This window comes from Mus caroli, unplaced genomic scaffold (assembly GCF_978045245.1).
Source record: "Mus caroli unplaced genomic scaffold, Mus_caroli_1 scaffold_9, whole genome shotgun sequence".
NCBI classification, from domain to species: Eukaryota; Metazoa; Chordata; class Mammalia; order Rodentia; family Muridae; genus Mus; species Mus caroli.
In genome coordinates this window covers 19,386,542-19,530,720 of record NW_028227264.1, presented here as the reverse complement: position 1 = coordinate 19,530,720, position 144,179 = coordinate 19,386,542, and the positions used below count along the sequence as shown (strand labels likewise).

At 42.3% G+C, this 144,179-nt stretch overlaps 2 protein-coding genes and 3 pseudogenes across 2 annotated transcripts; 1 reads left to right on the top strand and 4 right to left on the bottom strand.

Annotated features, from left to right (window-relative positions):
* Window positions 1–17,607: 17,607 nt before the first annotated feature.
* LOC110288985 (histocompatibility antigen 60b-like) lies at window positions 17,608–50,670 on the bottom strand. Its single transcript, XM_085843319.1, has 8 exons — window positions 50,580–50,670; window positions 43,277–43,462; window positions 42,750–43,013; window positions 41,941–42,126; window positions 40,445–40,541; window positions 34,721–34,922; window positions 18,154–18,312; window positions 17,608–17,715 (listed from the first exon to the last, which is right to left on the bottom strand). The coding sequence occupies exons 1-8, from the start codon at window positions 50,668–50,670 to the stop codon at window positions 17,608–17,610; spliced, it is 1,293 nt and encodes a 430-aa protein (XP_085699445.1).
* A 3,240-nt stretch (window positions 50,671–53,910) lies between these two features.
* Window positions 53,911–55,084, bottom strand: LOC110288987 (ribonucleoside-diphosphate reductase subunit M2 pseudogene; annotated as a pseudogene).
* A 19,483-nt stretch (window positions 55,085–74,567) lies between these two features.
* LOC110288986 (histocompatibility antigen 60b-like) lies at window positions 74,568–105,114 on the bottom strand. The gene is made up of 7 exons (XM_085842680.1): window positions 105,033–105,114; window positions 83,771–83,896; window positions 79,905–80,020; window positions 77,418–77,603; window positions 76,891–77,154; window positions 76,135–76,329; window positions 74,568–74,708 (listed from the first exon to the last, which is right to left on the bottom strand). The coding sequence occupies exons 2-7, from the start codon at window positions 83,836–83,838 to the stop codon at window positions 74,674–74,676; spliced, it is 864 nt and encodes a 287-aa protein (XP_085698806.1). The 5' UTR covers window positions 83,839–83,896; window positions 105,033–105,114; the 3' UTR covers window positions 74,568–74,673.
* On the top strand, window positions 104,699–105,681 carry LOC147002577 (uncharacterized; annotated as a pseudogene).
* A 17,449-nt stretch (window positions 105,682–123,130) lies between these two features.
* LOC147002576 (bystin pseudogene) lies at window positions 123,131–143,966 on the bottom strand (annotated as a pseudogene).
* Window positions 143,967–144,179: the final 213 nt, after the last annotated feature.

Sequence of the window (144,179 nt, the reverse complement as noted above, 5' to 3'; positions counted from 1 at the left end):
TTAGAGGCCATATTGATAAAGATAACAAAGCAAAGGTTCAAGCCAATATTTTTGCACTGGTTCCCAGGTCAAATAGTTTCCCCAGGGGACAATAGGGCACCACTAAACAGGGACCTATAGTTCTTGTAATTCACCTGGCTACTTTTTAAAAAAAAAATTCAAAATAAACATATATTGAGAATCTTGTGATAACTGTATTACACCATTTTCAGCATCCTTCCGGTCCCGCCAACTCCTCCTACTTTCTCAGCCCATTCCCTCACATATTCAGGACCCCATTTAATCGTTATTGTTTATATAAAATACTTACAAATACACACACAACAAACACACACACAGAGAGAGACACACACACAACAAACACACTGTGCCTTCTGGGTTCATTGAGTGGTGCTGATATGTACGTGGGCTTCCTGCTGACCTCTTGTGATTGGATGACACTATAGAGAGCTTGTCATTGGAGATGCTCATTCTCCCTCCAGCAGCAGGCACTGGCTGGGACAAGTAGTGACAGGGCCTTGTACACTGTCCCCCATGCACAGTGGCATGGCAACTGGTTATATCATTATGCAGGTCTTTCCTAGGCAGCCATATTGTACACATTTCATGGGTATGGCACCCTGTCGTGGCTAGAAGACACTGTGGCATTAGGCATCCTGGTCCTCTGCATCTGGAGAATCTTCCACCACTTCTCTACAGATATCCCCGAGGCTTGGGTGTTGGGCTACTTTGTAGATCTATCAGCTGATGTCTGGCACACAAGGTCACCTACTGTCTGCCTTTCCACTGCACTTAACCTTTCTCTTCTTCCTTTTTTCTATATTTTGTCATTTTGATTTTTGTTCTTTGGATCTGGTGTCTCCCTATGTAGCTCTGGCTGTCCAGGAACTTACTATGTAAATCTGGCTGGCCTTGAATTTTCAGTGATCCTCTTGTCTCTTCTCCTCAACTGCTGGGATTAAAGGCATGGGATACCATGCCTACCCAGGAAGCTACATTTGCCCGTGGACACATGGGTATGTGTTTGAATTATAGTTAGAATCTGTATTGTTGTGGCAACATGAGAGTTTCAGGTTCTCCTCCAGGGTCTATGACCTCTGCAGTAAACCTGCCCCCTTGATGAGAGAGACCTTGGGTAGAAGTGAGTTCTTGCTTTAACCAGAGTGCATTCTGGGAAGAGGAGGGAGGACACCCCAAGGAAGCATCCTCAGTACTTCCAAGGGAAGCTGCTTGGTGGGAAAGACCCTGACTCACTCCAGCAAAGGGAAAACTAGGAGAGGAAAACCAGGGAAGCCACAGGCTTTTCCCCAAACCTCTACAAACCCTAAACACCTCAGACACCCAGGGTTGCTTGTGCTCAGTTCTGAGGAAGTGCTTCTGCAGTGGGTGGGACCTTCACAAGACCATGACTCACACTCTCTGAGCCTCCACTTTGTAACTCAGACAGAAGTTCTCAACACTGCTGCTACACCATGCTTGCCTGCCTCCTACAACACTCCCTACTGTGATGGTCATGACCCAATCCTCTAACACTCCACATAAGTCCACAAGTAAATGATACATTTTATAAGTTGCTTTGGTCATGGTATTTCATCACAACAATAGAACAGTAACTAATATAGAAGATGATATCCCACATTGCTATTTGGCCTCCCAACATGCACAGGCATATTTACACATATGTAAAAACTGTGCATAAAAACATACACCAGAGAGAGAGAGAGAGAGGGAAAGAGGGAGAGAGAGAGAGAGAGAAAGAGAGAGAGAGAGAGAGAGAGAGAGAGGAAGGAGAAGGAGAAGTATTCATGGTCAATTAATATTTAAACGGGGTTCATCACCCTTTTTATAAGAAGAACACAAAATACAACAACCTTGACTTCCCATCTCACTATAGTCAGAATGCCTATCACCAAATAACAAAGAAAGAAGGCCTGTAGTGCTGACTCCATGATTAAGGGCACTGGCTGTTCTTCCAGAACACTGAGGGTGGATATCTAACAACAACATGGCAGCTTGTCACCACCTATAACTCCAGTCTGAAGGGATCAGATGTCCTCTTCTGAGAGCATTTCATGCATGAGGGACAGTGTACACACAGTCAAAGTGCTCATGCAATGAAATAAAAACAAAGAAGACAGTAAAGAAAACAATCACCCCACACAAATGAATATTAGCAAGGATGTGTTGCTAGGGGTAATATACAGTGATGGTAGGAGAGTCACTGGGGCAGCCATGATGGAAACCAATGTGGAGGCTTCCAAAAAATGGCAAATAGTTTCTATATGATCCAGGTGTACCCTCACTGTAGGGCATATATCCAAAGAGCTCTACTTTCTACTCCAGAGATATATGTGCATACTCACGTTTAAGTGAGCTCTTTTCGTAACAGGATGTAAGGAACTGATTTTCAAAAGATGAAAATGTGATGTATACACAGTGGAATCTTATTCACCCACAAGAAGAGAGAAAATTTGGATGGAAATAGAACAGGCCAATATTATGTCAAATCAGATAACCCAAGTTCAGATAAATAATGCAAATTTTCTACATTTCTGGATCGCAGCTTTCATGGTTAAATAGAGTTATTTAGTGGGGTGAAAGTGTGGGGAGAACCCAGAAACATACCAAAAAGCCCACGAGGTGGGAGAGAGGAAATAAGGAAGAGATGGAGGAGGATAAAATAGTGTGCCATGTATGGCTCCCTGGAACCTGGTCAGAGGATGGACACACTGTGATAGGAAGAAATTGACAATGTCTCAGCTGGTAGGAGTAGGGAAGCTGGAACAACATTATGAACTAACCAGTACCCCGGAGCTCTTGTCTCTAGCTGCATATGTGTCAAAAGATGGCCTAGTTGGCCATCACTGGAAAGAGAGGCCCATTGGACTTGCAAACTTTATATGCCCCAGTACAGGAGAACGCCAGGGCCAAAAAGTGGGAGTGGGAGGGTAGGGGAGTGGGGGGGAGGGTATGGGGGACTTTTGGGATATCATTGGAAATGTAAATGAGGAAAATACCTAATTAAAAAAAAAAGGAAGAAAAAAAAAAGGAGTAGGGAAGCAAAAGTTACAATGGAGAGCATGTTCCAGAATGGCTGCCCTGTCAATGACATGCAGAGAAATGTCCAGTCCACTCTGCTTTGGGGAATCCTGAGGGGACTCTTGTAAACCAAGCATGACCATGAGCCATGGAGAAGTGCAGCAGTGTTGTCAGGTCAGCAATGAGGAGAGCTGAGGCAAGGGAAGGGTAGGAGGAAACTGTATTCGTAACTGGCACCCAAGTAAGATGGGACAGAAAAATCTCATGAAAATACAGCCAGGTCAGGTGCTCAGGTGGAGGGCCCATTGGTCTATATGATTAGTAAGGTGAATGCAGCCTGGGATGGAAACCCCAGAGGGGTCTCAAGACTACTAAAACACAGAGACTGCAGAGGCAGATGGTCAGTTAGCAAAGATGTGGGTGGGCATTCATCATTAAAGACAAACACAGGACCAGCAGGATTTAAGCTTCCATACCGTGAAGTCATGGGATTCCTGGGCTAAGCACTAAAACAATTGGAAAACTGCATTTCTTGGCAGATAGATCCACAAGAAGAGACCCTTCAACACTACAGTGATTCTTTTCCATGTCACTTCATCATTGGCCTGTCACTCAAGCTATGTCCCCAAGGTGCTACTGTAAATGGCTATGATGTGAATGTTGAAGGGTTTGCAGACAGTCTCAGTTACACCTGCTATCTCTGTGCTCGTAGTTTGAAGGTAGCCAGAGATAATACATCCACAAAGAGCATGAGGGATCTGCCTCTAGGACTCTACATCCTAGGAAAATCTTTTATCCCTGTGTATTGTTCACCACAGTTCCTATGTGAGAATCACCTTACTTGAGCAGATGCTAGGCCTGAGCTACCTGCAGCAGAGAAAATATATTCCATCTCAAAGTGGCTGCTGGCATGGTACTGGGCCCTAGGAGAGATAGGCCTCAGGTTCTATCAGAACACTCAAGGCAACATCATGAGGAAAGCTCTTTTCCTGATGGTTATTAGTTGGACAGGTCAGAGTCAGGCAAGATATCCAAAAGTGACACATTGCTGCAAGGCAATTACACGTCACTTGTGTGTTCAGAGCTCCTTGGCAGGGATACAAAAGGCCTGTCACATCACTTGTGTGTTCTGAGCTCCTTGGCAGGGATACACAAGGCCTGTCACATCACTTGTGTGTTCCGAGCTCCTTGGCAGGGATACACAAGGCCTGTCCCAGAAGTCTCTTTTCCCCAGATGATATGTGGTGTGTCTCTCACTTCATAGGACTGCAGAGAACAATGGACCACAAACACCAGGACATCTTCCAATCATCTCTAGCTGACCCAGAAGCCACTGGCATCACAGGACCCATTCCTGACTGTTTAACCCACAGCTTTGGCATCACTTGGAGAAAGTGCCCAGGGAATGCCCATCAACCCCGCTGTTGGGATACAGGATGCTCTCTAATCTAGGGCAGAAGTCTACTACAGAAGCCAAGCCTGCTCTCTTGTCTCTCAAGACTCTTCAGCTGCTTTCACACTGAAAGTGGGATAGAATGTTTGATGCAGAGCCAAAGAGGGAATGGATTGCCAAGTTGGAAATATTAATATGTGCCCTTTGAAGGACTACTATGTAATGCTTGCTTAAATGAACACCATTATCTGCAACTGTGTCATCTGGAGACAGACAAGGTGGACCCAGAGGGCCGGCGCAGAAGTTGAGCTATGCCCCAACTGGCAACACTGGCAGCATCCCATGTGCTTGAAGTTTTGCTGTGTGTAAGTATGACTAAAGTAAAATGACCTGGGCCTCCTCCTAGAAGTTCTGGCCTAGCACTGGTTACAGTAAAATTGGGCTGATACACATTTCATTTTTATTGTACCCTAATCATGTCCCTCCTGCCTGCAGGAAGCCCACAGGGGAATAACAAAAACCTGGCCTTTCCTCTAGCTCTTGTTTCATTGTCCTGATGTAATTTTTTTCACAAAAAAAAAACCTTTCAGCTATTCAGAAATAGTCTGAGGAAAGGGGGTGTAGTGAGGTAGAGAGCAAACTGCAGCTCTGGACTGCAAAGTTAGCAAGAAGGAGCCACTGGCAGGGGTGGGGGTATGGTGAGGTGGGGCAGAGGAGATTCAGTGGGTGGCAGGTGAGAAGGGTCCAGGATCATCAGCTCAGCTAAGAGGCCACTCACTCCATGATTCCCTGGCACTTCCTCAAGCCCTGTTGTTTAATTTCCCAAATCTCATGGCTGTCGTTGAGCCCAGTGTGAGCAGGGCTAGGGTGCAATTATGAACTTGGTAACTGGCCAGCACCATGGGTTTCTTCCTAAATCCAGCCACAGATGTGAATGACATTGTCAATGGATGGGAACTTCCTGCTGAAGAGGTTCATGAAAGTTTCAGCATCAGGCTGTGACTCCACACACTTCCTATTTCCTCTGTCAGGCTCCATGTTCTTCTTCTATTACAGGTTTTGTGGTTACATCAGCTTAAGGAGAGAATCAGGAAGGCTGAGGTCCAGTCTCAGGAGAAGGCCATGGCACCTGGGTAGAAGCTGAGCAGCTGACTCTCTGGCTCTGGGTTCTGAGAACTCCCACTCATTGGTGTCTCTCACTCCCATGTATTGGCTGCACTCTCAGAGACCCTCAGCAGCTGAAGCAAGGCAGAAAATCAAGGAATAAAATCAGTCATTCAGGCCTTGTGTAGCAGCCACTTCTCTAGAGTCAGAGAGGAAGCATCAGTGACTAATCAGTGGGGTTTCTCAATATCCTCCCAGGCCCTGTAGTAAGTCATCAACCTTGGCTGACCTCACCTCCCAGTTCACTGGTGTTGCCCCTCTACTTCCTGTCCTCTACCTCTTAAGTCTGCTGTCTGGAGCCCCCACCCGGGTCCTTGCTTTCTTTTTAGCCCTAGTTCAGGGCCCTCTCCCAGTCTCCATTCATCCCTCAACCTCTCACTTCATCCCTCCTGCTTCCCTTTTTTTCCCCACCAAATCCCTGACACCCAGTGACTTGCTCTCCCCCAACACATCTTTCCCCATCCTCAGTACCAACTCTCCTCCTCCCTCTCCTCTCCAGTTCCCTTCTGAACTCCTGGCCGCACTCCTCCATGCACACACTCCTCTCACATTCTCCTTCCTCTTCCCCTTATATCCCTTTCCCACATTGCCTATACCTGCTCCAGTCTCCTATCACCCAACTGCCTTGTCCCTCTGTAACATGTCTGGCAGAAATGCAAATATCCACACTACTAATCCCAGCACTTAAAAGACAGAGGAAGGAGGATCTCTATGCATTTAAGTATAGCTTGGTCTAAGAGTGGGATTTCAGTTCAGCCTGGGCTACACATTGAGACTCTGTCATAAAACACCAAAACCTCAAGCAAAACGATAAATAAATAAATAAATAAATAAATAAACAAATAAAAATAGAAATGTAGATATTCTAAACAGATACTCATTTCTCCCAATCTATGGAGACAGTGGTCCCCAAAGAGATGGGAATTCCTCTAGATTTCCCAGCTAGGAGAAGGAAAGGCTCCAGCCAGAGGAGTAAGTTGTCTTCTGGTAAAAGAACTCACATAGTTCTAGGGTATGTCAGGTCACTTTACAGACTTAGACTGAAGGCTGTCTAGGATGGGTCAAAATTGGGCAGGGTCAGAGCTTGACTAAGCCACGTAGATGTCCAAATCCATGGCTTTCTATTTGAACCTTGATCTTACTGTAGAACTCCAAGATGAACTTGGGGTTCATTGGTTCTCATCCCTCTTCCCATTGTGTAAATGCCTCCCGGTTCATTCACATGCCTCCATATAAGGGGTTGATGTATTCAGAGTATGAGAAGGAAACTGTCCTCACAGAACACACCATTCCTTGGTTTTGGATCTCTTAGTGCTACAACTGGATAATGGCCTTGTTTTCATTTCAATATCACATACGGGGTTAAAGAAACTCTCAAGTTTAAGCATTATCTCTATAAAGTCAGATTCCCTCAAATTTCAGGAAAGATAGAAATAGCATTAATTTTTTTATTCATTTTTGGCACTGTTTTTTAATTAGAATACTTTCCCCTTCCCTTTACTCGATCAGAACCTTTCCATGAATATCCCCCTGCCCTCTTTCAAATTGATGGACTTATTCACATCCATTGCCAAAGCTACTTGGGGAGGAGCAGGGATATGTGGCTTATGCATCCCCAATCACAGTGCACCAAAGCAGAAACTCAAGTAGGGCAAGAACATGGAGGCATGAGATTATACAGCAGCCATGGGGGGATGCTACTCTTTCGGCTTACCCACAGCCCAGTATCAATATCATATTGAGAGATTTTCTCATTTGAGGCTCCCTCCTATGAGACTATTTTGGTATTAAGTTGACATGAACCAACACAGAACATCCTGCTTGGGGAAAGTGTTTTCATCCCCATGAGCAATGCTGCCCAGCATCTCTTGTTTTCATTTACTCTGTCTTTGGCCTCTGCTTTCGTCCCCTGAGACACTCCTTAGTCGCTAAGACTCTCACCTTTTTGATTCAAGGTACAATTCTACAAGCTTGCTCCTCCTATTCGCTTGATATAATAAAAGACAACACAGTTATGACAATTTATTAGAGATCTTTTTTTAAATTCTCACAGATTGTATAAACTATTCCTATACTGAGGTGTTTTAGCAAGTCCCTGATTCCAATTCCTTACAAATATGAAAATATTTTTTCCACTTTATTTTGAAGATATGATCTCTCACTGAACTTGGACTTTGGCATTTCAGCTAGACTTGTACTCCAGTGAGTCCCCAAAGTTTACTTGTCTCTGCCCAACAGTGCTACAGTTACATATCACCCTGCTTGGCTTTTCCGTGAGTGCTGGAGAGCTCATGTCAGGTCCTCCAGTTTGGGCAGCAAGTTCTTTCCAAAAGGGGTTTCAGCCCAACCTTCTTTGAGATTTTGACTTGCCTTGCTCTGGTGATCAGTGACATGAAACATTTTTCATACACTTGTTGCCTGCTCATATGTTCTTGTGGGGAAACGCTTGGCCCGTTAATATCTACTGTCCATTTAAATAAACAAGTTTATTTTCTTGCTGTTCAAGTGTCTGGGTGCTGAGTATATTCTAAAAGAGACAAAAGTTGAGGACACAGCACTGAATAGTAATGAGCTATTTCCCAGTCTGTGTCGCTGTGACACAATACCTGATCTTCTGTTCATGGCCCCTTTGCTTCTGTGTTGATTCTCAAAATACTTTGACTGCAACTGAAGAGAGGGCTCAGCCATTAAGAACACCTGTTCTGGCAGAGGGCTCTGGTTTAAGACCTGGTAATTACATGGTGGCTGACAACCATCCACAACAATGTGGTAAACAGACACACATATGATCAAAACACTCATATACATATAATAAGAAAATACACACAAAAATTCAGAAATATTTTTAGTATATGGTGGCTTTAATATTTAAGTGTGAGCTCAAATATTTGCCTCTTTTTCTATGGAGAGTACAATTGAGATTTTAAGAAATATCACATAGATTTTACTTTGATTAGTGTGAATATTGTAATTCTTAAAATCAGTGACCACGGGTGTGTTTCCGATTACTTGTAACCTTTTCAGTTTCTTTCCTCTTTCTGCAGTTCTCCATCTCAGATCTCTACCCCTTGGCTGAGATGTTTGCTGTTGCTGACAGTGAAATGGTTTTCTGAATTTGATATTCACACCATAGTTGTTAGTGTTTGCAAAGGAAACTGAGAGTTTTGAATGTTTGCTTTTTCTCTTCTATATCTTTATACTGAATTTGTTTACTTCTAAGATCATTTGCTGAACTCTTCAAAGTTTTCTAAGTTTACTACCATATCATATGCAAGGAGAGACGCCTTTGACCTTTCGTGTCCAGTCTGGAAGCATTTTAGTTCTTCTTAGTCCTAATTAACTAGGACCTCTAGTGACATACTGAGTACAGAATGGGAGAGTGGACACTTGTCTGTTTTCAGCCTCTCTCTGTTAACTATGCTGTTAGTGCTTTTGTAATGGAATATTTTGGTTTCTTCATCTATTATGACTGAGAGTCTTGCAGGTATAGTAGCATAGGCTGGCATTTGTGTTCTCTTAGGGTCTGCATGGGGGACCCTCTAGAAGTTACCAGAGACCTGGGAGGTGAGAGACCCTCAGGACTCAAAGGGAGGGACATTAGAAGAAATGTCCAATATGGGAAGAGGGAGCCTGTAGAGTCCATCTCCAGTAGAAAGACGGGGCATCAAGTGGAGGGATAGGGTTGCCTTCCCACAGTCAAAAACTCTGACCCAGAATTGTTCCTATCTAAAAGGACTGCAGGGACAAACATGGAGAAGAGACTGAGGGAAAGGAGATCCAATGACTGGCCCAGCTTGGGATCCATCTCAAGGGGAGACACCAAGGCCTAACACTATTACTAATGCTATGGTGTGCTATAGACAGGAGCCTAGTATGGCTGTCCTCCAAGAGATCCAATGAGCAACTGACTGAGGCAGATGCAGATACTTCTACCCAACCAATGGACTAAAGTCAGAGAGTGCTGTGGTAGAACTAGGGAAAGACTGGAAGAAGTTGAGAAGGAGGGCAACTCCATATGTAGACCAGTAGTCTCAAATTACCCAAACCCCCAAGATCTCTCAAACACTAACCATCAACCGGGCAGCATACAGTAGCTGGTACCAGGCCCCAACCCATATACAGAAGAAGACAGCCTGGTCCACTTCAGTGAGATGAAAAGTACATAACCCTTGAGAGACTTGAGGCCCCAGGGAGTGGGGAGGTCTAGTGAAGTGGACTTGAGGGGATGGGGGCATCCTCTTGGGGAAAGGGGAAGGAGGAGTGGGATGAGAAACTGTCATAGGGAAGACCTGGAGGGGGATAATAACTAAACTTTTTAAAAAATATGAAAGATATATATTTTTTAAAACAGCAGCTGGGATCAAGTGTGGACACTTGTGCCTTTAATCCCAGTACTTGGGTGGCAAAGTCAAGAAGACCTTTATGAATTTGCAACCAGCCTGGACTACTTAGAAATTCCAGGCCACCCAGAGCTACAACATGAAAGTCGCTCTCTGCCTCTCTGTTTCTCTCTCTCTGTGAGTATCTCAAAAAATTAGATTGTAGAGATTAAATAACAATTATCTTACTTGATCAAATCACTGCCTATAGTTTTCAATTTTTTTCTTTTAGCATCTTAATTGTGAAAAAAAAAAAGAGGGAGTCGTAACAAAATCCATTTTGAGTCAAGGTTTCAATGTTCTCCAGTGGCTGGATTTTGAAGGACAATTTGAAGCTGATGTGGGTGAGGATTGTAGAGCTAAGACAAAAGTCATGATTTTGGCCCTTGCTACCAGGTCATCTAGGTCCCAGGTAAAATTGGGAATAATGAGACAAGTCAAAAGCACCTATGGTTCTGAGAAATCAACTGTCCTCTTGATTAAAGAGATCTGGAGAGTACAGATGGTGGACATGGTCATCATGCATTCTGTAGCAAGCAGAAAGAATCATAACTAAGGAAATATCTTCAGTACTTACAAGGGAAACTACACAGACAGCATACCCATTTGCATTTGAGCAGAAAGTATTATTGAATAATAAAATTAATGGAGGCAAGAGAGGTGTCATAAGTCCTTCAAAATGAGTGCCAGTGAGCCTCATCTATTCACACCAAAAAGAGGTTAACTTGTGAAACCTATGTGGTCTTAAACACATGACAGATGTGTTTGTCAGGGTGCTCTAGTTTAACAGAACATGTAGAATGAATCTCTACATATAGAAAGATGATTTATTACAATGGCATACACGCTGGGGTTCAGCTAATGCAACAACACCTGCCTATGAATGGAAAGACTAAAATTCAGAAGTACATGACTACCAAAATCTCAGTACACAAGGCTGGATGTCTCAGTGGTCTTCAGTATCAGAATCCTGAAGTGGTAATCTCTAATGGCAGTGAAGGAATGGACTTGCTAGCAAGGCGAGAGCAAGCACAGGAACAGCAAAGTTTACTTCTTCCATGTGCTTATACAGGCTTCTTGAAAAGCAGTAGCATATATTAGAGGTGGATTTTTCTAGATAAGATGATCAGAATTAAAGGTGTGTCTTCCAACATTAAATATCCATATATATATATATCCGTATATAGGTGTATATATAATATATGTGTATATATATGCATGCATATCTGTTGCGGGCTGTCCAGCGGCTCACTAGGAACAGGTACGACTGAGATGGCAGGCTCAAGCTGAAAGATAGGAACTAGACGGATGGAAGGAAGAACGGAGCTAAGTCAAATCAGATTCTGATCAAAGCTCAATTTTAATGTCAGCAAATATGCTTTATAAAAAAGAGGGGAGGCCCATCCCTGGCCATGCAAAGTTCCTTTGAAGTAAATAGGTCAGCCTTCTAGTGGGAACTGGTGAAGAGAGCAGTTCACTGTTAACTCTGGAAAATTCTTGGAAGAGAACTGGTTCAGCCTCAGGCAGGTTGGGCCTCAGGCAGGTAGTGGCACATCAAAGGAGCAGCACAGCAGGTGTCTCTGCTTAAGGGGCAGATGGTCACAACCAGCCTTGCTAGGCTGGAAGGAGGTAACATTTCCCCCCTTTAAATAATATTAAACAAAACTGGAGTTAGGCAAAAAATTTATTTATGCTCTATAATTCTGCCTGAATTCTTAGGGTCCAATGAAGAAGCCTGTCTCACTGGGAATCTCTAACTTTTCTCATGGTAAACCCTTATTTGGATAAGACTGTCCTTTCTGTCCTAGTAACTTCTTTTATGAATTCCTACTGAATTTCACGGTCATACTAGGACGTTGGAACTCTGGTGAAGACTTAACTATATCAGGATTTGATTTTAAAAAGCACTATAATAAGATAACACTAAAGGAGAGCACGTGGATCCTCCTCTGCATTCTTGGATGACAGGCGGGGGACAGGGAGGAGGGGATGATGACCTGCTACTTAGTACAAGGCCAATTAGCTTTTTAGGGTGGGAGGCAGTGAAGGGCTTGCTCTTCTAACTGTACGGTCTCCAACCTTTCTCCCCCCCCCCCCATTAATTAAGTTTAATAAGGCCACGCTTAACTGAGGTGATCAAATGATTTTCTTATCCGTAGATGAGTGGTCTTTAACCATGGCTTGGGGGGATATTGACCCTATTCCTCCCATGGGTGCTGTCACGACCCACACTTGTGGCTCTTGGTATCTTTTGGGGAGGGGAAGCAGAGCCTTAGAAAGATATCTTTGGTTGTAACTGGAACTAGATACAAACCTCCATCCAAACCGGGTGTATCTCACAGGGAACCCAGAAATGGTCAAGCTGGATCTTCCCCTGCAGTAAATTTCTGCACCCAAGCGGTAACCATACTGTATTTGTATGATCACAAATCAGTATGCACAGTTCTGAATACTGTGCAGCTCCTAAAGGAGAATTGTCAACCTCAGATTTAGCAAGGCCTAGACAAGAATTATGTCACTAGTAACACCACAATTTGTGACTCTTAGGCTATATTAGGAGCCGGAGCTCACCCTCCTCATCTCTGTTATTCCCACAGCCTGAGGAACTAAGGGGACCTTGCAATAACAGCAAGGGTGGAAAACCAGAGGCCAGCTAAGGGACTAAGCCCGTCTATCAGAATAAAAACCAATCACTTCTAATATATGGAATTTCTGCCTTTCTAGCCCTCATAGTAAACATAAATCTCAAATCAGACCTAAAGCCATAATACGTGCTGAAATGAAAATAATAGCTGCCTCCTGTATGCTCTAGGGGGCGGGGATGCATGCCCACTGCAGTCCGGCTGAAGGTGTAGATTGACCTGCTTGAAAGACAAAAATCTTAGACAGTGAAGAGTAAAATCACAAAGCTTCTTTTGGGGAAGTTCAGGTACTTTATTCAGTTGCAAATTGTAAAGCTAAGGCTAGTCTCCAGCTTCCTGTGGAGGAGCTGGCTCTGAGAGTAGCAAGAAAACAGCTTTTCTGGGACCCTGAGTTCCCAACTGAATTCTACGCAAAAGAGGAATTTTAGTCCTCAGAGTGATACTTACAGGAAGATTCAGGATCTGTGTTCAGCTGATGAATTAATCTCTCAGGCAGCCACCGCACTCCATCTTCTTCTCATGAAAAAACACAAACCGAGCCCTTTCCCCAGATTAGAACTGGATCTGGACCCTTCTATTCCTTAGTCAGTCCTTCTATTTTACCAATGCATAAGAATTAGAAGTAACTGGATGCCAGTGACAATCCGCTGCAGACTGACCTTTAATATCAGTTTGAAAAAAATTTAGAACAAATACAGTAAAGGCAAGATGTGCCTTTGGTGACCTTGGGGGATATAACTGCCCCTGTTTTGTCTTTAAAAGCCAATTTTTTAATGTGTGATGAGCATGTTCAACTATTCCTTGTCCCAAGGGGTTATAAGGAATTCCAGTTTTAAGTTTGATACCAAATTCTTTACAGAATGAAACAAAATTTTTACTAGAATAGAATGGCCCGTTATCTGTCTTAATGAGTTTAAGCAATCCCATGGCATTAAAGGCTTGTAGGCAATGATCAATTACATTTTTAGAAGCCTCTCCTGTATGCAGAGAAGCAAAAAGAAATCCTGAACAAGTATCAATACAAACATGTCTATATTTTAGTTTTCCAAATTCTGCATAATGGGTTATATCCATTTGCCAACTATGATTAGGCATAAGACCTCTAGGATTGACTCCAAAATGTGGCACTGGAGATAATGTAATACATTCAGGACATTGTTTTACAATCATTCTCTCCTGCTCCTTAGTGATCTTATGTCGGAGCCTTAGGGTATGGCTAGAGAGTGAAACCTTTCGTGATCACGTTTGGCCAAAGCAACAGGATCCAAAATTAAGGCTTCTCCTATTAGTGCTCTGTCAATGCAATCATTGCTTTCAGCTAAAGGTCCAGGAAGACCAGAGTGAGATTGTATGTGGCCAATATAAAACGGATTCTTCCAGGTGAGAATAATGTTTTGCAATTCTGAAAATAAAGATCCTGACTGCGTATTGAAGTTAAACGCACCACAGGTCTCCAATAAGGGTACTGATTGTGCAACATATAAAGTGTCAGTAAAGATATTAAAAGCCTCATGCACAGACTGAAAGACCTTTAGTACTGCTGTTAATTTGGCTAACTGAGCCAAAAGGCCAGGAGTCTCTATGATAACTTGTTGATTATTAATAAGATATCCATCTTGCCCTTTAGAGGAGCCATCAGTAAAAATCAATAGAGAATTATATAAAGGCTGTAAGGAAATCATTTTAGGAAATATCAAATCATGTACATTTAAAATTTTTATCAACCTATCTTGGGGGTAGTGGCTGTCTATAGTTCCGTTAAACCCTATTTGTGCAAGCAACCAATCTATACTATGCTGTTTCAGCCAAGTGTCCTGGCTTACACTGTAAGGCTGAACAATGATATCTGGCTCTTTGCCGAAATAAGTTAATGCCTGCTTTCTTCCAGTGATAATCATCTGAGCCACTGCTTCATGATATGGCAAGATATTACGTTTAGGAGAAATCCTCGAATGTATCCACATTATAGGGAATTTCTGCCATAGCAGTCCCGTAGGCACATGAGTCATATTAAAAATTAACAGATGCAACGGCAAGGAGTAATCTATATAAGTGACAAATTGCTCTTCAATAGCTTTTTCCACTAGCTGTAAGGCCAGCAATCCTTCTGAGGTTAGGGATCTAGGGGAAGTGGGATCAGAACTCCCTTTAAGAATATCAAATAAAGGTTTCAACTCCCCTGTAGTAAGCTTTAAATAGGGGAGAAGCCAATTAATATCACCTAACAATTTTTGAAAATCATTAAAGTCCTTAAGTTATCTCTATGAATAACAATCTTCTGGGGAAAATCAGCTTGATCAGTGAGTCTAAAGCCAAATAATTATAAGGATCCATAGTTTGTATCTTTTCAGAAGCAATTTGCAATCCCTTATCAGCTAAGGCTTTTTGTAAGTCTTTATAACACAAAAGCAAATCCTGGGGGTCCTTTCCCGCCATCAAAACATCATCTGTGAAATGAATAATGTAAATATTTGGCCATTGTTGGCTAACAGGCTGAATGGCGTGTGCCACAAACTTTTGGCATAAGGTAGGACTATTAGCCATCCCCTGCTGGAGAACTGTCCATTGATATCTTTTCATGAGTTCCTTGAAATTTACAGAAGGAACACTAAAAGCAAATCTTTCACAATCCTTTGGATGCCAAGGGATGGTAAAGAAGCAATCTTTCAAATCTATAACAATCTTATAATATCCCTTAGGAATGGCTACTGGGGAGGGAAGCCCCTGTTGTAAAGTTTCCATAAGTACCATGGTTTCATTAACTTTTCTTAAATCTTGTAACAGTCTCCATTTACCCGATTTCTTCTTGATAATGAAAATTGGTGTATTCCAAGGAGAATGAGAATCCACCAAATGTCCAGCTTCTAACTGCTCCTGCACTAGCAAAGAAGCGGCCTCTATTTTTTCTCTAGGTTAAGATCACTGATCCACCCACACCGGAATATCATTAAGCCACTGAATTTTTCGGCGTGGGATGCAGGCAAGATAGTTGCCGCTACTGAAAATACTTTAAACCTCTTGTGTTAGAGTGAGGTTTAGGATTCTCAAAAGTCTTAATTCTCTGTCCCTTCTTATTTAGTCCATGACCAGGCAGGGGTCCCTGCCTGAATGTCTGCTTAGTCACCCTCTCCTTTGAACTGTACATAATAACGCCCATCTGTGACAACAGCTCTCTTCCCCACAGAGTTACGGGCAAATTTGACATAACATACAGCTGAGTTTTTCCTGATTTTCCATCACCATCTCTCCAGGTTAGCAATTTGGAACTACGTTTTGGGTTACTAGCGTACCCAATTCCTTGAAGGTGAGTTAAGGAATCAGTCAAGGGCCAGTTTGAGGGCCAGTCCTGCCCTCTTATAATCGCTACATTGACCCCAGTGTCTATTAATCCTTCAAAGCTTTTTCCATCAAATGTCAATTTAAGGTTAGGTCTCTGATTAGTGATAGATTGCACCCAATTTATGCCAGAGGAGTCAAAGTTATTTTGTCCTCTCTCATTTTTAAAGAATTTATACAGTGACTGGCATAAAGGGATCAAAGTAAGTTGAGCAATTCTCTGATTAGCGGGTATAGTTATAACACCACGAGGGGAATCAGCTATGATTTTAATTTCTCCCTCATAATCATTATTTATAACACCTGGATAAATCTGCAGGCCTTTTACAATAGAACTGCTTTGTCCTAAAAGAAAGCCAAAGGTTTTTACAGGTAGTGGTCCAAAGACTCAGGTAGGCAGAGTTTGACTCCCATTTCTGGGGTTAATACTGCGTGGATGGTGGAAGAGAGGTCCAGTCTTGGATTTCCTGGGTTTGACCTGACAAGCTCAAAACCTGATCTTGTTGGCTGGGCAGCAGATTTATAGCCCCATAAGCTGTTTTCTTCGAGTAAGTCGGGGTCTGGGACTGAACCCTTCCCTCGTTTCCTGACACTGGGCCACTCAAAACGCCTGGTTTAGACTTGCACTCTCTTGCCCAGTGGCGGCCCTTACAGCACCGGGGACAAATTCCTGGGGCACGGCCTGCTTGTCTATCCTGGGCACCTTTGTTCTTAGGACAATTACTTTTAAAATGATCCAAACTTCCACATTTAAAACATGCATTATTCTCTCGTCTCTGCGAGAACATTGCTTGTGTGTGGTTCCCCTACGAAATCGAGCAAGGCAGCCTAATGTCTGCGCAAAGACAGACATATCCCACCAAATCTGTCTGTCCCTTATGAGGTTGAATCGCAGCTCAGCACATTGTGCTAGCATTCTCATAAGCCAATTGCATAACGAAAGGACTCCCCATGTCTGAATTTCCAAGGATTCTACTAGCTGAAACCAAAAGCCTGTCCACAAAGTTTTGATATGGCTCATCAGAACTCTGCTGAATGCTAACTAAACTTCCACCAATATCTTCTTTGACTGGCAACCGTCCCCAGGCATGGCGTGCAGCTGCCGCGATTTGTGTGTACACTGCAACGGGGAAATTAATCTGATTTGTCTGTCCCTCATATGGACCCTCTCCTAAAAGCATGTTGCTATCCCAGACTAATTTACCAGCCTGAGCATTTAAAGCGGCAGTTTTCTTACTGGTGTCTCACCATTCAGAATCCCAAAGCAAAATATCTCCTTCTGAAAGGGTAGCCTTACAAAGAGTCTTCCAATCTAAGGGAGTTAAGTGTGACTCCACGACTGTGTCCAGTAACGCTTGAGTAAATGGGGCTGAAGGGCCATATTGCACAACAGCCGTTTTAAACTCTTTTATCAACTTGAAATCCAAAGTCTGGTAATGTCTGGCCCTAGTATCTTGCTGGTCAACTACCTCGACCACAGGAAAGGCTAGCGTATCAGACCTATTCTGTCCTGTCCCACGAGCCTGACTCACAGCTCTTTCTAGCGGCACCTGGTGAACTACAGAAGAGTTACTCTTCCCCGCTTCTGACATCCTTTTTACCTCCAGAAGCTCATTAGTCAACTTCTGAAGCCTAATTTCAAACTCTAATTTGCTTAGTCACGTGTCCCCATGAGTCGCACCTTCCGAGGTGGGGACCATAGGTGGAGAGGGAGACTCGCAAGGAAACCAATTCTCATCACAATAATGAGCGGCTCCTCTATCTGAGTGATTTTTGTTAGAAATCAGTTCATCATCAGAGTTTTCACATTTATCAATTTTTGTGTTAAGAGGACCCTTTTCTGAGAAAGCCTTTTCCAATAGGCACTCTTCCTGAGATTCTACAAGCTCTGCCTGGGTACAATTTAACCCTGGAGAAGTGGCATCTTTTATAGCATCATTACGAGCACCCAGAGGTGCTATCTCTCCTACCTAAAAAATTTCTTACCAATTGTACTTCAAGCCTTACTGCTCTGGCCTGAAACAGCTCCTGAAAACTACAGACAACTGGCTGATTCCAGTTTCTAGTTCCAATTAATACGCTGGCTGACTAAAGCAGAACCAGCATTGTTTTAGCACTGATTCAAGCTTAGTTCGTATCCTACCGCACCCTCAGCAACACTTTAAAAAATGAAATTTTAAGCTAGCGCTAGCATGTATACCTGTTCGTTGCTCCGGTGCCCTATACGAAGACCATTTGCTTTTCCCGTGGAGCTCCACATGGACAGTGTTCTCTCAGCATCCTTCTGCCATTCTTCAGGTCCCTGTTCTGGCACTAAACTGTTGCGGGCTTGTGGCAGGCTCGAGCTGAAAGACAGGAACTAGACGGACAGAAGAAAGAATGGAGCTAAGTCAAATCAGATTCTGATCAAAGCTCAATTTTAATGTCAGCAAACACGCTTTATGAAGAAGAGGGGAGGCCCGTCCCTGGCCATGCAAAGTTCCTTTGAAGTAGATAGGTCAGCCTTCTAGTGGGAACTCGCGAAGATCTCAGCAGTTCGGTGTTAACTCCGGAAAATTCTTGGAAGAGAACCGGTTCAGCCTCAGGCAGGATGGGCCTCAGGCAGGTAGTGGCACATCAAAGGAGCAGCATAACAGGTGGCTCCATTTAAGCGGTGGTGGATGGTCACAGCCAGCCTTGCTAGGCTGGAAGGAGGTAACACATATCTACATATATATAAGTATATATGTGTGTATGAATTTATATGTGTATGCATATAATATAGAGTACACTATATATATTGGATTTATTAGAAAGACATATAGTACATAGCTTGCTAATCCAATGTTGATGCCTCTGTACTAAAAGTCCAAGAATCCAGAAATTGTTCAGTTTATGAGCCTGGATGTCTCAACTGGTTTATGTGAGAGTTTCAAGGAAGTAGATCCCAGTACCAGTGAAGAAAAGCACATGCTAGCAAGGGTGAAGAGGAGCAGGCAAGTAGAGACCTTCCTTCTTCCATGGTTTATATAGGCTTCCATGTTTTATATAGGTGATAATCACATGGAGACTTTAAACCCTTACAAAGTCAGTTTTTCAAAATGCAAACTCAGTGTCAAAACCCTACAGGCCCTAAAAGCTCTGGAGTGAAGGGCCTTCCACTGGGTCTCAGATAATACAATCAGGGAGTTCCAAACCTTCTCTTAGACACTGGAGTGATTACTACAGCGCTTTTCAGACTTTACACCCACTCTCAACTCTAAGGCATTTTTGGCATCAGGACACAGGCTTTTATTGTACATGATCTGAGTCTCACAGAGGTCATAGAATTAGGCTCCTTCTGGGTACTTCCATATTAGACAATATGCACAACTAAGTGCCTTCACCAAGATCCCACAGCAAGTGCAGTGATGATCATTAATGTTTACACAGACTGGCCTGTGCTTTCCATGTGTACATAGTCTGTGTCATGTAGCTTTTTGAAGGGAAAGTCACCAAAACAATTGGTTTCATATCTCCATGAAATACAAATCATCCATATCAACCCTTGTATCAGATTCTCCATTCCACCCTCTCTAGATGGCTTTCTGTAAGGTCCTCCTACCTCTGCTTTCATATGTGTGTGTGTGTGTGTGTGTGTGTGTGTGTGTGTGTGTGTTTTACAGGCCTGCGGAGAGATCAAGCCAGTTCTCGGAGCTGCTGAGAGTTCAGCAGTGCAGTGGTGAGCTCATGGCTGGAGAACAGCACTTCCCATAGTTCCACCCTGAGTTGCTTTCACATCCTTTCTTCCCATCCCATGCCATGTTTCCTGACTCTTGGATGGAGTGATATACAGGTTTTGTCTGGGAAATGTGTTTACCCAAGTTTTGGACTCATACCCATAAGGCAAACCTTTGGTGGCCTGGCTGGGAAAATCTCTTCTTGCCTTACTCCTTTCCCTCTGCTGCTTGTAGTGGTTGTAGGGGCAGTCCATGGACATGTGACCATTTCTATCTCAGGAGACTTTGCAGGGAGATCCAGTGGTCTCCATGTTGGAGTCTGGAACTGCTCAACTTGGCAGGGGTCAAATTGTATCATGATATAAGCTGAGGACTCTTGTGAGCGCCCGACTCGCCAGCAAAGCAGATGCCACAACAGGATCCTTCTGCACACGTTTATTGGGAGAGCTTGATTGCAGAGGTGAAAAGACCCCAAGCCCAGAACTGGTGCTGCTTATATAGGCCTAGGAGAGGCGTGTCTCACACCCGGATTGGTTATGCTTTCTACCTCATTTGCATGTCTCACATCCGATTGGTTATACTCTCTCAGTACCTCACAAAACCTCATTAACATACCTCATTTGCATGTCTCACATCTCATTGGTTATACTCTCTCAGTACCTCTCAGAACCTCATTATCATGCCCAGGCCAGGCAGTGTCTTGGCAAAAAAGTTTACTGCATATGTACACATTTGTTGTTTACCCAAACTTATGCGTGGTGGCCAGCGGTAGCCAGCGCCACCTTGTAATGGCACATGTGGCTTCCCACAGAGGACTGACTCTCAGACTTCTGTGCAAAACTTAAGCACTTAAGTGGAAGACTCTTCACTTGAGAACTTTTGGGCCTGTAGGGATTTGACACTGATTGATCTTCCTATTTGAAAAACTGACTTTGTAAGGGTTTAAAGTCTCCATAAGACTTATTAAGAATTTTTTAATAGGGTACTCTAATGTTGAAGAGAGAGAGAGACTCATTTCCAGAATCCTGTGCATACTGTTAGGATCTGCTTACCCTCTCTATCACTTCCCTAAATCACAGTTCTTCTTATTCTTCAGCGTGGGAGGGAGAGTGATGAACTGACATTTGGCTCTGGCACTTTGATTTCTGGACAGACGTTCTTATGCAAGGGACTCTGGGTGATCAGAGTTTTGCTCTCTGCATTACAGTATGTCCCCTTTTCATGTGGGTAGGTTATGCTATCATAAAGCACCATGCCACAGAGAAAATTAAGGATGGAACTCTTCTGTCACGTTGACATAAAAATAATGATCACACCTGAACCCTTGTAATCTTGACACACAAACACAACACATTTATTTGTGTATTTTGACACAACACTTTTTAATCAGAATCTTTCTCATTTATCCCAAACATGGCACATTCATATAATATCACAAAACATAAAAGATATAAAAACACTCAATGTCTCTATCAATTCATACACTTTAAAAGTTCAATCTCTATAGAAATCTAGACTTTTTTAAATTAGATATTTTCTTTATTTATATTGCAAATGCTATCCTGAAAGGTCCCTATAGCCTCTCCCCACACTGTTCCCGTACCCACCCACTCCCATTTCTTGGCCTTGGCATTCCCCTGTACTGGGACATATAAAGTTTGCAAGACCAAGGGCCTTTCATCCGAATGATGGCCGACTAGAACATCTTCTGCTACATATGCAGCTAGAGACCTAAGCTCTGAGGGTACTGGTTAGTTCATATTGTTGTTCCACCTATAGGGTTGTAGACCCCTTCAGCTCCTTGGGTACTTTCTCTAGCTCCTCCATTGGGGGCCCTGAATTCCATCCTATAGATGATTGTGAGCATCCACTTCTGTATTTGCCAGACACTGGCATAGCCTCACAAGAGACAGCTATATCAGGGCCCCTTCAGTAAAATCTTGGTGGTATATGCAATATTGTTTGGGTTTGGTGGCTGATTAGGGGGTGGATTCCTGGGTGGGGTAGTCTCTGGATAGTCCATCCTTTTGTCTTAGCTCCAAACTTTCTCTCTATAACTCCTTTCATGGGTATTTTGTTCCCTGTACTAAGGAGGTATGTAGTATCCACACATTGGCCTTCCTTCTTCATGATTTTCTTGTGCTTTGCAAACTGTATCTTGGGTATTCTAAGTTTCTGGGCTAATATCCACTTATCATTGAGTGAATATCTAGTGACTTCTTTTGTGATTGGGATACCTCACTAAGGATGATATCCTCCAGATACATCCATTTGCCCAAGAATGTCATAAATTCATTGTTTTTAATAGCTGAGTAGTACTCCATTGTGTATATGTACCACATTTTCTGTATCCATTCCTCTGTTGAGGGACATCTGGGTTCTTTCAAGCTTCTGGCTATTATAAATAAGGCTACTGTGAACATAGTGGAACATGTGTTCTTCTTACCAGTTGTAACATCTTCTGGATATATGCCCAGGAGAGGTATTTCTGTGTCTTCCGGTAGTACTATGTCCAGTTTTCTGAGGAACTGCCAGAGTGACTTACAGAGTGGTTGTACAATTGTGCAATCCCACCAGCAATGGAGGAGTGTTCCTCTTTCTCCACATCCTCGCCAGCATCTGCTGTCACCTGAATTTTTGATCTTAGCCATTCTGACTGGTGTGAGGTGGAATCTCAGGGTTGTTTTGATTTGCATTTCCCTGCTGGTTAAGGATGTTGAACATTTTTTCAGGGGCTTCTCAGCCATTTGGTATTCCTCAGTTGAGAATTCTTTGTTTAGCTCTGTGCCCCATTTTTTTAATGGTGTTATTTATATTTCTGGAGTCCAGCTTCTTGAGCTCTTTATATATAGTGGATATTAGTCCCCTATCAGATTAAGGATTGGTAAAAATACTTTCCCGCCGGGCATGGTGGCGCACGCCTTTAATCCCAGCACTCGGGAGGCAGAGGCAGGTGGATTTCTGAGTTCGAGGCCAGCCTGGTCTACAGAGTGAGTTCCAGGACAGCCGGGGCTACACAGAGAAACCCTGTCTCAAAAAAAACCAAAAAAAAAAAAATACTTTCCCAATCTGTTGGTGGCCTTTGTGTCTTATTGACAGTGTCTTTAGCCTTACAGAATCTTTGCAATTTTATGAGGTCTCATTTGTCAATTGTTGATCTTACAGAACAAGCCATTGTTGTTCTGTTTAGGAAATTTCCCCCTGTGCCCATATCAGTGAGGCTTTTCCCCATTTTCTCCTCTATTAATTTCAGTGTCTCTCATTTTATGTGGAGGTGTTTGATCCACTTAGACTTAAGCTTTGTACAAGGAGATAAGACTGGATTAATTTGCATTCTTCTACATGATAACCACCAGTTCTGCAAGCATCATTTGTTGAAAATGCTGTCTTTTTTCCACTGGATGGTTTTAGCTCCCTTGTCAAGGGTCAAGTGACCATAGGTGTGTGGGTTCATTTCTGGTTCTTCAATTATATTCCATTGATCTACTTGTCTGTCTCTGTACCAGTACCATGCATTTTTTATCACAATGACTCTGTAGTACAGCTTAAGGTCAGGCATGGTGATTGCACCAGAGATTCTTTTATTGTTGGGAATAGTTTTTGCTATACTTGGTTTTGTATTATTCCAGATGAATTTGCTCATTGCCCTTTCTAACTCAGTGAAGAATTGAGTTGGAATTTTGATGGGGATTGCATTGAATCTGTAGATTGCTTTCAGCTGGATAGCCATTTTTACTATATTAATCCTGCCAATCCATGAGCATGGAAGCTCTTTCCATCTTCTGAGATCTTCTTCAATTTCTTTCCTCATAGAGTTGAAGTTCTTATCATACAGATCTTTCACTTCCTTAGTCAGAGTCACACCAAGGTATTTTATATTATTTGTGACTATTGTGAAGGGTGTTGTTTCCCTAATTTCTCTCTCTGTCCATTTATCTTTTGTGTAGAGAAAGGCCATTGAGTTGTTTGAGTTAATTTTATATCCAGCTACTTCATTGAAGCTGTTTATCAGGTTTAGGAGTTGTCTGATGGAATTTTTGGGGTCACTTATATATATACTATCATGCCATCTGCAAATAGTGATATTTTGACTTCTTCCTTTCCAATTCGTATCCCCTTGATGTCCTTTAGATGTCGAATTGCTCTGGCTAGAACTTCAAGTATTATATTGAATAGGTAGGGAGAATGTAGGCAGCCTTGTCTAGTCCCTGATTTTAGTGGGATTGCTTCCAGTTTCTCTCCATTTAGTTTGATGTTGGCTACTGGTTTGTTGTAGATTGCTTTCATTATGTTTAGGTATGGGCCTTGAATTCAAGATCTTTCCAAGACTTTTATCAAGAAGGGTTGTTGGATTTTGTCAAATGCTATTTCAGCATCTAACGAGATGATCATGTGGTTTTTGTCTTTGAGTTTGTTTATATAGTGGATTACATTGATGGATTTCCTTACATTCAACCCTCCCTCCATCCCTGGGATGAAGCCTACTTGGTCATGATGTATGATCATTTTGATGTGTTCTTAGATGTGGTTTGAGAGGATTTTATTGAGTATTTTTGCATCGATATTCATAAGGGAAATTGTTCTGAAGTTCTCTTTCTTTGTTGGATCTTTGTGTGGTTTAGGTATCAGAGTAATTGTGGCTTCATAGAATGAATTGGGTAGAATACCTTCTGTTTCTATTTTGTGGAATAGTTTGAGAAAAGTTGGAATTAGGTCTTCTTTGAAGGTTTGATAGAACTCTGCACTAAACCTATCTGGTCCTGGGCTTTTTTTGGTTGGGAGATTATTGATGACTGCTTCTATTTCTTTAGGGGAAATGGGACTGTTTAGATCAGTAATCTGATCCCCATTTAATTTTGTTACCTAGTATCTGTCTTGGAAGTTGTCCATTTCATCCAGGTTTTATAGTTTTGTTAAGTATAGTCTTTTGTAGTAGAATCTGATGATGTTTTGGATTTCCTCAGATTCTGTTGTTATGCCTCCTTTTTCCTTTTTTTATTTTGTTAATGAGGATACTGTCCCTATGCCCTCTAGTTAGTCTAGCTAAGGGTTTATCTATCTTGTTGAATTTCTCAAAGAACCAGCTCCTGTTTTGGATGACTCTTTGAATAGTTCTTTTTCATTCCACTTGGTTGATTTCAGCCCTGAGTTTGATTATTTCCTGCCACCTACTCCTCTTGGGTGAATTTGCTTCTTTAGTTCTAGAGCTTCTTGGTGTGCTGTCAGGCTGCTACTGTATGCTCTGTCTAGTTTCTTTTAGGAGGCACTCAGGGCTATGAGATTTCCTCTTAGGACTGCCTTCATTGTGTCCTATAAGTTTGGGTATGTTGTGGCTTCATTTTCATTAAACTCTAAAAAGTCTTTAATTTCTTACTTTATTTCATCCTTGACCAAGAAATCATCGAGTGGAGTGTTGTTCAGTTTCCACGTGAATGTTGGCTTTCTATTATTTATGTTGTTATTTGAAGATCAGCCTTAGTCTGTGGTGATCAGATAGGATGCATGGGATTATTTTTTGTATGTGTTGAGGCCTGTTTTGTGACCAATTATATGATCAATTTTGGAGGAGGTACCATAGAGCTCTGAGAAGAAGGTATACCTTTTGTTTTAGGATAAAATGTTCTATAGATATCTATTAAATCCATTTGTTTCATAACTTCTGTTACTGTCCATGTGTCTCTGTTCCATTACTTTTTTTTCCCAGTAAACCTTCTTCATATCTTAATTTATTTTTTTTTATTTTTAATATTTTTATTACATATTTTCCTCAATTACATTTCCAATGCTATCCCAAAAGTCCCCAATAGCGCCCCCCAATTCCCTACCCACCCATTCCCATTCTTTTGGCCCTGGCATTCCCCTATATTGGGGCATATAAAGTTTGCAAGTCCAATGGGCCTCTCTTTCCATTGATGGCCGACTAGGCCATCTTTCGATACATATGCAGCTAGAGACAAGAGCTCCGGGGTTCTGGTTAGTACATCATGTTGTTCCAACAATAGGGTTGCAGATCCCTTTAGCTCCTTGGGTACTTTCTCTAGCTTCTCCATTGGGAGCCCTGTGATACATCCAATAGCTGACTGTGAACATCCACTCCTGTGTTTGCTAGGCCCCGGCATCATCTCACAAGAGACAGCTATATTTGGGTCCTTTCAGCAAAATCTTGCTAGTGTATGCAATGGTGTCAGCGTTTAGAAGCTGATTATGGGATGGATCCCTGGATACGGCAGTCTCTAAATGGTCCATCCTTTCATCACAGCTACGAACTTTGTCTCTGTAACTCCTTCCCTGGGTGTTTTGTTCCCAATTCTAAGAAGGTGCACAGTGTCCACACTTTGGTCTTCATTCTTCTTGAGTTTCATGCGTTTATCAAATTGTATCTTATATCTTGGGTATCCTAAGTTTTGGGCTAATATCCACTTATCAATGAATACATATTGTGTGAGTTCTTTTGTGATTGTGTTACTTCACTCAAGATGATGCCCTCCAGGTCCATCCATTTGGCTAGGAATTTCATAAATTCATTCTTTTTAATAGCTGAGTAGTACTCCATTGTGTAAATGTACCATAATTTCTGTATCCATTCCTCTGTTGAGGGACATCTGGGTTCTTTCCAGCTTCTGGCTATTATAAATAGGGCTGCTATGAACATAGTGGAGCATGTGTCCTTTTTACCGGTTGGGACATCTTCTGGATATATGCCCAGGAGAGGTATTGCTGGATCCTCCGGTAGTACTATGTCCAATTTTCTGAGGAACCGCCAGACTGATTTCCAGAGTGGTTGTACAAGCTTGCAATCCCACCAACAATGGAGGAGTGTTCCTCTTTCTCCACATCCTCGCCAGCATCTGCTGTCACCTGAATTTTTGATCTTAGCCATTCTGACTGGTGTGAGGTGGAATCTCAGGGTTGTTTTGATTTGCATTTCCCTGATGATTAAGGATGTTGAACATTTTTTCAGGTGTTTCTCTGCCATTCAGTATTCCTCAGGTGAGAATTCTTTGTTCAGTTCTGAGCCCCATTTTTTAATGGGGTTATTTGACTTTCTGGAGTCCACCTTCTTGAGTTCTTTATATATATTGGATATTAGTCCCTTATCTGATTTAGGATAGGTGAAGATCCTTTCCCAATCTGTTGGTGGTTTTTTTGTCTTATTGATGGTGTCTTTAGCCTTGCAGAAGCTTTGTAGTTTCATGAGGTCCCACTTGTCAATTCTCGATCTTACAGCACAAGCCATTACTGTTCTATTCAGGAATTTTTCCCCTGTGCCCATATCTTCAAGGCTTTTCCCCACTTTCTCCTCTATAAGTTTCAGTGTCTCTGGTTTTATGTGAAGTACCTTGATCCACTTAGACTTGACCTTAGTACAAGGAGATAGGAATGGATCGATTCGCATTCTTCTACATGTTAACAACCAGTTGTGCCAGCACCATTTGTTGAAAATGCTGTCTTTCTTCCACTGGATGTTTTTAGCTCCCTTGTCGAAGATCAGGTGACCATAGGTGTGTGGGTTCATTTCTGGGTCTTCAATTCTATTCCATTGGTCTATTTGTCTGTCACTATACCAGTACCATGCAGTTTTTATCACAATTGCTCTGTAGTAGAGCTTTAGGTCCGGCATGGTGATTCCACCAGAGGTTCTTTTATCCTTGAGAAGAGTTTTTGCTATCCTAGGTTTTTTGTTATTCCAGATGAATTTGCAGATTGCACTTTCTAATTCGTTGAAGAATTGATTTGGAATTTTGATGGGGATTGCATTGAATCTGTAGAATGGTTTTGGCAAGATAGCCATTTTTACAATGTTGATCCTGCCAATCCATGAGCATGGGAGATCTTTCCATCTTCTGAGATCCTCTTTAATTTCTTTCTTCAGAGACTTGAAATTTTTATCATACAGCTCTTTCACTTCCTTAGTTAGAGTCACGCCAAGATATTTTATACTATTTGTGACTATTGAGAAGGGTGTTGTTTCCCTAATTTCTTTCTCAGCCTGTTTATTCTTTGTGTAGAGAAAGGCCATTGATTTGTTTGAGTTAATTTTATATCCAGCTACTTCACCGAAGCTGTTTATCAGGCTTAGGAGTTCTCTGGTGGAATTTTTAGGGTCACTTATATATACTATCATATCATCTGCAAAAAGTGATATTTTGACTTCATCTTTTCCAATTTGTATCCCTTTGATTTCCTTTTGTTGTCGAATTGCTCTGGCTAGGACTTCAAGTACAATGTTGAATAGGTATGGAGAAAGTGGACAGCCTTGTCTAGTCCCTGATTTTAGAGGGATTGCTTCAAGCTTCTGACCATTTACTCTGATGTTGGCTACTGGTTTGCTGTAGATTGCTTTTATCATGTTTAGGTATGGGCCTTGAATTCCTGATCTTTCCAAGACTTTTATCATGAATGGGTGTTGGATCTTGTCAAATGCTTTTTCCGCATCTAACGAGATGACCATGTGGTTTTTGTCTTTGAGTTTGTTTATATACTGGATTACGTTGATGGATTTCCGTATATTGAACCATCCCTGCATCCCTGGGATGAAACCTACTTGGTCAGGATGGATGATTGTTTTGATGTGTTCTTGGATTCGGTTAGCAAGAACTTTATTGAGGATTTTTGCATCAATATTCATAAGGGATATTGGTCTGAAGTTTTCTATCTTTGTTGGGTCTTTTTTGTGGTTTAGGTATCAGAGTAATTGTGGCTTCATAGAATGAGTTGGGTAGAGTACCTTCTGTTTCTATTTTGTGGAATAGTTTGTGAAGAACTGGGATTAGATCTTCTTTGAAGGTCTGATAGAACTCTGCACTAAACCCATCTGGTCCTGGGCTTTTTTTAGTTGGGAGACTATTAATGACTGCTTCTATTTCTTTGGGGGATATAGGGCTGTTTAGATCATTAACCTGATCTTGATTCAACTTTGGTACCTGGTATCTGTCTAGGAACTTCTCCATTTCATCCAGGTTCTCCAGTTTTGTTGAGTATAGCCTTTGGTAGAAGGATCTGATGGTGTTTTGGATGTCTTCAGGATCTGTTGTTATGTCTCCTTTTTCATTTCTGATTTTGTTAATTAGGATGCTTTCCCTGTGCCCTCTAGTGAGTCTGGCTAAGGGTTTATCTATCTTGTTGATTTTCTCAAAGAACCAGCTCCTTGACTGGTTGATTCTTTGAATAGTTCTTCTTGTTTCCACTTGGTTGATTTCGCCCCTGAGTTTGATTATTTCCTGCCGTCTACTCCTCTTGGGTGAATTTGCTTCCTTTTGTTCTAGTGCTTTTAGGTATGTTGTCAAGCTGCTAATGTGTGCTCTCTCTAGTTTCCTTTTGGAGGCACTCAGAGCTATGAGTTTTCCTCTTAGAAATGCTTTCATTGCGTCCCATAAGTTTGGGTATGTTGTGGCTTCATTTTCATTGAACTCTAAAAAGTCCTTAATTTCTTTCTTTATTCCTTCCTTGACCAAGGTATCATTGAGAAGAGTGTTGTTCAGTTTCCAAGTGAAGGTTGGCTTTCTATTATTTATTTTGTTATTGAAGATCAGCCTTAGTCCATGGTGATCTGATAGGATGCATGGGACAATTTCAATATTTTTGTATCTGTTGAGGCCTGCTTTGTGACCAATTATGTGGTCAATTTTGGAGAAGGTACCATGAGGTGCTGAGAAGAAGGTATATCCTTTTGTTTTAGGATAGAATGTTCTGTAGATATCTGCCAGATCCATTTGATTCATAATTTCTCTTAGTTTCACTGTGTCCCTGTTTAGTTCCTGTTTCCATGATCTGTCCATTGGTGAAAGTGGTGTGTTGAAGTCTCCCACTATTATTGTATGAGGTGCAATGTGTGCTTTGAGATTTACTAAAGTTTCTTTAATGAATGTGGCTGCCTTTGTATTTGGAGCATAGATATTCAGGATTGATAGTTCCTCTTGGAGGATTTTACCTTTGATGAGTATGAAGTGTCCCTCCCTGTCTTTTTTAATGACTTTGGGTTGGAAGTCAATCTTATCAGATATTAGAATGGCTACTCCAGCTTGTTTCTTCATGCCATTTGCTTGGAAAATTGTTTTCCAGCCTTTCATTCTGAGGTAGTGTCTATCCTTTTCTCTGAGATGAGTTTCCTGTAAGCAGCAAAATGTTGGGTCTTGTTTGTGTAGCCAGTTTGTTAGTCTATGTCTTTTTATCGGGGAGTTGAGTCCATTGATATTAAGAGATATTAAGGAAAAGTAATTGTTGTTTCCTGTTATTTTTGTTGTTAAAGTTGGCATTCTGTTCTTGTGGCTGTCTTCTTTTAGGTTTGTTGAGGGATTACCTTCTTGTTGTTTCTAGGGCGTGGTTCCTGTCCTTGTATTGGTTTTTTTCTGTTATTATCCTTTGAAGGTCTGGATTCGTGGAGAGATAATGTGTGAATTTGGTTTTGTCGTGGAATACTTTGGTTTCTCCATCTATGTTAATTGAGAGTTTGGCTGGGTATAGTAGCCTGGGCTGGAATTTGTGTTCTTTTAGTGTCTGTATAACATCCGTCCAGGATCTTCTGGCTTTCATAGTCTCTGGTGAAAAATCTGGTGTAATTCTGATAGGCTTGCCTTTATATGTTACTTGGCCTTTTTCTCTTACTGCTTTTAGTATTCTATCTTTATTTAGAGCATTTGTTGTTCTGATTATTATGTGTCGGGAGGTATTTCTTTTCTGGTCCAGTCTATTTGGAGTTCTGTAGGCTTCTTGTATGTTCATGGGCATCTCTTTCTTTAGATTTGGGAAGTTTTCTTCTATAATTTTGTTGAAGATGTTTGCTGGTCCTTTGAGTTGAAAACCTTCATTCTCATCCACTCCTATTATCTGTAGGTTTGGTCTTCTCATTGTGTCCTGGATTTCTTGGATGTTTTGAGTTAGGATCTTTTTGCATTTTACATTTTCCTTGATTGTTGTGCCGATGTTCTCTATGAAATCTTCTGCACCTGAGATTCTCTCTTCCATCTCTTGTATTCTGTTGCTGATGCTCGTATCTATGGTTCCAGATTTCTTTCCTAGGGTTTCTATCTCCAGTGTTGCCTCATTTTGGGTTTTCTTTATTGTGTCTACTTCCCTTTTTAGGTCTAGTATGGTTTTGTTCAATTCCATCATCTGTTTGGATGTGTTTTCCTGTTTTTCTGTAAGGACTTCTACCTGTTTGATTATGTTATCCTGTTTTTCTTTAAGGATTTGTAACTCTTTAGCAGTGTTCTCCTGCAATTCTTTAAGGGATTTTTGTGCTTCCTCTTTATTGTCTTCTGCCTGTTTAGCAGTGTTCTCCTGCATTTCTTTAAGTGTGTTATTAAAGTCCTTCTTGAAGTCCTCTATCATCATCAGGAGATATGCTTTTAAATCCGTGTCTAGCTTTTCCGGTGTGTTGGGGTGCCCTGGACTGGGCGAAGTGGGGGTGCTGGGTTCTGATGATGGTGAGTGGTCTTGGTTTCTGTTAGTAAGATTATTACGTTTACCTTTCGCCATCTGGTAATCTCTGGGGTTAGTTGTTATCGTTGTCACTGTTTAAAGATTGGAGCAGAAGCTGTGTTCCACTCACCAGCAGTCCCAAAATCCTGCGGCGGGGGTCGTGGGTAGCTGGCGGGTGTCAGGCAACCCTGCTCTCCCGCTACCCCGGCGCTGATCCGGCCGGATGAGGCCTGTGGCCCTACTCAGGCCGGTTTCTGCTTCCCTAACTAATGCAGTCTCAGGTCCCGCGCAATTGGATTGGAGCAGAAGCTGTGCTCCACTCACCAGAAGTCTTAAGATCCTGTGGCGGGTGTTGTGGGTAGCTGGCGAGTGTCAGCCGACCCTGCGCCCCAGCTGCCCTGGTGCTTTTCTGACCAGAAGAGGGTTGTGTCCCTATGTAGGCCGGATTTCTCTCTCCCCAACCAGAGCAGTCTCAGGTCCCGTGTGATTGGACTGGAGCAGAAGCTGTGTTCCACTCACCAGCAGTCCCAAAATCCTGCGGCGGGGGTCGTGGGTAGCTGGCGGGTGTCAGGCAACCCTGCTCTCCTGCTACCCTGGCGCTGATCCGGCCGGATGAGGCCTGTGGCCCTACTCAGGCCGGTTTCTGCTTCCCTAACTAATGCAGTCTCAGGTCCCGAGCACTTGGATTGGAGCAGAAGCTGTGCTCCACTCACCAGAAGTCTTAAGATCCTGTGGCGGGTGTTGTGGGTAGCTGGCGAGTGTCAGCCGACCCTGCGCCCCAGCTGCCCCGGTGCTTTTCTCCTCTGTTCCATTTCTGTTTCCAGGGTCCGTCCATTGGTGAGAGTGGGGTGTTGAAGTCTCCCACTATTATTGTGTGAGTTTCAATGTGTGCTTTGAGCTGTACTAAAGTTTCCTTAATGAATGTGACTGCCCTTGCATTTGGAGCATAGATATTCAGAACCATGAGTTCATCTTGGTAGATTTTACCTTTGATGGGTATGAAGTGCCCCTTGTCTTTTTTGATAACTTTGAGTTGGAAGTCAATTTTATTTGATATTGGAATGGATACTCCAGTTTGTTTCTTCAGACCATTTGTTTGGAAAATTGTTTTCCAGCCTTTCACTCTGAGGTAGTGTCTGTCCTTTTCCCTGAGGTGGGTTTACTCTAAGCAACAAAATGATGTGTCCTGTTTGTGTAGCCAGTCTATTAGTCTATGACTTTTTATTGGGGAATTGAGTCCATTGAGGTTAAGAGAAATTAAAGAAAAGTAATTGTTGCTTCCTGTTATTTTTGTTGTTAAAGTTGGGATTCTGTTCTTGTGGCTGTCTTCTATTAGGTTTTTTGAAGGTATTACTTTCTTGCTTTTTCTAGGGTGTAGTTTCTGTCCTTGTGTTGGTGTTTTCCCTTTATTATCCTTTGAAGGGCTGGATTCATGGAAAGATATTGTGTGAATTTGGTTTTATCATGGAATACTTTGGTTTCTCCATCTATGGTAATTGAGGGTTTGGCTGGGTATAGTAGCCTGGGCTGGCATTTGTGTTTTCTTAGGGTCTATATAACATCTGTCCAGGATCTTCTGGCTTTCATAGTCTCTGGTGAGAAATCTGGTGTAATTCTGTCTTTATTTATTACATTTGTTGTTCTGATTATTATGTGTCTGGAGGAATTTCTTTTCGTTTCAGTCTATTTGGAGTTCTGTAGGCTTCTTGTATGTTCATGGGCATCTCTTTCTTTAGGTTTGGGAAGATTTCTTCTATAATTTTGTTGAAGATATTTGCTAGCCCTTTAAGTCGGAAATCTTCATTCTCATCTACTCCTATTATCTGTAGGTTTGGTCTTCTCATTGTGCCTGGATTTCCTAGATGTTTTGAGTTAGGATCTTTTTGCATTTTGTATTTTGCATTTTCTTTGATTGTTGTGCCCATGTTCTTTATGGAATCTTCTGCACCTGAGATTCTCTCTTCCATCTCTTGTATTCTGGTGCGGATGCTCACATCCTAGATTTCTTTCCTAGGGTTTCTATCTCCAGCGTTGTCTCACTTTGGGCTTTATTTATTGTTTCTACTTCCGTTTTTAGGTCTTGTATGGTTTTGTTCAATTCCATCACCTGTTTGGTTGTGTTTTCCTGTATTTCTTTAGGGACTTCTACCTCTTTAACAGTGTTCTCCTGTATTTCTTTAAGTGAGTTAATAAAGTCCTTTTTGATGTCCTCCACCAGCATCATGAGATATGATTTTAAATCTGAGTCTTGTTTTTCAGGTGTTTTGGGGTCTCCAGGACTGGCTGAGGTGGGAGCTCTGGGTTCTGATGATGGTGAGTGGTCTTGGTTTCTGTTAGTAAGATTCTTACATTTGGCTTTCGCCATCTGGTAATCTCTGGAGTTAGTTATTATAGTTGTCTCTGGTTGGAGTTTGTTCCTACTGTGATTCTGTTAGCCTCTATCAAGAGACCTGGTAGCCTAGATCTCTCCTGAGTTTCAGTGGTCAGAGTACTTTGTGCAGGCAAGCTCTCCTCTTGCAGGGAAGGTGCACAGATATTTGGCATTCGGACCTGGCTCCTGGATGAAGTTGAAGGCCTGAAACAGGGCCTGTCCCAGAAGCTGTGTTGCTTCTGTCTGTCCCAGAAGCTGTGTGACTTCTGCAGTCCGCACTCACCTGCACAGACTAGTCTCAGACGGATCCGGGACACAAGATGGATCCCTTAGGTGCTCTGGCAGAGCCTTCTCGGGTGGGGTGGACACATCTCCTCTGGTGGGGGAGGTGCCCGGATGTCTGGAGCCCGAAATGGTGTCTATCCCAGAAGCTGTGTAACTTCTGTCTGAAGTTCTTATCATACAGATCTTTCACTTCCTTAGTTAGAGTCACACCAAGGTATTTTATATTATTTGTGACTATTGTGAAGGGTGTTGTTTCCCTAATTTCTTTCTCAGCCCATTTATCCTTTGTGTAGAGAAAAGCATTGGAAGTCTAGACTTTTTAAAAATGAAAATTATCTTTTAAAGATCAAAAGTCTCTAACTGTGGGCATCTTTAATTTCCAAAATTTAGTTCAATATCTTTTTATTTCACCAGGGCACAACTTGAGCACCATTGAAATACAAACAAAGCAAAACCCACTTCCACCTGTACGCATTTCAGTATTTAATGTCTGTGATCCACTCACAATCTTCTACATCAACGCAATGTGCTGGGTCTCCACATATGACCTCACATAGCATATAGCTTGTCTTCTAGGCTCCAGCTGCCTTCCCCACATTGCTGAAGCAGTTCTTGCTGGTTCTCCCATTGTACTGGCATCTTCAAACCACTGTTATCTCTTGCTGAAACCGGGCTGCACTCCCATCTACAGCCTCTCTAGGGCTCTTTCATGGAACCTCAGCTTCCCTTCTTGATTCCTTCAATGTTGGGGAATTGACAGCTCCTGATGCTGCACCCTCACTACTGCCCTCTCCTTTCCTTTCACAGTGCTGAGCTTCAGTTGCTCTTTGTGACCCCTCCGTGCCTCAAACCACACCACTTGGGAGACTATGACACAATACCAGTTTCAGCTGGCACCTAGGCCCTGTTTAGAGCACAGCTTCTGTGTGCTGACTCTCAGGAAACCCTTCATAGAATATTTCCCTCAGTGATCTTGGTCTCTTCTTACTCACCGCTGATGCTTCAGCCCCAGGGACAGCACTCACTGTCCAAGCAAAGCAAAAGTTTGCTCTACTTTTCTGATTCTTCGGCTCCAGGTGGTCAGATACCACAGATTCTTTGCCCAAATGATTTAGTAGAGTTTTTGCTTCCCTCAGAAACTTCACAAGCCAGGCCTCCATCATCTGAGATGTGCTCAGTAGCTTCTCTTCCAAGCTGTTACAGAACAGCAGCTCACTGAGCTCTCAATACTCAGTGACTTTTTTGGCTTAAAGTTTCAAAACTGTTCCCCAATTCTTCCCCACAGTGTGTCATCAGGTCTGTGGCAGCAATGCCCAATAACCCTGTACTAATTTCTGTTCTAGTTGGAGTTACTGCTGCTGTGATGAAACACCATGACCAAAGCACGTTGGGAATGCAAAGGTTTATTTGGCTTAGAATTCTACATTACAGTCTATCACTGAAGGAAGTCAGGACAGGACCTCAAGCAGAAACTGAAACTGAGTCCAGGGTGCAGGAGAAGGGGGAGGGAGAAGGGTGCTGCTTACTCCCTTGCTCCCCTTTGCTAACTCAGTCTGCTTTCTTACAGACCTCAGGACCACCATTCCAGTGGGGGTCTGATCAACAATAGCTGGGCCCTTCCACATCTATTATTAAATAAGTCAGTGCCTTATAGGATTGCCTTCAACTCAATATTATAAAAGCATTTTTTTTAGTAGAAATTCCCTCCATTCTAACAAGTCCAGCTTGTGAGCAATTGACATAAAACTCACCAGCACAGCCTCAGAGCTGACTTGTAGTCCATTTTAGGTTGCAGGTTTCCAGAGTACATGTTTGATGTCAATCTGCCAATCCATAGGCTCAGTTAATCTCTGCAGAGAAGCTAAGTTTCTGTGCCATTGTCCAGGAGGGTCCTTCTCTTAGGATGCCCAGAAAGGAGGCATGGTTCATGAGCACTGGCATCTCAGTGGGTACTTTCAGTCTCAGTGTTACTTCTTGGGTGGGGCCAGCTCTGTCTGTTGACCATAGTGCCTTCTAACTCACCACAGGCTATATTCTCAAAAACAGGCTAGATTTGATGTTCAGACTATCCGACAGAAGACACTTATTTTCTTTGAAACACAGTTTTTCTTTAGTATCCATTCTCAAACTGAGAGCACTGTCTTCATGTTGGCATACCATCTGTACCTGCAATCACACCTCTCTGATCACGATTCAGGAAAGGATTCTCTAATCCTTACGACTAAGCCTTCCTAGCTGTGTGAAAGGATCCTCAGGTGTGAGAGAACTGCCTTGTGTAACACTGCAGATCCTCCCACTAAGGCCTGCTCAAACTCTGGCTTCTTTGCCACCAGCCTCCCTCTGCTTGACACTTCTTTCCATCCTCCCACCCTTGGACCTCCCTTTATACTTTCTCCCTCCCCTCTCAGTCTCAGCCTGCAGGTTACACTCATACACTCCTTCTGCTGCCTAGATGTGGGCTTTCCCTCACCCTTGCTGTGGAACATTGTAGAGGTATTTAGGGAACAATTAGAAGCTGTCCTTCCTCCCTGAAATATCTCCTGCCAATACTAAAAAAGGCTTTCTTCTCTAACCCAAGTCACTCTAAGAGGCTTCACTTCATTCCTTGACTTCACTCTCTCCTTTCCAAGGTTCTACATGAGCTCTATGCTGAGTCTCCCACTTTTCACCTTGTCCCTACTCAGGGTGCACTTTGATGAAAACTAATCATGGTATGTGGTCTTCATGTTTCCTCTTACAGTGCTGAGAGATGCTTCCATGTGTAAAAAGGGAAAACCATTCCTCAAATGGGTAAAAGATACTTTTTTTCTGGAGACAAACTTGAAAGGCTATGGCCAATCTATCAAGACCACAGATTTAGGTGACCCACAATTTTACCTGGCAGCAAGTTTATGAACTTTTAATAGAAAGACACAAGGAAGTCATGAATGAATTATCTTTGAAGTACATAGGTGGTTACATCAGGCTGATGGGTTACAGACAGGCTGGGAAACTCCAACTGTGGGCCTCAAATGTTATCTGATAAAATTCTTAGCTACTGGGTTAGGGAAATCTCGAAGGTCTGTTCATAAAGTCTAAGGATGTATCTAATAGACACAAGAATGTTAGGTCACATAAGAAGGAAGGCAATAAGTGGATGCTAAGCGGGCTAAAGTCAGCCCAAGACAATATATCTTGGGACCTATGGCATTCCAGCTTCTCCCATCTTTGAAGATCTACTTAGTGAGTAACTTTTTAGGTTGAGGACTTTCTGTAAACTCTTGTTCACATATGAAATGTTTTGAGTGTGTGTGTGTGTGTGTGTGTGTGTGTGTGTAAGTATTGGTTTGTGGCCAGGCACAGCTGTACCCTCAGTATTTGATTTGATGTATCTGTTTTCCACCTTCAGATAGATGCTATGTGGGAATGTTTACATAATAATATCCCACCCCCTCACCCCCCAAGCATTTAACTAAAGTTGGCTGATAAGGAAGCAAGAGAATATGCAAGCTTAGTTAAAATTTCCTTTAATTCATGAGATGCAAGCAAATCTAACATTGCACAGTTTAAATTTGTGAAGAAAAAAGGAAATATCAGCATTATATGAGCAATGTCTCCAGGTTATTGAAGCTGGGTATGAAAAGGCACATTAACCAATGACACTGTAATACTTGATAAGGTTGTACATCTAAACCCACTTGTGAAACACAAAACATGGGAAGGTTTGCTGTGTTCAGGTTTTATACCTTCCAGGAAAACAAGAAGCCAAAATTACAACAGGATTTAATCTGAGGTCCTTATGTCAGGTTATGAAGCCCTCTGGAATTTCTTCTCATCCTCAATTACTATTGTCATACCTCTTGCCTGTCCTGAAACTTCCAAAGGATGGTTTCCCCTTTAATCACTGAGGATTACAATTCTTTATTCCTGCTTAAAATATATTCCGTGTTTTATTCTGCGGTGTCTTTAGCTGGTATCACTTAATCTTTCAGTGGGATTTATATCCTTTAGATTAGAAGCCACTGAGATAGAGATAGCATTGTGGCAGGGATATCCATCTCTACCATCGACACCAACACCTATCTGTCAGCACTGAGGACCACTTGACCTCTGAGTGATGTCAGAGGCTGACCCTCAACCTCATGCAACAACCACCCTTCCCCTCTGCAAAATTTAGGTCGATCCCTTCTTAAGTTTTACGGTCTTATGACACTATGAGAACTCAGCAGTCCAGACAGCGCTCTCAATATTCCATTCTCAGCAGTAGAGCCATTCCAAAAGGATGCATCTGCATCATTTTTCCATGACATGATCTGCCCATCTTTCAGGACAGCAATACACACTCAAAGGGTCCCTCCCTTTAAAATAAAATCAAAATATTCTCTTTTATCAACCATAATTACTGCTTGGAGTCTCACTCAGTTCCTTATGATGCCTCACACAATTAGAAGGTGAATCCTTCCCCATCCTGGAACTAAAGGCGAGTAGTTGAATAGGAGTTGTATGAAAACTATTAGCTAAGAAGACGTGAGCTGTTTCCCTCTTACCTATTCAAATACGAACATAAAAATGGCCCAGAAAAGAAGGCCAGGCAATATTGCATAACTAGTATTAAAAACACTCATTCCCTCTCAGGAAGATTGCCTCTGGAGAAGTCACTAAGTGTGTTTGGGTCCACAGTGTCTATCTTTATTGTGTGTGTATATACACAAGTGTGCATGCTCGTTCATATATTCATACGTATGTAGACTACACATTACTTTTGGATGTCTCTCCTCAGGATGCCCTGTACACTGTGTTTTGAGTCAGTCCGTACTGGAAGTCACCAATTCAGCTATGCAGGCTGAGGAGGAAGCCTCAGAGATGCACTTCTCTCCTGCTGTCCCCTGCACTGGGATGACAAGCATGTGCCACCACAGTGTGCATGGGTTCTGAAGAGGACACTCAGGTCCTCATGCTTGTAAGGGACAAGCACTATGTGACTGAGATGTCTCTTTGTCCCTTGCTCCTTACTAAAGTGTATATATAATATTCAGTCGCTGAATGTGACATTTCTATGCCTATGCCACGTCCCCGGTAGTTCCTGGCATGGCAGTGCTGACTAGTCTAGGACTGTCACTGTCACATGTTCATATTTGGGCTCTATGGTTCTGTGTATCCATAGAGGCAGCACCTTGTGAGGATTTAGCATTTCCTTAGTCTGTTATTCCTCTTTCTTATGGACGTTAACATTTCTCTTAGTTTTCTAAGAGTATAAATTCGTACTGTAGTATAGCAATATACTCATCGTATGCACTAATAATCATAGATGTGTGATCTGAGGTTTGCTCACTTCTTTTTCTGCTTTGTTATTTATTTTTGCTAACCCACCGCTCCTGAGAGGATGGATGGAAGGCTCCCCTATTCTTAATGCACCATTCAGCTATCACCCTGAACAGTGTGAGGTTACACTGTGGTGCGAGACAGCCACTGGACGAGTGGAGCAAGCTTAGTCTGTGTTGACCAGGTTCTGGTAGGGATGATGAATTTCTTTCAACGTTTCATTTGTTTAAAAACATTGTGGATTTCTGATTTTTTTCAAGTGGACAGTTAACTCACTAGACGGTTATAATATTGTGAGTGAAATCCTGAGTGAGCTATGCCAGGAAAACAGGTGCTCACATTAAATTGTGTCTTCATTTACCAGCTCCATCCAAATCACTGGCTGTCCTTGCCATATATTCCTAATTACCTTTGAAAACTGGCCAACTCCTTGCCCTTTTACTCCAGTCTTAGAAACTATATAAACTCTCAGATCACACATTGTACACCACACAGTTATCATATGTACTTAGATCATAGAATGACTTTAAAGAGTGAATGAGTTGTCAGTAGAGTTCACAGAGACCAAACTGGAGGCAAAGATAGAGGGATTCTAGTCACACAGACTCAATGCAGGTGGTTAGAGGAGCTGTTAAGGAAGCTAGGGGAAAGTTGCACGGCTGCACTAGTCCTCAGACTGAGTGAACTGCAGAGGTAAGGTGGAGGACACCAGGATCCAGCAGGTGAGATGTACACCCACATCAGCATGGAGCAGCAGAGCAACTGACAGACAGTGATTCAAGCAGTATGGATGGAGCTGAAGCCTTAAGATGGCCAGGAGTTCTCTGCTGCAGGTTCCTTGACACACAAAAGGACAGATGGCAAGTTTGTGGAGGCTATGAGCACTTCAGGGTTAGGTGACCACTTCAGTGGTCCAGGTGAGGGTGAGATAAATCCTCAGAGCTGGTAACTGATATGGTTTGATATATTCATGTGCTCATTGTGTTCAACTTATTTTCATAAGAGTGTAGGTGACACATCTTTACATTGGGGATTAATGTAATTACCAGCCTTTCCATCATGGATGGTCCTGGGCTGGTGTGTGTCTGTGTGGAAAATGAGGTGCCATGTCACCCAACATCTGCATTGCCCTCAGAAGGTAGCCAATGGCTGCTTGTAAAACAGAGTCACCCAGGGCAAGTTCTTGTTTTGTACAATGAGGAGTAATTTAGAGCCATTCCCAGCTTGATCTACACAATGCTAACATGTAAGAGTGAGAAAGAAAAGGAACAGAGCAAGAGAAAGTCCCTAAAGCAACAGTCTAGTGCACTCTGATGCACTGGTGTGTGAGGTTCTAACAGCCCCCACTCTCATGGCTTCATAACAGTCTAATCCGAAGACAACAGCACAGATTTCTGAGAAGTCATCAGAAATACGTTTCCTCTGCTGGAGAAGCCACAGGAATGTGTTGAAGAGTCACCTGATTATAGCTGGTAATGAGGACTGCGGAGGAAGAGGAGCAGCAGGGAGCACCTATGAAAAAAGGGGTGTGGATTACTATGTACTCTTGGGCATCACCTGCAGCACCCCACTCTTCTTTTCTCAGACACTCCCCCTCATCACAGACCATGCAACTCGGCTGCTCAATTCTTTTCTCTTTCATTTTCCCTTCTAGATCTTTCTGCTACTATAAGCTGTGGTATGATAATAGTTCAGGTGTTTTTGAAGTTGTGAGTGTACTGAAACAATGATTGTGAATAAAAATAAAACACAGAAAACTTGAAAAATCAGCAAATATGAAAGTCTAGCAAAATATAGCAGTGTTTCTATCTTTGGTGGCCTTTTTACTTTCCTGTCTTGGTTCCTTGTGGGAAAAGCTTCACTTTATTCCCCAAGATGGTCTTTAGCTTAGAATATACTCCACTTCATGCTTGAATTCTTGTGGCAATCCATCTGTCTCACCTTTTCACAAATGAGAATTGTAGGTCTTATAAGAGTTAGAAATTTTTATGCAGCATGTTACTCAAAAATAATAATATTGATTTAAATATCTGATATGTTGCCTGACATTAGATGTATCAACCTATACTTATAAGGAAAAATTTTAGAACATACTAAAATAGTTAATACATTGTCAATCTTCATCACAAGTCTGTATTTCTACTCTAGACTAACAATGACAGCAGTGGGCTCACGGCTCACTTTACCTGCATAGACACAGGTGACTTCAACTTCAGAGAACAGAGACATTGGAATCATAGTTCCACATGCACTGAATTGTGGCTAAGCAGAGTGATCAAGTTAAATGAATAGATTTTGTTGTTTTCTTTGATCTTTTGACAATATATGACTATGCCACCCAGGCTGACCTTGAACTTGGTGATCCTTCTGCATCAGCCTCCTGAGTGCTGGGATTACAGGACTGTCCCACAATGACAACTCCTTGAATAGTCTGCTCATTCTGATCAGTTTGTCATAAGGGCTGTCCTAAGCCATTAGCTACTAATGTACAGACTTGGCCCTAGGTATAAGAAATTTTGCACTGGATCATGCCATTGGCAAAAAGCAAACAGACTTTCATCACAGCCTAAGGGAAGGTTTGTTGGACCTGAGGAGGGATCACCTCATTTCAGCTTTTCTTGTATCTTATTTGGATCCTTGGTCCTTGGGTTCTCTGTCCTCTCCTGAGAAATTTCCTGTTTCATCCTTCCTCTGACCACAGAGGTGTGTGGACTCTGCATACCTCCTATGCCTGATGACATTCATCTCCAACATTACTGTGGAGTTGAGGCTCAGTACTAAGCAGAGGTATCATTTTAGTGGACAACAGCCACTGTGATGGACAGGCTTTGAGACTTTTGGGACCCATATAATACGTCCTTACCCAACTAGTATGACAAAGAAAAAGATGAGAGCCCAATCTGTCCCTTACCTTTTTTTTTCTTCAGCATACACCAAGCGAATATCATGAATAACATTAATCCTCCTATGCATATAATCACGATCCAGGTGACACACAGACCATGGGTGTCAGAATTATGTTGGGGGTTATTCACTGTAGGATGAATCTGAGTGGCATTTGTACACTGGATGGTATCCGGCACCTTTATTGTTGATTCTTTAAAAAAAAATCAGAATAAAATAAGGATATAGCTAAAACAACATACCTCCATCATCAACTCTTTCTCCCTGTGCATCCCAAGGAACTCATGTGGATAACCTTTTTCCCAGACCCTACAGAGAAAGATGAATAGGATGTGTGTGTAAGACATCCTTACACAGTTTATTTGACTCCCGAAGAAAGCACATGTCTAATGAACTATAACGAACTGTGCCATATTTTACTGTGGTTAGAACTTAATGGAAGCTGGCATTATTGGTGTTGTTCAATTGTGCCAGAGAAAGATAATGAGGTCTTCAGAATTGATCTTGGAGTTGGTGGAAGAGCAGCTATAACTGAGAAGAAAAGGCTGGAAGTTTACAGTGATGCACACAGACTTGGGGCTCATTAGCAGGCCATGTAGAGCCTAGGCCACTGGTTAACAGGGAATGAGAAAGACTGGGTCATCACTGGCTCTGCAGACAGGAAGACCACCAATGAATCACTCACCCAGTCTATCAGATTTCCATTATGCACACATGCTCTCATCCAAATGAGGAAGTCATCAAAATTTTCAAGAGAACTGCCATGTCTTTTCCACCCTGTGGTTGTTCCTTGTGACAATCTACCTAACTACTTACTTGGCATTTCTCTAAAGCGTGGCAACAATTTTTTGAGGCAGCTACTGAAATCTACCATGAGGACATTTCTGATAGCTTTTTCTAGGTTCTTGTTCTTCCACTGCTCCATGGCACTGCTGTTATCAGAATGACTCTCTCTCCAGGTCATATTAAGTGGATAAAAGTAGATGCTATGCTGTTCTTCAGTGTTGATGGCCCAGAATCCATCAATGAATTCTCCTTGATTATACTGAGCTTTTGTGGTGACATTCAAGGCATCTTTACCTACAAATGACACACAACATCATCTTCTAACCTTTATAGAACCATCACTCCCCCAATGGTCCAGGCTTTCTCTGCACACTTAGGATCTGTAATCCTTCCCCTTGGCTTGCCATTGCTTACACAATCCATACCATTTAGTTCTAGGTAGGGAAAAATATTCAGCTCTTTTATGCAAATAATTCAGCAACCCTCTTCCTTCATGTGCTCTGCTCTTCCTCTCTTTCATTTATCATGTCTACCTTTGCCTTCTGTCTCATACTTACCTGATTGCAGGTCCCTCATCACTTCTGAAATCTCTGTCAGGTTTTGGGTCAAATCAGCACACATCTTAGTAGCATTTCCCTCATGTGTTTTATCACCAAAATCATGGAGAGTCTTTCCATTCACTGAGCACTGTCCATGTAGAGTACGATAGTTGAAAGTTAATTCACAACTTAGAGAGTCTGTACCTATGATAGATACATGCAGGTGAGGTCCAAAGTGGGAGCAAGGGTCCAGAGGAGTCATGGGTTTCTAGTACTCAGAATCCATCTGACAGGAAATGGGTCAGGAAGAGAAGCCTCTAATCAAGCGCTCCACCAGTTTCCAGATCCTTAATTCTGTGCCATCTTTAACTGTCTTAGGACTGAGCAGTAGGACTGCTCAGATGCACATATGTCACCAGGGAGATTTATCTTATAAGTACTTTGAGTGACTAATATCAAGTACTGAAGTATAAAATATGCCCAATAGCAACCATGTTCCTGGGGATGAAAACCTAGCTGAACACATAGAAGGTAAGGAGGCATCCTAGAACACATGGTACATTCAACATGGAGCCTGGTGTTCAGGAAAGATCCTGGAGTAAGCCTGCAGCTGGGCATGGAAAGGGAGCTGCCAGCTGTGAGCTCAGCATTCATCCCTGCTCCCACTGTACCCTTCACACAACACTGCTGGGCATCAGATCTCAGCTTCTCCGATGCTAAACCACTCACCTAATCCATTCTCAGGGTGAGAGCTCTACCTGTCCATGACCTGCTTGAAGGCCCATCTTTCTCCCCTTCCTTAGGTTCTTTTACCCAGCACACTTATGGCTCCTGGTTTCCCAGACTTTCACTAATAGCCAAAGAGGACACAGTATCCTAGAGCTCTCCTGTTATGCAGACTGCACAAGGAAACAGGCAAGACCTGATGAGGCATTTGCATATTCTGTGCCCTGTATTTGTATGAGCACTTGTACATAAGGTTAAATACTATTTTATTAAAGGAAATCATTAGACGTATACAATGTAATTGAACTTAAAATGCAAAAGAGAAAGAGATGTTAAAAAAAAAAAAACAACCTTTTTCCTCTCTCCTCTCTCCTTCCCCCAAACTTTAGCTGTGAAGTACAGTGATGCAGGTTTGGAGACCCCTTTCCTGTTCCCTTCAGCCAGCTTCCTCTTCCCTTCCTATCTCTGCCCCTGCCTCCTGTTTTCTCCCTACCTCACCCCTACTCTACTTTGCCTGTCCTAACCCACTAAGGCTTGAGTTTCTCCTTGAGTGGCTGGGATTCCGTCTCACTAAGTAGACCCTTACCAGCAGACTTGGTGGAGGAGACCATAAGTACTCTGAAACCCAAGACTAACTTTGGGGTTGTGAACTAAAGTCACAAATTTTCCACTTAGGTAGATTAGGATAAAATATGCATTCGTGATCTGTAAGAAAACCCACTTAGAAGTTTAATTAAAGGAAACTGCTTTGCTAAATGAGGAACAGTGAGTAATGAAGGTGACTTAAAGAAAGCATTCCTGACTTCAAATATTTGCACTAATAAAAAATGATGATGATGATGACGACGGCAAATGTCTTAGAAGGAAGTATTACACACTGATCTCCATATTTTGGTAAGAAAAACATTTTTACAACATCTTACACAATAATACTGATTAGACAAGGTCTCTACGATGCTTGGGACTGGCCAAGAAGACTCGGCAGGCTTGCCAGTGACTCAGAGCTTATTTATTTTTATTGTATTTGCACAGTATTTGCCAGTGCTTCTATCTGTGTACCATGTGCATGCAGGGCCTGTGGAGGTCTGTAGGGGACAATAAAGTTATGCATAGTTGCCTCTTCCCTGCTAGTACTAAGAATAAAAGCACACAGCACCATGCCCATCACTTTTATAGGAGGCCCAAGGATCAGCTCAGGTTCTCATGGTTGTGAAGCTGACAGTGTAAACTCAGCATTCCCCTCATGCTTTGGGCACAAGACTTTTAGTCATCAGCGAACCACCAGAATTCTCTGGAGCTAATGCCCATGTGTTTTAGGAATCTGGTCAGAGGCTAGTCCATGCTACATGAAATACAGAATCTAGAACCTCTAGAACTCATAGTAAAATGTGTATAAAAAGACTCAGAGAAATCCATGTCAAAAGATATGTAATGAGGGCTGGTGAGATGGCTCAGTGGGTAAGAGCACCCGACTGCTCTTCCAAAGGTCCAGAGTTCAAATCCCAGCAACCACATGGTGGCTAACAACCATCCGTAACGAGATCTGGCGTCCTCTTCTGGAGTGTCTGAAGACAGCTACAGTGTACTTACATATAATAAATAAATAAATCTTTAAAAAAAAAAAAAAAGATGTGTAATGAAATTCGTACTGTGGCTTTGTTGGAGTAATTGTACCCAAATCAGAGGAAGCCGGTCACTGGAGCTACCCTGAAGTTTGAAAAACCAGTTTGCAACCCATAGTCTCTGTCCTCTTGTGGCCCTCAGGTAGGGATGTAGAACTCTCAGCTACCATATCTGACTGTGTGCTCTATGCACCCAACCCTGAGGGGGGAAAAAAAAAAAAAGACCAAACCTCTGAGAAGGTAAGCAAGCCCCAATTAAATGGTCACTGTGTCTTAGTTAGGACATTGACTAACTTAGTTAATTGATAACATAGTTATCGTTTTGCTGCTGTGAACAGACATCATGACCAAGGCAACTCTCATAAAGTACAACATTTAAGTGGGGTTGGTTTACAGGTTCAGACGCTCAGTCCATTATCATCAAGGTGGGAATACGGCAGCATCCAGGCAGGCATGGTGCAGGAGGAGGTGAGAGCTCTATATCTTCATCTAAAGGAAGCCAAGAGCAGACTGTCCCTAAGGCAGCTAGGAGAAAGGTCTCAAAGCCCACCCCCACAGTGATACACTTCCTCCAACCAGGCCATACTTGCTCCAACAAGGCCAAACCTCCTAATAGCCAAGCCACTCCCTAGGCCAAGCATATTCAAACCACTACACTAACCAAGATAAAACTTGGTACCTGGAAGTGGGGTATTGCTGTGACAAGCCTGACCAACCTGCTTATGGGCAGAATGTCAACTTTTGAACTTTGAATTAGCAAAGACGTTAAACATTTTTAGCAAAGCGAAATGGGTCATAGGAGTAAGACCATGGAAGTCAGTGGTGCCTAGAGAAATATAGATTAGCACAGCCTGATATAATTGGTTTCAGAGAAGTGTCCTAGAAAATATCTTTGTGATTTTTTTTTTGGAAGAATGTCTTTGCTTTTGGGCTCCGCCCTCCCCTCCCCCGAAAAGAAAAAAAAAAAACTTTCTAAGGCTAAATTGAAGAGTTTAGGATTAATGGCTTTGACAGAAGATATTTCAAGATATCTTGGTATTGACTGTCATGTGGGTGTTAGTGATCACTCTTATGCAGATCTATAATGAAAAGTAGCAAGCTGAGAAAGGAAAAACACAAAAGGTATAGTTTGAGGAGAAAAGGAGCCCCAGGAATAAAGTCCATTACATATGAAAAAGTCCACTACAGATGAAAGCTGCTGTGTCAACCGTGTAAAACTATACAACAGAGGCCAGAGAGATGGCACAGGGCTTAGGGGCACTTGTTGCTGTTGCAGAAGATCTAGATTTATTCCCAGCAACCACATGGTAGTTCTCAAATGCCTGTAACTCCATTTTAGAGGGGCTCCTATGCACTGTCGTAGTTTCCAGGGGCACCAATCACACACATGGTACACGTGCATAATGAAGTTAAGATATTATGCACATAAAATAAAAATATATCTCAAACAATTTAAAAGTGAACCACCTCAAATACCCAGATTGACTTCCTAAGAGGATCAATCAGGCCCCAATAAGTAGAGACCACGCATCTCCACAGCAAATGCTGTGATTTTTTTTCTGTCTCCCGTCACTATTATCCTGGCACTCAGGAACAACCCCTCGATGCTACTGTGAATGTTTACAGTGGTAGTTTAAAGAAAACTCTCAGAGCTTAAGAATAAGGAAGACCAAACTGTAGTTGCTTCAATCCTACATAGAACAGGGAACAAAACAATCACAGGAGATAGAGGGAGAAAGGGACATGGGAGGAAAAAGGAGGAGGAGAGAAAAAAGGGAGCAAGATCGGTCTTTGGAAGGGACAGGAGAGAAGTCCAAAGGATCATTAAATTGAATAGAAGCATGTAGCAGTGGGTAATGAGGAACTGGTCCTAGACTCCAGGGAAGTGAGAGACTCCCAGGACCCAATGGGGATGACATTAGCAAAAATACCCAACAAAGAGGAGATACAACATGTAGAGACCACCTTCAGTAGATTGAAACTGGACCCTGTTGAGGGATGAAGCCACCCACACATCACAAAATTTTTAACCCAGAAATGTTCCTGTACAATGGAAAGACAGGGACAAAAAATGGAACAGAGACTGAAGGAAAGGCCATCAGAGACTGTCTTACCTAGGGTGCCATCTCATCTGCAAACACCAAACCCCTACACTATTGCTGATGCCAAGAAGTACTTGCTGTCAGGAGCCTGGTATGGCTGTTCCCTGAGAGGTTCTACCAGCACTTGAAAAATACAGACGAAGATACTCACAGCCATCCATCAGACTGAGCCCAGGGACCCAAATGGAAGTTCTAGGGGAAGTACTGAAGGAGATGAAGGGGGTTGCAATCCCATAGGAAGAACAATATCAACTAACTGGACCACCCAGTACTCCCAGGACCTAAACCATCAACCAAAGAGTATACATGGAGGGAACCACGGCTCCAGATACACATGGAGCAGAGAATAGCCTTATATCATCAATGGGAAGGGAGGCCCCTGGTCCTGAGGAGGCTTGATGCCCCAGCACAGGGGGCAGTGAGGCATTCTAAAGCAGTGAGGCAGGAGTGGATGAGTGGGTGGAGGAGAACCCTCATAGAGGCAAAGGGGAGAGAAGAGAGGGAGGGTGGAATGAGGGGTTTGTGGAGGTGTAACCAGGAAGGGGGTATCATTTGAAATGTAAATTAATAAAATAATTCATTAAAAGATAAATAAAAATAAAGGAAACTCTCCTGCATAGGCTCTGGTCTTTGACTACCCAGTTGGTAGCAGCTGTTTAGATAGATTAAGGAGGTGTAATCTTACTTAAGGAAGTGGATCATTGGGAATGTGGCTCTGAAACCCAAAAACCTATGCAATTCCCATTTCTCCATCTCTGCATCTTGCTTGAGGTTTATGATGTGAGCTCTCAGATCGCTGTCCCAGCCATCATGCCTGCCTGCTGCTGTGCTCCCTGCTGTGATGGTGATGAACTCTTGTCCCTTTGAAGCTATCTGCCCACAACATCTTCCTTCTTTATGGTGTTTTATCGTAGCTATAGAAAATAACTAATACAGCAATGATGTCAAAACTGAAGTATTTGTAGGTCACAGAGTCTCAGTTATACCTGTTCTTCTCTATTCTTGTAGGTTGAAGGCATTCTGAGATAATACACCCATGAAGAGCAAGACTGGATCTCCTTCTAGTGTTCTATAGCCTGGAACAATCTATCAGCAAGAGGAGTTAAGCCTAGGAAATGGCCCTGGGCAGTTTGTAATTGGAGCATCACCTTGCTTGGGTAGAAGCCAGCCTGGATCCTAGGGTGGTAATGGGCTCTGGGACAGAGTGGCATTTGGTTTGGGGGCTATTGGAAGTACCATCAGGCCTCAGGAAGGCATCATGAGATGAGCTATTTCCCACTAGGGTATTAGATGGACAGATCACAGTCAGACAAGGTATCCAGAATTGAGACACTGATGCAGAAAAATCAACAGGTCACTCATGTGTTGAGAGCTCCCTAGGATGAAGGGACAAGGACTCTTGACTGACAGAGCATCTGGTGTTCTCCAGATGGTTGTAAATCTTATCTCATCTTATCTCACCTAGAAAAAAAGACTGAGGTCAGTTCTCCACCTCTCCCTTGGCAAGCACTTTAGGCTTTAAGGACAGTCCTCTGTGCTCTATGGTATCCAAAGAATGCATTGGACAGCCATGGGGAGACCAAAAGGCCTTTAAACCCAGGACCTCCTTCTGTTATTTCTAGCTGACCCAGATTCACAGGCAGCATAGAACCCAGTGCTGCCTGGGAAAGACGCAGTTATCAGAATACTCTTGAGGACACTCTGGGGGGATGGGCACCAATACTGGTCCATGGGAAACACCCTAATCTAGGTTTGAGGACAAATCTGCTGCTCAGTCATCAGATTGTTGCCTTCTGCCACTGTCACACCAAGTGCAGAACTGAGTAGCTGATGCAGAACTAGAAATAGAGTGAGGCCCACCAGATTGAATAAAAACTTAGTGTCTGACGTTTACAGAACTAAAGAAGCCACTCCTGCCTAATAAACACCATTATCTGATGCTATCTAGCCAGGAGGTAGATTACATGGGGCCTGGGACCAAGGGCAGAGGTTTCCATAGGTCCCCATCCAGAATCATTGCCAGGGGCCTCCAGAGGACAAGGTGTTTCAGCTCCTAATGAGTGGTCTTTGGGCAGGAGATTGCCATCTGCTAGATGAGGGTCTAAAAGACACTCAGTGGATAAGAAAGTGAGGAAGGCTAGAAAGGCAGGGAAGGGAGCAGAGCAGGCTGGTGGCTGAAGAGTCACACAGACACTGAAGCTGAGCCTGGTGGCACACACCTGTAATCCCAGCATTTGGTAGAACACAAGAGACAAGGGATTGTTTCTGATTCTATAGTGAGAGTGGTAGTGTGAAGCCTTGCCTGAAAACAAAACATTGAAGCGAAAGGAGGAAATGAAAAAAACAGGGGTGTAGGGAGTAAAAGTGAGAAAGTGGGTGGTGTGGCTACCTTGTCCCTCAAAGAACCTGTTGTGACCTGCTAGAAGTACCACAGGATGGTGGGAAAGAAAGTTCAAGGACAAAGAGGTCCCTGCATGGGGCTTAGGAGGAATCCAAGGAGAAGGAAGTCTTCAGAGCATAGCCTGCCTGACATTCTAGCATTGTCCCCAGTATATCCAGCCTGGTGACTGGTTTAATCTCCCCGCAGACACCAGGTGTGGGGGGCATCACCAGATGCTTGATTCTGCCGGCTGTGCAATTCATCCATGTAATTCCTCCCACACCATCCCTGCCATAACTTTTTCATGACTTCCTTCTTCAAACCACTGAAGGCCGGGTGGTGTAGAACTATGGAGAGCCAAGGTGCCAAGTCACTGAAGGAAAGAAAGAGAATTCTAGCAGCTTCCCTGTAGCCCAGGTGTGAGCTTCCTGACTTAAACCAGGTCCATGTTCTGTCACTCAACCCCCTCCCTGTAGACACTGAGTACTCACCATCTGGCAGTGTGGTCCCCAGATAGCTCAGCAGAATGAAAAGGCTCAAATTCAGGCAATGGTTGCTCTTGCTGGTGGCTCCCTTTGCCATGGTCTTCCCTCAGACCCTGCTTGCGTATGGTGTGACTGGAGCTGCAGAGAGAATGGGGGATTCCACAGTACCACCCACACAAACACTCCCAGCAGGCAGAGGACACTGCTCAGAGAATTCTGAAGAAAATCCAGGCTGTGGATTTGGCTGGCTGTGAACTGTATGTATGTTTGCTCCAGCCATGCAGGTTCATAGACCATCTTTTCCTATTGGTCTCAGGGAATCTCTCTAGGGACCTGATGCTCTGCTCATCCCTTCCAGGGACCAAGGCCCATGTCACTCCAGGGTTTCTGGGGGTGGTGACTGTTTTGTAAGGCTCCCACACCCCACCATTCCTTCATCTCACTCACCAGCAGCTGGGCCTTTAGAGTCCCTTGGGAACAGAGTAAAGAAACAGAGAATAAAGTGGGTGCCTTCACCTTGATTTGCTGAGGCCTGCAACCAGAGAGTGAGAGAAATTTATACCAGGCCAGTCCCCATCCGGTGCCAGGCCCCATGCACAGCCTCACTTCTGGGCGGTCCTCACTTAGCATGAGCTCACCAAAGTAGGCGGCCCTGAATATTGTCTGTAGGAGTTTCCTCTAGCTTGAGACATGCCCTGTTTCCCTCAGGCCTTCAGACTCCTCTCCCTCACCTCCTCTTTTCTTCTCCATCTTAGACTCTTTCTTTGCCCCTCCAGGTCCCTTCTTCATCATCCCTTGGCACAGATTCACGGATTCTTTCCTGCCCCACTGCTTGCCACTCTCGCCCTCCCCTCATAGCCACGCTCCCTTCACAGACCCATTCCCTTCTAATCTCTCTCTCGATTGAAGATAATTACTCTCTTGTCAGGAAGGAAAATTGAGGTTTTCCCCTTAGCTCTGTGACACTAGAACCATAGACCTTCTAGAAAGTTCTGCAATCAAAAACTTTTTTGCAATTAAATTGTCTTCTGGGGCCTGAAGAGATACCCAGAGGTTGAGAGAACCTGCAACTCTTTTCAGGTACTCAGATCAGATTCCTAGCGCTCACACAACAGCTCCCACCCTCAGGTTTTCTTCTCTTTTGTTTGGTTTCTCTGTGTAGCCCTGGCTGTTCTGGGACTTGCTCTGTAGACCAGACTGGCCTAGAAATCAGAGATTTACTGCCTGTGCCTCTAGAGTGCTGGGGTTCAAAGTATGTGCCACAATGCCTGGGTAATAAAAACTGTCTGTAACTGTAGCTTCAGGGAATTAGATTCAGGCTTCTGGCTGTCATGGGCACTGCACAAACATGATGTAGTCATACACAGGAAAAACACTCATGTACATCAGTCAAAAATGAACGAACCTTTTTCTTTCTGTTGCAGAACAGGCTTCTGCTGGAGAAACGTACAAATCCTTGACAGAACATGTGTGGATCAGGCTTTTTTAGTGTGCTTTTGGCTGTGAACTGTATGTTTGTTAAGGTGTGTGTGTGTGTGTGTGTGTGTGTGTGTGTGTATGTGAGAGAGAGAGAGAGAGAGAGAGAGGTGAATGTCTGTCTGTCTGTCGGTAGTGGGGTGTTGGATGTGTAAATATATAGGACAGAGATTAACTCTGGGTGAAGATTCACTGGTGCCATCCATCTGTGGGTATTTCCAGGTAAAGAACTTGGGATGCTCAGTGCTTGCCTGTGTGGGATGAGCCACAACTAATGACAGCCTCTGTTGAGTCTGACAGACCCCCTATGTAGTCCCCACACACTGGCTTGGGGACTTCCTGCAGGGAACTCAGAGCAGCTGTCCCTCCTGCATGCTGAGGCTGATCTACCTGACTGAGGTGAGCATGTCTCTCCTATGGAAACACTCTGATGAAGCACAGTTAGTCACCTTCTCTGTCCTTTGAGCTTCTTGCTAGAGTGCTCCCAGCTGTGTTCAAGTAGTTGCTTATGTGCCATTTGGTCTGTGGGTCCAGCTGTTAGCTCACAAACATCCACAGCACGGTGGTGTACAGATCTACATATGAACAAATCACTCGTGAGCATACAGTAAAATACATAAATCTAAAACTTAGAAACTATGTTGGCTCTCTGAAGGCCATCATATTTCAGTATGAACATGTTTTCCCCCTCCCCCATGGAGAATACTAACAATTACATACAGTCAATTGATGACTTTGATTAGTATGACAATCAAACAATTATAACAATATTCCTTGTAATCAGTGAACTCAGTATATGTCTCCTGCAATGTCTTGTCTTTGTTGACAGTTTTGCAAACCCAGATCTTCTACAACTTTGGCTGAGTTTTTTTGTAAGTATTTAATTCTTTTTGATGTTACTGACAGTTAAACAGCTCTCTTAATTTTCTGATCATTGGTTATTAGTGTGTGGAAGTACAACTGATCTTTTTGTTTGCTGATTTTTTTTGTTAATTCAAGAGTTTATTAATTTTAAGTAACAATAATTTAAAAGGTACAATGGCTTTTCATATTACAAAAACATTTATACAATAATCAAGGAAACTGATCAGGGTTATATCAGTTCATGAGGAAGCTAGATCACAGTAGACTACCTCAGGGAACACTTGTTTTTTCTGTTTTGGTTTGTAAGAGAGTCCCACGTGTGTACCCACCACTGGGCTCAAACTCACTTGTGAATTCTGTACAGCCAGGGCTATACAGAGAAGCCCTGTCTCGAGGAAAAAAAAAAGTGAACTCTTATTTAGGCAAATGTCAGAATTCACTGTACCATCATGGCATTTGCAAACTTCAAGATAATACTGAGCAGTATATATTAAAAAAAAAAAGCATAGAGGTAAAACCTCATAAAATGTATAGTTAATCACCTGACAGTACTATGTGTGTGTGTGTGTGTGTGCAAAGTGCCAATTTTATTTACAAACTTGTTCAGTAGACTCTGCATGCCTACAGGAAGCAGTAAGTGAGGCTGACATCTTTAAACAGCCCTAAACAGCACCTGAATGTTTAAACCTGCTTGCTTGATGGTCACTGCTCATAAAACCTGGCCCAGTGCTGTTAGTTCTTTGATGAGGTCAAAGGTGACCACACTACTTGTAAAAGCCAAGGACAGGATCTTCCTAAAGATCCAAGTACCCATTGTTTGAAGTATACTTTCTTCTAGTGACCAGCCTGGCAAACAGGACTGAGATAGCTACACAGCTTTTAAGACACTAGTTTAGCAAATTTAATGACAGTTCATGGTGTAGCCAGTTGGTTGTTTTTGCTGATTTCTTTTAATGTCAAGGGGACAAAAATCAGCGAAGAGCACACGATCAATTACTTAGAAGTCAGCATCCAAGGTAAAAGAATTCTCTGTCGAATTCGACATGACTCCCATCCTCTGATACTCGCCTACTCGCTTCTCAAAGAAGTTTGTCTTTCCTTCTAGTGAGATATTTTCCATGCAGTCAAACGGATTTTCTACTCTGAAAATCTTGTTAAAACCCAGCTCCAGCATAAGCCTGTCGGCCACAAACTCAATATACTGCTTCATCAAAGTGCAATTCATTCCGATGAGCTTCACGGGCAAGGCCTCCGGGAGGAACTCCTGCTCTATCCTAACGTTGGTGATTATCTCTCTGACCCTCTGCTCCGCTGGCTTGTGTACCAGGTGCTTGAACATCAGGCAGGCAAAGTCACAGTGTAAACCCTCGTCTCTACTAATAAGCTCATTGGAAAATGTAAGGCCCGGCATCAGCCCCCCGTTTCTTGAGCCAGAATATCGATGCAAAAGAACCGGAAAAGAAGATTCCTTCTACAGCGGCAAAGGCCACAACGCGTTCTCCATACGTAGCCTCTTTGTCCCCAGTCCAGCGCAAGGCCCAGTCAGCCTTCTTCTTCACACAAGGCATCGTTTCAATGGCATTGAAGAGATATTCTCTTTCCTTGGGATCTTTAATGTAAGTGTCAATAAGGGGACTGTACATTTCAGAGTGTATGTTTTCCATGGCAATTTGGAAGCCATAGAAACAGCGGGCCTCTGTAACTTGAACTTCTTGGCTAAATCGCTCCACCAAGTTCTCATTGACTATGCCATCACTCGCTGCAAAGAAAGCCAGAACATGAGATATAAAATGTCTCTCATCGGGTTTCAGAGCCTCCCAGTGCTGAATATCCTTGGAAAGGTCCACCTCCTCGGCAGTCCAAAAGGAGGCCTCGGCTTTCTTGTACATCTGCCAGATATCATGGTACTCGATGGGAAAGACAGCGAAGCGGCGGGGGTTTTCTCTCAGTAACGGCTCATCCTCAACGCTGGGGTTAGCAGGCAGTTTACTTTCCAGCTCGGCTGAGTCCTGGAAGATTCTCCTCGCAGCCTTGCTGGCCAGGACGCAGGTGCTGCTGAGAGTCGGGTGTGTGTTCTCCTTGTCAGCCAGGGTGAGTCACTTCAGAGGCGACAACTGCAGCTGCTGCTGCTGGTCAGCGATGGTGGCGAGCAGGGTGCGGACGGAGAGCATGGCGAACCAGGGCAGCGGCGGGGACGAGGCGGCGAGGAGCAGACGAAAACAGCTGGAATCCGGTGCACCGATTTTTTTTTTTTATTCTACAACTTTATACTTGATTTATCAGTCCTAATTTCACTTTGTTGGGCTCTTCGGCGTTTTCTAACTTTACTGTCATGTCATATAGAAGGAGGAACTCCTTAACTTCTTCCTTTCCAGTCTGGGAGCATTTCATTTCTTTTTGTTGGGCAATTACTCTAGCAAGGACTCTAGTGCCATATCCAGTTTAAGTTGTGAGCGTGGGCACCTTCCTGGGCTCAGCCTCTCTTAGTTAATTATGCTGTTCACTGTGTTACATTATAAGTCTTGTGAGTATGTGTGTGTGTGGACAGGCTTTCCATACTTAGTATACTGACAGACTTCATTAGAAAGTGTGTAGACTTTTGACCTCCTTTTCTGCATTCCTTGAGGGATCGTGAAACTGCGCCCTTCATTCTCTTCAAGTGGTGCATCACATTTACTGACTTGGGTACCACTGATCCTTCCTTGCTCATGGATGTCTTAATGAGGGCAGGGGGCTCCAAGAATAAAGGATCCAGGGTCTGCACTGAGTTGTTTCTCCTTCTCTGGTTTTCTTTTCTATTGTATCTATGCTTTCTACTTTCGTAGATTCTTCTCTTCTCTTTTCATTTTTATCTTCTCTTTTCGAGAGGCTACTTAGCTGTGGCTATCTTTTTAGAGTGTACATTAACGTGGTTGACTAGAAACCTTACTTATTTGAATGTAATCATTTATTGTTTTACATTTCATTTTAACCATCCTTTCACCTGTATATGGCAGACTCACTTCCAGGGTTGGGTCTTTTGTACCCATTTCTGTTTTTCTTTGATTTTGAACTTCTCTCAACCATGGAGGAGGGAGTGTGAGGCCTCCAGCAGCAATGGCACAGTTGCATATTCAAGTTAACCTTTGCATTATGCATTCTGAAACTTTATGACTTCTACTTACAGGTAGGGTGACACTGGGACTCTTCTGTTTTCGGTAAAGAGTGAACTAGTAGAGCCTGCTCTCTGAGGAAGAGCTCACCATTCTTTGAGGTTCAGGTCACCCGGATCCCTGACATGTGCCCTCACTGGCTTCACGGGTCCAACAAAAGCAGGACTCTGTGGCTGAAGAGACTCTTAATCATTGTCCAAAAGGATGGACGTTTTCTTGTATCTATTCATATGCCTAGCAGAAGTGTAATGCCTCCTGGAATATGTGTTTTCCTGACTGGTCCCAAGTAGTAGACCAGGCTAGCCATAATCTCTTGGAGACAGGCATGTATCTGCCGAAGGGTAGGATAAAGTGTGCTCCACATACAGTAGTATTGATTTTCAGGATTGTCTTCCACTACATTATTTTAAAACCTGTTTCTCTTGTTAGTCCCCATAATAGTAATGGCTCCATATTTGGCAACTGAAGCCCTCCCAAGTCCTTTCCAAGCAAGGCAACTTGTTTACAAAGTAATCACAAGAAGTGACTTTTGGGTTAAGGCTGGAATAGGAGACTGTCCTCCTTATAAACTAGTTTTATGTGCAGCATCCCTAAGTTTGTAGTCATACATTAGCCTCTGCAGTCTAGAGCAAGGGTTCTCAACCTGTAGGTCATGACCTCTTTGAAGTGCTTTGCATATTAGGTATTAAATTCTATCTCCTAACAGTAGAAAATTACAGTTATGAAGTAGCAATGGAATAATTTTATGCTTAAGGGTCACCACAACATGAGGAACAGCATTAAGAAGGCTGAAAAACACTGCCCTAGAGCAGAATGTGCTGTGTAGTGTTGTTCGTAGCCTCAAGAAGCAGGACTTGATTTGGACTCTCAGATTTGAATGTCTGAAGCTCTCAGGTTACTCTGGAAACCACACATGACTTCTGAGTGATATAAGAGATGATTGAAATTGATACTTGATAAACACAGCCCTGCCCTACTTTCTACCCTTTTCTTTGGTTGCAGACAGAAGTGTTAAGCTCTGAAGTGGTTTTTGCTGAGGAACGCCTTTCTCAAGGAAACAGAGGAGACATCTTAAAGCATTACCAAAACTCTTTGCTTCCACTTCGAGCCTTAAAGTAAGATCTCAGTGTGTTACAGACAAGGAAGGGCCTGGAAATCAGCTAGCCTGGCTCTTCTGCAGGGTTGCCTCTGTAGCCTTGCTTTAAGCATCTCTGTGGGACAAAGCCATCATGGAAATGTCATTTGCTGCATTTATCTGCTTACCTTTGACTGCAGCACTCTCTTCAGAGGATGAGGGAGGATCCTCATACTCAGGAAGCGAGTAACTTCCTGGGTCTAAGAAAGGGGAACTTAGAAGTTTCAAATGACCCTCCAACACTATGTAGACTGAGGAGCCTCTGATCAACTCAGCTTCTGAAACAATTCCAAACCTGTCCCTGCGGTTTCGGCTGTGCTGTTTCCGGAGTCAAGTATTGAGGTGGGCTCTGCCGTGACAGGGATGTTGGAAAGTCGCCCCAAATCCTGTGAGTAACCTCTCACCCAACTCCTGTTAGCAACCCTAAAGAAAACTCAGTGGATCCCCAAGTTGGACGTTTGTGCAGTTGGTACTTTCAAAAGTTCTATTTCTGATGTGTTTGTGGTGTGTGTGTGTGTGTGCGTGTGTGTGTGTGTATGCACATGCATGCATATTCCCTGGTCAAAACTCCGAGTCAACTCCATTTTACATAAGACTAAATTGGTTTGTGTGACCACACATCTTAGTTTTTCTCTTATCAGACTGAGTGGAAGAGTATCAGAGTCTTTGTGTGCACAGCTCTTGATTTCCAGTGCGTGGATACTGCCTTTTTCAAAGATGCTCTGTAAATGTAGGGGGAAATGGGCATTAGAAAACCAACCAGGGAACTGGCTAGCAATCTGTCTGCAGAGGAGGTGCCTGCTTTGAAGAATGGCACCGAGAGGCTCAATACTTGAAAACCAAACCATCAGGACATGTTAGAGGATGAGGAAGTGTGTTCTTATTGGAATAGGTGTGGCCTAGTTAAGGAAGTGCATTGCTGAGGGTGGGCTTGGAAATTTCAAGAGCCAAATCAGGTCAGTATCTCTTTCTTTCTGTGCTTGTGGATTCTGATGTAGAGCTCTCAGCTATGTCTCCAGCACCATGTCTGCGGCATGCTTCCATACTCCAGGCTGTATTTAAAATGGATGAAACCTCTTAACTGTATGGTAGGCCCAATTAAATCCTTCCCTTTAGAAGTGTGCCATGGTTATCTAGTGTTTACACAGCAATAGGACACTTCCTAACCTGTTGTTCTTGGGGGATAACTCCCCCTTTTGTGTCTCAGGGTGCTCAGCTGGAACTTTTCCAACCCTGCCCTTTTCTTACACTTAGCTCTGAATCAGGTCTATAGGAATATGGTTTCAGCAGAAAATCTCGATTAAGAAGAGGCCCCGTAGTCTCTAGTGAGAACCATGAATATAATCAACCTGAAGGCAGAGTCCAAGGTTGTCCTGTGCCTGGCTCCCCACCAGCACCTGAGTTTCTTCTCCAGCTTGACCCCTGCAGTACAGATAGCTTGTTTCTAGGTTCTGGTTAGCTCTACTCACTGATGCTGATATTCTAGGTGGTCATCCCAGAGCACCGGTGTCTCCAAAATGCTGGGCTCTTTGCTCCAGCCACATGTTCACTAGTAACCTGTCCAGGGCTCTCTTCATGGACTCCAACACTGCCACACAGTGCCATGCCTCAGCTGCTCTCCATGACCCCTTCACATGTTCAAAACCAGCACCACCAGGCTGGCTCTTACACTGACTAGTTCAGGTACCAACACAAGGACCAACCTGGCCATGTCTAGAACAAAGCTTCTGTGGACTGACTCTCAGAAAACACTTTCCAGATGGTCTCACATCAGCGATGCTGCTCTCTCCTGATGACTGCTAATTTCTCAGCTCCAGCTGAACAGCATCTAGTATCCCAGCAAAGTAAATGTTTCACTAAAGCAGTTCTAGAATCTTGTTAATAACAGCAGACTCTTCAGCCTGAGCTCCCCAGAACCACTTGATTCTTTATTCAGATGGCTTAGTAGCTTCTGCTTCCCTAAACAGTACAAGCCAGACTTCCATTGTCTGCCCTGCTCTCAATATTCCTATCAACTAAGGTCCTGAAGAATGAACCAGTTACCTCTCAACAGTCAATGGCTTTTGTAGCCCAGAGGCCCAAAGTCCTTCTACAAACCTCCCCAAAAGACTTGTCCAGCTCTGCTTCAGCAATACCCCATGCTATCTTGGTACCAATTTGTCTTAGTTAGGGCTAACGTTGCTGTGATGAAACATCATGACTAAAGAGACTTGGGAAGGAAAGGGTTTATTTGGCTTAAACTTTCAAATCACTGTCTGTCTTTGAAAGAACTCAGGACAGGATTCAAAGAGGGCGGGGACCTGGAGGCAGGGGCTGATCCAGAGGCCATGAGTGGGTGCTGCTTTCTCCTCATGGCTTGCTTAGCCTGCTTTCTTATAGAAAAGAGCCACCATAATGAACTCTGCCTGCCCCCCATTGATCACTCATTAATAAACTGTCCTACAGGTTGCCTCCAACCTGATCTTATGGAAGCATTTTAAAACTGAGGTCCCCCATACACACATACAACATTAGCTTATGTCACGTTGACATAAAACTACCAACACAAACCTTATATTTACCAATATATTTAGATATTGCTAAGTTATGGGGAATGTTTGTTAGAACAATCTGTGAGCCCCTCTCACCAAGCCTTCGTGGTCCATTACTAGTAACGATATCTTAACTGGCCATTAAACTTCATTACAGTCATTTTTAAATGTGCTTATTCTGAAATATTCAACTTCATTGTGATGTGTACTGTAGGAATTTCCCTGTGTTTAATAATATTCAGGCTATACTATTCTTTTCAGAAATTTATTAGAAGACTAGAAGAAGGCAATTAGGAACACTTGTTGTTCTTGGAGAAGACCTGGGTTCAGTTTCCTGTACTCCCAACCCTTCCAGGCAATCCATGCTGACTTCTGGTCTCTGCAAACATGAGATACACATGCCATATACACACATAACCAGAATTAAAACACTCATACACATTGAAAGTAAAAAATTAGTCAGTCTTTTAACAATGCATTAGCACAGTGATTATACATCATAGTTGTTTTCACTCTGATGTTTTCATATATGTGAACATGAGATATTTTGATCACATAAGCCCTTCAATCATCTCTCACACCCGCTGCCCACACCCTCTGCCTCTTTCCTCTTCCCAGTGACTCGCCCTCTACTCTCATGGTTGCTTTTAAAATTTCTGTGACCCAATGGCTTCAATTGGGGTTATTTACAGAATCATGGGTGAAGAGTTATTTGAAAAAAAGAAAAGAAAACAAAACAAACCAACCAAACAAAAAATATTGGGCTCCTTACCAGTGACAACTGCAGTGACACAATGTCTCACCATGTTCTGGACCACTAACTAATTAATTAATGCAGATAGATTCTCATGGATTAAAGAGCCCCAAAAGCCCCACTGGATCTGTAAAGAGATGATTGACAGGTCTGCTTTTGTGCAAGGATCATGCAAGATCTCAGGACTGCTGAGAGTTCAACAGAGCACCAGAGAGGTCAAGGTTTCTCCATGCATTTCATATCATCCTGATCTTACATCTTTATTCCCTATTTATCACAGAAGGACTTATAGTCACCTTTACCAAGTGTTGATGTATAAAAGCTATCAAGAAGCAGAATATGGGATTGGTGCAGATTTAAAGCCAGCCTGGGTTACAGAATGTGATCCTCCCACTCAGTAAGTCATAGCAATTGAAAAGAATTTAAAAGGCAGCATGTGTAGCAGTGTGTGTGTGTGTGTGTGTGTGTGTGTGTGTGTGTGTCCTGCTGGATGATGGGAAGGGAAGCTAAGAGCTGAGTCAGCAGGGAAAGCAGGAGAGGTTGTGGATCTGCAGGTTGGGGAGGGTTAGGCACATGTAGAGTAGACTAGGAAGCAAGCCCACTATAACACCCTGCTTTCCTCTAGGTCCTGCATATTCTACAGGAGTGGTTTTTTCCTCTGTGTTTTCTCTCTGTAGCCAGGGAGGGGAAAGGGTAGGGTGCTGGCTGTTGCCCAGAAGCATGCTAGAAACAGACCTGTGGCGTGGGGGAAAGGGCTCTAATTGGGGCCACTATGGCCAAGCAGGAATCAGGCTCTACCTTGCTGGTCCTTCCGTCCAGGCTCCAGAGTCGGATCACCTCTACTCACCATCAGGCATCCACACAAGCAGCGCAGTAAAACAACGGAGTGGAGCAGCAGAGCCTGGGTGCAATGATTGCACTTGGAGCTTCCTGCCTTGGTCATGAATCTCTTCCTCAGCCTGCACTGTTACCTGAGCTGACTTGAGCTGCCAAAGAAAATCAAGGCTCAAATAGCTCTGACTCAAATAGCTCTGACTCAAAGAAAAACTTGCTACTCCTTCAGAGTTTCTGGCTTGTCCCACAACAGACTCCGCCTCCACACTCCCCACTTCGGCCTAGACACTCCTCAATTCTGCCCCAACCAATGTCTCTTGCCTTTCAGTTTGTTTTTTAACTCTAGCCAAGGCCACTGCAGTCCATGTGCAGTCCATGTGTCTCCATTCAGTGAGACCTTTTGTCTTTTCTTCCCACACTGCCAGGGTCAATTCTCTTCACTCACCCTCAGCGCTAAGGCAGCACAAACAAATAAGGAATCCTGAGAGGCAGGGAAGAGTATGCCTGCTCTGCAAGCCCTGTGCTTCACCTACCTGCAGAGCAGAGGAGAGAAGGCAGCATGTGGGGATTCCTCCTACTTTCGTCCTCCACATCCTGTCTTCCAGCTTCAGGAGAAAAGCAGCTTAAAGGCAGTGAAATGATACACCTAGTGTTTGTTGCCTCTGTGTTTCCTGAGAGGTACCCTTGCCTCTCCAGGTGCATGCAACTCTAGAGAAAGTAGAGTTTCGGTTGTTTTTTTGCATATTCCCACACTCCTGAGCGAAAACACCACACACCATGTAAACACAATCATCTCCTGTGTCCTCTGAATTTGCTGCTAGAGTTGTTCTGATTGTTTCTGAGTAATTGCTTGAGTGCCATTCAGTCTTCCAGTCTAACTGTTATTTGTGACTATGATATAGTAGATTTTCCTTCCCCCTTCGGATACAACTTTGTGCTATGTAATATATGTTCAGACGATAAAGTCTTCCAAAGAGGGTTAATTTAAATAGATTATCTGAAAACAGGAAACCGCCTGAGTTTTGTTCTGCTTTCTATTCATAAGACATTAACAAATGTCACAAAACTGTTATTATAAGTTGAACCTTATACAACCTTCACCTAACATAAATCTCATACATATGTTGTCACCAGATGATTTAAATTACATGTTAAATGCAGGTGCCTGCCAAGACCAGACAGTCCTCTGCACTTGGAGTTCCTACCTGTGGAGTTGTGAGCCACCTGTGTGTGCTGGCAACTAATGGAATCCTTGTCCTCTGAGAGAGCAGTCAGTGTCCTTAAATGCTGAGTCACCTCTCCAGCCACTAAGTTGCCAGGTGAAATGAATTCACTAACTAAATTAAGAAATTATTCATCAGGATGGCTATTCTAACGGTGTAGAGAAGAACTAAGTTTATGTCCTAAATCTTTGGAGTTTTCTATTAGAGTGTTTGCAGACTTGTACGTGATTAATTTTGCTGTGTGATTTTTTTTTAATTTCAAGTTTGTTGTTAATTTTGTTTTGTTATCCTTTTGTTAAACTTCAAATTATCACTTTTTCCACACATCTCTCAAATCCAGTACTATATAATATTAATTATATACTTTCCTTACTAATACACACACACACTTGATAATATTTTCCAGCTCCCTTCATAGTTGTATACTCTTAAAATACATTGAAGTGCTCCCTAGAGTATCAGAATGTTAGTGTTTCTTTATATGGAAATAGGGCCCTGGAATTATGATTATGATATATGAAGGTATAATCAAAAACCAGGGTGAGAGACAAATCTGTCACGGCACAAGTCCTTTTAAGAGAGAGAAAAACAGCACACACATATCTTAAAACAAGCAAGACATGAATCTGAGAAAGGTAGCTATAAACTGAGACATGTCAAGGATTATTTGCTACCACTACAGCAGAGGCAGAGGCAAGCAAGTATTTCTCCAATGCCTTATAAGAGCATCTTTCCTCATCTCTGTTGATTAATTTTGATTGGAAGTTTATTTTGTTAGAATGACTTCACCAGCTTGCTTCTTCGACCCATTTGCTGAGGATATCTTTGTCCAACACTTTATTCTGAAGTAAGGTCTAGCTTTAACATTGAGGTATACAGCCGTAGAATATTTTCACATCCATTCTGTTAGCCTGTGTCTTTTTATTGGGGAATTTAGTCCATTGATATTTAGAGATAGTAATGACCAATGATTGCTAATTCCTGCTATTTTGTTGTCAGTGGTGGTAGTGTGTGTATGTGTGTGTGTGTGTGTGTGTGTGTTTCCTATCTGTTGGTTTCCTAGAGTGAGATTATTTATATCCTATATATTCAGGGGTGTACTTAGGGTGTACTCCTGGTCATGGAGGGTTTATTTGTAATATCTTCTGTACCTCTTGTGTCTGGATAAATATTGTTTAAAGTTGACTTAGTCATGGGATAGTTTGTATTCTTCATCTATGGTGACTGAAACTTTTGGTGGGTATAGTATGTGCTTGTATCTATGGCCTCTTAGAGTTTGCATCACTAAAATGACACACCTAGTGTTTGTGGTATCTGAGTCACCCCAGGGTCCTCTCACCACACACTAGCTTGGAAACTACCTACTAGGAAATCAGAAAAAAACAAAACAAAACAAAAAAAAACAAACAAACAAAAAAACAAATGTGACCCCTCACATGTTTAGGTTAAGTTCTGGTGTGTGATTTGATTATTCTCTTTGTTTGTTTTTTTTCCTCCAGTGAAACAACTATTAAACACAGCCATCCATATGTCCTTTGAGTCTCCTGTTAGAGTTCTCATAAGAGTTTTCAGGAAATTGCTGGTGTGCCATTTGGTCTTCAGGTACAGCTGTGACCTGCGACTAGTCTTCCTCTTTTGGATACAGTTTTGTGCTATGCATGTTTACATGGTAAAATCTCCCAGAGTTAATGTAAGTTGATTATATGAAAACAAAAGACTATTTGAGCTTTCTTCTGCTTTCAATTCATGAGACATTTTCAAATGTCACAAATTGGTTACTATAAATTTTATCTTATACAAACTTGACCAAACACAATCTCATACAAACACATAATGTTACCAGCTGATTAACTTGTGTCTTACAGGCAGGTGCCCATCAAGTAGAGAGGGCCCTCTGCAGCCCTCATTACCTGTGGTTGTGAGCCACCTGTGGGTGCTGGGAATTAATTGAATCCCAGTTCTCTGCAAGAGTAGCCAGATTCTTCAGCTACTGCAGGCCAGACACCACAGACTCTTAGCACTAATAGCTTGGTTAGGTCTTTGCTTCCCTCTGAAACCTGACAAGCCTCTATCATCCTCACTGCTCTCAATATTCTTCTCTTCCAAGCTATTACAGAGTAGCTCACTGGGCTTTCAAAACTCAGTGACTTTTCTAGGCCATGTTTTAAGGTTTTTCCCCCGAATACATTGTCCCCTGAATACAAGTCCTTCCCACAACACATGGTGAGGCCTGCGGCAGCGATTCTCTATAATCCTGTATCAATTTCTGCCCTAGTTAAGATTACTGTTGCTATGAAGATACACCATGAGCAAAACCAATTTGTGATGAAAAGCCTTATTTGGCTTAGAGTTGTCCATCTAATTCTGTCACTGAAGTAAGTCAGGACAGGACCCCTAGCAGAAACGTTATCAGAGGCCATGGAGGGGTACCACTTAATGTTTGCATCCTATGGCTTGCTTAGTCTACCTTCTTACTGAATCAAGGACCACCATCCCAAGGGTGGCCCCACCCATAATGGGTAGGACTCTCCCAAATAAATCATTAACTTAGTTAATGCCATGTAGAAATGCCTACAGTCCAGTATCATAGAGGCCCCCTACATTTTGACAATTCCATCACATGTAAAGTTGACATCTAAGTAGCCTGCACACTCTCTGAGCTACTTGCAGTCAGTTTCAGGTTGCAAGTGTCCAGAGTACCTCTTTGGTGTTGATCTGGGAAAACTATCTGTGCAGTTCCTCTGCAGTGAAGCTGAGTTCCAGCTCCATGATTCGGGACTCCTCTTCTCTTAGGATTCCCAGAAAGGAGGCATGGTTTGTGAGTAATGGTGGAGAGACTGGGTCTGACACCCTAATGGGCACTTTCAAGCTCAGTTTTATGTCTCAAGTAGGACTACCTCTGTCTCTTGGCCACAATGCCTTCTAATTCACTCTAGGAGTTTTCTCAAAACCTGGCTAGATCAGATGCTCAGCCTTTCCCAAAGAAAACACATATTTCCTTTGTAACATAATTTTCCTTTAGGACCCATTCTCTTGCTGATGGCATATCAGCTGTATCCTCAGTGACACCTCTCTGATCAAGATTCAGGCAAGGATTCTGTGATCCTAGTAGCTAAGCCTTCATGGCTGTGTGACAGGACCCTCAGGTGTGAGAGACCTGCCCTGTGTACCCCAGCAGATCCTCCCACTGAACCCTGCTCAAACTCTGGCTCCTTTGCCACCAACCTCCCTCTGTTTGACACTTCTTTCCAGATGGCCTCCCACCCTCTGACCTCCCTTTTTGTTCTCCTCCCCCTCTCACCCTCAGCCTGCAGGTCCTCTCAAATGCTCCTTCTGCTGCCTAGGTGTAGGCTCTCCCGTACCCTTGCTGCAGAAAATGGAACTTGGACATTAGGGAAAAATCAGAAGCTGACAGCTGTCCCTCAAAACAACCCCTTATGCTACAGAAGATTTTCCTTTGAGCTAAGTGGTCCCAAGAGACTTTACTTTCAGTCCTCTCAAGGTTCTGCATGAGCTCTGTACCTGACACACCTTTGTGTCCAGCAAGGGTGCACTTTGATGAAAACTAATTGTGCTATATGTTCTTTGGGTTTCCTATTACAGTGCTGAGCTTTGCTTCTGTTGGCCTCTCTGCTGGGACGGGAGGTTGTCCTCAGACTCAGAAGCCCAGGGACCACACAGCTCTGAGAGGAAAAAGTACCCCAATGGGAAGGTATCCTGAGACGGGGGGGGGGGTGTTGTCCAGGAACCACACATCTCTGAGGTGGGACAGTATCCTCATGGAAGGACATCCTGACACATGAGAGCCCCACACAGCTCCCACACGAAGCCTCCTCAGGAGAGCCATTGCAGCTCCCAGGGGAGGGTATTCCCCCACTGAGCTGAGGAGCTCAGTGAAGTGGAAACCTAAGGATTCTTCAGAGTCAGTTGTATTAGATGGTGTTGGTTTTTTTTTTTCTTGGAAGAACAGCAAGTTTGTTTTTAATTTTTTTATTAGATATTTTCTTCATTTACATTTCAAATGCTATCCCAAAAGTCCCTTATACCCTCCCCTCCCCCCCAACCCTGCTCCCCTACCCACTCACTCCCACTCTTGACCCTGGCTTTCCCCTGTACTGGGGCATATAAAGTTTGCTAGATCAAGGGGCCTCACTTTCCAGTGATGGCCGACTAGGCTATCTTCTGCTACATATGCAGCTAGAGACACGAGCTCTGGGGGTACTGGTTAGTTCATATTGTTGTTCCACCTATAGGGTTGCAGACCCCTTCGCCTCTTGGGTACTTTCTCTAGCTCCTACATTTGGAACCCTGTGTTCCATCCTATAGATAACTGTGAGCATCCACTTCTGTATTTGCCAGGCACTGGCAAACCTCACAGGAGACAGCTATATCAGGGTTCTTTCAGCAAAATCTTGCTGGCGTATGCAATAGTATCTGCATTTGGTGGCTGATTATGGGATGGAAGCCTGGGTGGGGCAGTCTCTGAATGGTCCATCCTTTTGTCTTAGCTCCAAACATTGTCTCTGCAACTCTTTTTATAGATATTTTAATCCCTATTCTAGGGAAGAATGAAGTATCCATGAGTTGGTCTTCCTTCTTGGTTTTCTTGTGTTTTGGAAGTTGTATCTTGGGTATTCTAGGTTTCTGGGCTAATATCCACTTATCAGTGAGTGCATATCAAGTGACTTCTTTTGTGATTGGGTTATGTCACTCAGGATGATATCCTTCAGATCCATCCATTTGCCTAAGAATTTCATATATTCATTGTTTTTACTATCTGAGTAGTACTCCATTGTGTAAATGTACCACATTTTCTGTATCCATTCCTCTGTTGAGGAACTTCTGGGTTCTTTCCAGCTTCTGGCTATTATAAATAAGGCTGCTATGAACATAGTGGGGCATGTGTCCTTCTTACCGGTTGGAACTACTTCTGGGTATATGCCCAGGAGAGGTATTGCTGGATCCTCCGGTAGTACTATGTCCAGTTTTCTGAGGAACTGCCAGACTGATTTCCAGAGTGGTTGTACAAGCCATTCTGACTGGAATCAGAGGTGAGGTGGAATCTCAGGGTTGTTTTGATTTGCATTTCCTTGATGATTAAGGTTGAACATGTTTTTCAAGTGCTCAGCCCTTCGGTATTCCTCAGTTGAGAATTCTTTGTTTAGCTCTGCACCCCATTTTTAATGGGGTTATTTGATTTTCTGGAGTTCAGCTTTTTGAGCTCTTTGTATATATTGGATATTAGTCCCCTATCAGATTTAGGATTGGTAAAAATTCAACCATCACCATTTGTTGAAAATGCTGTCTTTTACCACTGGATGGTTTTAGCTCCTTTGTCAAAGACCAAGTGACCATAGATGTGTGGGTTCATTTCTGGGTCTTCAATTCTATTTTATTGATCTACCTGTATTACAGAGCAATAGTGGTATAAACTATACAGTATATACCACTATTGCTCTGTAATATAGCTTTAGGTCAGGAATGGTGATTCTCCCAGATTTTCTTTTATTGTTGAGAATAGTTTACTCTATCTTGGATTTTTTGTTATTCCAAATGAATTTGAGAATTGCTCTTTCTAACTCTACAAAGAATTGAGCTGGAATTTTGATGGGGATTGCATTGAATCTGTAGATTACTTTTGGCAAGATGACCATTTTTACTACATTAATCCTTCCCATCCATGAGCATGGGAGATCTTTCCATCTCCTGAAATCTTCAATTTCTTTCTTCAGAGACTTTAGGTTCTTGTCATACACATTTTTCATTTATTTGGTTAAAGTCACATACATCAAGGTATTTTATATTATTTCTGACTATTGTGAAGGGTGCTATTTCACTAATTTCTTTCTCAGCCCATTTATCCTATGAGTAGAGGAAGGCTACTGATTTGTTTGAGTTAATTTTATATCCAGCCACTTTGCTGAAGTTTGTTTATCAGGTTCATGAATTCTCTGGAAAAGAACATACCTTCTTGGTATTTTGGGGGTCACTTAATTATACTATCTTATCATCTCCAAATGGTGATAATTTGACTTCTTCCTTTCCAATTTGCATCCCCTTGACCACCTTTTGTTATCTAATTGCTCTGTCTAGGACTTCAAGCACTATAGTGAATACTTAAGGAGAAAGAGAACAGCCTCTTCTAGTTCCTGATTTTAGTGGGATTGCTTCAAGTTTCTCTCCATTTAGTTTGATGTTGGCTACTGGTTTGCTGTATATTGCTTTTACTATGTTTAGGAATGGGCCATGAATTCCTGTTCGTTCCAAGACTTTTACCATGAAGGGATGTTGGATTTTGTCAAAAGCTTTCTCATTGTCTAATGAGATGATCATATGGTTATATGCTTTGAGTTTGTTTACATAGTGGATTACGTTGATGGATTTCCCTATATTGAACCATCCCTGAATCCCTGAGGTGAATACTACTTGACTGTATTAAAGACCAGCCTTAATCTGTGGTGATCTGATAGGATGAATGGAATTGTTTAAATCTTCTTGTATCTGTTGAGGCCTGTTTTGTGACCGATTATATGGTCAATTTTGAGGAAGGTACCATGAGTTGCTGTAAAGAAGGTATGTTCTTTTCTTTTAGTATGAATTGTTCTATAAATACCTCTTAAAACCATTTGCTCCATATATTCTGTTGATATTTCTCTGTTTATGAACTTTTTAATTTTTTTATTTTTATTAGATATTTTCTTCATTTACATTTCAAATGCTATCCTGAAAGCCCCCTATACCCTCGCCCCACCCTTCTCCCCAATCCACCCACTCCTGTTTCCTGGCCCTGACATTCCCCTATACTGGGGCATATGATCTTCACAAGACCAAGGGCCTCTCCTCCCATTGATGGTCGATTAGGCCATCCTCTGCTACATATACAACTAGATACATAGTTCTGGGGGGTTCCTGGTTAGTGTTTATGAACATTTTGTAGTGAAGAAACAAAGAAAGTCATGAATCAGTAATCTTTCAAATAAATTTGTAAAGACATCAGGAAGATGCATTCTATCAATTTTGGGGAATCTCAACTCTAGGCCAGATGGTATCTGATAAAATTCTTAGCTTTTGGGTTGGTGAAATTCGAGAGTCTCTTCATGAATTTGAAGGACATATCTAATAGTGACAAAGATATTAGGTCACAAAAGGACATAGGCAATAAATGGCTCCTAAGGGGACCAAAGATGGTCTAAGAAAATGTGTCTGGGGACCTGTGGCCCTCCAGCATCTCACATCATTGAGGACTGCTCAGCCAGTTAGCTTTTGTGGGTGCACGTCTTTCTAGGAACGCCTGTGCCCACATGCAGTGCTTTTCTGTCTTTTTGTGGACTGGTCCAGCTGTTTGCCTGTGTCATTGATTTGATATAACTATTCTCCACCTCAATAGATTCTCTGTGGTATCTTTACATGATAATCCCCCTCAAAGGGTTTAACTTAAGTGGTCGATGAGTACGCAAGAGAATATGCAAGTTTAATCCAAAATTCCTCTAATTAATAAGATACAAGCAAATCTAACATGCAGGACTGTTTGAAATTTATGAAGAAAAAAGGAAATATCAGCATTATACAAGCAATGTCACAAGGTTTTGAACTGAGGTGTGAAAGAACACATTAAACAATGACAATATAACACTTGATCATATTGCCAATCTAAGCCCAATTTGTAAGACAAAACTTGGGGAGGTTTGCTGTGTTCAGGGTTGTATAGCTCTAGGAAAACAAGAATCTTAAATTATAGCAGCAACTTAACAAAAAAAGGAAGCAGTCCCCACCCTCCACCCCCCACCCACAAAAAATAATCCTAATGTCAGCACACATTTCTGATGGATAGAATGTACTTGTTAGGAAGAAAGATTTGTAGGATAAAGTAATTTCACCATAAAGGGATCCTAAAGGACTGTAAAAAGGCAAAAGGTTCTGTAGGTTTGTGACTGTTAATTGAAAACTGTATGCTTTAAGAAATAAAACTTGTTTAATTACATTTATTATCTGTCAAGATTACTGCTTGTAATTTCTTCTGAGTTTTTTAAGCATGTAACTTCATAACAATTGAGTCTTGTCACATTTAAGATTGATTTAGAATCTGGTTTTGTCCATATTTATATCTAATCTTTTGATGTTGTGATACAAAGTGATCTCCTAATTAATGCTTTAGGATTATACAATCCAGTTCGCAAAACATATTTGCAAAACTGCCTCAAAATATTTTTTATAAGTTTCTGCATTTGATTTGGCCACATTCATAGGTGTCTTGGGGTGTGAGTGTGAAAGCTATGGGACAGACTAAAACCACTGTTGATTCTTCAAGACTGGTTTAACTGAATTTCTGAATTTTCTATAACTACAAATAGAGACCTAAAGAAATGAGGATCAAGTACTGGGCTGCAGCCAGGATTTTCACCTTCACCTACAGGTTGAACATGTCTCAGCATGGAGGACAGTGGGATCGCTATGAAAGGTTAGGACAGCTTCAGAAAGGATATGAAGACCCCAGAGTCCCAGCTTTTGTTCATTTCACAGAGAAATACCCTTGTCCAGAATAGGATCAGTGGAGGAAAACTAAAGACAAGGGTTCCCTGAAACACTCCTACACCCCTGAAAGTAACCACTAAGGAGATACAACTGCCTACAAGGAAGCTGGTGCCATCTATATAATCTTAAAGACCCACCCAAAAATATAGGTACAAATAATATAAACTTAAGAACCTACCAGCTGCTACCAGGATTCTCATCAGGCCCAGGTTCAACTGGGAGAAATGAAGGTCCTAACTCCCTCCACATTCCAATTAATCCTCATCTATTTCCCTAAATTATTCCCAATTCTAAGTCTACCACCCCCTTTGATGTCTATACTTGATGATGTACTTGATACTTTGATGACCTTTCCGCCATGTCCAACCCTCCCTAGATGGAAAGACCCTTGTGTGTCAATAATGATTGAAACACATGCTCAATGCTGTCACTGAATACTATGAAAAGTACAGCTCCCATTCTGATCCACATTTGCAGGATATTCTTCAGTTATTAAACCAGGGTGTTGAATTTCTCTTAAATTTCTTCCATAAGAACCAAGGCCATGGGAGATGTCTGAACCAGCTCCTGTCAGGTCTTGCTCATCCCTCCAGCGCAGTAATGATAAGGCCTGTCACTGGGGGATCCGCTGAGGGAAGCGCTCTCTAACCTGTAAAGGTTCAAACAGGTTCCAAGGAGTGTTGGGGAGACATTTACTCCATCTTTCAGTGACAATTCATTATTACTGCTCACAACTTATTTCTGATTTTAAATCTGTGGTGTCTTTGGCTAGACTCTCTTAATATTGCAGTATGATTTATATCCTCTAGAATAGAAGCCACTGAGATGGAGATAGCGTTGTGGCAGGACTATCCAACCCAACCATCTATGCCAACACCTATCTGTCAGCACTGAGGACCACTTGACCTCTGAGTAATGTCAGAGTCTGACCCTCAACCTCACACAACAACCACTCTTCCCTTCTCCAAAATGTAAGTCAATCCCTTCTTAAGGTTTATGCTCTTATGACCCTATGGGTGCTCAGCAACCCCAGACAGGGTTCTCAGTACCCCATTCTCAGCAATAGAGCCATTCCAGAAGGAAGCATCTGCATCCTTTATCCATGACATGATCTGCCCATCTTTCAAGGCAGCAATATAGACATAAAGAATCCCTCCCTCAAAAATAAAATCAAAATGTACTCCTTTAATAACCAGAGTCTAATGCTTAGAGTCTGACTCAGTTCCTCCAGAAACTTCACACAATTAGAAGGCAAATCCCCCCTACCCCTGGAACCAACGCTCAATGGTTAAACAACAGTTGTTTGAAACTTATTGTCTAAGAAGACATGACCTGTTCCCTTCTTATCTATTCAAATATAAACATAAAAATGGCCCAAAAGACAAGGCCAGGTAATATCTCATAATGAGCATTTAAAAAACCCATTTCCTCTCAGGAATATTGCCTCTGGAGAAGTCACTAGCTGTGTTTTGGTTCACAGTGTGTATCTTTTGTGTGTGTGTATACTTATGTGTAGAGCTTCTTGTTCATTTACTCGTGCTATGGAGGCTACCTTTGGATGTCACTCCTCAGGACGCCATGGGCATTGTGTCGAGCTAGTCTGTATTGAAACTCACCAGTTCAACTACTCTGGCTGAGGAGGAAGCCCCAGAGATGCACTTGTCTCTCACTGTCCTCTACACTGGCATGACAAGCATGTGCCACCACAGTGTGCATGGGCTCTTAGGAACTCAGGTCCTCATGCTTCTGATGGGCGAGCACTATGAGTGAGCTGTCTCCTTGTCCCTTATTCCTCACTAAAATGTTTATAACCTTTTTGGCTGCTGAAAGGAACATTTCTATGCCTATGCCAGATCCTATGTAGTTCCTAGCATGGCAGAGGCATCTGGTCTATGACGGTTACTATCATATGTGGTATCTTGGGTATTCTAAGTTTCTGGGCAAATATCCAGAACCCTGCAGTTTTTATCACAATTGCTCTGTAGTACAGCTTTAGGTCAGGCATGGCGATTCCACCAGAGGTTCTTTTATCATTGAGAAGAGTTTACCTTGCTGTGACTGTAACTAAAGAAGTGAAAGATCTGTATAAAAATTTCAAGTCTCTGAAGAAAGAAATCAAATAAGATCTCAGAAGATGTTAAGATCTCCCATGCTCATGGATTGGCAGGATCAATATAGTAAAAATGGCTATCTTGCCAAAAGCAATCTACAGATTCAACGCAATCCCCATCAAAATTCCAACTCAATTTTCCAATGAATTAAAAAGGGCAATTTGCAAATTCATCTGGAATAACAAAAAACCTAGGATAGCAAATTTGTGTATTTTCAATTTCTTTGGCAATGGCATGTTTACTGACTGGAGGGTTATCATATTATGAATGAAATCCCGAGTCAGTGAGCTATGCCAGGAAAATCAGTGCTCAAATATGTGTCTTAATTTACCAGCTCCATCCATTTCCCTGGCTGTAATTGCCACATTGTCCTAATTACCTTTGATAACTAGCCAACCCCTTGCTCTCTTACTTCCATCTTCATTACTATATAAACTCTCAGATCACACATTATACACCACACAGTTATCATGTGTCCACAGATCACAGAATGGCTTTAAGGAGTGAACAAGTTGAAATCAGAGTTCACAGCGACCAGACTGGAGGAAGAGACAGAGGGATTCTGGACACATAGACAGACTCAGTGCAGGTGGTTAGAGGAGCTGGTAAAGAAGCCAGTGGAGAGCTGCAGGGCTGCAGGGTTGCACCAGGCCTCAGGATTGAATGAACTGCAGAGGTGAGGTGCAGGACGCCAGGATCCAGCAGGTGAGATGCAGACCCATATTAACTTGGAGCAGCAGATGAACTGTCAGACAGTGATCCAAGCAGGAGGCATTAGCAGTGTGGATGGAGCTGAAGTCTTAAGATGGCCAGGAGTCCTCTGCCTGCAGGTTCCTTGACACACAAAGAGACAGGGGCAAGTTTGTGGACGCCATTAGCATTGCAGGGTTAGGTGGCCTCTTCAGGGGTCCAGGTGAGGGTGAGATAACTCCTCAGAGCTGGTATCTGATATGGTGTATATACGCATGTGCTCATTGTGTCCAACCTACTTTGATAAGAGTGTAGGTGACATATTTTTACCTTTAGGACTAAGTTAATTACCAGCCTCTGCATCATGGATGGTCCTGGGCTGACATGTGTCTGTGTGGAAAGTGAAGTGTCATGTCACCCTACCTCTACTTGACACTCAGAAGGCAGCCAACTTCTTCTTGTAAAATGGAGTCACACAGGGCAAGCCCCTGTTTTGTACAGTGATGAATAATTTAGAGCGAAGCCTGGCTTGATCTTTATAGCACTACCACCCAAGAATAAGAAGGAAGGAAGGTACAGAGCAAGAGAAAGTGCTCAAAGCAACAGCCTAGTGCACTCTGATGCCCAGGTGAGAGAGGCTCTGTGAGCCATCAGTCTCATGGGCTCCCACCAGTCTGGTCCAAAGGCAACAGCACAAATTTCCCAGATTCCAACAGAAATATGTTTGCTTTCTTTGCTGAAGATGCACAGGCAATGTTCAAGAATCTCCCCAACACAGCTTGTGATGAGAACTGCTGATCAGGTTGTAGAGGAAGAGGAGCAGCAGAGAGCACCTATGACAAGGAGAGTGTGGATTACAGTGTGTTCCTGGGCATCAGCTGCAGCACCCCATTCTATTTCTCAGATGCTCCCCCACATCACAGACTATGGAACTCAGAGACCCAATCCTTTTCTCTTCCATTTTTCTTTCTAGATCTTTTTCCCACTAAAAGCTCAGGTAAAATAAGGCTTCAGATGTCTCTAGAACTGTAAGTCTAATACAACAAAATTGCGAATAAAAAATGAAAAATAAAAAATGAGGAGACATGAAAATATCAGCAAATAGAAAAAGCCAGCAAAATATAACTGTGTTTCTGTCTTTGCTGGCCTTTTAGCTTTCTTTTTTTGTTTTGTTTTCTTTTGTTTTTAGGAGTCAAGTTTTCTTTTTATCCCCCAACCTGGTCCTGAGATTAGAATATATTCTACAACAGGCTTGAATTCTTCTGGCAATCCACCTGCCACAACTTTCTACATACTGGAATTGGTAGGTATGCAGAAATGAACAAGTTGATTTAAAACTTTTATGCAATAATAGTTATTAAAATAATTATATTGACTTAAATATCTGACATGTTGCCTGACATTAGATGTATCAACCTATGCTTATAAGGAAAAATTTAGAACATACTAAAATAGTTAATACATTGGCAATCTTCATCGCAAGTCTGTATTTCTACTCTAGACTAACAATGACAGCAGTGGGCTCACAGCTCACTTTACCTGCATAGACACAGGTGACTTCAACTTCAGAGAACAGAGACATTGGAATCATAGTTCCACATGCACTGAATTCTGGCTAAGCAGAGTGATCAAGTTAAATGAATGGATTTTGTTGTTTTCTTTTATCTGTTGACAATATATGACTCTGCCACCAGGCTGACCTTGAACTTGATGATCCTTCTGCATCAGCCTCCTGAGTGCTGGGATTACAGGACTGTCCCACAATGACAACTCCTTGAATAGTCTGCTCATTCTGATCATTTTGTCATAAGGGCTGTCCTAAGCCATTAGCTACTAATGTACAGACTTGGCCCTAGGTATAAGAAATTTTGCACTGGATCATGCTATCAGCAAAAAGCAGACTTTCATCACAGCCTAGGGAAAGGTTTGTTGGACCTGAGGAGGGATCACCTCATTTCAGTTTTTCTTGTATCTTATTTGGATCCTTGGTCCTTGGGTTCTCTGTCCTCTCCTGAGAACTTTCCTATTTCATTCTTCCTCTGACCACAGGGGTGTGTGGACTCAACTTGCCTCCTTTGCCCAACAATAGTCATCTCCAACATTACTGTGGAGTTGGGGCTCAGTACTAAGAAGACAACAAATTTTGGTGGACAACATCCACTGTGATGGACAGGCTTTGAGATTTTTGGGACCCATATGCTACGTCCTTACCCAATTAATATGACAAAGAAAAAGATGAGAGCCCAGCCTGTCCCTTACCTTTTTTTTTTTTCTTCAGCATATACCAAGCGAACACCATGAGTGCCATGATAGACACTCTTACTATACATATAGTCACGATCCCGGTGACACTCAGAACCTGGGTGTCAGAATTATATTGGGAGTTATTCACTGTAGGATGAATCTGAGTGGCATTTGTACGCTGGATGGTTTCCGGCACCTTTATTGTTGATTCTTTAAAAAAAATCAGAATAAAATATTGATATAGCTAAAAAAAAAACATACCTCCACCATCAACTCTTTCTCTCTGGGATGCCCAGAGAGAAAGCACATGTCTATTGAACTATAACAAACTGTGCCATATTTTACTTTGGTTAGAACTTTATGGAAGTTGGCATTATTGGTATTGTTCAATTGTGCCAGAGAAAGATAATGAGGTCTTCAGAATTGATCTTGGAATTGGTGGAAGGGCAGCTATAACTGAGAAGAAAAGGCTGGAAGTTTACAGTGATGCACACAGACTTGGGGCTCATTAGCAGGCCATGTAGAGCCTAGGCCACTGGTTAACAGGGAATGAGAAAGACTGGGTGATGATAGGGGAAAGAGAAATCTGCGTGGTCATCACTGGCTCCGCAGACAGGAAGACCACCAATGAATCACTCATCCAGTCTATCAGATTTCCATTATGTACACATGCTCACATCCAAATGAGGAAATCATCAGAATTTTCAAGAGCACTGCCATGTCTTTTCCACCCTGTGGTTATTCCTTGTGACAATCTACCTAACTACTTACTTGGCATTTCTCTAAAGTGTGGCGACGATTTGTTGAGGCAGCGACTGAAATATACGATGAGGACATTCCTGATATCTTTTTCTAGGTCCTTGTTCTTCCAATGCTTCATGGCACTGCTGTTATTAGAATGACTCTCTCTCCAGGTCATATTAAGTGGATAAAAGTAGATGCTACGCTGTTCATCAGTGTTGATGGCCCAGAATCCATCAATGAATTCTCCTTGATTATACTGAGCTTTTGTGGTGACATTCAAGGCATCTTTACCTACAAATGACACACAACATCATCTTCTAACCTTTATAGAACCATCACTCCCCCAATGGTCCAGGCTTTCTCTGCACACTTAGGATCTGTAATCCTTCCCCTTGGCTTGCCATTGCTTAAACAATCCATACCATTTAGTTCTAGGTAGGGAAAAATATTCAGCTCTTTTATGCAAATAATTCAGCAGCCCTCTTCCTTCATGTGCTCTGCTCTTCCTCTCTTTCATTTATCATGTCTACCTTTGCCTTCTGTCTCATACTTACCTGATTGCAGGTTCCACATCACTTCTGAAATCTCTGTCAGGCTTTGGGACAAATCAGCACACATCTTAGTAGCATTTCCCTCATGTGTTTTATCACCAAAATCAAGGAGAGTCTTTCCATTCACTGAGCACTGTCCATGTAGAGTACGATAGTTGAAAGTTAATTCACAACTTAGAGAGTCTGTACCTATGATAGAAACATCCAGGTGAGGTCCAAAGTGGGAGCAAGGGTCCAGAGGAGTCATGGGTTTCTAGCACTCAGAATCCCTCTGACAGGAAAAGGGTCAGGAAGAGAAGCCTCTAATCAAGCGCTCCACCAGTTTCCAGATCCTTAATTCTGTGCCATCTTTAACTGTCTTAGGACTGAGCAGTAGGACTGCTCAGATGCACATATATCACCAGGGAGATTTATCTTATAAGTACTTTGAGTGACTAATATCAAGTACTGAAGTATAAAATATGCCCAATAGCAACCATGTTCCTGGGGATGAAAACCTAGCTGAACACATAGAAGGTAAGGAGGCATCCTAGAACACATGGTACATTCAACATGGAGCCTGGTGTTCAGGAAAGATCCTGGAGTAAGACTGCAGCTGGGCATGGAAAGGGAGCTGCCAGCTGTGAGCTCAGCGCTCATCCCTGCTCCCACTGTACCCTTCACACAACACTGTTGGGCATCAGATCTCAGTTTCTCACATGCTAAACCACACACCTAATTCATTCTCAGGGAGAGATCTCTGCCTGTGATCTGCATGATGCCCCTCTGCATGATGTCTCTCTCCCCATCCTGGTTTCCCAGATTTTCACTAACAGCCAAAGAGGACACTTTACCCTAGAGCTCTCCTGTTAAGCAGACTGCATGAGGAAGCAGGCCAGATCTAGTGAACCTGTGCATATGTAATGTCCTGTGTTTATGTGAGCAGTGACATCCAAAATTAAGTAATACTTTATAAAAGGAACATATAACAAGTCTGCAATATGATTACACTAAAAAGGCAAAAGGGGTGCTAAAAAAAATAAAAACTATTTTTTCAAGCCGGGCGTGGTGGCGCACGCCTTTAATCCCAGCACTCGGGAGGCAGAGGCAGGCGGATTTCTGAGTTCGAGGCCAGCCTGGTCTACAGAGTGAGTTCCAGGACAGCCAGGGCTATACAGAGAAACCCTGTCTCGAAAAACCAAAAAAAAAAAACAAAACTATTTTTTCCCTTTCCCTCCTCAAAATTTTGCTTTAGATAAACTGGTGCAGTTTGGGTTACTGCTTTCCTGTCCCCTTCAACCAGCTTCCTCTTCCCTCCCCCTCCCTGCCTGTTCCACCTGTTCTCTCCCTATCTTGTAGTTTCCCCTGCTCTATATTCTCTATCCAAAGGCTTGAAGGTTTCCTGGAGAGGCTGGGATTCCTACTTACTAAGTAGACTCCACCAGGAGATTTGGTGAAGATGAACCTGAGCCCTCTGGAGCCCAAGAATTACCTTTGTGGTTGTGAGCTAAAGGCCACAACCTTGACACTTAGATAGATCAGGATGAAATACACATTTGCTATATGTAAGAAAACTCCACCTAGAAGTTTAATTAAAGGAAGCTGTGTTGCTGAATGAGAAAGAGTGAATAATTTTTTTAAATATAAATATTTAAAGAAAACATGTCTGACTTAAAATTTGGGCCAATAAAAAATAATCATGATGATATCAAATGTCTCAGAAGGAAGTATGGACACATAGACCACCCCCCCCAAGGTTTAGTAAGGGAAACATTGTTACAAAATCTTACAAAAGTGCCACAGAAGTGCCATTTAGACAAGCTCTCTCAGATGCTTGGGACTCATCAAGTAGGCTAGACAGGCTTGCCAGTGACTCAGGCTTCTCCTGCACTGGATTGCCTAGCCGTGACCATGAAAGCACACAGCACCAAGCCCAGCTATTTTATAGGAGGAGGTCCCAGGATCAAATCAGGTTCTCATACTTGTGCAGCAGGTACTTTATAGCCCCAGCTTTCTCATAATGCTTTGGACACAAGGGACTCTCAGTGGCCAGCAAACTGCCAAAATTCTCTTGAGAGGATGCATTGAAGCTGAGCCTGGTGTCTCACACCTGTAATCCCAGCACTTGGTACCAAAGGAGAGAAGGGAGTGGTTCAGATGTTATAGAGCAGCCAGTAGTGTGAAGCCCTGCCTTAAAGAAAAAAAGAACAGACAGAAAGAAGGAAAAGAAAAAAAAAAGTGGGGAAAAATGAGAAGGTGGGTGGTGTGGCTTCCTTGTCCCTGGATCTGCTGGAGGAGGTCCGTGGGATGGTGGAAGGGAAGGTGGGAAAGAAAGTTCAAGGGCAAAAAGGTCCAGAAATGGGGCAGACCTCATGAGGAATCGCCAGGAAGGCAGTCTGCAGAGCATAGCCTGCCTTAGATCCAAACCACTCCCTGACTTAGCCAGGTACTTGTTCAGTGCCCAGCCCCCACCCCCCCACCCCCAACTCCCTGTAGACCCTGGGAACTCACCAGTTGACAGTGTGGCCCCCAGAAAATTCAGCAGGACCAAAAGGCTCCAATTCAAGGAAAGACTGCCCTTTGCCATGATCCTTCTTGAGACCCTGCTGCCTATGGTGTGAATAGAGCTGCAGAGAGAATCAGAATTCCTCAGTACCGCCCTGCAGAGGACCCAGTGCTGAGAACTGCAAAAGTTCCAGGGGACTCTGGTCCTACCTCCTGTGGACCGAGGTCCCTGTCACCCGAGGGCTAGTGGAGTGTGCCACTACAAACTGAATGCTAAGGACCCTTTTTCAGGACTCCCACACCCCGCGGTCCCTTCATCCCTTCAGCTGTGCCCTCAGTGTTCCTTGGGAACAGAATAAAGAAACAGAATAATGTTTAAGCTTTCAGCACATCCGCTGCAAAGTGCTGCCAAAATCAAGAGAAATTAACACCGGTCTAGCTAGTTCCTTACCAGAAAGAAGACAAGCCCAAGTAGCGAGAGCTGAAAGCCACTTCTGAAAGCCCTCTGTTATGTGTGCTGTTCTAGCAGTTTCCTCTGCTTCTCCTCCTCCTCCTCAAGACTCCACCTCCTCAGGCTCTCTCAGGTTTCAGTCTGCTCTTTCTCACTTCCTCTATCTCCTTTCTTCTCTGTACCACACTCATTTGCCATTCCAGGTCTCTACCACATCATCCCTGGTGCAGGCTCCACTTCTTTGTTGCCCTGCTGTTAGCCACTGTCGCCCCTTCCCCCAATGTTGTGATTACACCCTCTCCTCACTGTCTCCCCATTTCCTTCCTTCCACTCTTCCTATTGAAGACAATTACTATCTTGTGGGGAAGGGGGACTATGCTTTTCCCCTTAGCTCTGTGACATTTAGATACAGTGTTTCAGTTTGTAGCCTGTCTGTTCCTGGTTGGAACTAACTCCGTAGACCAGGCTGGCCTCGGAGATGAGCCTGCATATGTCTGTAAAATGCTGGGGTGAAAGCCATGTGCTACCATGCTTGCTGCTCAAAACCTGACTGTGTTTTCATGGAATTAGATGCAGGCTTCTGTCCTTTCTGGGTACTGACTGCACTCACATGCCCCCCCCCCAAACACACACACACATACAGAGAGAGAGAGAGAGAGAGAGAGAGAGAGAGAGAGGGGATATTCATACACATGAGTTAAAAATGAATGAACATTTTTCTGTTTTAGATTCTTCTGCATAAGATTCTGTCCAGATCCTTGATAGAAAATGTGAATCAGGACTGGAGAGATGGCTCAGTGGGTAAGAGCACCCGACTGCTCTTCCAAAGGTCCAGAGTTCAAATCCCAGCAACCACATGGTGGCTCACAACCACCCATAATGAGAGCTGACACCCTCTTCTGGTGCATCTGAAGACAGCTACAGTGTACTTAGATATAATAATAAATAAATCTTTAAAAAAAAAAAAAAGAAAAAAGAAAATGTGTGTGTTTGCAGGGTAATTATATATTCATAAAGGTGTGTGTGTGTGTGTGTGTGTGTATGCAGGTACATTGTATATTTTTGAAGGTACTGGTATGTGTATAGGGGGTTGTCAGGTAAGTGAATACAGGACAGAGATTAGGTTTGGGAGAAGATTTACTGATACCTCCAACTTGTGGGTTATTCCAGGCAAAGAACTCGAGATGCTCAGTGCTTGCCTGTGTGGGATGAGGCACAGCTAATGACAGCCTCTGTTGAGTCTGACAGACCCCCTATGCAATGCAGTCTCCCCACACACAGACATGGGGATTTCCCGCAGGGAATTCAGAACAGTTGTCTCTCCTGGGTCCTGAGGATGATCTACCTGGCAGAGGTGTGCATGTCTCCTCTATGGAAATACTCGGATGAAAGATATTCACTCGATCTGGGGGTGAGCACCATGGAGCGGGTAAATTATGGGACAGGCGGCAGAGGCACACATGTTGCGCCCCCCTTGCTGCCCTTGCCGCCCCTGCTGGGTGTGTGGCTTCGCAGGCGCACATGCGCTTGATTCCAGTGGTGTCCTGGGGGAGAGATGCTGAACAGACCCACCCACACATAGAAATTGGGAAAGTACTTTGGGATGCCCCTCCAGGATCTGGCTAGAGGTGAGAAGCCTATGCCACCATTTGTTGAAAAAATGTGTGGAATTTATTGAAGACACAGGACTATGTGCTGAAGGACTGTACCGTGTTAGTGGAAATAAAACTGATCAAGACAACATTCAAAAGCAGTTTGATCAAGATCATAATATTAATCTAGCATCAATGGAAGTGACAGACAGCAAAGGCTGTAGCTGGAGCTCTCGAAGCTTTCTTTGCTGATGGCCTGAAATTGGACAAAAACAAACCAGACATGCATGTTTCAGGGGTTAGTAGTATAGTTCATGTTTCATACAGATAATCCACATCAAAATGATGAGACATTTTGTCTTTGAACTATATGGTATTCCCTATTCACTTACATTATGAATCTAAAAGCATGGGGTAAGCATGACTGGAGAGGTTTAATCTTTATAAACAACAACAAAAATTAGTTTAAAAATGCAAAGCTGCTGCTGCGTGCAACCTTATTGCAATCAGTATGTCATTCCTGTCACATTATATTGTGAATACAACTTTCCTGTAGAAATTAAATGATTTTAAAACTCATATATGAAATGTTTAATGCTTTCATCCTGCTTTATGGCTGGTCTTGCAATTTGATTGCTAATTTGGGGACCTAATTCCAGCAGTCTGTATAGAAAACTAAAGCCCAGTTAAGTATTTTTTAATTTCCAGTTACTATGCCATGCTTGGGATGTTTGAAAGAAAGAAAAAATACATGTAACATACTTCCCATTTCTGCACCTTCATCTTCTAAGTGAGTTTGTGATGATTTGATGAGGAGAGAGTGAACCTGTTTCTTTTACTCACGTACCAAGGACACACGTATGGTTAAAGTGAGTTGATAATGCAATGTAAAGAATAGATGTCACCAACTCATTTCTTTATGATCTATAATGAAAGATACATTTTGTATACACAGTTAATTTTGTAAACAGATGCATGTTCAAAAGATCTATGATGGTCTTGTAATCTTAATCTAATATATTTTAGATATTTTAATTTTTCCCTCATGAGGAATACATTTAGTATTATGTAGAAAAATGCTTCATGACATTTTCATATAAGGCTATATATAACTTTTCATATATGAACATGAAGTTTGTTGTAGAAAGTTCTTTAAACTGAACATTTAATCTAGGATTTCAATTTAATCTGTTCCTTGAATCTATTTTTATGTGGCCCTTGAGAATATATCTTCATAAAATCCATTGCTAATATGGCAATAAAAGTACTTTGGATGCTGGCAGACTCCTTGGAGTATGTATATATAAAATCAAAAACTTGTATTCATATTCTTTCTGTGATGTGTTCTACAATCCAGAATGGCTTTTGCCCCATTTTTCAAACCAGTTTTCCCCCTTTTGTTGTTGGTACCAGAGTTGCTATAAATAACTGCTGCTTTACAGATTAAATATTTTGTTAGTGAAGATACAATCAGAACACTAAATTATGATAAAACTTTCTGACTGAGTGATAGGTAAATTTAGTTGGGCTATATTCAAAATTATTGCATTATCAAACCCACACCATTTGTTTAACTGGAAAAAATAAAAGTGGTTTGCTTTTTACTGCTGGGCCATAGTTTGTGTAGTAAAGAAATTCTTCGGTCAATGTTGTAACCTTTATATTTCAATTTTAAGGTTTCCTTATTTGTATTATAGTAGATTCATTATTTTGAGAGAGAGAGAGAGAGAGAGAGAGAGAGAGAGAGAGAGAGAGAGAAAGAAAGAAAGAAAGAAAGAAAGAAAGAAAGAAAGAAAGAAAGAAAGAAAGAAAGAAAGAAAGCCACTCACCTTCTCTGTCCTTTGGGCTTCTTGCTAGAGTGCTCCCAGCTGTGTTCAAGTAGTTCCTTATGTGTCATTTGGTCTGTGGGTCCAGCTGTTAGCTCACAAACATCCACAGCACAGTGGTGTACAGATCTACATATGAACAAATCATTCGTGAGCATACAGTAAAATACATAAATCTAAAAATTAAGAAATAGTTTGTCTCTTTGAAGGCTGTTGTATTTCTGTATGAACTTGAGTTTTTCTCCCCTATGGAGATTACTATTAGAATTTAATAGCAACTTCATACAGTCTATTCACCACCTGGTTAGTATGAACATTATAACACTATTCCTTCTAGTCAGTGAACACAGGATGCATGCCATTCAATGTCTTTCCTCTGTCAGCAGTTTTCCAAACCCAGGTTTTCTACTCATTTGCCTAAGTTGGTTTGTAAGTATTTCATTTTTCTTCATGTTACTGACAGGGAAGCAGTCCTCCTAATTGAATTTTCCAATCATACATATTAGTGTGTGTACATAAAACTAATTTTTTTGTTTGCTGGCTTTTTTAAATTCTACAACTTGTACTCAATTTATTACTCCTAATTTCTTTGTGTGTTTGTTTTGTTTTGTTTTTCAAATATGTGGGGAATGAATGCAATCTGTCTTGGGTTATTAGCAAAAGAAACACCGTTGGCCTCCCCACTTAGTGCCTAGACAGCTTTGATACTTTCAATTAACAAATCGTGGCATAGCTTTCTTTCCCTTCTTCCTGCTGTTTTCTTGGAACAAAGACCCAGAACGAGATAAAAATCGGTCATAAGGGTATTTGAAAACGGCCTTTACAAAGGTTGTATTTTATTTTTTATTTTTAACTATGTGTGTCTGTGAGTGAGTATGAGCAGAAGAGAGCAAGTCTGCTCAGAGGCCAGAGGGATCAATTCCTCAGGAGCTGGAGTTACAGGAGCCACCATCCCCCTGGGATGGGCACTGGAATTGAATGAGGATGCTCTGCAAGAACATGGTGTGGTCTAAACTGCCAAGCCATCTCTCCAGCCCCCAAATTACTTAAAAAAAAAAAAGAAAGAAAGAAAAAGATATAGATTATAGGTTTTGAGGAAGTCTGAGCTCTTCCTCCCAGAGATTTTAGGAGAATGACCAGTGCTTGCACAACACTGCACATACTGCTTGGTGCATGCCCGCTGGGAGCTCAGTACCTGCACATGCATACATCAAGCTAAATGCTTATGCTTCTAAAGCTACAGAACTGATTTAGAATTAACCTAAGGGTTTTCTATGCCTTTCCTGCTCCATACTTGAATTCTTTACTCCTACCCTGAGATTGTTCCATCGTCTTTAATAGTTTGGACTGATAATTTCTTTTCTTTCTTTCTTTCTTTTTTTTTTTTTGTTGTTGTTTATTTGTTTGTTTTCAAGACATGGTTTCTCTGTATAGTCCTGGCTGTCCTGGAACTCACTCTGTAATCCAGGCTGGCCTCGAAATCAGAAATCTGCCTGCCTCTGCCTTCCAAGTGCTAGGATTAAAGGCATGCGCCACCACCGCCCGGCTTGGACTGATAATTTCTTAAGGCTATATTTTCCTGAGCTCCTGAGAATGGCTGTCACAGTCAGTAGCAGAGAAGAGCCTATACATATGAGTTGGGATGTTTCATCACATCTTGATGATTTAGCTTGAGTGAAGCATTTATACCTCGGCTCCTTGGTCCCACCCTCTGTATAATTGAGTGTATTCAATGAAGTGGTACCTAAGCTGCTCACGGTTCCAACACACATGCTTTTTTGTTTTAATTAAATATTTTGATGTTCCACTTGCTGTTTTCTATTATTGGTTATTTTACTTATTTACATGTCAAATGTTGTGCCCCTTCATGGTCTTGCCTCCACAACCCTCCCATCCCATTTGCCTCTAAGAGACTGCCCAACCCACCCACCCTTCACTCCTGCCTCACCCTTTTATCATCCCCCTGTGCTGGGGCATCAAGCCTCCACAGGACCAAGGGCTTTGCTTTCCCATTGATGCCAGATAAGCAATCCTCTGCTACATATCTAGGTGGAGCCATGGACCCATTCATGTATTCTCTGTTTGATCATTCAGTTCCTGAGTGCTTTTGGGGCACAGTAGAGGGGGGGCATCCAGTTAGTTGACATTGTTCTTATGGGATTAAAATCCCCTTTTGCTCCTTCATTCCTTACCTTAGGGACCTTGGCCTTAGTCTAATGGTTGGCAGTGACTATCTGTATCTGTACTAGTCAGGTGCTGGCAGAGCCTCTCAGAGCACAGCTATACCAAGCTCCTGTCAGCAAGCACTTCTTGGCATCAGCAGTAGTCTAGGGATTCTGCAGATGGGGTGGATCCCAAGGTGGAGCAGTCTCTGAATGGCCATTTCTTCAGTCTCTGCTCCATTTTTTTGTTCCTACATTTCTTTTAGACAAGACCACTTCTGGGTTTAAAATTTGGAGATGGGTGGGTGTTCCCATCCCTCAACTGGGGGCCGTGTATATCTACTGGAGTTCCCATCCTTCAACTCGGGGCCGTGTATATCTACTGAAGGTGGGCTCTATAGGTCTATGTCTCCTCTCTTGGGTATTTTGGGTAGTGTCACCCTAGTGGGTCCTAGGAACCTCTAGCTTCCCTGGTGACTGGGACTTTCTAGTGGTCCCCTTTCCCCCTCTCCACCCCCTATTGCAACATGTTTGTATTCATTTTCCTGACACTCTGGACTTCTCCCTGTCTCTTCCCATACTTTTTTTTTACTTTCCCCTCCTTTCTCCCTCCCAGGTCCCTCTCTCCTTTTACCTCCCATGATTAATTTGTTGCACCTTATAAGAAGGATTGAAGAATCCACACATTGGACATCCATCTTGCTTAGTGTCATGTGGTCTGTGAGTTGTATCATGGGCATTCTGGACATTTGGGCTAATATCTACTTGTCAGTGAGTACATACCATGTGTGTTATTATTACGTCTGGGTTACCTCACTCAGGATGATATTTTCAAGTTCCATCCATTTGCCTGAGATTTTCATGAAGTCATCATTTTTAATAGCTAAACAGTACTCCATTCGGTAAATGTACCACATTTTCTGTATCTATGAACATAGTGGAGCATGTGTCCTTATTGCATGTTGGAGCATCTTCTGGGTATATGCCAGGAGTAGTATAGCTAGGTCCTCATGTAGTACTATGTCCAATTTACTGAGGAACCACCAGACTGATTTCCAGAGTGGTTGTACCAGCTTGCAGTCCCACCAACAATGGAGGAGTGTTTCTCTTTCTCCACATCCTCACCAGCATCTGCTGTCACCTGAGTTTTTAATCTTAACCATTCTGATTGCTGTGAGGTAGAATCTCAGGGTTGTTTCTAATTGCATTTTCCTGATGACTAAGGATGTTGAACATTTCTTTAGGTGCTTCTCAGCCATTTGGTATTCCTCAGTTGAGAATTCTTTGTTTAATTCTGTACACCATTTTTAATGGGGTTATTTGGTTCTCTGGAGTCTAACTTCTTGAGTTCTTTGTATTTTTTGACTATTCGACCTCTATAAGATGTTGGGTTGGTAAAGATTTTTGCGAACTTGGAGATTGCAATTTTATCCTATTTACAGTTTCCTTTGCCTTACAGAAGCATTTTCATAAGGTCCCATTTGTCAATTGTTGATCTTATAGCCTGAGCCAATGGTGTTCTGCTCAGGAAATTTTCCCCTGTGCTGATGTGTTCAAGGGTCTTTCTTACTTTCTCTTCTATTAGATTCAGGGTATATGGTTTTATGTGGAGGCCCTTGGTCCCCTTGGACTTGAGCTTTGTACGAATAGATAAAAAATTGATGAATTGGCATTTTCCTGCATGTGGACCATCAGTTGAACCAGCATCATTGTTTGAAAACGCTGTTTTTCACAGGATGGTTTTGGCTTTTTTGTCAAAGATCAAGTGAACAAATATGTGTGGGTTCATTTCTGGGTCTTCAATTCTATTCCATTGATCTGCCTGCCTGTCTCTGTACCAATAGAAGGTGGGTTTTATCTCTACTGCTCTGTAGTACAGCTTGAGATCTAGGAATAGTGACTCCTCCAGAAATTCTTTTATTGTTGAGAATGGTTTTGTGTTATTCCAGATGAATTTGAGAACTGCTTTTTCTATCTCTGTAAGAATTAAATTGGAATTTTGATAGAGATTACATTGAATCTGTAGATTGCTTTTGGTAAAATGACCATTTTCACTATGTTAATTCTGCCAATCCATGGACATGGGAATCTTTCCATCTTCTGAGGTTTTCCTTGATTTCTTTCTTTTGAGACTTGAAATTCTTGTCATACACATCTTTCACTTTTCTTGTTCAGAGCCAGACCAAGGTATTTTATATTATTTATGACTATTTTGAAGGGTGTTGTTTCCATAATTTCTTTCTCAGCCCATTTATCCTTTGTGTAGAGGAAGGCTACTGATTTGTTTGAGTTAATTCTATATCCAGTCGCTTTGCTGAAGTTGTTTATCAGCTGTAGAAGTTCTCTGGTAGAATTTTAGGAGTTGCCTATATATACTATCATATCATTTGCCAATGGTGATATTTTGACTTCTTCTTTTCCAATTTGTTTCCCTTTGACCTCCTTTTGTTGTCTAAGTGCTCTGGCTAGACCTCCAGTACTATATTGAGTAAAGAGAAAGAGAATGGGGAGCCTTGTCTTGTCCCTGATTTTAGTGGGATTGCTTCAAGTTTTTCTACATTTAATTTAATATTGGTTACTGGTTTGCTGTATATGGCTCTTATTATGTTTAGGCATGGGCCTTGAATTCCTGATCTTTCCAAGACTTTTAACAAGAAGGGGTGATGCATTTTGTCAAAGGCTTTTTCAGCATCTGATGAGATGATCATGTAGTTTTTTTCTTTAAGTTTGTTTACATAGTGAATTACATTTGTAGATTTCTGTATTTTAGACTATCCCTGCATTCCTGGGATGGGGCCTACATGATCATGATAAAAGATCAATTTGCAAAAATGTTATGGAGTATTTACACATCAAAATTCATATGGGAAATTGGTCTGACGTTCACTTCCTTTGTTGGGCCTTTGTGTTTTAAGTATCAGTGAAACTGTGGCTTCATAAAATGAATTAGGTAGTGTTCCTTTTGTTTCTATTTTGTGGAATAGTTTGAGAAATGTTGGTATTAGGTCTTCTTTGAAGGGCTGATAGAATTATGTACTAAACCCATCTGGCCCTGTGCTTTTTTTGGTTGGGAAAATTTTAAAGAATGCATCTATTTCCTTAGGGGTTATGTGACTGTTTAGATGGTTTATCCAATCTCGATTTAACTTTGGTACCTGATATCTGTCTAGAAGATCATCTATTTGATGTAGATTTTCCTGTTTTGGTGAGTATAAGCTTTTGTACTAGGATCTGATGATTTTTTTTTAATTTCTTCAGTTTCTGTTGTTATATTTCCCTTTTCATTTCTGATTTTGTTTATTTGGATACTGTCTCTGTGCCCTCTACTTAGTTTGGCTAAGGATTTATCTATCTTGTTGATTTTCCTAAAGAGCCAGCTCCTGGCTTTGTTGATTCGTTTCTCTCTTTGCTCTCTTTGTTTCTACTTGGTTGATTTCAGCCCTGAGTTTGATTATTTCCTGCTGTCTACCCCTCTTGGATATATTTGCTTCTTTTTGGTCTAGAGCTTTCAGATGTGCTGTTAAGCTGCTAGTGTAGGATCTCTTCAAATAATTTGTGAAGGCAACAAGAGCTATGGGTTTTCTGTAAGTTTCAGTATGTTATGCCTTAATTTTTATTAAATTTTAAAAAGTCTTTAATTTCTTTAATACAGAAATTAAAAATTCCCTGAACAAGTTGTCATTAGGCAGAGAGTTGTTCAGCTTCCATGAGTATGTGGACTTTCTGTTGTTTTTGTCGCTGTTGAAGACCAGACTTAGTCCATAGTGATTTAATAGAATGTATGGAATTAATTCAATATTCTTCCATCTATTGAGGCCTGTTTTGTGTCCAAGTATGTGGTCAATTTTGGAGAAGGAACATGAGGTGTTGAGGAAAAGATATATTCTTTTCTTTTAGGGTGAAATGTTCTGAAGATATCTGTTAAATCTATTTGATTCATAACTTAGTTTCACTGTGTCTCTGTTTAGTTTCTGTTTCCTTGATCTGTCCATTGATGAGAATGGTGTGTGGAAGTCTCCCACTATTGTGTGAGGTTCATTACTTAAGCTTTGAGCTTAAGTAATGTTTCTTTTACAAATGTGGGTGCTCTTGCAGTTGGGATGTAGATGTTCAGAATTGAGAGTTCATCTTGGTGAATTTTTCCTTTAATGAATATTGTGTCCTTCCCCATCTCTTTGGATAACTTTTGGTTGAAAGTCTATTTTATTGGATATTAGAATGGCTACTCGACCTTGTTTCTTGGGACCATTTGCTTGGAAAATCTTTTCCAGCCTTTTACTCTGAGGTAGTATCTGCCTTCTTCACTGAGGTATGTTTTCTGTATGCAGCTGTTGGGGCTGGCCTGTGGCTCTCATGTCTGCTTTTGAGCCTGGGACGCATCTTGGAACTGAAAGAAAAGAGGGAATCTAGGCGGGTAAAGAGAGAAATGGACAATATTCTGATCAAGACTCAACTTTAATATCAGCAAACACGCTTTATAAAGAAGAGGGGAGGCCCATTCCCAGTCAGGCAAAGTTCCTTTGAAGTTGTCAGATCAGCCTTTTAGTAGGAACCCTGGAAAATCACAGTTCATAGCTAACTCTGGAAAATCTCTGAGAACCAGTTTGGCCTCAGGCAGGTAGCAGGTAGTGGCACATCAAAGGAGAGTTATGGGAAGCAGCACAGCAGGTGGTTCCTCCTAAGTGGCAGATGGTCTGAGCCAGCTGAGCCAGCCTAGCTAGGCTGGAAGGAGGTAACATGCAGCAAAATGCTAGGTCCTGTTTTTGAATACAGTCTGTTAGTCTATGTCTTTTTATTGGGAAATTGAGTCTATTGATATTGAGAGATGTTAAGGACCAATGATTGTTGTTTCCTGATATTTTGTTTTATACGTGGAATTATGTATGTGTGGTTGTCTTCTTTTGGGTTTGTTGTGAGAAGATTAATTTCTTGCTTTTTCTTGGGTGTTGATTCCTTCTTTGTGTTGGAGGGTTTTTTTTTTTTTTTCCTATTACCCTCTAGGGCTAACAATAAAGATATTGTTTAAATTTGGTTTTGTCATAAAATATCTTGGTAATTGAGAGTTTTGTTGGACATAGTAGCCTGAACTGGCATTTGAGTTCTCTTGGGGTCTGTATGACATCTGCCCAAGATCTTTGGCTTTTAGAATCTCTGTTGAGAAGTATGGTATAATTCTGATAAGTCTGCCTTTATATGTTATTTGACCTTTTCCTTTACTGCTTTTAATATTCTTCCCTTGTTCTGTGAATTTTATGTTTTGATTATAATGTGACAGGAGGAATTTCTTTTCTGGTCAAATCTATTTGGCATTCTGTATGTTTCTTGTATGTTTATGGGCATCTCTTTCTTAGGTTAGGGAAGTTTTTTATTGAAGATGTTTACTAGTCCTTTGAACTGGGAATTTTCACTCTCTTTTATACCTATTATTCTTAGATTTGATCTTTTCATTGTGTTCTGAGTATCCTGGTTGTTTCTAGTTAGGAGCTTCTTGCACTTTGTATTTTCTTTGACTGTTGTGTCAATGTCTTCTATGATATCTTTACACCTGAGATTCTCTCTTTTATCTCTTGTATTCTGTTGGTAATTCTTGCATCTGATCTCTTTCCTAGGTTTTCCATGTCCAGGGTTGTCTCCCTTTGTGATTTCTTTATTGTTTCTTTTTCCATTTTTAGATCCTGGATGGTACTATTCAATACTTCACCTGTTTGATTGTGTTTTCCTGTATTCTTAAGGGGTTTTTGTGTTTCCTCTTATAGGCCTCCAGCTGTTTACCTGTGTTCTCCTGTATTTCTTTAAGGGAGCTATTTATGTACTCCTTAAGGTCCTCTATCATCTTCATAAGATGGGATTTTAGGTCAGAATCTTGCTTTTCAGGTGTGTTGGGGTATTCAGGATTTTCTGTGGGTAGAGAATTGAGGTCTGATGTTGCCAAGTGGCATTGGTTTCTCTTGCTTATGTTCTTCACCTTGCCTTTCACGATGTGGCTATCTTTGGTGCTAACTGACCTTGCTGTCTCTGACTGGATCCTGTTCCTGGTGTAAGCCTGGTTATGATGAGGCTTCTTGGGTCAGGCTGTCTCTGGGTATGAGAGGGGGTCTGGAGCACCTGATGTGTGAGCCTGACTGTGGCCGACCTCTTTGGAGTCAACCTGACTCTGAAGTGGGTGGAGTAGGGTGTGCTGGAGCACACTGTCTGATTCCAGGCACATTTATGGACCAGAGGATGATGTGTCTGCAGCAGGTGGGAGGACCTACATCCTCTGTGCCTGGAGTGGGGTGTGGTTAGGCCAAGTACTGGGATGGGGGATAGAGGGGGGTATACACCTGTGAGCCTGGTGGTGTCAGAACTGTGGATCAAGCTGTCGGGGGTGGGGTGGGGGTGGGAGCACATGATCTGCTCCTGGGCACAGTTGTGAACAGGAAGGAAGGTATGTCTCCACCGAGGTCTTAACATCAGTGTAGCTATTCACATAAGTGATCCAGGTTGTAGGCCAAGACTTAATTCATGACATAGATAAATGTTTAAAGAGTATTTTGCCAGGCAGTGGTGGTGCCAGCCTTTACTCCCAGCACTAGGGAAGCAGAGGCAGGTAAATCTCTGCAGTTAAAGCCAACCAGGGCTACAGAGATGAAACAGGTCTAAAAAATAAACAAAAAACAAAATGAAATAAAAAATATATTCTGTGCATGGGTAAAGGGTATGCCAGAGCTTAATTCTCTTTTCAAAGAAGATACCCCAACCTCAGGACTATGTTTACCTGCTCTTAGCCAAAAACAATTAAAAAGAAAGAAAGAAAGAAAGAAAAACAGCCAATTACCTGTGACAGACAGACAGAAGTACATAGAAATTGAAAAGATGAGTTCACCTTTCCCCTGTTGAATCATTAGAAGAAAGCCTATCATCACTCTATGTCATCTAATCTTCCCATTTGAACTTTCAGAACCCATCATATGTTTCTGTGGGTTGTGCTGTCTAGCAATGCTCCCGGGCCTCTGGTTGTAAAGTTCACTTGGTAACAAGGAGGAACATGGGAAGAGACTCCTCCTGAGTCTGCAGACTCAAACCATGAGCTTCAGATACATACTGAGCCTGATTCTGGGCTGTAGTCTCTATGATTCCCTTAACTTTGCCTTTCCACAGGAGTGCTAGGTACTGCAGAAGCTTGACTGTCAGGTTTACAAAGTGCTCTCTGAGTTTCCACCAACGTCTCTGTGGTTGCAGGACTGTCACCCTAAATTAGAAGGGACATGTAATGCCTCCCAGAAAGTATGCACCCCTGGCTGACCCAAGGTTGTAACCTAGAATAGCCTTAAATTCATACAAACAGCCATGACTCTGCCTTTGGATAGGGTTAAGTATGGACCACATTCAGTAGTATTCACTGTGCAGAGTTGTCTTTCATTACAATTTGTTTCTCTTATTAGTCCTTTTTTTGCAAATCCATTTTTTTTTTTTTTTTTTTTTTTTGGTTTTTCGAGACAGGGTTTCTCTGTGTAGCCCTGGCTGTCCTGGAACTCACTTTGTAGACCAGGCTGTCCTCGAACTCAGAAATCCGCCTGCCTCTGCCTCCGGAGTGCTGGGATTAAAGGCGTGCGCCACCACGCCCGGCCCTGCAAATCCATTTTTTATTTGATATTTTCTTTAATTACATTTCAAATGGTCTCCCATTTCCTAGTTTCCTCTCTGAAAACTGTCTATCCACTACCCCCTTCACCTGCTCATCAACTCAACAAATGCCACTTTTTGACCCTGGCATTCCCCTATACAGGGACATAGATCCTTCACAGGACCAAGGGCCTCTCCTCCCGTTGATGACCGACTAGGCCATCCTCTGCTACATATGCAGCTAGAGCCATGAGTCCCACCATATATTTTCTTTGGTTGGTGGTTTAGTCTCAGGGAGCTCTGGAGGTACTGATTACTTTATATTCTTGTTCCTCCTATGGGGCTGCACTTCAGCTCCTTGGGTACTTTCTCTACCTCCTTCACTGGGGACCCTGCACTCTGACCAATGGATGGCTGGGAGCATTCACTTCTGTATTTGTCAGGCACTGGCAGAGCCTCTCAGTAGACAGTTATATCAGGCTCCTGTGAGCAAGCACTTGTTGACATCAAAATAGGGTCTGAGTTTCGTGGTTGTATATGGGGTGAATCCCCTGGTGGGGCAGTCTCTGGAGAGTTATTCCTTCAGTCTCTGCTCCACAGTTTGTCTCTGTAACTCCTTCCATAGGTGTTATGTTCCCCCTTTTAAGAAGGATCAAAGAATCCACACTTTGGTCTTGATTCTTGAGTTTCATGTGTTTTGTGAATTGTATCTTGGGTATTTCAAGCTTCTGGGCTGATATCCACTTATTAGTGATTGCATACCATGTGTGTTCTTTTGTGATTGGGTTACCTCACTCAGGATGATATCCTCCAGATCTATCCATTTGCCTAAGAATTTCATAAATTCATTGTTTTTATTAGCTGAGTAGTACTCCATTGTGTAAATATACCACATTTTCTGTATCCATTCCTCTGTTGAGGGACATCTGGCTTCTTTCCAGCTTTTGGCTATTATAAATAAGGCTGCTATGAACATAGTGGAGCAGCTTATTACATTTTGGGGCATCGTCTGGATATATACCCAGGAGTGGTATTGCTGGATCCTCCGGTAGTACTATATCCAAATTTTGGTGGAACCAAACTGATTTCCAGAGTGATTATAACAGCTTGCAATCCCACCAGCAATTGAGGAGTATTCCTCTTTCTCCACATCCTTGCCAGCATCTGCTGTCTCCTGAGTTTTTGATTTTAGACATTTTGACTGTGTGAGGTGAAATCTCAGGGCTGTTTTGATTTACATTTCCCTAATGACTAAGGATGTTGAACATTTTTTAGGTGCTTCTCAGCCATTTGGTATTCCTCAGTTGATAAGTCTTTGTTTAGCTCTGTGTCCTGTATTTAATAGGGTTATTTGGTTCTCTAGAGTCTAACTTCTTGAGTTATTTGTATACATTGGATATTAGCCGTCTCTCAGATTCAGGATTGGTAAAGACCTTTTCCTTATCTGTTGATTGTGTTTTTGTCTAATTGACAGTGTCCTTTGCTTTACAGAAACTTTGCAATTTTATGAGGTCCCATTTGTCAGTTCTTGATCTTACAGTAGAAGTCATTGGTGTTCTGTTCAGGAATTTTCCCCCTGTGCCCATATGATTGTGGCAATTCCCTACTTTCTCCTCTATAACTTTTGGTGTCTCTGGTTTTATGTGAATGTTCTTGATCCACTTCGACTTAAGCTTTGTGTAGGGAGATAAGAATAGATTGATTCACATTCTTCTACATGCTAACCGCCAGTTGAGCCAGCACCATTTGTTAAAAATGCTGTCTTTCCACTGGATGGGTTTAGATCCTTTGTCAAGTATCAAGGGCTATAGGTGTGTGGGTTCAATTCTGGGTCTTCAATTCTATTCCATAGATCTACCCGTCTGTCACTTTACCAGTACCATGCAGTTTTTATCACAATTGCTATGTAGTAGAGCTTGAGGTCCTGACAGCTTGAGTCCACCACAGGTTCTTTAATAGTATTTGTTATCCTAGGTTTTTTGCTATTCTAGATGAATTTTCAAATTGCCCTTTCTAACTCTATGGAGAATTGAGTTAGAATTTTGAATCTGTAGATTTCTTTCGGCAAGACAGCCATTTTTACTATATTAATCCTGCCAATTAATGAGCATGGGAGATCTTTCTATCTTCTGAGATCTTCGATTTCTTTCTTCAGAAACTTGAAATTTTTATCATACAGATCTTTCACTTGCTTACTTAGAGTGACACCCAGGTATTTTATATTATTTTTTACTATGGTAAAGGGTGTTGTTTCCCCAATTTCTTTCTCAGCCTGTTTATCCTTTGTATAGAGAAAGGCCACTGGTTTGTTTGAGTTAATTTTATATCCAGCCTCTTTGCTGAAGTTGTTTATAGTTGTTAGGAGTTCTCGGGTGGAATTTCTGGGGTCACTTTTGTGTACTATCATATCATCTGCAAATAGTGATATTTTGACTTCTTCCTTTCCAATTTGTTTCTCTTTGATCTCCTTTTGTTGTCTAATTGCTCTGACTAGGACTTCAAGTACTCTAGTGAATAGGTAAGGAGAGAGTGGGCAGCCTTGTCTAGTCCCTGATTTTAGTAGGATTGCTTCAAGTTTCTCTCCATTTAGTTTGATGTTGGCTACTGGTTTGCTGTATATTGCTGTATGTTTATGTATGGGCCTTGAATTCCTGTTCTTTTCAAGACTTTTATCATCAATGGGTGTTGGATTTTGTCAAATGCTTTCTTAGCATCTAATGAGATGATCATGTGGTTTTTGTCTTTGAGTTTGTTTATATAGTGGATTACATTGATGGATTTCTGTATATTGAACCATCCCTGCATCCCTGGGATGAAGCCTAATTGATCATGATGGATGTGCTCAAAGTCCCAGAGCAGAAACTGGGAACAACTTCAATGTCTATCAGAAGGGTGTGGTTAATCAAAATTCACAACCAAAATATGTCTTCGCCGTACCCATATTTATGTTTATGTTTATTATTTATTACCTAAGTATAAATATACCATCCTCTATAATCAATTATGGATTAATTTCAAAGAAACTTCTTGTAATTTTAGCCTAAACTACCTCTACAAAAACTGCCTGAATTCCTCTCATTGGATGGGGCTGAATTTTTCTTCCTAACTTGAAGCACTGTTTCTGGATTTTCATACATGAGGACTGCACAGGAAGTGACTCTCGGGCTTATATTTCAGGATTTTACAGATCTTTTAATGAAGCCCCCGACCACCCAACTAACTTAGTTTTGCCCAGGATTTCTTCACCTCCTTTTGTTCCTCAAACCAGAAGGAATGTCTGGAAGGAGCCTGTACAGTAGCTATTCCCAACCTATGGGTCTCAACCCCTTGGGCATTGAATGACCCATTCACATGAGTCACCTAAAAGCATCATAAAACAGATATTTACATTAAGATTTGTAACAGTAGCAAAATTATAGCTATGAAGTAGCAACGAAAATAATTTCATAGCTGGGGATCACCACACCATTAGGAACTGCGTCAACGGGTCACAGCCTTAGGACAGTTCAGAGCCCGTGGTATAGAGCAAAGACAGCTCTGCTAAATAAGGCAGGGGTTCTGTCTCACACTAACCCTCTCCATGGCTCTACCAGTATCTCTCTCATTCTCTCACTCAAAAGCTGTTAAAACCCCAAATGTTCTAGGAAGCTCATCATCAGAGCCTGAGGCTCACCACCTAAGATGGAGACAAATTGCTCTCTACACTGGTTCCTCCAGCCCTGAACCCCCATCTGCTTAACACTCTCCAATGAGCAAATGCCCAATAGGCAATTAATGAGCTGTGGAATGCCTTCACAGTCAGGTGCCTTCTCTCTGTCATAGAGGCCCTCCCAACACACCCAGTTCTGGAAGGAATAAAAAGATAGCTGGAGGGAGGGGAGGGAGGGAGGGAGGGAGGGAAGACTTTAATTATGCTTATTGAGATGAACAATGGTGAGTTCACTTATCAGAATCATTAAAAATACTTAAAATTGGAGAGTACAAGTGGCTTCTAAATACTGAAAATGAGATGTGTGATTTCTGAAATAGGTAAAACGGTGAGTGAATCACACATGAAGCTTTAAGATATAGACTAAGGGGAGGTATACATGGGTTGGTAACTGGGTAATACCCATAGCACAGCCTGTACTTTGATCAGAGATGAAGAGAGAGAATAGAGGGACAGAAGGATCACAAATTAAGGGACAGTAAGGACAACACTCATAGCTGTATTTGCTTGTCTGAAGCAACCCAGTTTTGACAGCTTGCCACCTTTTTTAAAGTAGGAGTATTTCATAGATTACTGTGATGGTTAATCTCCATTGTCAACTTGATTGGACTAAGAAACACCTAGAATGGTAATGAGGTGCTCCTTTGGGTGTGTTTGTGGTGGAGAAAGTGCTGCCCTAAATGTGAGAGACATCACTCCCAAGGAGTGGGGACCAAGAACCCAATAAAAAGAGAAAATGGAGAAAGCTGATGAGACAGTGTTCCCCTTGGCTTCTGGATTCACCAGGATGTGAGCAGATTCTCACCATCTCATCTAGGAACCTATCTCTAGGCTTCTTCAGTCAATGTTTTATTATAGCAACAAAAGGCAAACTAGGACCCTTAGCCTGTCCTTGGACTCAAAATGCTGAGATCGGAGATATGAGCCACTGTAACTGTCTCTTCTATTTTCTCAATGAACTCAAAAGAAAAGAGCATTGTGGTAATCAAGAGGGAGGCAGGAACTGGAGACTTGGAGAGAGTATTAAAGAATTTTCTAGAAAGCTGGAGAGAGAACCAACTCCCCATAGATAGGAGTACTCCCTTCGGGTTCTGAGCTGCTCTCAAAAGCTACTTTTGTGACAAAGAGTGAGGACCTCATAAGTAAGGTGGCTCCAAAATACAAAACTCAGTTTCAGACTCACACAACTTCAGTGTCAAACAGTAGATAGGGCAGAGGGAGAGCTAAAAGAGGTTAAGAAAGGAGTGGGGCTGTAGCTTGGTGATAGAATTCTGACCCAGCAAGCCTGAGGTCCTAGGTGAGTTCTAACCCTAGTCTGAGAGTGAAGAGATCATCTGTGAGAGCATCAGCTTCCAACACCTGGTCTGGATGATTGATCAAGCAGCAGTGCTGGATTAGCCACAGAGAGTTGTTTCTGACAGTGGTCCCAAAACAACCAGAACCAGGCAAGTGCTTGTGACTAACTGGAAGTTGAACAGAAGTGAAGGTTAACAGAGGGAGAAGAGTCAGACTCGCCTTCAAAAGAGTTATGGAGACAGCAGGTGGAAAAATAAGAACAGGTAGGGAAAGGAGAAGGAAACAGCACTGGGTGAGGGCAGGAGTGATGATTCCATCAGGATAATGGAAAGCCATTCTTATTAATATGTGACTAACAAAGGGGAGTCTTTCTGTGGAACAAAAAGAGTTTGCAGGACAATTCCACTAATGATGGTTGAGTTTTACAAGGTTTCTCCATGTTGGGTGTGGCAAGCCGTTCACAGACCTTTCTTCCTGGATGGCTTCTTTGTTTCTCTTCCTACTTCCCAGATCTCACTTCATCATACTGTATCTGCTAGGCTGGACCTTCTCTGCTGCATCTGAAGATGCTACATCAGAGCTACACACCTTTTAGCTCAACCAAAAACATCTAGAGAGACACAATCGCTAGGCCACATTTTTTTCAGCCAAATTTCAGATAATTAAGTTGGTGAAAACTGTCAGTGTAAACAGAAAATGACATGTATGCATTTTCAGTGTGATTGTCATGTCTTCTAAGGGTATTTTCATAATTATTTTTCAGATAGCTTAGATGTTAATACGGGTAGTGAAAGGATCTTAGAAACATATCTGGAGCACATAATACCAATATGCCAACAATATTATAAGGACATACACAGAAAGGAACGGGGTGATATTGGTGCTCATCAAAAACATTAAAATTAGAAGAGACAATTATACAAGTTGAATATAGTGGTGACACGCTGCATAAAGATAATTACAGATTGTAGAACCATGAAAACAGAACATTCCCAAAGAGAATAATGTCTGGGGTTTTCTTCCTTAAATTCATAAACTACTACCCGTTATGTTTTCCCCTCTTCCTGGCAAATATGAAAACCTTTCCAAGTTAAACTGCTCAAATGCAATGCATTGGATCAAGTGTTACAGTAAAAAGAGAAAAAAAAAAAATCCAAGTAATTTCTACATCGACTGAATGTATTTAGTTAATAGCTTAGGTTTTAAAATTATTTCAAATTCAGAATTTGTCAGTTTAAAAATTTGGTAAAAGAAATGATTCTTCCTAAAATATTTAGTAAACTTTCAATTTTACATTTGAAGGAAGAACTTCAAATACCTTGGAAACGTCCTAAGCAGGAAGAAGAATGCATTGAAACATGCTATATTGTATTATAGTGTTTCTAATAAAAAGTAAGTTCTTCCTGGTAATAATTTAACAAAAATAGATAACCTTCACACATGTATACGAATTGGGTTTAAAAGTAAAGTGATCCATTCCAAAGCTGTTAAACTATAATGCTGTTATCTAAGTAGCAAATAGGTGAATTTTATAGACAGAAATAAATTTATATGGAGCTTCAATTAAAATAATTGTGAAATAAATCAAAAGACCACATTCCCAAGTTTCTGAAAAGATAGTTTACAACTCTGAAACCTGTCATAAACCAGGGTTTGCTTAAAATTACACAGTCTGTTACTTCTATTTTTTTTAAAAATTACTAATTTCTTTAACAAGTTTAAAATTGTACATTAGAACTTCGTACGTTTTAATTTTTATTCAAGGGAAAACAAAAAGTTACACAATTTGACATAAAATTCCTCCCACATGACACATATCCTTTATGTAACACTAAGCTCCCAGTTTAGAGATAAATTCAGGAATTCTAAGAAATTCACAAAGATGATTTGATTTGCAACTGTGGAATATGACAGGCAGTATAAGTATATAAACCCTGGGTCCAGCCATGAGTCTTGAATGCTGTGTTTTCATGTGAAGGACATTCAACAAAGGAGTTGGACTTTGGTTCAGTTTGTAAGCTTTGCACAAATTTTGTTATGATAGCCTACTGCCCACAGAGGCAAGCACTCTACCACTGAGCTAAATCCCCAACCCCTAGTTTATTATGTTAATGCAAGCCATTGTAACTCTTCTTTGGGTCTGAATTTTTAACCAGCTGGTACTTAATGTGAACCATAAACAGGGAAAGTACACAATGGTAAATTAACATAAAACATAAGTTGTAGCAGAAGAAAAAAAAGGACACCAAGAGAGGTAAAATCTGGTACAGTCAGCTTCATTGGTTTGGGGGGTTGTTTTTGACATTGCCCAAGTGATCCTGTAATCTAAACCATGACATTTCTCATCTGCTTAGTAACAGTTGTTTTCTAACGCTATAATTAAAAATACTACACAGATAAACACTTATAAGCTATTTGCCACTTACTATTTTTGAATAAATTATTTACTTAAATGAATGCATGACACCATGTGCTTGCTCCTGCAGCTATTTATTGACTATTATTTTTAGATAAGATAAGCATATTAATTACCAGCAAATAAATTGTTTTAAAAAGCATTGCTAAGTGTGAACAGTCATCAAAAATAAAATTTGCTCAGAAAATGGGTTTATTTTAGAAGATGCGCTCAAACACAAAATGTGTTTTATAAGTTAAGTTTAAAGGCACATCATTACTCCATTCTGTTATTTAAAAAAATTACTACAATGCATCTGTAGTAAAAAAAAAAAAAAAAAAAAGGTTTGCAGTTTTCTAAAGCAACTTTTATTCCTTTAACCTTGCTTCGTATTGCAACAGAATTAATTTTAAAAAGAAAAAAAAAAACTATGGTGAAATTAGTAACATGGTCTAATATAAAAAAATTCTTACAAGCAATATTTCCAATTTAAACAGAATTTTGTTGATTTTTCTACAAAGTACAGAAATTGCCCCTCCTGTACTTTTTTCTCTCTCTTACTTTAAGATGTTTAAAAGTTTTGAGATCTACAGATATAGATTTGGGGAAACATCGAATTATTTTCAAGACAGCTATTTTCTTTTACTCCTTGTAGAAAGTCTTGAAGACCTTTCCTCCCCTTCACCAAAATTCTCATTCTCGCCTAAAGTAGCTGCATCCATTTTTTCTCAGATAAAAGAGACATTCTTACAAAGGTTCAAATCTCAAAGTCCCCAATAAAGCACTTAAATTAAGCACTCTTCCTTATGTGTGCACGTGTCTGTTATTTTGCAGTAATTTTTAATACTGAAATTGAATCTTTTTAGCTCTCCAGAAATACCCTGGTGAGCCCTCTACAGTTTCTAACCACTTAATAATTGTGACCCCTCCAGCCCCTTCAAATAGATCATTAGCCACAAGTGTGCTTGGCCATTCCCAAACCTCTGTCCAAAAGGAAAAGATAGGGCTTTGTGAGGCAGAAAGGAAGTGAGAGAAAACAAAACACATGTAGCTCAAGCTGAAAGTGAGAAGCGCTTGGACAGATTGGTATTTTCTTTTCTGCAGGACATCCTGTCAATCGCCTTCCCCCGCACCCCACTCCTCAATAAGGTCCGGTTTTTGCGTGTAGGAAAATGTTATCTACCACCCCCACGGAACCCGCATAAGTACTGTTGCTTTATTTTGTTTTCATCTGTCCTCATCAGACTGATACCCCCCCGACCCCCCTCACCCTGTCAACACCCCAACTCAGGGGGACCTTAGGTATTGAAACTCTACAGACCCCCGACGCCACATCCCACTGGATCCCTTTCACGCCACGTATTTTCAGTCCTGAGATTCCCCCACTAGAGTGGTTGCAGTGAGAACCGGAAATTTTCATTTAACTGTCCCCAGCCCTCCAGGCCCTCCCGGCCCTCCTGGCCCTCCCGGCCCCCAGTTCTGAGCTGATCGCTAGGGAGCACAGCCAGGGCCCGGCCTTGCTCACTTTGGAAGGCTTTAATTTGCACACTCGCCTCCAGGTGGATCTCCAGCCCGGAGGCTCGCAGTTCCACGCCCCGCAGCACCGAGCTCCCTGGCTGCCCCGTGGGCGGCGCCTTATGCCCTCCTCCGCTGTGCCCATCCCCTGCCCGCTGAGCGCTGCTTGCCCGGGCCGCTGTAGTCAGTTACCTGCTCCACCGGGCGAACAAGTGCGTGGGCAGACAGACACTCCAGCTTCGCAGGAGGCCGGCGCCCCTGCACCGCAGGTAAGGGGCCACGGACTCGCGTGGGTAGGCTGAGGCGCGGGGGTCCTCGGCGAGGATCGGGGTGGGAGAGAGTAACGGGCTGTAGGGGGCTGTGTGGCCCCTTGGAGTCCCCTTGGGTTAACGTTGAGACTGGGTAGGTTATGGGGGCAAGCTGGGGGGAGCTAGAGGTCTTGAGAGGAACCTCCCACAGCGGGTACACCCCAACACCAGGGTCCTATGCCAGCGTGAACAGATTTCGTGCGTAAAATACCCATACGTTCACTTTTCGTTGAGCTTCCCCAAACTGACTCTACTTGGACAGTCATATTTAAAATTGAACGTGCACCGTCTGGGTGGGATTCCGTGCTGGAGAATGTGTTTCCGCGCCCCCACGTTTATTTCCCCTGTGCAAGTTCCCTCTGTAGCCTCCCGAGGGGTGTGGGTATGGGCCCCATCTTCCCAAGGAAGGAGTAAAATGTTCGCCCAGGATTCCTGCTGGCGACCCGTCAGGCTCGTTATGCACGGAGTGTAGTGCACACAGCCCACCAGGGTTGAAGCCCCGCAAGCGTGCACTCTTGCTTCATGCCCCAAGTTTACTTTTCTTATTTAAAGCCTTAAAGTTCAAATGCACACCCTGGGCAGGAGCAGCCCGGGGCTGCCCGGCGCACTCGTACTGTGGACGTGGGCGTTATCTGCGCGGGCGCATCTGCGTTCGCACACGCGAGCGGGTCGCGGTCCCGCGGCCTCCCCTCGCTGAGCTGGTGGCGACCCTTGCGGCAGTTGGCAAGGCTTCGGGAGCAGCTCATGAGTGTGAAGACAGAGAGCTGAGTCAGAAAGCAGAAGGAGGCAGCTGCCGCCTTTGTAGTCGCGGAAGAGTGCGGAAAGGTTGAAGCACTGTGTCAAACTTTTTTGAAATGGGGTCAAGTCACAACCAGCCAGCGTGGGAAAGCAACAACAACAACAACAAAGTGGAGGAGGGGAGGGGGCTAGGCACCGCCGCAGCGGTCCGGGGGGGGGGGTGTGTAGGCCCGCGGGGGTGGGACGGCTGCACCCTCCAGGAGCCTGGGTTGGACATGGGCGCCAAGGCCATTCCTCCCGCTACCTGTGTGGCCCTCGACCCCAGAGCGAGGGCTGGGGGTCCTTTCCGCAGCTTTTTAGGAAAGCTCTCAAAGGAGCCTGGAGTGGCCCTGCCTTGGCCGGGTGGTGCTTTGCTCGCACCCAGTGGGGGTCGCGCCCTGTGTTCTTTAATTCCAGGCAGAAGAGCGAGCGGAGAGGAGGGGTGCGGGGCAGGTAGACGCCTGCGGACCGTTCCGGACACGCGGCTGTGGTGGAACAAGGTCCAGCCCAGACTAAGGCCGCGGTGGGACGGGAAGGCTCACTCGGTCTTCCCTAAACAAAGGAACGGGGAGGGGGCGCCCGACCGCGCGTGGGACCTAGCCTCCAGCCTTTGGAGAACAGAGCAACTGTCTTGGCTACCGACATTCAGCCGCCCAGGATACCGGGCGGGGGTTCGGAAGTCGCGATACAAGGGAGACCTAACCCTTCTCACACCCGGGAGACCTACGTTTACTGCCCCCCACCCCCACCGTCGTAAGGGCGGTTGCTTTTGCACGGGTTGAAAATTTAAGTACCAGTCCTGGTTAGCTAGCAAAGTCCCGAAGTTACTTTTTCAGGACAGGACGAGCGAAAGTGTGATGGACCTGCCTTTCCCATACCCTTAGGATCTTTGTGTGTGTGTGTGTGTGTGTGTGTGTGTGTGTGTGTGTACGCGCACGCGGAGTGCGGCACGACACTTCTCCTCTTCCAGGGCCCCTTGCTCTCCCCTACCAGATGGTCTGTCCTCCCTGAGTTTCCACAAGGGAGGTCCTCCGGGATGCGGAGGCAGAATTTCGTCTCCCGCTAAGCTCGCCCATACCCCAAAGACCATTTGTGAGAGCGAGTCTCATTCAAATGTCTCCCTGTAGAAAAACTGAAAGTAGAAAGGAAGCAATCTCCGAGGAGATGTCTGACCACCCCTACTCACATACTCGCAGCATTGGGTTACAGGGTCCTAGGAGCCCCAACCCCATTCTGCGGCCCCACGTGGGTGAACCCCCGGTGCTTTCAAGCCACTTCCCAAACTTCCCCAGGTCGCACCATACCCCGCACGACCAGGCCCCCGGAGTCAGGGAGGGCAGCTGAGAACAACGATATAGGTATAAATATTGAGCCTTGACATTGACGCGCCCGGCGCCTCCCCTCCCCCGCACTCCGGGCACACTCTGGGCTGCTCCGCACGCCCCCTCTAGTCCCGCCGCGTCCCGCACGGCGCTCATCCCCAAAAGGCCCCACTAACCTCTTCCAGTCGAAGAGGGCACGAGCCCTGCTGGGGAAGAAAAGTAACTCGGTTTTTCTCCGAGAAACATGGTCGGATTAGGCAGCCAGGGCGAGTAGAGGGAGAAGGAGGGGAGCTGGTGGAGCCCAGTGGAAGTCTCCTGGGCAGTCTGATCCCACTTTCTCCTTGTCCTCGGGTCTCCCCGTCCCAGGTGCGGAGATTGTGGACAGACTAAGTAATCGCTGCGGAGGGGAGAAGAGGAGTGATCCGCGCTCTCCCGCGGCGGCGGCGGGGCTGGCCACTGGGCTGGGCGGAGTTTCGCGGCTGCGCGCGGCTAGCGCCCGCGGGCGACAAGTTCCGTCCCTCTAGCCCGGAAGCCGCGAGTCCGACTCCGGGCGTCCCCGAGGCGAGTAAGGCAGCGAGTACCCACCCCGGTTCCACTGTGCGGCGCCGGCAGCCTGCAGCCAGCATGGAGAAGGACAGCCTGAGTGGCGCCGATCAGCAGTATGAGTGAGTGGCGGAGATAGGCGAAGGCCCCTATGGGAAGATGTTCAGGGCTGGCGACCTGAAGAAAGGCGGCCACTTCGTGACTCAGAAGCTCGAGCGAGTGCAGACCAGTGAGGAGGGCATGAGGCTCTCCATCATCCGAGAGGAAAGACCTCTTTTCTAAAAACTAGTTGTAGGAAAGACACCTGGTACATTGGTTGGCTATTCAGACAATTCTGCTGTCAGTGAAGGAATATCAGGATCAACAGAAAACTGATATGTGGTCCTGTTCAGTGCAGGGAGACATAGGTAAGTGTTACCTATGTGGCCCCAGACTGTAAGTTTGTTAAAGTAGCAATAAAAAGGCTTCAAATTCAAGGATGAGCTATGATGCCATGGTGATTGTCTGCCAGAAGATAAGGTTGTAATCCATAAATGTTTTGAGCACATTAAGTTATTATTAGAGTATTTAGTCACAGTTTTAAAGGCAAAGAAAAATAAGATTTGTAGTGTTGCGATTATTTAAGGAAATGTTTCTCGTTTTCTCTTTTTAAAGTTCTCAGCAATGTGTAAGGAATATAAAAGAAGAGAAGTGTGACTTTAAGAACATCATATATTTATATTTTATTGTAAATTGTAAAGCCAGGATTTCAGAGGTCTTGATTCATGAGAGCCCTCATTAATAAATGTAATCTCCCCTCCTCAGCCTGAAACCTGTTCACTCAGGTTTCAGTGTTAGAGAGCATCATGGTGGAGCTTGCCTCTCTATCTTCCTGCCACTCCCACTGCCTGCCTCCTAGCTGTTCCAGAGCCATTGAGTGTTCACCTGCAACCTTACTCCAAGATGATTTGGCCCCTTCCCCTGCTTCATAACTGAGTGTTGGAATTAGTAAAATCGAACTTTGATCAGAATGACTGCCTTGGTTTCATCCTTCGCGCGTTCGCCTAGTCCCCTCTTCTCTTCCAGATTCCAAGATGCCTTTCCAGACTAGAACCCAGACATGTGAGCCGCTGGCCAGACACAACAAATAAACATGTTATTTTGTGGGTGAATAATCTATTGGGGTGCTTGCTTCAGTGAAAATAGGGTCAGGTCAGCATTTAAACTTCAGTGTTTAAGGTGTGCGTGTTCTTTCCTTCTCTGTGTTCTTGAAAGTTGCAGTCCTCAGAGCTGTTGAGCAAACAGACATTTTTACACAGTGACATTCTGCTCTCTCCCTTCCTGTAGTTGCAATTAGTAACGACGAGGTTTTAGCTCTGTGGTTGTATTCCTTTGTGTGTAAGTATATCATCATGGAAGTCATGGAACCTCACTTGGAGTCAAGGAACAGTGAGGTCTGTAAAAAGGGAACATACACATCTGAATAATTCTTGTGGTTTTCTTCTTGTTTAAGACTCAGGCCAACAAGTATCCGTGGAGATATATCCTTGTTTTAAAAAATAATGCTTCTAGTTTATTTCAGACCCATTGTTTAGATCTCTGACAGTCTTGAGCAGTTGTCAGTTGCCTGTATTTATGTCTACCAGGAGTGTGGTTAGGAAGTCTCATTTGCAGTACACCAATCTCCAAAGATTTCCTTTTGAAAACATTTTTTCTCCCTTCCTTAATTTTTACATTCCTGTCTTACTATTGTTCAGTGGATAATTTTGGTGTTTCTGTGTTTTGAGGACAAAAGTCTATCATCATACCAGAATGTTTGTTCTCAATTTACATATCAAATATGCCTTATTTTCTTCTCATTTAGATTTCAGTTAATAACAGTTGCAGTTTTAACATACTTCACTGGAGATCCATTTATTTATAAATAGCCTATTGCACATTTGAACAAATAAACCAATAGGCAGTGTTTTCCTATTGTAAAAGGAGTTTCCTATTGTAATCTGGAGTTCCAGATGCTCGTTAGCTTAATGTGGTTGCTGGGTAATCAAACCTGGGTCCTCTGTAAGAGTAGCCAGTGCTCGGGGTGCTTGACCTAACCTACTATATTTCATTTATTCAGAGACATACTCAACAATCAACAGTAATAAAAACTCAATCATGTTTTTGCAAATATTTTGGGTTAGCATTGATATTGAAAGACTTGAGGGTATTAACTCTATCACAGACATCTATGAACTCTACTGAGACCTGCAGATGCATAACAACATTTTAAGTGTTTCTTGACTACCCTTATTTTTCCTCACTACTGATAATGACTTTGGTGCTATTGTTATGTGCTGTTTGTGCTCTTGTTATTTGTGGACAATCAGACCTTTCCAGTTCCTGGAGATGCCATTCTCACATCTGTTTCTTTGACTTAACTTGGAGTTATCTTCAGAATGTGGGCTTGGGGCCCCTCCCTGCACGCATCCTGCAGTGCTCCCTGTGTTTCAGGGCCAGAGTTTCACAGAGCTTTGTTGGTGCACCCTTTAATAATCCCTCTTCCTGGATACATGCCTGACTTGACAACATTGGACCTCTGGCATGGCAGTCAGAATATATTTATTCTCTTACATTAACTGCTACATAAAACACATGATTAATTATATTAATTATTAAATTAATAATCCTAGTTATGGACTTCCTGAGGCAGAAAGTGTCTTGGTGATCATGTATATCCTGTGTCAAGAAAATGAATCTATAGCAAATCAGTGATGTCATAGGAAAGAGCTGTTAAGGAAAGGCCCTGTGAAAGAGTGTTAAATAAGAATCGAGTTGATATTTTCTCTGCCATAGATGATGATGTCTGAGAAGAATGTAGGGTTTCTAGCACTGAGCAAGTGTTTACTGAGTATCCCTGTTGAAATGAAATCCACACAGCTATCGCATGTTGAAATGTCTCCCAATATTGTTTTCAAAAATGTAGGATGGTCAGGCAGGTGATGGTGAATAACATTTTGAAGGGTCATTGTGACCAGTGGTTTAAGTGTAGCCCTCACAGACAGGAGTGGGAGACTTCGATTCTTTTCCTGACCCCCTCAACTTAACTATGTAATCTTGAGTAAATTAATAATGTTTCTTGGGTGACATTTCTCAACAATAAAAAGGAAGCAATTCCTACACTTTGGACCTTAGTGGGTTGACACGATCAAATGAAACTTTTAAAAGGTCAAACGGTACAAAAATGGGAATTATTAGCAAAACCAACTCTTGCCCTCAAGCAAAAAAAAAAAAAACATAATTTCATGAAGGAAAATGCAGTGTACACAGATGAACTGCTAGTATGTATTTTCATGGCTCGCCCACCCCATGTGACAGCATGAATGGATTCAGTGTTCTGGTAAAATATAATTTTTAATCTGCATTGGAAATTGATGTTGCATTTAGTTGCTGCTGCATCTGGGTGAGCCAGTCTGTTGGTGGAATTTTTTCTCATGTGAGGGTCTATAGACCCTCCTGAGATCTCACAAACAGGACTTTGATTTCCTTTGTGTTCTGTGTTTTAGAAGAACTCGAGAGATCACCTCCACTCTCTGCTTGCTAGCTCGCGTTTAGTTCGTTTTCACACGTATTCATTTCTATTTCCCTCGGTGTATGTGATGGACACCCACACGTGCGCATGGAGGGGATACACGTGGTTCTCTCCTTCTACCACGTGGGTTCCAGGAACTGAACACAGACCATCAGGGCTGGCAGCAGCTACCATCACAGCCCTCCTCTCACCTCTTTCAAATGGTAAAATCCCAGACTAGATTTACTCATTTCCTGTCACACACTAGAGCCTCTCTGCTTGTTTTCTGAGTCTGTGGAATAGCTGCTTCCTGACACTCAGTTGTTTTGCACTGTGCTTAAGTCAGTGGGAGGAGCAAGGCACTCAGGTGCTCTACAGGGGTTTCCAGGGAGCCTTTTCTTCTTTCTCCTTTGCTTTATTGCTAAGTGATCTCACAACATTCCTGGTGGATGGATGTTCCTCATGGTTAGTATCAAACACTTACTTTTCCCAGCATGCTCTTGGTTTTAAAAGGCATGCAACTATTGAACAGGAGTGTCGCCAATTATTTACAACAAAACAAGAAGAACAAAAGTCTATTTCTATTTTTAAATTCATCCTGACCCTATAAAATTGTTTTTGAAAGGTAAAATCAGATTCTTTTCTTGTTGAGCTTTTAAGAACCAAGACATACATAATTGAAAGGTTGGGTGAAGGGTTTCGTAGAGCTAATTGTGAATGGAGAATATGTGACTTATCTGAGCTTTGAAATAACATTTTTTACACACTACTTCACCAAAATTATAACATCCTGCTAGTTGTTCTAAATTATTTTAACTTTGGGAACTTAACTTAATGAACTTCTGGGTTTTTTAACTACTACTGCTGGGATCAGATATATACCAACTGGTTTTGCAGAGGCAGTCTTTTTTTTTCTTTCTTTTTTTTTTTTTTTTTTTTTTAAAGGAGTTTTGCCCTTCTCTCCTCTCTACTCTGACTGCCTTGGACTGATGAAGGTGATCTCATCAAGATCTGTATGCACTTGAATCCATTGGTTCAAATTCCAGGTTTAGAATCCATCAGGGCAGAGTGGCACATACCTATATAATCCTAAGAGAGGTGGATGCAAGAGATTGGAAGTTCAAAGCAAATCTCTGCTACATAGCAAGTTCAAGACCACCTGGGCTGCAGGACACCCTGTGGAAAGAAGGCTGGCTGGCTGGCTGGCTGGTTTCTGTCTTTTGAGATGAATCAAGAGAAGCACATTTATGGAAAACATGGTACCATTTTTTACTTGGGTTGATAAAATAAAGAGCTGAATTCATCATTAGACAAGTGGAGACTGGTCTAGGATGGAACTATGTGTCCGAAAAGACTGTACACACACTGGATGGAGAGGAGATAGAGAACTCTGGTACATGTTAAGTTGAAGAAGAAGGAAAGAATCTGGACTAGCAACTAGATCTCAAGTTTCCAGATGTGGCATGGGATCCTAAAGAAGTAGAAAATTCTGCTGTGATGACGGAGCTCTGCAGTCAGTGCATATTTGAGGAATAAAGTCAAGAGTGTCTTTCCCAGAGTTCTGTGAGAATAGATCACATGGATTGTTTTCCTTGAGGACCTTATTTTAACTGTTGTTAAATGGTTACATTGTTAACATTGCCCACTCTGTTATTGTTTATAAGAATGAATGTGTACTGCAGGCCTAACATTAGCGTAAGATTTCCAAGAGGGCAAGAATCATCCCGTCTGTCACTGCATTAACTCCTATATACAGAACAGCATTCTGCAAGTTTTTTGTTATGTGGTTGTGAAGTTAATGAGTTAGTGGCTAGATAAACTGAAGAAATCTTACCGTTTTAAAATAGGATCATTAATAATAAAATGAAAATTAACACCTAATTTCCATGGACGTTTTCTTTTCCTATCAAGTGCTTTACATTTCTTTAGGACGTGTCAGTCTAATGATTATGATAGTATGCGGTTGAGTCCTTGGCAGTAAATTAATGGTAGGAAGCAGGAGCTGTTTAATAATGTTGTAATGGCTGGCAAGCAGATGAGGCCTTGAGACACTTCCCTTGTGAATTCTGCTACCATAAGTTTGTATCAATAACAGTAGATGATAATGATCTTTACTGTGAGTGATCTTTCCCCCCTCAGATTTGAGTTAGATATTTTGGTGGAAACATGACAGTTTCATATGTCAGGACTAAGAATGTTTATAAAGTGGTTGGTATAGGTTTCCTACGGTTAATGTAACCTCTTAAACCCTTGCATAAATGGCTGTGTCTGTTCTCTCACATTATTGAGGCTCAAGTGCTCAAGTCCTAGGAGTCCTTTTCCTGCTAGGATTACATTCACCTTCTTCTCTGATTTGCTAGTGGGCCGCTCTGTCCGTTGGTTATGATCAGCTGTAGATATATTTTTTAGTAAGGAAGGAAAAACAGCAGAAAAACAAAAACAAAACAAACAAACAAAAACCAAAACCTGCTATCCCCAATCATTTGCAAAGTATGTTTCTCAAGTTCAAATATCAGGGGTTGCAGAGGGAAACCTAACCCTAACCCTAACCCCCTAACCCTAACCCCCTAACCCTAACCCTAACCCTAACCCTAACCCTAAACCCCGACCCAGACCCTAACCCATTAGTTGGTGTACTAGACTGTGGCAGGGGGACTTGCCTTGTCTAACATTCATGTCTTAACATGCAAAACATAAAGTCAGTTGCCTGCATACAAGTCTCTTTCTTCCAAGTAAGATGTCAGTTCCCTGGGAGTCCTTGGGAACTTACACTTTACTCACTCACACCCTACTCCAAATAGACTTCTGATTCCAAGTAGTCTCTGCACTGAATCCCTGCAGGTGTCTCTCTTGTGTTGTGCGGGGTGGGGGTCGGGGGTCCATCCCCAGGGCAGCTTCTAAGAGCAAATGCCATAAAAGTGTATCCATGGGTGGGTGCAGGAAATGCTGCTTGGTGGTCGGTTTGGGTCCAAGCCTATTGCAGATTACTATAAAACAAAGGAAGCAGTTCGATGGGCTTCTTTAGTGATTGGTTTCCGAGGACACAACCAACAAGAATATGTAATCAATTCGGGCAGTAAAAGCAGAAACAAGCTATGAGAAAGTGTCCTTATAATAGTAGTTAACAGCACAAAATGGCAGGCTAGCCAGGTAAGAGGTTACCTAGCCCTTATCTAATCTGAAGTAGGCCTTCACATTCCATCTAGGCCTTAATAGTTTCCTCAGTCCTTAACATTCCATCTAGGCCTTACTCTTTTACCTATACCTTAACAGCCAGCAGCTTTGCCCTCTGAGCCATCGCACAGGCATGCATGAATGCAATGCATGTATAGATGGATGGATATCTTTCTCTGTATTCATTCATTTATGAGAGACAAAGCCTCTCTACATGGTGTAAAAACATACAAGACAGACCAGGCCGGCCTCTAAAGTAAGTTCTGCCTCTGCCTCTCCCCAGTGCTGAGATCAAGACAGGGTTTCTCTGTGTAGCCCTGGCTGTCCTGGAACTTACTCTGTAGACCAGGCTGGCCTGGAACACAGAAATCTGTCTGCCTCTGCCTACAAAGTAGTAGGGTTAAAGGCGTGCCCCACCACTGCCCAGCAGTCTATTACTTTTAAATGCCAGATGAATCCATTCTTTTACATTTTCTGGTTGGTTTGTTAGTTGATTTTATGTTGTTTTTCTGGAAGTGTGGTGGCCTACCACCCACTCAAGACGAGGCATGAGAAATAAATAAGTAAAGATCTCTGAAACACAAATCTGGGGTTGGTACTAGCTGGCCATGAAAACACATACACACATGGAGTATTAAGCAGCTACATCCTCACCTGTTGGGGAGAGGGACATGAAACAGTTTCCACAGCCTTTTTATTGGTGGTGATGGTGGTGATGGTTAGGATTCCTTGTTTATTTCTAAGAATCCCTGGGAAATATGATTTCTTTGATTTGTGTACCCTAGACTAACACACACACACATGCACACAAATATGGAGTGAGTGAGAGAGAAAAAATAAGGAGGAGTGACATGAATTTTAGGAAAAAGAGATATTAATGGATTAATATTACTTCCATTCCTACAGACAGACAGACAGACACACATACACACATACTTTTAAAAAAAAAAGAGAGAAAGAGAGAATTAGTGTAGAGCTGGGGCAGTTGTGGCACACACATTTAACCTCGGGCAGATTTCTGCGTACAAGGTCACCCTGGCTTACAGAGTGTGTTCTCTCTTCTCTTCTCGTCTCTTCTCTTCTCTTCTCTTCTCTTCTCTTCTCTTCTCTTCTCTTCTCTTCTCTTCTCTTCTCTTCTCTTCTTTCTCTTCTCTTCTCTTCTCTTCCTTTCCTTTTCCTTGTCTTTTCTTTTCTTTTCTCTCTCTCTTTCTTTCTATTATTATTTTCTTTTTTTATGAGATAGGGTTTCTCTGTGTAGCCCTGGCTGACTTGGAACTCACTCTGGAACTCCAAGAAACTTTCTATGCAGACTTGGTTTCAGGTATCTGTGGTTCCAGACTAAGCCAGCCTGTTCAGGGACATCACAGATAACTAGAAATACATAGATTTCACCACCTCTTCAGTCTATGTAACCAACCATGTAATATAACAACACTGCACAAAAGCACTTGATAGTAAAATAATTCCTAAGACTAAATTTATAGTTCTACTTTCTGATCATAAGAAAGATACTCAGTGAAAGCTGAAATGCAATCAGTCAAAAACTCTTTAATAAAATCCAAATGGCCTTCCTTATCAAACTTCTACAGACAACAGGACTAAATAGATCATGTTTCTCACTATTCAAAAACAAAAAACAAAAAGCAAAAAAAACAGGATAGGCAGTGTCTTTAATCCCAGTACTTGGGAAGCCGAGACCTGCCTCACTCTACAGAGTCTCAAAAAACAAAACAGACAGACAGACAGACAGACAGACAGACAGACAGAAAGATAGAAGAAAGAAAGAAAGAAAGAAAGAAAGAAAGAAAGAAAGAAAGAAAGAAAGAAAGAAAGAAAGAAAGAAAGAAAGAAAAGGAAAAGCAGAGTCAGGCTTTTACAGGTTTGAGGACAGCCTGGTCTACAAACTGTGTCCAAGACTGAAAGTCTCTGAGAGGAGTGGTCCCTGGGCAGGTCACCTACAGTTCACAAAGGAAAAGGCAGAAGTCAGAAGTGGTGTCAGGAGCTCCATCTGCTGGGGGACTCTGGGCTTGTCAGCTCTGGGTCCCAGCTGCTGGTCCTTGGTCCTCTGACTGCTGCCAGCAATTCCAGAGCTGGGAGATAGGGCAGAGGGGAAGGAGCTGTGGGTTGAAGAGGAGGCTGTTTCGGGCTGCATGCTCACCAGGGGAGCGAAAGCAGCTGGAGGAGGAGCTGGCGTGGCAGGGCGAGCCCTGCCCGCCCTCTCACAGCCAGGCCAGAAAGCTTTGTGGTCCAAGCAGGGTTTTTACTGCTGCCTCTGCTGCCATCTGCTGACCCATCCGCGCGCAGGGGAGCATTGGGGGAAGGGCTCCAAGATGCATGGGTAATCTATGGTTTGATTTATGGCAGTGAATTCTAGCTGAGGTAGGGCTGTTGATCCAGGTGGGACCCAGGTCTGCTCTGAAAAACAGTGGCTTTAACTTCAAAGATAAGAGTCAAACCAAAAGTCCCCTCTAGTGACCATTTTACATTAAAAGTCGGTCACTCGGAGACACAAAAAGGCTGCCAAGGTCCCTTCTTACTTTCTACTGAAAGATTATGGGCCCTTGATCTAACTTCAGTCCAGTGGTCTAAAGTCAAACTTAGTGGGGTTCGTTACAGTCCGTCCAATATCAGGGAAAACACAAAACAGACGCAAAACACACACACACACACACACACACACAGACAAATACCTAAAAACAGACACATAAAACAAACACACACTGACAAATGCCTGTCTTCTTCTTTTTTTTTTAAGGTTTATTTATTTATTATATGTAAGTACACTATAGCTGTCCTCAGATACTCCAGAAGAGGGCATTAGATTTTGTTACAGATGGTTGTGAGCCACCATGTGGTTACTGGGATTTGAACTCGGGACCTTTGGAAGAGCAGTCAGTGCTCTTAACCTCTGAGCCATTTCGCCAGCCCCAATGCCTGTCTTCTTCTAACGGACAAACAAAAACCAACTCAGAAATGGAGAAAAGTCAGGGAAGTGCTTAAGTCTTCCAATCTAGGAAGACTATTAACTCTTTATTTTCAGCCCCAGATGGACTCCTGGAGTCCTTCCCCTCGCTCAGGGCATCCCCCAGAGTGAGGAGCAGCAGCCGGTGACTCCAGCATTTCTGCTGTTCACACTCAGTGCCTCATCCTGAGGTAGAGGTCTCCATTTCTCATGAAATGTAGAAGCTGCAAATTTAAGCACTGAACCTCGCCGGCTCACAGAAATATTTTAGACAAAAAATTTCACCTCCAAGTTGGTCTTCAAAGACATGGGTGGTCACGCCAATCCCAGATGAGCCCCCAAATGAAAGACTCTGAGAGGAGCCCCTTGCTCAGGCCTGGGGACAATAGCGGACACCCAAGAACTCAGGAGAGACCAAGCTTGACGTAAACCACACGAGGCTTTATTTGGGGAAAGCCAGAGCTCTGGGAATGACTCATATCCCACGCAAGGGTAGAGGAATCGACCTCTAGGGGAAAGAGGTCCCAGTTTTTATAGGCCCTCAGAGGGGAAAGGAGAAGGGGGGAGTAGGGGATTTCCAGATCTAAACAATGTCTATTCTCAAAAAATGGGTATGGGAGGGGTACAAGGAAAGAGTCTGATGCAGGTGAAGCAACTCAGGATTGGCCCGGCTGTGGTTGCTGGGGAGATTTTCTGACTCTTTCCCAGCAACCAATATAGCAACCAATATCACAGACACCTGGCAGTGAGGTGCAGCAGTGGGCACACAACTGGGTTCAAGGAACGGTCAGAACATTGTCAGACACACGGGTTCAAGGAGTGGCCAGAGCATTGTGCACCTCTATTTTTCTAAATCAGTGAAGCTAGTTCTGCTAACAGTGAAATCTATTTTGCCAATTTCAGGGCTTCTGTGACCTTTTACATTCTGTCAGGATCTTTCATTCCCCACTTCTTCTAGTTACTAGTTCTAATCTTAGAACTAAACTGCAACCTCTTCTTCAAGGTTCTGCAGAGACTGGTATTGTTGTCTTAGTACTAACAGCTGGATGGCACCAATCTTTTCTCTAATAAAGGTCACCAATTTATCAAGAATTAGTGGGCCACATGTCAGCAGTAAGAGCAAAATTATTAGAGGGCCCATCAGAGTAGAAATGAGGGTGGTCAACCAAGGGGGGATTTATTTTTCAGGAGCTTGCTTTACGTGAGAGGCATAAATCTAAACAGAGATGCCTTTTACTTTGACAGCAGTAGGGGTGGTCAGCATCATGATGTAAGGGCCTTTCTAACAAAGTTTTAGAATCTGAGCTCCGTATCATCGGACAAGAACTGCATCTCTCACCTGGAACTGGTGTGGTACCATGTCGTCTCCTGGTTCGTAGGCCTCTTTGAGGTGCTCTTAGGCGGTGTTGATTATGAATCTGTATATGAACTTATATGAGATTATGCATATTTGATTATGTAAAAGTTTTTCCTTTTGAGAGTGTTATTCTCTTCTCCTGGTTCAATAGAAATTTATTGCTCCAAACTTCCCCTTAGCCTGACAGAGGCATCTGGACAATAGGGGAAAGGCCCTAACCCTAACCCTAACCCACCTGCTGTTTTAGGGTGAGGTGCTAAGTGCCTGAGAGGACTCCTCCTCTCTGGCCTCAAATGAGCACAGAGGGCAGGTCAGCTACAATAGCATAGTAACTTAGACTTAGATAAGTTAATCAGACACAGTAGCATAGTAACTTACAGAAGTAAAGTTTTTATTATTATAAAGCAACCATAAATATGTCCTAAGACAAAGTCTTACCCTCCACGGAACTCTTCCCCCTCTGCTGCCTCAAGAAGAACTGACAAGAAAGAAGAACCTCGCTGGAGCTGGTCCCCTGGCAGGAAGATTGTAATTCTAGGTGCTGACATCTTGTTTTGTGTGGTAGAAAATATTTGATCTCAACCCAGGAATCTACACATCCTCTGACCATTTAGTTCCTGGATAAAGATGCCTACAACCTTTATATTTATGATAACCCTTAGTTAGCACAAGAGTTAGGCAGATAGCTATCCTCTATATAGTATACATATTTCTCAGCCAATAATTCCATTATATAATTTGCCATGGATTTGTCTGGGCTGCTCTTAACTCTAATTAGACCACTACTTTAATTACTTTAATAGTCATTAATACATGACCATTACTTTAAGGTTCTTACTTCATGATGGCTTCTCCTCTATTTACCTTCTGCTATCCACCTCTGTCATGATCTCCTCCCATCCCCAGGCAGGGAACACCAGGAAATGCCTATCTCAACACTGCCAACTTTTTTACTTATAGGCACTTTTATTTACAATTCAGAAATAATTTGCAGGGCGAGGAGGCACACACCTTTAATCCCAGCACTCGGGAGGCAGAGGTAGACTGATTTCTGAGTTCAAGGCCAGCCTGGTCTACAAAGTGAGTTCTAGGACAGCCAGGGCTATACAGAGAAACCCTGTCTCAAAAAAAAAAAAAAAAAAAAAAAACACAAACAAACAAACAAAACCAACAGGAATAACTTTGGGGCAATGTTACATAATGTTACTTGGGTTTACACGAGGGCTCTCTCATCTCTGGGACAACCAGGACTTGGGGGCCTGCATTTAACATTACACTATTGTAATGTTATAAACAAGCAAAAGATTATTGCCCCATTCCCTTAGGTTGGGGTGAATGGCTCTGGATATGTTTAACTTTAAGGGATAGTTTGCAAATGTTGTAGCTTTGGACAGGAAGGAAACTAGAGAGCTTAGACTCAGAGATTTCTACCTTTCCTTTCTCCTTCTCTATCCTTCTTTCTTAAGTAAAGTCAAAGGGATTGGAAGAGAAAAGGAGGAATATAGTAATATCATAGAAATTAGAAAAATAGACAAATAGGAATAGGTTGTCAAATTTACTCTTAAACAAAACATTGTATAGCCATAATCATACATTGATAGAAAGCTTTATAATTGATGTAAAATTAAAGTTATAATTTCTTACATTGGTACAGAATTTGAAAATTCATATAGGATTAAGGTTTTCATTGGTATAAATCTGTATATAGATACAAAATTAGAAATTAATACTGTTACTCTTAGTTCGACATTGTTCCTATGCAACTAATTTAAGAGTACAAGGCTTTGACCCAGTCCTTCTAAGAGCTGTTATTACAACCTGTTTAGGATGACTAGTAACACAAGTTAAGGACCAGATAGCAAAGTCATGGCTATGTTAGATTATGATTCAATTATACTGAGGTATTTTCAAGTTATTCAAATAGAATGGCTAAGAGTGGTTAAGGTTTAACAGTTCAGATATACTTTACATAGATAGGTAGTGTGACATTGAATAGTATTTCATTATTAAGGATCATTTGACCATGAGATACATCTGCTCCTGACAGCTCCCCCTTTATGGTTCAAAGAAGATATTGAGCATCTTTACCTACAGAAGAGGTTGCTTATCATGGCAAGGTAGCCATGGGAAACAAATTGCCTTTATCATCTGCAGACAAAATACTGTCCAAAACAGACAAACAGATGTGAGATAGTCAACTGGTAAACTCTGCCAAGATAAGGTAAGCTAGTCCTGGTTCCTGCTTGATTTCAAGGTCTGACAAATGGTTCTGGGTCAAAAGGCTGAAGACAGATGCTACAACGTTATGAGAAATTAGGGGCTGTCCAGGTAGTTAAATGTCTCTACAAACTGATAAAGTTTTAGAAGCTATGTTTTGTGCTTCTTATATACTCAGGTGGTGTTTAATTCATTTTGGATTTTGTTGGAGACCATACCGTGAGAAAGTAGGCCTTTTGCAGTTTCCCACCCTAATAAGCCAAATGGCCTTGTGTTAAGGAGCAGGTTGCCTCCTCTTCCTTATCTTTTCCTGACTCCCAAGACTTCTACGGACATGAGTTATGTGTTGAGCCCAGCCTGACACCCAAGGTTGTTAAGGAGGATTCTCCATTCCGGAGATAGACTCAGAGTGCCTCCCGCCTGCAGTCTGAATTCAGCCTTCATATCCCCAGATGCCCACTTCTTTGTTCTTAGTTAATTCTCCCTCAACCCCTCCCTATTCCCCTTGCTGTGTGCTTAAATCCAGGCGTTTCAGCCTAATAAACTGAGACCGTGACAGGAATCCTCCTTGGTTTCTGCTTCTCTTTTTCGCTCATTTCTCTTCAGGTTTGTGGTCCCCCTCGCACCCACGAATAACTGGGTCCTGCTGGACGGGACAGGATTTCTAACAGGATTGTCGACTAGTTATAGTCTCATAAAAAATAAATAAACTTAAGTTGTTTTGTATTGAGAGATATGATATAGGCTGAAAGGATGGTTTTCAGATGGGAATGTAAACTAAAATCAAAACATAATTCTGGTATAGAATTGTAAACTATCTAAATTAGGATAGATGGTAGAGTGCTTCATCATGTGTTTGACCGTGTGTGTGTGTGTGTGTGTGTGTGTGTGTGTGTGTGTGTGTGTGTGTGTATTTGACTGGTCAAACAAAGGCATTAGCCAACGATTGGTCAGGGGAAGGAAAAGATAGGAGGAGAGATCTCAGAGGAGGGAGAAAGAGGGGGTGGAAGGAAGATGAAGCAGAATCAAATGGCCCAGAGAAGCCACAAGTAGCAAGGGGTCTCATAGCTGGGGAATAAATTAGTATAGTGATGGATCTGCCCAATCTAGACATATAGCTTATAAGTTTAATAACAGGTTATGTGGTTTTTTTTATACAGGATCATTGGGGTAAGAAATTACCACAGCATCCCAGGGAGAGCCAGCTTGTGTTGGGTGTGGAACAAAGCAACAAGTGGGAGAAAGGAGATTAGTATAGGACAATAGATGGGATCCATGAGATGGGGAACAGGGGAGAATGAGAGGCTGCAGCAGGTGTTCTGTAACAACACTAGATATGAGACTTAGGAATTTGATTTGCAGGAGCTGAAGGTGAAGTGAACATCTGCACTTAGCTTACCTGCTTTTGTGCCTAGGGTATTAGTGTTTTCTTTCTTTTGTTTTTGTTTTTTGTTTCCTGTTGTTCATTTGTTTTTGTTTGTTTGGTTGGTTTTTGAGACAGGTTTTCTCTAGTGTATTAGTGTTTTCAAAAACAAATTGCTTGATTAAAATATCTGGGGTATGAGAAAGGACCACCCATTTTCTTAATTCTTTTGTTTGGAAATCAAGAAATTCAAATAAAACTTCTGAAGGGCCCTGTTACTCTCTCCACACCCCAGCGTTTCTGTGGGTATTCTCGAACTCACTATTGATCAGAATGACCTTCAACTCAGAGATCTGCCTGTTGAAAGATTCTTTGCTAAAGACAAACATGTATTAGTCTGCTTTACATTGTGTAATTGAGCTGCACTTATTGGGATTCCATAGAAAGAAATGCACCAAAAAAACTTCTGATGTTGTGCTTCAGTTTCTTGCTGCTTCCAGACTTGGGCTGAGTGGCAGAGTGATGTCAGCTAAGTCAGACACACATGCTGAGGCAAGACACATGGAGGACATGTGATGTTTGGAGTGCATAAACAGGATTCAATGGACAGTGAAGGGGGTTGAGCTTGGTTTGCTTATAGAGCTAGCTGTGCAGAGCTTCTTGGTCTTGCATCTTCACTGATCTTCACTTCCATGAGAGAAGCACAGTAGAGAATTTCTCCTGGCATACCTCAGGGTCCCTCCTGATGACTCATGCTGAGGCTGACCTCATGCCTGACTCTGCTAGGTAGTGCTACCACTCCTGATTCGTGTTTGCTATCCCGACTCTACCGAACTGGACTGCTGATGTATCTGTGAAGTGTTTGCGAGTGGATGGAGCTGCCTCTGCTGACCTATGAACTGAACTGCTGATTTCCAGACAAGACAGATGGGAGTTGTTCCAAATAACCTTTTCTAAACAGGTCCACTTCCCCCATATCCTTTCTTTCCCATTACCTCTGGTAGGTGATGGGCTAAAAGGAAGGTTAAAACATTTAAGAACCATCATTAAAAATAGGTTTAAAAAAAATTAAAGTTACACTCCTGCTTTTTAGTTCCTGAGAAACATCCCTGGCTGTTCTGGAACTTGGTGTGTAGACCAGGGTGGCTTAAAACGTATGCCTGTCTTTGCCTCCTGCGTGCTGGGATTAAAGGTGTGTGCCAGCACTCCACCCAGTCACCAGCTCTTGAGAAGCTTCACTTCATACATGTCATGGTGCTGGACCTGCTTCTACCATGTGACTCACTAAGAAATAATGCCACTCTTGTCTTCCCACTCAAGGGGTTCTGATCACTACTTCCATTCGAATATCTGTGAACCAAATTATTCTTCTCCCCTAATGTTGTTTTACTGTTTTCTTTTGTCATTTGGACATTAGTGTTGAAATCAGAGACTTTATGACATATCTAAGTAAGTTGCAAAAGTTAAAACATGTACATGAATGAAAATCAATAATTGACATCTCAAAATTATCAGAATATTTTCTAAATTTAGAAAAATACAAGGAACATCTACCACATTAAAGAAACCTAAGAGTTAATTCTGATATCTCTTCAGTTATCTACTCTAATAGGAACTAATACTGAGAGCACCATTAGGAAATCTGTGTACTTACCTGCCAAAGACCAGCTTTGGCATCCATATGGCAGGCAAACTGAGGCAGGCAACCATTGCAGGTCTGTGCTTAGAGCTACTGACAGGCATGGAGCCAGATACTTACAGATGCTGCTGCTGCAGGCAGCCAGAAATTAGCGAACTTACTCCACAGACTTTTTATATGAGGGAACAAAGCTTACATTACTGGGGCTGGAGAGTAGTGGAAAAACTATAAACTCTTTTAACAGGGGGCGCACAGAAAGAGAAGGAAAGAGAGAAAATCTCTCTCTCTCTCTCTCTCTCTCTCTCTCTCTCTCTCTCTCTCTCTCTCTCTCTCACACACACACACACACACACACACATTGAGTGGATGAAGCAAAAGACAGATTCCAGGAACTTTACACCCACAAACATATATGCATTCAGTCCTATAGACAGACATATATACATTCACACATAGATTAGTTAGAGCAAAGCTCAAGCAAACAGGTTTCAAACATTTCACACATACATACATAAATACACACAATAAGTGGATGGAGCAAGCTCCAACACACCCAGACAAGCTTTACACATATACACACATACAAATAGGAGATGGGTGGAATGAACAATGTTTCAGTCCGCATTTACACAAATCTTAAACACACACACACAGTTGCTGGATAAAAGAAACAAGGTTCCAACCCACTACACACACAACCCTTACACATATACACACATGTACATACATAGTGATGGATAGAAGGAACAATACTCCAATCCACCACACACACAAACCTTACACATATACACACACGTGTACATAGTTGATGGATGGAAGGAACAATACTCCAACCCACCACACACAAGTCTTAACAGATACACATAGTTGATGGATGCTCTAACCATCACCCTTTATTCTTTCTTTCATCACTTATATATCCCAGGAAAGTGTTTCAAACAGTATTAAATTACAATGTGTTTATGTTTTAGTTTTAAATGGTTATGAAAATGATGTGTTTTCCAATACCTTATAAGAAACAACATTACAAGTACAGGTAAAGAAACAAAATAAATAAAATTAAAAATAAAATAAACAAAATCTTTAAAAGTAATCTAGTAAGAATCTTAAAGGAATCACAAATCTAAACTTTTATATAAAAACCAGTCATATGTACCTTAATTCCTCAGAATGCATATGGATTAATCAGCAAATTTTTTTTTTTTTGCGATAAATAAATGCCTGTTTTCACCGCACCCCAGCGAGCTTACACAGTATCTGGAGAGAGCAGACCTTATACCAACTGCCAGGTGGATTGTGGGGTTGCTGAACTGAACTGAGGTAACTCCGGTTAGCTTCTTGAAGTGAGCAGGGACCAAAGCCTAAAATGGCAGAGAAAGCCAACCAGATGCAGTCCTCCCTGCCCAGGTTTAGGCCAAGGCAGCCATAGTAACCCTTCAGTGTCTTGACCTAGGTCTTTACACCAGCTGGGGTCTGGGGTGGTCCTGCGCCCCCTGGGCCAACACAGGTGACTGTTCTCATTCCATGGTGCCAACACCATCCTCCACGTCTCTGGGGACTGCACTCTGAAGCTCACGCCTGATTTCAGGGGACAGCTGCGGGTGGGGCTGCAGCCTGAGCAGTTCCAGGAGGGCCTCCTTCTGCTCTGTGGCCAGGTCAGCCTTGTAGCACTGCGCTAGTGTCAGCAGGCACTGGTGCCAGAGGACAGGCAGCTGGCGCTTTTCCCTCCGGAAGGCCAGAAAGTGGAAGACGAGAGCGTCGAGCACGCGGTAGGGCAATGCGTACTTCTTATCCAGCAGCAGGCGCAGGAAGATGCTGTTGGCACCACTGTATTCCATTTCCGCGATCTTCAGCATGGCCGCACTGGAGTGCAGCACGGGGATGGAGCACTTGGTGATGATGCTGCCCACGATGATGGCTTCTTGGAGGGTACAGGTGCCAGACTCACACAGTGGGATCAGGATTCCTTTGAACCAGGCTCCAGGCTTGAACAGGGCCTTCTGGAGCGCCTTGTAGAGGTGAAAGTTGAGTCGTTTGTATTCAGCAATGTCATCTCGCACTCGGGGAAGCAGGACAAGGTTGTAGAAGCGCTGAGCCATGCGCTCCTTCCAAGTTAGAGATAAAAATCTTGGTGGCTTGAAACATGGCGGCTGCAGTCCAGGCCTCAGGCTCAGTGACATAGAGGATCTGCTCCCAGTTGGACAGTGCGGGGATGATCTTAAAAGCCTTGGGCAGTTTCCCACTGTGGTACTTACATAACACCTCCGGGACTTCTCGGTAGAGTTCCAGGACCCCGGGATGCAGCTGAGGCATGGGGAAGCCCGATACCTCTGACATGACTGCCTCCACCTCTGTCTGCTTCTCAGTCAACTTCTCCATGATGATATCAGCCACGGTGCGCCTCACTGGAGGGTTCTTGTTCATGAACATTTCAATGGCACGCCCATCTTCAGGGTCCACCCCAGTCATTTTGGCTGCCTTCTCCAGGGTAGGCCACTCCTCATCCTCCTCATCCGATCCATCCTGTGGCAATCCTGGCCCCAGTCACGTGGCGCGCTCTCGCGGTGGTGCTGACCGATCTCCAGCCCCATGGTCAGTTTCGAGCTCCTCCTGCTGTTGTCGGGCTTGCTGCAAAATCCATCTGCTCGCCACAGGATCTTAAGACTTCTGGTGAGTGGAACACAGCTTCTGCTCCAATCCAATTGCGCGCGGGACCTGAGACTGCATTAGTTAGGGAAGCAGAAACCGGCCTGAGTAGGGCCACAGGCCTCATCCGGCCAGATCAGCACAGGGGTAGCTTGAGCGCAGGGTTGCCTGACACCCGCCAGCTACCCACGACCCCCGCCACAGGATTTTGAGACTGCTGGTGAGTGGAACACAGCTTCTGCTCCAGTCCAATCACGCGAGACCTGAGACTGCTTTGGTTGGGGAGGCAGAAATCCGGCCTACGTAGGGCCACAAGCCTCTTCCGGTCAGAAAAGCACCGGGGTAGCTAGGGCGCAGGATCGGCTGACACTCGCCAGCTACCCACAATACCCGCCAGAGGATCTAAAGACTTCTGGTGAGTGGAACACAGCTTCTGCTCCAATCCAATTGCACGCGGGACCAGAGACTGCATTCGTTAGGGAAGCAGAAAACCGGCCTGAGTAGGACCACAGGCCTCTTCCGGCTGGACCAGCACCGGGGTACCGCCAGCTACCCACGACCCCTGCCGCAGGATTTTGAGACTGCTGGTGAGTGGAACACAGCTTCTGCTCCAATCTTTAAACAGTGACAACGATAACAACTAACCCCAGAGATTACCAGATGGCGAAAGGTAAACGTAATAATCTTACTAACAGAAACCAAGACCACTCACCATCATCAGAACCTAGCACCCCCACTTCGCCCAGTCCAGGGCACCCCAACACACCGGAAAAGCTAGACACGGATCTAAAAGCATATCTCATGATGATGGTACAGGACATCAAGACGGACTTTAATAACTCACTTAAAGAATTACAGGAGAACATGGCTAAAGAGTTACAAGTCCTTAAAGAAAAACAGGATAACACAATCAAACAGGAAGAAGTCCTTAAAGAAAAAAAGGAAAACACATCCAAACAGATGATGGAAATGAACAAAACCATACTAGACCTAAAAAGGGAAGTAGACACAATAAAGAACACCCAAAATGAGGCAACACTGGAGATAGAAACCCTAGGAAAGAAATCTGGAACCATAGATACGAGCATCAGCAACAGAATACAAGAGATGGAAGAGAGAATCTCAGGTGCAGAAGATTCCATAGAGAACATTGGCACAACAATCAAGGAAAATGTAAAATGCAAAAAGATCCTAACTCAAAACATCCAAGAAATACAGGACACAATGAGAAGACCAAACCTACGGATAATAGGAGTGGATGAGAATGAAGATTTTCAACTCAAAGGACCAGCAAACATCTTCAACAAAATTATAGAAGAAAACTTCCCAAATCTAAAGAAAGAGATGCCCATGAACATACAAGAAGCCTACAGAACCCCAAATAGACTGGACCAGAAAAGAAATACCTCCCGACACATAATAATCAGAACAACAAATGCTCTAAATAAAGATAGAATACTAAAAGCAGTAAGAGAAAAAGGCCAAGTAACATATAAAGGCAAGCCTATCAGAATTACACCAGATTTTTCACCAGAGACTATGAAAGCCAGAAGATCCTGGACAGATGTTATACAGACACTAAAAGAACAAAAATTCCAGCCCAGGCTACTATACCCAGCCAAACTCTCAATTAACATAGATGGAGAAACCAAAGTATTCCACGACAAAACCAAATTCACACATTATCTCTCCACGAATCCAGCCTTCAAAGGATAATAACAGAAAAAAACCAATACAAGGACAGGAACCACGCCCTAGAAACAACAAGAAGGTAATCCCTCAACAAACCTAAAAGAAGACAGCCACAAGAACAGAATGCCAACTTTAACAACAAAAATAACAGGAAACAACAATTACTTTTCCTTAATATCTCTTAATATCAATGGACTCAACTCCCCGATAAAAAGACATAGACTAACAAACTGGCTACACAAACAAGACCCAACATTTTGCTGCTTACAGGAAACTCATCTCAGAGAAAAAGATAGACACTACCTCAGAAAGAAAGGCTGGAAAACAATTTTCCAAGCAAATGGTATGAAGAAACAAGCTGGAGTAGCCATTCTAATATCTGATAAGATTGACTTCCAACCCAAAGTCATTAAAAAAGACAGGGAGGGACACTTCATACTCATCAAAGGTAAAATCCTCCAAGAGGAACTATCAATCCTGAATATCTATGCTCCAAATACAAAGGCAGCCACATTCATTAAAGAAACTTTAGTAAATCTCAAAGCACACATTGCACCTCATACAAAAATAGTGGGAGACTTCAACACACCACTTTCACCAATGGACAGATCATGGAAACAGAAACTAAACAGGGACATAGAGAAACTAAGAGAAATTATGAATCAAATGGATCTGGCAGATATCTACAGAACATTCTATCCTAAAACAAAAGGATATACCTTCTTCTCAGCACCTCATGGCACCTTCTCCAAAATTGACCACATAATTGGTCACAAAACAGGCCTCAACAGATACAAAAATATTGAAATTGTCCCATGCATCCTATCAGATCACCATGGACTAAAGCTGATTTTCAATAACAAAATAAATAATAGAAAGCCAACCTTCACGTGGAAACTGAACAACACTCTTCTCAATGATACCTTGGTCAAGGAAGGAATAAAGAAAGAAATTAAGGACTTTTTAGAGTTCAATGAAAATGAAGCCACAACATACCCAAACTTATGGGACGCAATGAAAGCATTTCTAAGAGGAAAACTCATAGCTCTGAGTGCCTCCAAAAGGAAACTAGAGAGAGCACACATTAGCAGCTTGACAACACACCTAAAAGCACTAGAACAAAAGGAAGCAAATTCACCCAAGAGGAGTAGACGGCAGGAAATAATCAAACTCAGGGGTGAAATCAACCAAGTGGAAACAAGAAGAACTATTCAAGGAATCAACCAATCAAGGAGCTGGTTCTTTGAGAAAATCAACAAGATAGATAAACCCTTAGCCAGACTCACTAGAGGGCACAGGGAAAGCATCCTAATTAACAAAATCAGAAATGAAAAAGGAGACATAACAACAGATCCTGAAGACATCCAAAACACCATCAGATCCTTCTACCAAAGGCTATACTCAACAAAACTGGAGAACCTGGATGAAATGGAGAAGTTCCTAGACAGATACCAGGTACCAAAGTTGAATCAAGATCAGGTTAATGATCTAAACAGCCCTATATCCCCCAAAGAAATAGAAGCAGTCATTAATACTCTCCCAACTAAAAAAAGCCGAGGACCAGATGGGTTTAGTGCAGAGTTCTATCAGACCTTCAAAGAAGATCTAATCCCAGTTCTTCACAAACTATTCCACAAAATAGAAACAGAAGGTACTCTACCCAATTCATTCTATGAAGCCACAATTACTCTGATACCTAAACCACAAAAAGACCCAACAAAGATAGAAAACTTCAGACCAATATACCTTATGAATATTGATGCAAAAATCCTCAATAAAGTTCTTGCTAACCGAATCCAAGGACACATCAAAACAATCATCCATCCTGACCAAGTAGGTTTCATCCCAGGGATGCAGGGATGGTTCAATATAAGGAAATCCATCAACGTAATCCAGTATATAAACAAACTCAAAGACAAAAACCACATGGTCATCTCGTTAGATGCGGAAAAAGCATTTGAGAAGATCCAACACCCATTCATGATAAAAGTCTTGGAAAGATCAGGAATTCAAGGCCCATACCTAAACATGATAAAAGCAATCTACAGCAAACCAGTAGCCAACATCAAAGTAAATGGTGAGAAGCTTGAAGCAATCCCTCTAAAATCAGGGACTAGACAAGGCTGTCCACTTTCTCCATACCTATTCAACATTGTACTTGAAGTCCTAGCCAGAGCAATTCGACAACAAAAGGAGATCAAAGGGATACAAATTGGAAAAGATGAAGTCAAAATATCACTTTTTGCAGATGATATGATAGTATATATAAGTGACCCTAAAAATTCCACCAGAGAACTCCTAAGCCTGATAAACAGCTTTGGTGAAGTAGCTGGATATAAAATTAACTCAAACAAATCAATGGCCTTTCTCTACACAAAGAATAAACAGGCTGAGAAAGAAATTAGGGAAACAACACCCTTCTCAATAGTCACAAATAATATAAAATATCTTGGCGTGACTCTAACTAAGGAAGTGAAAGATCTGTATGATAAAAACTTCAAGTCTCTGAAGAAAGAAATTATAGAAGATCTCAGAAGATGGAAAGATCTCCCATGCTCATGGATTGGCAGGATCAACATTGTAAAAATGGCTATCTTGCCAAAAGCAATCTACAGATTCAATGCAATCCCCATCAAAATTCCAAATCAATTCTTCAACGAATTAGAAAGTGCAATCTGCAAATTCATCTGGAATTACAAAAAACCTAGGATAGCAAAAACTCTTCTCAAGGATAAAAGAACCTCTGGTGGAATCACCATGCCGGACCTAAAGCTCTACTACAGAGCAATTGTGATAAAAACTGCATGGTACTGGTATAGTGACAGACAAATAGACCAATGGAATAGAATTGAAGACCCAGAAATGAACCCACACACCTACGGGCACTTGATCTTCGACAAGGGAGCTAAAAACATCCAGTGGAAGAAAGACAGCATTTTCAACAAATGGTGCTGGCACAACTGGTTGTTAACATGTAGAAGAATGCGAATCGATCCATTCCTATCTCTTTGTACTAAGGTCAAGTGTAAGTGGATCAAGGAACTTCACATAAAACCAGAGACACTGAAACTTATAGAGGAGAAAGTGGGGAAAAGCCTTGAAGATATGGGCACAGGGGAAAAATTCCTGAATAGAACAGTAATGGCTTGTGCTGTAAGATCGAGAATTGACAAGTGGGACCTCATGAAACTACAAAGCTTCTGCAAGGCTAAAGACACCATCAATAAGACAAAAAAACCACCAACAGATTGGGAAAGGATCTTCACCTATCCTAAATCAGATAAGGGACTAATATCCAATATATATAAAGAACTCAAGAAGGTGGACTCCAGAAAGTCAAATAACCCCATTAAAAAATGGGGCTCAGAACTGAACAAAGAATTCTCACCTGAGGAATACCGAATGGCAGAGAAACACCTGAAAAAATGTTCAACATCCTTAATCATCAGGGAAATGCAAATCAAAACAACCCTGAGATTCCACCTCACACCAGTCAGAATGGCTAGGATCAAAAATTCAGGTGACAGCAGATGCTGGCGAGGATGTGGAGAAAGAGGAACACTCCTCCATTGTTGGTGGGATTGCAAGCTTGTACAACCACTCTGGAAATCAGTCTGGCGGTTCCTCAGAAAATTGGACATAGTACTACCGGAGGATCCTGCAATACCTCTCCTGGGCATATATCCAGAAGATGTCCCAACCGGTAAAAAGGACACATGCTCCACTATGTTCATAGCAGCCCTATTTATAATAGCCAGAAGCTGGAAAGAACCCAGATGTCCCTCAACAGAGGAATGGATACAGAAATTATGGTACATTTACACAATGGAGTACTACTCAGCTATTAAAAAGAATGAATTTATGAAATTCCTAGCCAAATGGATGGACCTGGAGGGCATCATCTTGAGTGAAGTAACACAATCACAAAAGAACTCACACAATATGTATTCACTGATAAGTGGATATTAGCCCAAAACTTAGGATACCCAAGATATAAGATACAATTTGCTAAACGCATGAAACTCAAGAAGAATGAAGACCAAAGTGTGGACACTGTGCCCCTTCTTAGAATTGGGAACAAAACACCCAGGGAAGGAGTTACAGAGACAAAGTTCGTAGCTGTGATGAAAGGATGGACCATTTAGAGACTGCCGTATCCAGGGATCCTTCCTATTAGCAGCTTCTAAACGCTGACACCATTGCATACACTAGCAAGATTTTGCTGAAAGGACCCAAATATAGCTGTCTCTTGTGAGATGATGCTGGGGCCTAGCAAACACAGGAGTGGATGTTCACAGTCAGCTATTGGATGTATCACAGGGCTCCCAATGGAGAAGCTAGAGTAAGTACCCAAGGAGCTAAAGGGATCTGCAACCCTATTGTTGGAACAACATGATGTACTAACTAGAACCCCGGAGCTCTTGTCTCTAGCTGCATATGTATCGAAAGATGGCCTAGTCAGCCATCAATGGAAAGAGAGGCCCATTGGACTTGCAAACTTTATATGCCCCAATATAGGGGAATGCCAGGGCCAAAAGAATGGGAATGGGTGGATAGGGAAGTGGGGAGGGCGCTATGGGGGACTTTTGGGATAGCATTGGAAACGTAATTGAGGAAAATATGTAATAAAAATATTAAAAAAAAAAAAAGAACTCACACAATATGTATTCACTGATAAGTGGATATTAGCCCAAAACTTAGGATACCCAAGATATAAGATACAATTTGCTAAACGCATGAAACTCAAGAAGAATGAAGACCAAAGTGTGGACACTGTGCACCTTCTTAGAATTGGGAACAAAACACCCAGGGAAGGAGTTACAGAGACAAAGTTGGTAGCTGTGATGAAAGGATGGACCATTTAGAGACTGCCGTATCCAGGGATCCATCCCATAATCAGCTTCTAAACGCTGACACCATTGCATACACTAGCAAGATTTTGCTGAAAGGACCCAAATATAGCTGTCTCTTGTGAGACAATGCCGGGGCCTAGCAAACACAGGAGTGGATGTTCACAGTCAGCTATTGGATGTATCACAGGGCTCCCAATGGAGAAGCTAGAGAAAGTACCCAAGGAGCTAAAGGGATCTGCAACCCTATTGTTGGAACAACATGATGTACTAACCAGAACCCCGGAGTTCTTGTCTCTAGCTGCATATGTATCGAAAGATGGCCTAGTCGGCCATCACTGGAAAGAGAGGCCCATTGGACTTGCAAACTTTATATGCCCCAATATAGGGGAATGCCAGGGCCAAAAGAATGGGAATGGGTGGGTAGGGAAGTGGGGGGCGCTATGGGGGACTTTTGGGATAGCATTGGAAATGTAATTGAGGAAAATATGTAATAAAAATATTAAAAATCCAAAACAAAAAAAAAACAAAAAAAAAAAAAACAAAACAAAGTCTTTGGTGAGGAAGGAGTCATAACAGCAGGACTGTGAGATAGCTGGTCACATTGCATCCACTGTAGGAAGCAGAGAGAAGATAGCTTCCGAAACAGTTCAGTCTAGAACTCTGGATTATTAAAAGGTGCCAGCCACATTCAGGGTGGGTCTTCCCCACTCAGTTAATCCTCTCAGGAGGGATGCTCATAGACCTGTCCAGAGGCATGTTTTCTGGGTGATTCTAAATCCAGTAAGGTTGTAAAAAATTAACCATTGCACAGGTAAGGTGCTTTGCTCACAGCCTCCTTTGCTCCACTCCTGTACTTCCCTGATACAAGACTGAGCTAGACTCCAAGAACAAGAAACACTTTCTCTTGTTTATTTGCATTTATAGCCCAGTATCCAGGTGGCCCAGGGAAAGAGGGAGGACAAAGGAAGATGTCAGAGAAAAGGGAAGGAGAAAGCAGCTATAGACCTCTCTAATGTTGCAAGTGTAGTAAATGTCACTCTCTGTCATTTTTATTTCTAGAAGTCCGTTAAGTAAGCACAACAAATAAATGCCAGTCCCTGTAGAAATAATGTTTGTCAGTGAAGTGGTGTCTTCCCTTCTTAGATCAGTGGCCAAGCCTTACTCTGGACCCCAAGCTGGGTTGCACCATTTCTCTGGAGGTTAATTCTTATTGTAGTTGCTACACACTGGACCTTCTAAAATACTACCATGTACCTACTATGTTCTTAGCTGTGGTAGTTTGCGACTATGTAGGAACTCAGTGACTGACCATTACCATTAGAGCACCTCCCCATGCCCTCTCCTGACAATCACAATGTAAATGGTTTTGGAGACAGAGGTTTGCCAACGGATCACAACTCACAGGTTGAGCTACAGATAGATCCAGCATTCTATCATCTATCTATCTATCTATCTATCTATCTATCTATCTATCTATCTATCTATCTATCTATAAAAATCTCTAACTGTTCCTATTGTTTGAGTGTGAAATGTACCTCTTAGGATTTGAACATTTGACATCTTCAGTCCAGATCCTGCCTGCTCCCGTTTACTGACTGCACAACCCTGAACTGGTTAATGACTTCTGGTGCTTCAGTTTATTCAGCTGTATATGATGACTATAGTATTACCTACTTCATAGCATTACAATGAGTAATTGAGTTAATACATGTTAAAGAACAGAGGTCTGAGTTTCCTATGCTTTGCGTAGAGGCCAGAGGTCTATGTCCAATGTCTTACAGTAGTATTCTACCTTAATTTTGAGTCAGAATTTCTCACTGAACCTGGAGCTTGCCATTTGGATAGACTGGCTGACTCCTAGGATCTGTCTCTTGTGAGACAAAGTGTTGAAGTTAGAAAGAAATGTGTAGCACTGCACCTGATTTAATGTGGATAAGGATCTGAAGTTAGGGCCTCATACTTGCAAAGAAATTATTGAGCCGTGTCCCCAATCCTTAAAAAATAAACAAACAAAACAAACTTTAAAAACTCTCTCTCCCTCCCTCCCTCCTTTCTTTCTTTCCTTCCTTCCTTTCTCTTCTTCTTCTTTCTCTTCCTCTCCTTTGCCTTCTCTGACTCCTTCTTCTTCTTCTTTAGAGGCAAGGTTTATCTGCGGAGCCCTGGTTTTCCTGGAACAGTCGGTCTGTAGATTAGGCTGGCCTCACACAGGAGAGATCTACCTACATCTGTCCCAGAGTGCTGGGATTAAAGGTGTCTTTCCATTGTCTGTCTTCTGACAGTTTTTATTGTTGTCATAAGATGAAATAGAATTAGCTTTTGTATTTAGATTATTGAATGAAATTTGTTTGGCCACCAAAATTTATTTGACTTTCTAAATAGTTTCTCTGAATGTCTAGACTAAAATAAAAAAATAAACTGCTTAGAATGATGGCCTCTCGTTAGTATTTTTTTTAATATTCATTTATTTATTATATGTAAGTACACTGTAGCTGTCTTCAGACACTCCAGAAGAGAGCATCAGATTTCGTTACAGATGGTTGTGAGCCACCATGTGGTTTCTGGGATTTGAACTCAGGACCTTTGGAAGAACAGTCGCCGATCTTAACCACTGAGCCATCTCACCAGCCCCTCTCTTTAGTCTTAATGTGTATGTAAGATTTATTTTTTATTTTTCAATCTAAAGAAGATAGTAAGTGAATATCACCAGTGGTGTGCACATCACAGTTGGAAGGAAATTTCCAGGCCATTACCAGGTTCAGTTCTTCATTTCTATGAGTAAAGCATATATCATTTTCAGTATACGTTTGGTCAAGTTCTGGAGGGTAAACCAAGATCAATGCCAGTAGCCTGGTGGGGATCTATGGGATTGACTGTCCAACAGCTCACAAAAAGTATTTCATTTCTAACAATTTATTTGTATTTGTGAGACTGTAGTGACTAGTATGAGACTCAATACCTGTTAGTAAGTAACTCCATTTTTACTCGATTTACCTCTATCTATCTATCTATCTATCTATCTATCTATCTATCTCTCTCTCTCTCTCTCTCTCTCTCTATCTATCTATCTATCTATCTATCTATCTATCTATCTATCTATCTATCTATCTATCTATGCAATCTATGCAGGTTCTACAATGGTTAACTTCTAGATGGCTTTTCACTTTTTTTTTTAAATGTTAGCCATACATCTCAGAATCCCACTTAGTATCTTGAACAGTGATCTGAATTTATTTAAGGAGTAAATCCCAGATATTCTAATGCATGCTAACTCTGTTCACTTTTAAATTATTTGATGTGTGCACCTTACTTAAGTAAATGTTATAGTACAATGTTGAAAAAAATCATCAAACTACAGCAAGTGGTTTGACCTCCATTCTGCCTCAGATTCAAAGGTATCAGAAGAAGACGCTCTTTCATAAATTGGACTTTTTGGTGGGGCCATGACTATATTTGTCTGGACATGCCAGCCCTAACACTGGGCACCTTTTTAGAAGGTTCCCTGAGTATATTGTGAAGATGGTGACTGTTGAAGAGAAGCAGGAAACCTGCCACTGCACTTTCTTGATGCTTGCTCAGAGCTCCCTTCCCTTTTCCCCTTTCCCCAGTATAGATGCCTTTCAGAGAGGGCAAACAGAGGGCCCAGCCTGGCGCCAGAATATTTCCCTTTTCATGGTGGCTCTCCCTTCTCCCTAACAAACACCCACCCCCACCCCCAGGCCCTCAGGCTCAGGAAGCAGCAGATGCCAGCTTTGGGAACAGACAAATGGCAACACATCCCTGCCTCTGTGTCACCGAGGCTGGCACTCTCCTTGATAGATAACATTTCTCCCGTGCAGATGGCTCCTGTCCTTAAGGGAAACAAGGACAGAACAGCCTTGAAAATTTAAGTGGCCCAGTCTTAGGCCATGAGAGAAGGGTGTTTAAGTGTTTCCAGACAGCTGTGACCAGTTTGTAAAAACACACTAGTTCCTGAAAGCACCATTAAATGACTTTCCAGGACAGAAAGAGTCCCCTCTCCCAACTGCAGAATTCTTGTCACCTCCCCAAAGCCCGAGGATCTCTGCTTATGTATACACGAATATAAAATCTCCAAGCCCCTAGATTGGAGTATCACATTCCTAACCTGCACTGTGGGAAATGGTTAAGATCCGGGTCTGACTGAATAAAGGCTCTCTTTCTTATGTTACATCAAACTTGCAATTACTAGAGTTCTTCCGGAGTTCCCGAGAACTGGACATAACACTGCTTCAATTCTCTTAAGCATCATTTTTTTCTCTTTTGTGGTCTCCCAGAGGAAGAGTTAACAGACAGGGATCAGCAATTTCAAATCCTTTTTTCTAATTGAAAGAATCATGTCAACCCATGACTTGAGGGAAAAAAGCTGGTAAAATATCACTTTTAAAGGAAAAATATCCATCTGGGCAGTGGTGGCACACACCTTTAATCCCAGCACTTGGGAGGCAGAGGCAGGCAGATTGCTGAGTTCGAGGCTAGCCTGGTCAACAGAGTGAGTTTCAGGACAGCCAGGGATACACAGAGAAACCCTGTCTCAAAAAAAAAATGGAATGGAAGGAAGGGAGGGAGGGAGGGAGGGAGAGAGAGAGAGAGAGAGAGAGAGAGAGAGAGAGAGAGAGAGAGAGAGGAAAGAAAGAAAGAAAAAGAAAGAAAGTGTTGCGGCCTGCCCGCAGTCCACAACACGAACGGTTCAACTGAGAATGGCAGTTCGAGCTGAAAAGAGAGGAATCTAGACAGGGCGGAAGAAAGAATGGAGCTAAGACAACATTCTGATCAAAGCTCAATTTTACTATTTTCAGACACTCAGTTATAAAGGAAAGGGGAGGGAACCCAATTTCCCGCCAAGTAACTCAGGGTCCAGTAGCAGGACGAACACGTGTGTGCCTCCAGGCAGCAAAGGCAGGGTCCAGCAGTAGGCGTGGCAGGACGAATGAGCAGGTAGCTCCACCCTTGAGCAAGCAGGTTCCAGGCTGGGGGAAGGGAGGCCACATCTCCTCCCATTAGTTAACAAAACAAACAAACAAAAAAAGAGGCTGGACTGAGGCAGAAAAATTATTTATGTTCAATAGTTCTGCCTGAGTTCTTAGGGCTAAAGAAAAAACCTGTTTCCGTGGGATTCCCTAACTTTTCTAATGGTAAACTGTATTTGGCTAAGACTGTCTTTATTATCCTAGTAAACCACTAACAGAATAGGCTCTGACTTTATAATGCTAATTAGTGCTGAATAGGTAACTACCTGTTTGCATTTTAAGTAGGGCGTTGGAACCCTGGCTGAGTTTAACTAAACAAATTTAGAATAACACTGAGCTGATAATCCTCCGCAATTTTGGATGACAGCCAGGGAAACAGGGAGAAGGGGTAAGACCAGCTCTTTAGTACAAGGCCAGTTGGCTTTTTTTATTTGGGTGGGAGGCAGTGAAGGGCTTGCCCTTTTGACAGTAAGGTCTCCAACCTCTCTCCCCCCTATTAATTAAGTTTAAATAGGCAATGCTTAACAGAGGTGATCAAATGATTTTTTTCATCCATAGATGAGTGGGCCTTTAACCTTGACTTGGGTGGACATTAACCTGATTCCTCCCGTGAGCTTTATAACAACTCACATCTGTGGCTCTTGGTATCTTTTGGGGAGGGGAGGCAGAGCCTTAGGTATTTTTGGTTTTTAGCTGGAGTCAGATACCAACCTCCTTCAAATCAGGTGTGTCGCACAGGGAACTCAGAAACGGTCAAGCTGGACCTTCCCTCCGCAGTAATCTCCTGCGCCAAGCGGTACCCATACTGTATTCATATGATTATGAATCAGTAGCGCAATTCTGAGCTATGCGCGGTCTCTATATGAGACTTGTCAACCTCAGATTTAGCAAGGCCTAGACAAGAATTATGTCAGTATTAACACCATGGATTGTGGTTAAAATAGGAGCTGGAGGTCTTTCCTCTTCATCTCTGTTATTCCCTAGCCTGAGGAACTAAGGACACCTTGCAGTAACAGCAAGGGTGAAAAGCCAGAGGCCAGCTAAGGGACTAAGCCCATCTCTATCAAAATAAGAACTAATCTCTGTAAATATATGAAATTTCTACTTCCCTAGCTCTCCTGGTAAATCTAAATCCTATCTCAGGCTGAAAGCCACATGCTGGGATGTCCTTGGAAGGGAGATTAGCAGTACCACCTGTTTGCTCTTAGGGGCGGAGAACCGGAGAATGTGGATTGACCAGCTTGAGAAAAGAAAGAAATCTAAACAATGAGAGAGTAGCACTGTAAATTTTCTGTTTGGAGAAGTCAAGGTACTTTATTTAGATGCAAATTGTAAAGCTAAAGCTAATCTCCGGCCTCCTGTAGGGGAATTGGCTCAGAGGAAAACAGTTTCTGGGAGCTTCCACTCCCAGCTGAATTCTAAGCACAAGAGGAATTTTAGTCTTTAGAATGATACTTAAGAGAAGAGACAGAATCTGTGTTTACCTGACGAATTAATCTCTCTGGTAGCCACCGTGCTCCATCTTCATCTCGTGAAAAAACACAAACCGAGCCTCTTCCCCAGATTAGAACTGGATCCGGACCCTTCCATTTATTAGTCAGGGCGTCCTTCCATTTTACCAATGCATAAGAATTAGAAGTAACTGGGTGCCAGTGGCGTTCCGCTGCAGACTGACCCTTAATGTCAGTTTGCAAAAAGTTTAGGACAAATAAGGTGAAGGCAAGATGAGCCTTTGGTGACCTTGGGGGAAATGCTCTGAATTAACTTTGCTAGGTAATTTAGAATATAGGAATCTCTAATAATTGAACTGAATATTAGACCAGTCTAAGATTGAGTTAGAATGGCTGGTCACACTGAAGAAGAGTGAAAAATCATTATGACTCTATTAAATGACTAATTTTACTAAGTCTGAATATACAGTCTCTGATGTACTATTGCCATAAAGTTAAAAGGCTAGAAGCTAGTCTAAACTGGAAAAATGACAAGCAAGGATGGATCTAAAACATGAATTTAATCTTTTAGTCCTTTTAATCAGGACACTGAGTTAACTTACCTGTCAGCTCAGCACACGAATTACCAATATGCTTCTGTAGAGTTCTGTGGAGAGAACCTGTTTTTCCCTTTCCTAATAAGGTAGCTGTTTTAGGATCAATCTATAAGCCAATAAGTAGACCCTTTTAAAATACTAAAAAGCATTTATTAAATTTGACATTTTAATCTCAAATTTTGAAAATAAAGGTATGTTTTAAATAGTGTGCATGTAAATGCACTAAATAGTATATATGGGGATACAATTTTTCTCTTTTGTCTTTTAAGAGGTTAAAGTTTAAAATTTTACAATATCTAACCTTTTGAATTAATAACTTGTTGGACAAAACATTTAAATATTTGGCTGTAAAGGGGCAGTGACTAATTGCACTTTCAATCATTTTTTTTTTTTAAGGAACGGTTGTAACTAGAAAGCTTGAAAAGTTATTAAGAGTCACACGTGCATAATTTATTTATTTATTAACTAGAAATATGTATAAGCAATTGTAAATTTGAGAATAAATAGTATCTGAGGGACGAACAATTTTAAGTAATTATGAGCTCAGAGATATAGCATTGACTATTAATATATAAATTAAGGTTTGATTGTTCAGCATTTTAAAACACCATCTACAGCACACAACCAGATTATTTGTGTTGGGAACAGGGCTCCCAACGCCCGGCTCTTGAACAGAGACTTGAGAGGTACCTGGAAGAGAATGGGGAGCCGGGCGTGGTGGCGCACACCTTTAATCCCAGCACTCGGGAGGCAGAGGCAGGCGGATTTCTGAGTTCGAGGCCAGCCTGGTCTACAAAGTGAGTGCCAGGACAGCCAGGGCTACACAGAGAAACCCTGTCTCGAAAAACCAAAAAAAAAAAAAAGAGAGAGAGAGAGAGAGAGAGAATGGGGGACAAAGAAACACAAAGAACGGACAGCAACACAAGGTTCTGTTCAAGGTGACGAATTTTATTTTTCCCACACAGGTTATATACTCGTAGGAGCAGGAAGGGGGTGGAGGGGGTCGCTTTGTCTCTGGGTAAAGCACCTATTGACTGGGTAAACAGTTCAGCAGGAAGATCAGAACAGAGAGGGTTATTAGGCATCTATCCACAAGATGTATAGCTATTTGTTCTCCGCTGACTTCAGGATCTATGTCTATTTGTACTCAGCTGGGCTAGTACTTTACTCAGAGGCCAAGACTTTGTAAGTAAGCACTTATGGCTGACAAGGTAGTTAACATTCAAACAGAGTTGCTCCAACAGTCACATAGCATCACTTGGGTTACTTGAGGACTCTTGTCTCTGGGGCAACTAGGTCTTGGGGTTTGCACTTAGCATTACAATACATACCAACAGGCTAAACCTCAAAAGAGTCAAGTAACTTGGGTCCCTGAGGGCTTATAGAGACTTGGTCACCAACCAGGGACCATACAGGGACTTGCCCTAGGGCATATATACATTTGTAGTGTGCTTCTTGGTCTTCATGTATAGCCACTAACTAGTGGAACAGGAGCTCTCTCTGTCTCTGTTCCCTGACATTGAATGCCTTTCCCCCTACCTGGATTGCCTGGTTGGGCCTCAGTGTGGGAGAATGTGTCTAGTCCTGCTGGACTAGATGTCTCTAGGTGGGGGTCTGTCTATCCAGGGGGGGGGCTCTCCTTTTTCTGAAAAAGTGAGGGAGCAATTGAGGGAGAGACTTGTAAGAGTGGGACTGGGAAGAGAGTATGGGGTTGTGATTTTGATGTAAAGTGAACCAAAAAAATCAGTTATTGCAAAAAAAGAACCCAAAAAACAAAATGAAATTCTCAAAATTCTGAAGAATTCTGGGCCTTGGGTGATTTACAATAACAAATAGATACAGGATCTTGTAGACATAGGCATAATTAAACTTATAGGAGCTCAAATGAAGAATTATTTGATATTAATACATATAGTTAATAAAAAAGAATAAAGCATTTTCACCAGCACCTCTAAGCATGGTGTGTCCCCTTACATACAATACAATGTTACAGTAGCAAATCTCTTCAATACAATATTTAAAAAATGAATAGGGTGAATTATTCTTAAGAAAAATCAATATAATCTACATCAAATTCTAAATTTTTAAAGGCTGATAAAAATGCACCTTATGTTATTCAAGAAAAATAATGTAACACTTTTAAATGGCTGTATAAAGAACCTCATTTTGTTTCCAGATTCACTAAATTCACTGTGGTTTTCTCTTAAAACAATGGACATATTGATCAGTTCTACATAGGACAGGGCTGAACATCATATCCCAGAAGAAAGGATTCAGACTTTCCCAAGCATATTTTATGAAAACTTTATCTATGCATCTCACAGTCATATAATGTTATGAGATTCTAATTGTTTCTTAAAGTACCTGTCAAACATCTTTGATGAATAATCTGTAAGCGTTAGAATAAGTTTTCAGTTCTTATAGCTAACCTGATGACACTGAGAGATTTTAATATTTTATATAATACTTGTACATTTGTGTATTAAATATGTACAAATTCAAATCACAGAACAATCTCTCAGCTTCATGTTTTTCTTACTAAGTTTTTTCTGCTCGAATAAAAAAACCATGACCAAAACCAACGTAGGAACTAAAAGCTTTATTTCACTTTAAAGGTGCAGTCCAAAGCCGGGCGGTGGCGCATGACTTTAATCCCAGAACTTGGGAGGCAGAGGCAGGCAGATTTCTGAGTTTGAGACCAGTCTGTTCTACACAGTGAGTTCCAGGACAGTCAAGGCTACACAGAGAAACCCTGTCTTGAAAAATGAAACAAAACAAAACAAAAAAAGTTGCAGTCCAGCTTTAAGAGAAATTAAGGCAGAAACACAAAAGCACATGCAAACATATCACACACACACACACACATAAAAGAAAGTCATAAGACATGTGGAACACCATCAAATACACAAACTTATTAGCATAGATGCAAGAGACAACAATTCAATGGCCTGGATATCTTCAGCATGCTTATAGATAAAAACTCCCCACACTAAGGAACGGCACCTCTATGCACATCAACCATCTCCCCCCAACACAGAACAACAAATAGATAAGACAAGGAAGGAAAATCCTTTGAGCATTATTAAAACACTGAGTATATATAACAAAGAATGTATATTGAAAGCTGTAAGAGAAAAATAACAGCTGATTTTTCAGTGAACACTCTGAAATTCCCCAGAGGTTGTAGCAATGCATACAAGTCTTAAAGACTATAACAGCAAACCTAAAATAATATACCCAGCAAAACTGTGGTGATTTAAAGACAATGGAGATTTTCCATGACATAAACAGTCTAAACAAATTATATTCAATAAACTAAAATCAAAAAGGAAATATAGGAAACATTATGTCTCCTTGAAGAGAGAATTCAGCATTGCAGAGAGTCATATTGTGGAAAGTCTTAATTATTAAAGAATAAAATATACTAAGAAGAAAACACCAAAAATCAGCAACAGGATTACCACTACTTACACATATGTATAAATAATTTTAAATATCAGCGTCCTCAATTCTCCAGTCAAAGAGAAGACTGAATGAAAGGATCAAGAAAGAATGGGACAGGGAAGTAGAGCACATAGATCTATGTACGTAAACATATAGATATATAGATAGGTATACATACATACATTTTATACAGACAGATAGACAGACAGACAGACAGACAGACATAAATACATATATACACATTTGTTGGATAGAGCAGAGTCCCAACAGTCACCCTTCATTTTTAGACTCAGCCTTTTTATAGCTTCTTAGACAAAAAATAAAATCATGTCACAGATAGAATGTTACACAAAAGAGAGTAACAAAAGGATGTTAGTAAGTTCAAGACAATATTTCATTCTCTAAGCTCGGATGTTCAAAGGAACAGTTTCATACGGCCTTATTTTTTTTTAAGATTTGATTTTCTATATATGTAAGTACACTCTCAGTGCCTTCAGACACACCAGAAGATCCCGTTACAGATGGTTGTGAGCCACCAGGTGGCTACTGGGAATTGAACTCAGGACCTCTAGAAGAGAAGTAGGTGCTCTTAACTGCTGAGCCACCTCTCCAGGCCCGATATAGCCTTACTTTATTCTACTGCACACCTGACCTGAAATGATGGTTTTTTCCATGATCATTAGTTTGTTCCAAACCTATTTCTCTTCTCAGTGCAACTTATGAAAGCTCATTCTATGTCCTATTATTACTATTTGATGAGGAGGGGACACATTCTATTCTTGATTCTAACTTTATTATATCTTTCTGGGGAAAAAAGACAATTAAAAACCATCTCATTAAACATTCTTCCTAAAAATATTTTAACCAAGTCAGGAATTCTGTAAACTCATTAATTCATCTAAATTGTGTTATTTTAATGAAAGTTCCTCTGAATGTTGATCTGTAGAAAATTTGTCGGATAGGATAGGCTGAAGCTCAGGAATCATTAGGATATGTAAGAGTAACATGAAAGGCATATCAATAGGAAGAAGCAATTCTTGGATGAAGTGTCTGGGATCTACACCTCTCAGAGCTCCCCCATAATAGGTCATTCAAAAAGGTGGACGATCTTTAGAAAATTTGCTTGCCATGTCCTTTTCTATATTGCTTATGCCACTGGACGTTCAATCCTTGGCTTCTAGGAAGAACTTGGACATCTAGGGTGCTGTGCTCAGCCTTGACACTCATGTTATATGGGGACTGGGCTTATAACAGAGCATTTCCTTAGTATGCATTCTCTAGGTTCCAATCCCCAGCAACAAACATACAGAAAAGACTCAGAGGAAGGTAGCATAGTACTCAGTAAAAGTGGGGATCCTGATTTAATCCCCTATCCTAGAGAATGGGACTCAAGAACATAAATGCCTTGAGGGAAAGATGTAGGGTGAGACCAACAGGATGGAGAGTGCCTGTCCTACAGAGAAATCCCATGATAGAGAAATAGAATGTAAAACAAGAGGCCAACAAGTGAGGGGCTGGTGAGATGAGGCCTTGTAGCACTGTGTGGTTTGCTTAAATCCAACATAACTCAAATACGAGGTCTAGGCAGCTAACAAAAAAATGATTGTAATCAAGCTGCTACTGATAAATCAGGGCAGCAGAACAGACTGGAAACTGAAGTATGACCCTGAAGGGTTGTTCTGCAACATATTTAAAGGATAAAACCATAAAGCAATGGGGAAGGAGGCTGGACACTGCCCAATCATATTTTGACATAAGAGATTGAGCAAGGAGTTTCCATCAGTTAGGATAGGAGTTAGTCTCTAGATATGGGAACATGTACTTTTTTGACCATGCCAGTAAGGAGAAGTTGTATCTGAGATGTGTGAACTCAAGCAACTCTTTGTTTACAATAGAAGCTGTCTAGCTATTGGGAAGTGCCCAGCTCCACTTTGGCCTGGGATCTTGAATTTATTATTAAATGGAGGCTGAAAATGAAATAGTAGCACTTAGAATATTTTTTTTCTTGTTCTCAACAGCAGCAATACTGGTCCAGGAAAATTCTGGGGCACCTAATGAACATGTCTAGAGATCTGGGCAGCTGCCACTGTTCTGCTGACAAGAGTCTTTTCAGATGAGCGGGCTGTAGGGGAAATGCTACAAACTCCCACTCCAATAGAACTTTTAGAACAAGGACCTGGACCAGAACCCCTGGGACTGCTGCTACAACCTGGTCCCCAGCATGGCTCCAGCCATATCAGGCTACAGGAAGCATGCTCTATGAGGGCTGTATCTCACTAAGCAAGGGTGATGAATGTCGGGAGTGTGTGGATCCGCCCCCCTCCCCTCCCAGCCTCATTCTGCGGCCTGATAGATTGAGGGCCTGGAGACTACATAACACTGCAGGGATGCTGAGCTCACAGTGGCAGATCCAGGGTACCAATGTCTTTGCTGAGAGGTATGGAACCTTGCTGGTACAGAGTTGCCAGGCTTTCTGAGGCCAGGTTCAGGTCCCAAGATAGTGGTCCCTTGGCACTGTAGAGACAAATGCTCCAGAAAGTCCATGAAAGCACACACGCTATGCTCTGTCTGTTCTTATTGCATGACACAGTTCTCACCCTGGTGCCTGGGATTCAGTTCTCACCAGGTTCAGAACTGAGTCAGTGTAGTGGCAATCCATGCCTGGATAAAATAGGAAAGGTAACTGTATTCCTAATGTTTAAGAGTGATACCTTTGCTGGGCAGTGGTGGCACACACCTTTAATCCCAGCACTTGGGAGGCAGAGGCAGGCAGATTTCTGAGTTCAAGGACAGACTGGTCTACAAAGTGAGTTCCAGGACAGCCAGGGCTATACAGAGAAACCCTGCCTCAAAGCAACAACAACAACAAAGA

Coding starts and splice junctions, on each gene's coding strand:
- LOC110288985 (XM_085843319.1), bottom strand. CDS start 50,670: ATGGCAAAGGGAGCCACCAGCAAGAGCAACCATTGCCTGAATTTGAGC. Junction 40,542..41,940: donor TATGCTGAAGAAAAAAAAAG/GTAAGGGACAGA, acceptor CTTTTTTCATAG/GTGCTCCCTGCTGCTCCTCT. Junction 34,923..40,444: donor GCTTCTCCAGCAGAGGAAAC/GTATTTCTGATG, acceptor GTTCTGTAACAG/CTTGGAAGAGAAGCTACTGA.
- LOC110288986 (XM_085842680.1), bottom strand. CDS start 83,838: ATGACACATAAGGAACTACTTGAACACAGCTGGGAGCACTCTAGCAAG. Junction 80,021..83,770: donor AAGCCCAAAGGACAGAGAAG/GTGAGTGGCTTT, acceptor TTCTCTCTGCAG/CTCTATTCACACCATAGGCA. Junction 74,709..76,134: donor GCTGAAGAAAAAAAAAAAAG/GTAAGGGACAGG, acceptor TCCTTGTCATAG/GTGCTCTCTGCTGCTCCTCT.